Raw genomic sequence first — 141,629 nt, forward strand, 5'->3', positions numbered from 1 at the left:
TCGGTATTTGTTATTGACATAAATTATTATTTAGCACTTCATTATGATGCACCATGTTGTTTCAATTACGTCTGGGGTATTAAATGAAAAGATACACACATTAATATTCCAAGCATATTACAAAATAACTGAACAAAATCACAAAGTGGGTTCTCACTAAAGTTATAAAGTCTTGAATGCATAAGAATAATTCTCTAATCTTTATACCAGATGTTGTGTAATCAAATATAGTTAATGGTGTGTTGCATAAGTTTCCACAGTAACTTCTTTTTTCCATCAAAATAAATGGTAGAAACCTACATGAAGACAAGCCTGATTCAACAAAGAGAATTTCATCAAAAGAAACAACATGACTTTTACATCTGGATATACTGAATGTTGCATTCATCAATTAAAACACTGAATTAAAACTCAATGTGTAAAAGCATTTTAGTTACTGGCTACATCAGACCATTTCCAACAACAATAGTGAGCTGTATTTCTTCATATTACAGACGTTCAATTCAGGCAACAGTCTTTTTAAAGGTTATGTTTTACTGATGCGCCTTTCCCTCTGTACTCATTCAGAGCAGATTATACTGATGTATGTTTTGCTGCTGTGAGCCCGTCTGCAGACGCTTGAAGTAAACCTACAGAAAGACAAGCACTTGCCTTGAGTGTTTATTTATTCCGCAGAAATTGCCACTACAATACGATAAAACCCTCACATTATTTCTTGTTTATGCTGTACTTCTGTCTGAAATGAAAGCCGATGGCCTTGACTTTGGCAGACAGAGCCATTGGGGCCATTATTGGGGCAGCAGTGGCAGATGCAGCAGGTAAGATAAACTGTGTGTTACTGATGCTGGGACTGAGTTAATTACAGCAACAGGGCTTTCCATATAATCAACCAAATCTGCTTCTTTCAGTTCCCATATCCCAATAATTCATAGGCCTATTGCATGGCTTGATGCTTTCATAGAGTGTCGACTATTTCATGTTATATAGATGTATATTTCTCATATTGCATATGTTATACGAAGTTCCTATATCCCCCACTATTTGTGATTTAATCTTTAAAAGCTTGCTGGTGTTTGTTAGGTGTTACACAATATGAAATTCAAAACAGTGTGTCATTGTTCAAGTGTTGCACAGAAGCATTATGAGTAGCATTATCCATAAGCAACATCTGCACATGCTGATAAAGTACAGGGGCGGTTCCTTAACTTGTGTGAGTCATGTTGACTTCACACATAATGTCATTAAAGCCCAGTTTCTGCAACAGCTGTACTGATAATCCTAAACTAGCCAAAATGATCATTTATTTTTGCTACCACATGTCATTCTTAACACACCGTATAATGATGCATACTAAAGGGAGTAATCCCAAATGTTAGTTACGGCTTGGTGACTGCTTAACATGTAATTCTTGTTTAGACTCAGGATTCTCCAATATAACACGCCTTTCCATGCTATCTATTATCGACAGCCTATCTAGAGCAGGTCATGTCAAACGCAAAAATAAAACTATTGAATGTTCCATTATTTTTCTCCCTCTTTCATGTGTGTGTGTGTGTGTGTTCCCCACCCATACAGCCCAGCCAATGCACTGGATCTACAATCCAGACAAGCTCAAAGAAGTTCTCTCCGAGCTGGAGCCCTGTCCTGAGTTTCGGCCTCAGTCAGCGAATCCTTTCTACTGCAGGGCGACGGGTGAGCAGACCTGTTATGGAGACCAGGCATACGTCCTGCTGGAGTCACTGCACCAATGTGGAGGTACTGAAATTCACCCAAACAGGCAACAACATACGTGTCATACGTTAACATGACATTCTCAGTGCCTGCCAACATGTAACATTTAATTGCAAATATATTGTCATCAAAGTGACCCCGGTCAAGATAATAATAATAATTATAAAACTTTATTTCTAGAGCACTTATCAAAACAAAGTACAAAGTGCTTCACAACAAGAGAAATAAAATACAAGATTGTGATATTGTTACTGTTTTGCAGTAAGACTACATTTCCCATAAATCCTGCTGTTCCCTGTGTTGCAAGGAGGATGATTCCTCAAACATATTTAAGATTCCTTAAATTTGAAGATTTACTCTTTGTCTATACAAGTAAACATTTTGGACTGTATAGACTGTACAGTGTCTGTACATTAAATATGAAGCAACAGACAGGAAATGATTAGCTTAGCTTAGCTTAGCATAAAGACTGGAAGCATGCAGAAACCTTGCCATACCAAAATTTAAAAAGGACAAGTTGTGGTTTTGCAGCGGGGTATGTGTTGGACTATTTCACTCCGCGTGCATTGACTTCCGGGGGTCTCCACTGGTTGCCTGGCAACCGTGATGACAAGACTCCAAAAAGTCATGGAACCCAGCATGAAATAATCCAGCACATAAATACACAAGTTTTTGTATGGATTAAACATACTAGATATAATATTATGTATTAATAAGTGATCTTTAGAGATGCTGGTAGACAGATTTTGTTACTTTTGGACAGAGCCAAGCTAGCTGTTTCCCCCTGTTTCCAGTTTTTATGCTATGCTAAGCTAACAGTTTCCTGGCTGTAGCTCAATATTTAACGGACAGATATGGAAGTGGTGTCAATCTTCTCATCTCACTCTCGACAAGAAAGCAAAGCTCTCTACGCTAAGCTAAGCAGCTGGCTGTGACTTCATATTCAGCTGACACGAGAGTGTCGAGCAAAAAAGTCAATAAGCGTATTTCCTAAAATGTTGAACTTTTCCTTTAATAGGTAACACACCACCTTTAAGCGATCACTTCAGATCAGTGTGTTTAATAGTGAACAAACAATAAAACATGCATTGCTCTTCAAATCCCAGCAGTAACAGAAATGTAACATGATTGTTTTCTAAAGATACAGTATGTCATGTGTTGGCAGATGTTAATGTGGAAGATTTGACCAAGCGCATTTACAAGTTCTTTGGCCCAGGAACAGTGTATGACCTGCCTCTCAATGATCCCTACAGGAAGAAAGGAGGTACTGTACCTTTTCAGCTTTTATGTAACTGTCCATTTCACCAAACATGTCAATGTTGTGATGTCCATATGTATTAATCATCAGCTTAACAGGCCTAAAAGGATGTGAGAGCCTCTGGTACTGTCTGATAACACTGTACATAATGTTTTTCCTCCCTGCTGATGGGGAATTCCCTCTCCATGAAAATATTCCATACAGTCAGACTTCCCTGTTCGTGGTTGGTGTCCAGTGCTTTGGATATTTGCTGCTTTTTTACTGTCAGGATTTTACTGTCATATAAATACAGTGCTGCTGTAAATCACCATAACAGCACAGGGTGCCACTGGGTACAGTAAACTGCAGACGGTTTTATGTCTTAGAAGAGCTGTGTCATCATCATGGGCAGTGATAGTCATCATGACTGAACTGACAAAGAGCTCCACCTACAGAAACTTAAACTGCATCAACACAAAGTTCAAGGATTTTTTTTCTTCTTCTCTCTCGCTCTTGTCCCTCATAGCCACACTTCTCTGATTCTATCTTCACCATAGGTATTCTATCTAATAATGAGGATGAAGCTGTCAAATAACAGGGTATTCATTTTCCTATACAAAATAGCTGTTTGTTGCATTTGTTAGGTCCCAAAGCCATCCTCCCCATTGATGGCCCATGGAGAAACGGGAGCCTGAAAGCTTTCATCAGAAATGTGGATGCTGGCATTGAAGAAACTGGTAAAGATCACAGGTCATGAGTGCATGAAGACCTCCCTAGGCTTTTTTTGGTTGTTGTAATCTGTGTGTGTGTGTGTGTGTGTGTGTGTGTGTGTGTGTGTGTGTGTGTGTGTGTGTGTGTTTCTTTTTGAGGCTGTGATGTGGACTGTCAGATGGACGGTGTCACTAAGCTGGCTCCAGTGGTGGCCATGTATGCTGGCCGACCTGAGATGCTGGAGAAAGTGGAGAAAGCCATACGGGTGACCCAGAACAATGACATGTGTGTGGCTGTGACGCTGGCTGCAGCAAGGTAAGAAACAGTCCTAAACTTTTGGTCAAGCACAGTAGTCATAAAAATATTTCTAAGGGAGTGAAGGGAGGGTAATGCTTAACCTTTGTTTGTCTGTCTAACTTTGTAAGGTTTTTGGAGCATTTCATTCTCAATGGTCCAGATCCCAATGCTCTGGATGCAGTCCTGGCTCAGTTGAATGACCCGAAGAGACAGAACCCTCAGGAGCTGGACCGGGCTGTCACTGGTAAGGCTACAGGTGTCTTTAAAGCTTCATTCATTTTAAGATTCAAAAGAATAATTTGACATTATCATGCTTATTTGGAAATACGCTTATTCACTTTCTTGCTGATAGTTAGATGAGAAGGCCATTATAATAACTGTCTGTTAAATATGAATAGCTGGGAGTTGATTAGCTTAGCTTAGCATAAAGACTGGAAGCAAGGGGAAACATAGCCAGGCTAACTCCAAAGCAAAAAAAATCTACCTAACAGCACTTCTAAACCCAAAAGTTGTGGTTTTTACATTTCTGTCTTTGTACAGATTAAACAAACAATATATAACATGTTAATTAGTGAGCTTTAGAGGACAGACCCAGGAGAGCTGTTTCCCTTTGCTTCATGTCTTTATGCTAAGTTAAGCTTATCAGCTCCTGGCTCTGGCTTTACATTTAATGGGTAAATATTAGAGTGGTATCAACCTTCTCAACGAACTCTCCACAAGAAAGAAAATAAGCGTGTTCCCCCAAATTTTGAACTAACTTTGAGCACAATGATTTTCTGTGATAACCTGCAGCTGCATCAGGATGGATGTGGTGAGAAATCTGCTGTATTGCTTGATGGCTCAACAAGAGGAGGATTTGCAGTATAAAGCAGAAACTATTTTATTTTCTCTTTATTCTTCGCTCATCCCTCCTTAAAGGAGGAAGGGGGATGGATAGGCAAAACAGAACGCAGAAACCAACAGGTCTTATGGGAAATGTGGTCAAAACTCCAAGAAACACAAAATACTACATGAAGGAACATGATCATCTTTAAAGAAATTATAGCTTTTGTCTTTCAAAATCAAAATATAATGTTACACTAATGATGTATAAGATACATAATGTGTGTTATGACAATAGGCAGCCACAGCCAAAAATGGGCTGCAATGTTTAAACACTAAACAATACATTTTATCTCTCTTCCTGTATCTCTGCTGAAGCGCATATCTACCAGGTGAAGGACAACTTAGCCAAGACATCCCCACAGCTCATACCTGCTGTGTTCACAAACACATGAGGTAAGCTAGTCGGTAGCAGCAGGATCCAGGTCTGTTGACTTGGCATGGCTCGCGTACCCTCCCTGTCAGTATATCCGTTATAGGTCCTCCAGCCTTTGATCTCCTGACTAATGGTCTCCCTCCTCCTTTATTTTCATTTTCCCCCCGCTGAGTTGAGTGTCTCAGGTTTTACAGGGTGAAAAGGTTGATATGCTTAATGTACATGTGGAGAGCTCTGCTCGCCAGATTTGTTCAAGCGTCTACTTTAATTGTAAAATGAATATTGCAAAAGTAAATGGAATTATGGTGATTTTAAAGGCACAGTGAATAACCATTCATTTACCATGTCTCAATCTGCTGCTAATTCTGGGTTTGTGTCTAGCTCTGCCTGGTGCGTTCCAGGGAGCGCTTCATGGAGTCCTGAGGCTGAACCAGCTGGATGAAGCAGTCAGGGACACCATGCGCTGCGGGGGATGCACCGCCAGCCGAGCCTCCTTTATAGGAGCCTGTTTTGGGGCACAGGTACTGTAGAAATGTCATTAACCACTGATACTGTCTTATTTTTTTTTATTGGTGGAAATCAGTAGTAGGAAATGCGATCACAAATGCATTTTTTTATACTAGTTTCTAATGCAAATTATGTGTAAAAGCACAATAATAATGCTAAGCTAAGCTAGGCTATGGTGAGCCTAGTCACAAAATCAATCAACAATGACCAAATAATAAGTAAAAAATCAGGCAAAGGCATTAACCATGTTTGTTTCATATTATTTGTTTCCCAACTTTAGGTGTAAATTGAAATACAGTCAGCTATAAAAGCTGCTACAGTACAATCAATATTTTTATATTAACAATGGATAAAATGACTGTGTATGTGATAGGGGTCGCTCGTAGTGATGAACTCACAGAGTTATCACCCAGCTCTTTAGTTCCCCTCAGCTCTACAAAGCTTTTTAGTGTCTTTCAGCTCATTGTTTTGGTTTTCCAGCTTGCAACTTTACTGTTTTAGTCCACTCTCACGGCTCTCTTTAGGGTCATTTCCAGTCACAGTAGACAGCTGTCAATAAACACCAAAATGTGAACTGTGCCTAGTGTATCAAACAGAGAGCAGCACATGAAAATATATCATTTTGCATCTTGACACTGTCTGTAAACTCTTTTGATGAGTTTGACAGTGTGCTTGGATATTCTGAAAGCTTTGTGCTTCCTGTGATGCTTTCAGCTGTCATCTTGATGTGTTTTCAGACCGGTCTCCAGGGAATCCCAGAGTCTTGGAGGAAGAGGACACTGAGATATCCTCTGCTGTTGGAGCTAGCCGAAAATGTGGTCAAAAAAAGTCAGCAATTGTAGTTCAGCTTTGATTTTGCCCTAAATATAATTATTTTATCATCTATCAAGTACATATGGAGTGTGGATAGTTGCCTTTCAAAGCTATTTTAGAAGACTTTCTCAAGTTGCAGATGTACTTTGACACGACAATCCATGACAGTCGCATTATAAAGTCTCGTACCGAATGAAACTCGAATCCATTTGCTCTGTCAAAGCTGTATCATGTAAGAAAGTGAAAGTCTGTGCAAGGTATTTGTTTTTTTGAGGGCATGAAACATTGTAAGCAACAGTCTCAAATAAAGAAATATTTTGTCACCAGCATGTCTGTATCATTCCATTTTTTCTTTGCTGTGACGTTGACAGTTGGGATTTCCTAATCTCAGGAAACATGCTTTGCCTGGATGAGAAAGTCATTTTGCTGAAGTTAAGTTTCTCTTACCCTTGAGTGCTTTCTGATATTGTGAAGAGAAAGAGCAGATAGACACAGATTTACTACTGGAACAACCAGAAACTGCAACATATTCCTCCCTCAAAGGAGCTGCTCTGCCTTCCTAAAAGTGCTGACTTCTATATTCCCGTGTTTAAAGCACCCGCCCCAACAATTCTGAAAGTGATCCAAGCATAAAGCAAAGCCAAAGCCTTAATATCTTTGACATAGTGTAGTTATAAAAATGCAGTGTAGGCTACTGTTGCAGTCCATTAGCTGTTTTACAGCTCATACTCGTTGAAAAATGATAAATAGTAGTTTCAAGCTTGTTCAAATCTGAAACATTTAAAGGTTAACACTGTAAATCAATACAGTTACATAAACTGGTCATCTTGGCAGTGCAATAAAAAAACTACTGTGTGTGATGGGAAAACCCCACAGCACTTTCAGCTGTATAGCTGAAATGCATCTGAACAAATATGTGGACTAAGAAACCTTCAAGCCATCGTTTAGCTGAGTAAAAAGTTTGTAGCTGACGGTGCGTTGGTAGCCTACAGAGGGGAAGTCATTTGATTTCTCTCTCTGCCTGACTTCCTCCCACACAGCAGGTAGCAGGCTCTGTCTGGCATAATTACACCCAGACCTGAAGAGTGTTTTTGTTTTTCCAAAATCTGCCTCAAGACATTTTCTAAGAAAGGGGAAGAGGGTTGCAGAAGATATTATGTTGTAGAAATATCATCCTCACTGTGTCAGTATTACTCATCAGCATACATTGTAAGCCAAATAATATTACAAATAGAATTGATTGCAGTTGTATGAGGATAGGGTGTACAGTTATTAGGAAAAAGTGTAAATCTCACACAAGCAGCACAATACGGGTACTATGGAGATTTTACACTTGAGCAAATGACCTGCATGCACCAAACCTGAATCATGGTTTACATTTGGATTTTGTATGCTACTTGACACACAAAACATTTCGCATGGTCAAAGGTAAATTCTCATTCAAACTTGACAGCTGTCAATAATAGGCTATGTGAAGAAATCAATGGTAAAAGGTCAGTGAGGGGTGAAAGGCAAAGGGTGTGAGGTTCAGGTTCAGGGCAGATTATAATTAGGGCCCAAGCAGTGACCTCTGCGAGGACCCTTTTGAAATGCAATTTCATTATTATTTATCCAAATTAATCGCATTTTGATGAGCTAAAGGTGCTCGAAAACTCACGAAACTTTGCACAAAATTCAGAAATGGTGAAAATTTATGTCTGATATGGGTGTGGCAAAATTAATCACTAGTGCCCCCTACAGAGCAGGCCTAGGCCTACAGTAGCCTAGTAGGCACACATGCAGTCTTCACCATGTCCTTTTAATTTCCTTTAAGTTTCTAACTTGTAAATATGAATTTAGGTGATTTAGTTTGGACTTTAAAACTTAAAGTAGGCTACCCTTTTAAAAATAGCATGCATGCATTCAATTTGGAATTGGTGTGTTGTCATTGTTGTTTATTATCCTAACTGCCATACAAAATGTATAACACATACAATTTAGAGCAAAAATGTTGCTATAGCATATACACCAGTTTTAACTGTCTCTCCGCCCACAAAGGTCACATCTCGATTTTGCTGCTGCTACTGTAGAGCATTTCGATTTTCCCACTTAGTTTCGTCACTTCGACCCGCTTTATTCGATTCCGATATTTCCGCAAGACCTGAATGCAACAAAAGATAAATAGAAGCTACAGTCTTTCCTTTAACATATCCCTGCACAGAGCAGAGCGCCCAGACTCAATAAACTTGTATCAAAGACTCAGGCGGTAGTGTTTTTCTATTAAGACAAAATTCGCTTGCCTCTAAATTCCTATATAACATTAAATTATTTGGTGTGTCTCGCATTATGCAAATAAAAGCCGTTTCTTACAAGCAGAGTGAAAACACCAGCCGTTTGCTGGGCAGTCGACTGAAATGAACAGCAATACTGTAATAGCAACTTGTGTTGTGTAGTTTCAGGTTATTGCTTCCGTTGTTGCTTTCCGTTGTGCCAGTCTTTGTCGTATGTCAGTGTGCGCATGCGCGACATTTCCTTACAGCTGTCAGAATAGGCTGGAGATGTGAATTATCTTGTCCGTATACTATCTTTGTCAGGACCAACAGCTAGGTGGAACTCCGACAAAAAGTTGCTTCAATGACATTTTCCATAGGGATGTCAGTTTGACTGTGAGACAAGCTAGCTGTTGTATTAAGTGTTCATTTCCCCTGCTGTGCCATGGATTTTAATGTTAAGCGGTTAGCTGCAGACGCCGGTACTTTCCTGAGCCGCGCGGTACAAGTAAGTTTGTGCGTGTAGTTCGTGGAAGTTCTTGCTAATCAACGTTAGTTGCTAGCTTATCCAGTCCGGTAGCGTTAGCTCGCTTGCTAAACAGCTAACGCTTCCGTGGCTGTTATTGTGTAGCTATGTAGCATGTTATTATCTGAGAGAAAATTCTATATCCTGCAAAGTTGGCTGCAGTTCACTATATGAGTATTTGTGAACATTCTCAATCTCTATTATAGCCAACACTTTACAGTTGTTCAACATAACCATCAAAGCAGGCCTCAGAAACCATTAGATAGAGCTATCAACATTAGCTTGGCAGATAACATTTATTTTGTAAGATAGTCTTTCCAGCTTGCTAACGTTCCATCAAACACGACTTGCATGCCTCCTCAGCCCTGTACTCTTCATACTCTAGTGTAGTCACTTTCCAGGCAATAGGTTATGTGCACTATAATATATTTTCTTTTTCAGTTTACAGAAGAGAAATTTGGCCAGGCTGAAAAGACAGAGTTGGATGCCCATTTGGAGAACCTTTTGGTCAGAGCTGAGAACACCAAGCAATGGACAGAAAGGATTATGAAGCAGACAGAAGTCTTACTACAGCCCAACCCAAGTAAGACCACAATTTTGACTCTATAATGAGCTTGACTCTACTGACAAACAAAATGCTGACATACTGGACCCCTTTTCAGGGCAGGTACTCACTCTATGTTCTCCCCTCTACGGGACAGTTGATATCTTGTTTCTGCACTGAAAAGTAATATAATAATAATAATAATAATAAAACTTTATTTATAGAGCACTTATCAAAACAAAGTACAAAGTGCTTCACAACAAGAAAAATAAAATACCACAGTGAATGACGAAATATAAAGAAATAAAACACACAAAATACACAAAAGCAATAAAATAAACAATAAAATAAACAGCCAGTTCAGGTAAAATCAGGATATGCTTTCAGATAAAAATGTGTTTTGAGACGATACTTAAATGAAGACACTGACTCAGACAACCTAATTTCTTCGGGCAAGTTGTTCCAGAGCCTCGGGGCCCTGATAGCAAAAGCTCTGTCCCCCTTAGTTTTCATCCTGGACTCAGGAACAGACAGGAGACCCCTGCCCGAAGATCTCAAACTACGTGAAGGTTCATAAGGGATTACAAGGTCTAGCTCAGTAAATACCTGAATTTAGGAGATGTACATATTTGCCAATAAGAAGGGTCACATAAAAATGCTTAACATCTCTGAGATGGTGTTTGACATACATCAGTACCCTCTGTGAAGTCTGTAAGCTCAGCTGTGCATCCTCCTCAGCTCACACCATGATGCCATATTGCTGTAGCACAACCACAGCATAGGCATAACAAACACAGAGAGACCAGCTGCTGTTTACAGTCTCTTGGATATGGTAAACTGGATTTGTTCTATGTTCATGTAGAACATACCACAGAGATGCTGGCTGTGATTGCCAGTGTTCATTCATGTGATGTGATAACATGAAACAAAATTGTTGGTTTTCCTTGTCATGGTTGTCATTATGAAAGCTTCTGTTTTAGTTTACAGATGTAAGGCAGGCGGTTTGGACTCACTGTCCTAAAGTCATTGCCTACGTTTGAGTCCCTCACTGTAGTCTTATGACTTTGTAATTAAGTTTTCTTGTTGCAATCTGCAGATGTCCGGCTAGAAGAATTTGTTTATGAGAAACTGGAGAAAAAAGCCCCTACGCGAATGAACAACCACGAGCTGCTGGGCCAGTCAATGATCGACTCAGGAAATGAATTTGGTCCTGGAACTGCCTATGGTGAGTGATACACTGAGCTGCCTCCCATACTGGGAAGTGAACATTTAAGTTTATTTAGCTGATTCCTGTAGCTGGTTGGCAAACATAATCCTCCCCCACAATATTCCTTAATTTATGGAACAAATAAAATGATTGAAAGCTTCTAGTCATTAAGGTTTAGTTGTTGGGCAACCTGCATAAAATGGTTGTTTTAGTGTTCCAGTATTCTGTCTAGTCTGGACTTGTAAAATTGAGTAAAGGCTTTTTGACAGTTTGTGGAGAACATCTGAGCACCCTTCTTCTATTAGAAATTTAAACCTCAGGATCATCCCCTGCCACAGTCTTTCATGATCAATATAACATGTCATTCCTCATTTGCGGCCTTGGCTTCTTACTACCTTTGAACAACAGCACTTTGTACGTATCCACAGGCCTCTGTGTCTTCTCAAGACTCAAGTACTTAAATCTTAGTAGACTGTGGTGCCACATTGTACAGTCACCTGTCCAGAGTTGCAGTGCGAGTGAAGCTTTGTTTGTGCTGCTGACCATTACAGGAAATGCTCTGATAAAATGTGGTGAGACGGAGAAGCAGATTGGTGGGGCAGAGCGGGAGTTAATCCAAAGCGCTGCCATCAACTTCCTGACACCTTTCAGGAACTTTCTAGAAGGTGACTTCAAAACCATCCTGGTGAGTCGGACTGCTGGCGACAGGTCTTGAATCACTTTCACTTTTCACTGAACTTTTACACTACACAACTACAAAAGATATTTAAGTTTAAAATAATTTTGTTGTCTATTTTAAGAAAATATAGAAACTGGCCTAAACAGTACTGTGATAGGATTTCTTTCAACAGGTGATCACAAGACGTATACTTGTGCATGGGGCTTGGGGCTTGGAAGGTAACCACATTACCTCAGCAATATGATACCTACCATTGGGTTGAGGTCATTACCATTATCACGGCTTCCTTTGAACTGGCAGCAAACTCAGATTTCTTATCAGCCCCATTTTAAGCTAAGTTTGACTCAACACCCATCGTTCTTGTCATATGGAAAACCGCTTGTGCTATGCCAACATCACAGACCCTGATCACTGTAACTCGTGTTCTGTTATGCCACAGGTATCTCAACTGAAATGTAGCTCAGATAGTTAGGAGTATCTTCTTCTGTGTTTGACCGTGTGCACCTGTTTGAAGCAGAGTTTGAGTCTGCACCATTAGACCATTTATCAAATGCCTCCAAACATCCTGCCCATTGAGCGTGCGGTTCTACTAAGAATCCCAACATTATTGTTCATTCACCATCTACTATAAAGTGAGTGACGACAGTAAATGCCAACCACTTATTTCATCTGCAGGAAAAGTGTGACAGTATGTGGTGCACAAACCCTAAGAATTCTGTTTTTGATGAATTTATTGTGTTTTGTGATTTGTGTCCAGAAAGAACGGAAGCTACTGCAGGTCAAACGTTTGGATTTGGATGCAGCCAAAACCAGGCTAAAGAAAGCCAGGATGGCTGATGCTAGAGCTGCAGTAAGTATACATACACACACACACACACACACAACACACATCATCGTCAATGCAACACTGTCATTTTGTTGCGTCTGGATGTCTTTCAGTTATTTTATTGCTGATAAATGAACAGCGTTAGTGAATTCTGCTTCCTCTAAAATCATTAGCCATTTTCCTTTCAGAGAAAGAAAAGCTGTCTGGGCGTATCCTAGCATTACTCCATCTGAAGTCACACAAGTCATGACACGACACCAAATTACACAACATGAAGCTGACTAGTTTATCTCTTGTGACTTTTATTCAGTCACATGAGCAGCTGTGGGAAGTTAAGACTTCCCTTTTTCTGGACAGTTGTTTTCTTGCTATGATGTCCCCTTTTTCTTTTGACATCTGGATTGATGGTCTTATTTTCTTTGTCGCACCAAGGCTCCACACTTACATTTATGTTTAGGGGCACTAGTGACCTTAAATGAAACAATTTAGGGGGCACGGAAGAAAATTAAGGGGCTCAGATCAGATTAATGCATCTCTTTTTGTTTAAACATTAAACATACAGTATTCATAAGACGCAAAACCAAACTGACTTTAATCTAAATCCTTTCAAACCTCTTAGTGAATTTAGTTATGTTTAGTGTTTTTGAAAGTTATTAAAATAACTATAAATAACTACAACTGAAAAGATCTGTAGGTTTGGAAGGCAGAAACAGTTTTGAGTGGCAGCCTCATTAATGTTCACAACCTGTACAACCTGAAAATGAGATACGATGGGACCTAATTCATCCTGCAAGAAATCTGTGCCAAAGATGCTCAGTATGTATGTTATATACAAATAAAAGTTGATCCGCTAAATTTACTCATATGATATGAATTGTGTTGAAATTTTTAAGGGGAAATTCTGACTCCTCAAATTGATGTGACATCAGCTGTGCCATGTGGTGTGTCAAACATTACCGAATTGACCCAATACAGCATGATGATTAGGATCAGTATATAGAACCATCATACTTATAGTGAAACATAGCACCAAGTGGGGGCTTGAGGCCTTTAAACATCTTGAATACAGTTGAGGCATTGTATGTATTCAGTGATTGAGGTCTTTGTAGTGTTGGAATATCGTGATGCAAGTTTTCATTTACATGTCTAGTGGCAAAGCGAATCCTACATTTCATTCTAACTGGCATTTGAAGAATCTTAACAGACTGACTGTGTTAAAAGTTGCAGATAGATCTGTCATGACTCTCTCAGACAAGACTGTCATCCAGTTAACAATGTCTGAAGATAATATCTCTAATGACCTCAGCACCGAGCCAAGACTTGGCCTATTTACAACAAAATCCTTTTGGAACGCCCCCATCAAGAGTGGAGCACGATGGGTGTGCCAGTAAGAAAATGGATTAGACAACTGCTCAACTAAGCTTCTGATATTCCTCAGCTACTAGAAGCAATATTACCAAACAGTGCAATGTAATGTCAGACTCAAATTATTGACCAAACACTGGGCAATATCCCAGCAAAGCTATTTGGCTGCAGTCTTTAGAGCATCTAGAGTAAATTAGTGGCTTTTTAGCACAGTTTTCCACAAATGCAGGAAGAAACAATCTAGTTGAGACCAATGTAAGCTTAATTTCCATCCCTCTTTAAAGAATTATTATATTATTCCCCTTGACGTATTCAGAGCCAAGTTGTCCCTGTGGTTTGTCAATATGCTCATTTCATTTAGCTTTTCCAAATCGGAGGGTTGTCTTGTGGTTATAGTGTAATAGTGTGTTTAATGTACACAAACAAATGTGTGTCCTGTCAACAATACCTGAGTAAGGCTGTTACCTCATGAAAGAGAGGAGTGTAAACAGTAGTTTCTGCTGGTTAACACCAGCACCAGTTCTCCACCTTTGTTTGAAGGATGGTACTCTCTCACACGAAGAGGTGGTTTGGTCGTGTGAAAGCTGAGGGATGAGAAATATTTATGTGCGACATTGTCATAGTCCTGCCGCCTTCTACAGATAGTGGTTTTGTTAAAGCATGCTGCCGTCTCAGTGCCACTCACACAGTGTGTGTGTGAGTGTAAGGATGTGTTGTGTTGGCTGTGGCCGCGCAGCAGCTGTAGCTCTAACTACTGTGTCACTGTTTTCAAAACGCAAAGCAGCAGATGTGAGCAGAGGAAGTGACAGAGGTGAGTGGAATGTTGGAGCCATCTTTGAATTGAACACACACACACACCAAACCCCCTGGTAGCAGTGTCAACAGCTGCTGTCTATCCCTTTCTCCATCTCCTCCATGACACATACTGTCGTACCTCCATGGAAGACCTTGAATCCTTGTAGAGGAGTCCTACAAGAACCAAACACTGTAAATGCTCTCCCTTCCTCCACACCTCTCTCTGGGGCTCTAATGTAAGCTGTAGAGACTTAGGACAATAAGGCCATTGTCCCTGTCAGTCTCGGCTCCAGACCATATGTTTATTGGACTTTTTAGCAAGTCTCAACAAACCATTGTTCCAGCAGGTCTCATATTGAATCCTTTGGCTCAATATGAGCAAAAGGAAACATTTCTCTCAGGACAGAAACATCATTTTCCTTTGTTGTGTCCTTTTCCCTGTTTTTTCTTGATATCCCATCTTACAAATCCTCACAGTAAGTCTTCTTACGTCTTTTTGTTTTTGCTGCCTCTGACTTCCCTGGTCTTGACCCACTGAAGCCTTATCATGTTATATGCACATATACAGACTCTGACATCATTTTCTCTTGTGGTTAACTGAAGTGTTCATCTGTTCATTTTTATTTTTCGGACTAACTAGTGGTAAATGTTGATATTCAATTTTAAATAATTGGATTATTTTCATGCCAAAGAGTTTTAAAAAAAAATTGCAAAGTATGTAATGTTTTTTTGTTTTTTTTCCCCAGATAACAACAAGCTTTAGACCATGGAACACAAACACTATTCAGATACTGATAATACTGCATATCAGAGGTGGCAAAAAGAGGAAGATATCAGCAAACCAATTTGTTAGTCTGAGACATGTTCATTCGCCCTTATTTTTAAACCATATGCATGTCCTTTGTTCTGTAAAGCACTCTGATTACAGGCATATATCATAGAAAAAATTGGACTTGCTTTTGCTTACTTTGATCATTATCATTTCTCCAACCTAGACACATGTGCATGGTGATGTTATTGTATAAAAATCTAGTTTTGTTTCTTCATTCTCAGGCAGAGCAGGAGTTGAGGATGACCCAGAGTGAGTTTGACCGACAGGCAGAGATCACCCGACTGCTGCTAGAAGGCGTCAGCAGCACCCACGTATGTAGCCCAGCTTCTGCTTTAATCATCATTCAATCATTAAACAAATATCATTAAGGGATATTATTGTGGTTCTACTGGTTTTTGGCAGCAAAAAGTCACTCATTATTATCATTATTATTATTATTATTATTTAGTATTGCTTCCATAAAGACATACGAGAGGTGCATTTTTTTTTTTAAAGGTCAATGCAGCAGAGGTTGAGATATCCTGACTTTTAGTCCCTACTATGGTTCAACCTCCAAAAACGCTTGATCCTACACTTCCCATAATGCAGCTCAATATCATCATTTAGGCTCTCCCTGCCTGGTTAATATACATGACTTTGAGACTCCATGCCTCCAGTTTGTAATTCAGATTTTCCGTTATATATGTGTTGCTTAGCCAAGGTAACCCTGATGACATCACTAGGGTTATTTCCTCAGATTGGACAAAGCTACTCCAGAGCCACAGAAGACATTATACACTTGATTTCGCAGACTGAGAAGTACTCCTCTTGCCCCGAAACCAATTTTGGTGTATAAAATGCGTAGAGCTACCATTTAAGATAAAAGGTTTGGCATAGAAAGATTTCATATATCTTGCAAATTTAACATTACAACATAAAAAGTGGTTAGGCCAAGAGATCTAATGAATTCTCCTTTTGTAAAATTTGAGCTTAACATGTGGAACGTTTGATAGAAACCAGTGAAACTTTCAGTATAATTCTCTCACATCTCTCCTTGTGCATTGCCAGGCACACCACCTACGCTGCTTGAATGACTTTGTGGAGGCCCAGACTACGTACTACGCACAGTGTTACCAGTACATGGTGGATCTCCAAAAGCAGCTGGGCAGGTGAAATACCACTGTCACCTTTCGTTCCTTTTGTCATGAATAGCTCCGTACAATTATCAGTTCTGACTCTGGTAAGGGTGCTCCGATTGGTCGGCCACAGATTGTTATCTGCTGATATGCGTTCTAAATAGTTTGTTCGGTGGTCTCTATAAAGCCGTCCGGGTATATTAACGGTCTGTGATCCATTTTAGCGTTTTGCAGAGAAACGCAGAGAGAGAGACATTATCTGCTATTATACGTTAGAAGACGTGGACACCGTGGATGTTTCACAAGCACGGACCAGGTAAAGCAACAGTGAACAGTGAACACACCTGGTTGGTGCCGATGTCATTCGGTACCACGTTGGTTTTGATAGGCTACGTCATTAACAACAAGCCTCCTCCACATGCGGGCTCACCTGCTGTTGTGAAAACGGAATCGCGGGTGAAAAAAATCCAAAACGTGAGTTGTGGTTTTTGAGCGACTTCATAAAACATACTGCTGATGAAGAAGGCAACAGAGCAGACACATACAGGGAGAGGGAAACGGAAAGAGGCCGGGCTGTGTGTGTGTGTGTGTGTGTGTGTGTGTGTGTGTGTGTGTGTGTGTGTGGAAAAGAGAACTGGAGGGGAAAGCAATGTGAGCAGATTAAAGTAGTTTGTGAGTAAACACTAAAATAAGGTGGAGAATTAAGTAGAATTAAAATTGTGAAATAAGAAATAACCTACTAGAGATAGACCCCCCCCCTCCCCTCCTCGCCACAGTTACATTGCCATTCTGTGGGAAACACTGTATAAGCTCTAAGCTGCTCCCAGTAACCAAGAATAGGCTATAGTCTCTAAGAGGAATATGTTGCCTGCCAATAAATAAACAGTTGTCAATTCATGATACTTTCTCATCTCTTAATTTTAATACTTAAAGGTAGAATGAGTAGGATTTTCCTAAAAAAACAAAACAACGTATAGACTACATAAACACAACAATACAAAAATAGTCCCTCTCAATCATCACTTATGATCGCTGTCTCCGTGTCTCTCTGCTCTCTGTCAGTGCCTAGATGTTTCTCCAGCACTGCCACAGCGCTAAAACGAAGTGTGCAGATAGGTCTGGCTATGCGTGACTATAGACAGATGTATAAAGAGCTGCTCTTTATTTGGTTTGTGTGTCTTTTTGACCGAGAGCGGGGTTACACACACACACGCGCACGCACGCACACACACACACAGGCAGAGCAGAGGCGGAAGGCTGCATTCACACAAAATCTGACATGTGGCTCCTTCCCGCAGGGTTGTGTGGAAGTGTGGCCGTGTTTATTTGTGCTTCAGAGCGTAACCGCTGTGAAACAATCAGAAAATAATGTTTTTGTTCTCACTAATGTCGCTCTCTCTCTTCATTCACGCTTTGAGGGGGGGAGGCAACTTTGAATTATGTATTTACAAACAGCAACTGATAAATCCTACTTATTCTGCCTTTTAATATACAATGTTGTTAAGAATAGGTAAATAAATAAATAATGCTACACAATAAATAGAAGGCTTCAAACAGACCCCAAGAAATCGGCCCCAAAAATCCTGATCGGAGCACCCTTACACTCTGGTATCACATCATTAGCTGGCAGTTAGCAAAACAGTTAAATGTCACATATAAGACAGAGAAACAAATTCCACTGAAGCAGCAGAGAGACACTCATCTTAATATTTTTTTTATAATACATTAGGTTATTGCTCATTTCACAAATAATATTAATATAGTCCTACTGCAGGGAGCATTAAGTCATTACAGTCCTTGCGCTGTTATTTTTCCTGTTTCCTATCTGTTTCCTTCTGAAATAGATAAATAACCATCCTGTCTTACTTTTAGAAACACTTCCTGTAAACAAAAGTATTAATCATTTGTTCCTGTCAACCTTTTGTGTGAAAGTAGTTTTCACCTTTCGGGTGAAAGAGGAAAATTACTAATACTGATGAAATGTCGTCAGGGATGAGGTCACAGAGAAGTCAGCTGTATATAATACCTATAGGGAGAGATAACACAAAAATTGAACTGATAAGCTGAAGCTCTGCTTCAGGGTGGCACAGCAGTCTGCAGTTGCCAGCGCTCATTCACCTCCCCTTCCTCCCACCAGTTTCCCCTCATCATTCTCCAACAACAATCAATCGTCAGTGTCGGGTGGGGCCAGCATCTCGGTGCCCACCATCCCGGTGTCGGCCTCCCTGCCCAGTGTGTCTGCGGGCCACGGCAGCTCGACAGCATCGGGCGGATTCAATGAATTGCGTAGCTCCAACGGCAGCCGCAAAGCCCGAGTGCTTTACGACTACGATGCTGCCAGCAGCAGCGAGCTTTCCCTGCTGGCTGATGAGGTGAGCATGAATTATTATTATTATTTTTTTTTTTATATACACACTTTTCCATACGACTCAACAGTAGACTGTCTCTCTGTGTTGTTTCCATTTATTGCCTTTTCATTCTAGTTTATTTTCCAGTTTCCTTTTAATATGAGAATCAACATTTTAACACAATTGGGAAGCTTAGTCTAAACCCAAACTGAAATTCCAATTTTGTGTTAACCTCGTCATGCCCTACAACTGCAGTGGAGCGGTTTCTGTATTCTGTTGAGCAGAACATAAGTCACCCCCTTTCCTGTCCATTACAAGCCTGTGGTTGACTAACAATAAACCAGCATTACCTCATTCGGTCTAATACTCACATTCAGAAAAATGTTCCAGTCTGCGCTTGTATTTGGTGAGCCAAATGTGTGGCCTGAACTGCCTTTTGATAATAACAGGATTTATGACCAAGCATTCCATAAATCTGCCTTTATAAATTAAAGTTTCATAATGGATGATACAGTGTACCTTTTCAATAGAATATGAGACTTGATAACTACAATGAACACTGTATCCGTCATCCCTGCTCCCTGTCTTTGCAGGTGATCACAGTCAGCAGCGTCCCAGGCATGGACTCAGACTGGCTGATGGGTGAGCGAGGCAACCAGAAGGGCAAAGTGCCAATCACTTACCTGGAGCTGCTTAACTGAGCCCCCGTAACCAGCTGTGATCTCATATTTATATTGTGTTGCAGGGACAGGCCACACTTTCGCTTCCATTCAGTCTTTTAGAATGAGTTTTATTTCTATGAAAAGGAGTCTCAGTTTTAGCAGACTCGAGCTGGAATGAATGAATCTGAGTGAAGGGGAAAGGAAGTGGACCCCATTCCCGGATGTGTTTGTATTCAACTGCAGTACATTTCTAAAACCTGCTTTCATGCCTTTGTGTTTGATGCCATGCAATCTGCAATATGTGCCAGAACATCTCCAAAACTGTAACTTTAACATCATATATCTCAGACGGTGACCTAAATGCTTTTGATTTGAGGTTTTGTTTCTCTTCCCTCACTGCTAATTCCAGTTTTTTCATGTAGTGATACAGTAGACACATCAAAACTAACAAGCAGTTATTAAACCCATATGCCAGACATCATTAAGTGCCTATTACAGTGAATCGGCCTTTCTAAAAACCATTTGCCTTTTTTACAGATACACCAGCAGTATTGAGTCGCTCCTCTTAGTATTGAACCCTAAGATTTCTGTTTAAGTTATTGGCAACCAGAAACCAGCAGACGCTTATCAACCAGAAGACAGCTCTTATCTCTGATTAAATTATTAATTTGTGTATTCTTCATAAATACACAATTTGTGATGTTTATTGTCTCTGGTTTTGGTCGACTTTGTGTTCACTTTGAAAATTCCTTAAAGTAAAGACATTTACTTTTTTTACCTTAAAGAAATTTGCTTCTCTTTTTTTACCTTCAAGTAAAGACATTTGCTTTCTTTCTTTTTTCTTTTTTTTTTTTACATTACCAACATGTCTCATCAGTTGCCCCTAAACCTGCATTTCAACTTGAAATTGAAAAAAAAAGTCTCGTTACATTTTGGAGATTAAAGTATATTATTATGTGGCTGCTTTTTTGTTTTGTGTGTAACTGTTAAGATAGCATACAATTGTAAAATAAATATACAATATGATACATTAAAATAAGAAAATGTCACTTGTCTGTTTTGAGATTTCATTTTTATTTATGTCAATGCACATTTCCAGTAGTTGTGGAGCAAAATGTGACTTTCACATTTGGCTTCATTGTTGAGTTTTTTATGATTCCTGGTGGAACCACTAGAGGGCAGAACAGGCAGCATGATCAATGACAATCTGTCGAGGATTGTGAAAAGTAACTGGTTGCTCTGCTGGTACATGAACAACCAACTGAAGAAATGTTTGACCATCTAGTCTCTGTAATTTGGCAGAACCATGTGAGAATGAGACACACCACTGAGCTAAACACATTTAACCTGTCTCAGAAAAGCTGATGATATGCCTTAACGTCTAACGCACGAACACCTTTGAAAGCTGCCATTTCTTCTTTCTTTATTTTGTGCTAAATGAAAAATACAAAAATAGACTAAGGATAAACCATTAACATACAAATAGTGGACAATCAAAAACCAACAGAAAAGTGGTCAAAAATAGAAAATCAACATTCCTACAGCTTATTACCCAAAACCATTTATTTTCTCCTCATTAATTCTCAGTAAAGCACTTCCAAACCTTTCTAAATGTACTGTAGATGTACATAAAGTGTTGAGGAGTTTGGTCATTTCAAAGGTGCACGTTTTATCATTTTAACACTGATAAAGGGTTGCTACAGTAGTGGTGCGAGAATGACTGTGAACTAACAAGACTGGGAAGGAGAGGTCACATGAGTTGAGAAACACAAGCCCTTATCATGCCCACCGTGCTCCCTAGGGCTAATTGTTTTGACACATAACATCTTTGAATGAAAGTTTATTCTTCTGGGCCGCAGCTTTCAGGGCTCTTGTGAAATCTTGTTTACACTGGAATGTTCCTTTGCCCTCAGACTGGTCTCCACTGTTGCTTTTTCCTGCTTATGGACGAATCGTTTTTCTTTGTCCACCTAAGACCAACTTTATTATAAAGCAATGCCTGAAATATATTCTTAATGTTGACACATTCAAAGAGAAGTTTGTGAGCACAGGCAAGAGTAGATTCCCTCTACCCTGGTGTTACTTTGGGCTCTGTCCTGACCCCCTCCCAAGGGGCTTCCACAACTCCCAGTGCTGCAGTGGTAGCAGCTGTGGACCAGAAACATACAAATCCCCAGAAAATATCTCCAAACACTGACCCAGTTTGATTTCTTTATCACAACTGATTTTAAGCGCTTCCTGGCTAAACAGTCCGATGCAGAGCGCCTCGTCCTCGCCTGTCATAAGAGCAGGAAGGGTTAAGAGGAAGTGGAGTTTTGCAAAGAGGCTGCCTGTACGTCAGCTTACATGGGTCACTACTGGGCACGCGCCCATCGACGAAACTTCAGAGCGATTAGCCACTAACCTCTGACCTTAGAAGTCTGTGTCACCATTTATCAAAAGATCAAAGTTTTTATGAGTGTAATATGAAAATATAAAGCCTAAAAGCCCAATGGAGAAAACAATTTGAATGTGTGTTAGAACAAAGATTTGTTATACAAACACCAAACAAATGACCACAGAGCTAACACTGGTCCTCATAAAACCACAGCTATGAGCTTAACTTTTCAGTTGTACAGTATTATGTGTTCCGAAACCTGACACTTTGTCTTTATCTCTCACATCTTTATCTCTTAAAAAGAACCATACCCAGTTAGATAAAGTAAGCCTTAGCAAACTCACACATCAGATGAGCCATAGCATGACGGAGAAAGACACTTCCTCTTTCATCAGTCCTTATTTTCTTTCATATGTTGCACAGAAAACAGAAAATACTTGTTGACATCAGCCATTTTAGGCCTCCGTAAAGTTCACTTTATGCACAGGCAAAATGTCACTTTGCGATGTATCTTCAGCTCTCTTGAACAAGACTTTCATGTCACTACTACAGAGGATGCTGATACAAAATATACTATATATAATATATATAATACATGACACTCAATGTGTAAACAACTTCACATCAGGCAGTTCCATATTCTTTTTGACAGCTACCAAGAAAGTGAATTTGTTTTTTATTTGGGTGCAAGAACAAGTAGACAGGGTGAAAATGTGAAGTGAGAGGATAATCTGAAATTAAGTATTGCTGCTTATCTGATATGTTTGCTGAAGAGGCTGGTTCACAGATGTAACAGGGTAACAGGTAGCCGCCATATTGTTATGTCAAAGACATTTTGTCACTACTAAGAAGGCTGTGTATTTTTTTTAGCCATGCTAGCACCTAGGCTCCACAGATGGCAACGCTGTTTGGACGGTAGCAATACTAATGATAATCCCATCAGCCTCAGCTGTATGTGTGTAGTGATTAGCAAATGTTAGCATGCTAACACACTACACTAAGATGATAAAAAAAACAAGCAATGACAATAGGAGAGCAAACTAAAAAAGAACTTCTAACTTCAAACGGGAATGCACTAAATTGAACTATATACTCGGGGATGATGATTCCACGCTCCAGTTCTTTGAAATGAACAGTTTAAGATTGATAGAGCAGGTTACAGAAGAGCTGAATAAATGGAAATTGTCAAATCTATCCATCTTTGAAAAGATTAAATCTATCAAAATGACTACCCTTCCCAGATTTTTGTTTTTGTTCCAAAACCTACCAATTTATATACCACCCAAGTATTTTAGGGAATGGGATAACACCCTCAGAAAATTCATATGGGAAGACAAAAAACCAAGAGTGAAATTATAAAACGTAAAGATATTGAAATACTGTGGAGGGTTGGCATTGCCAGATTTGAGTCTGTTTTTTATGATGCTCAGATTAAACACTTAATGATGTGGATGAGTGACACAGCAATTCCAAAATGGAAAGGAATTGAAATGGAATTAGAACAATCATTAGGTTCAATAATATTCTGTGGAAATAAGAAAACATTTAGTAGGATTAATAACTACTGTGTCACGAGCACAGTTAAAACATGGAGAATTGGCAAGGTAATGAACATCGAGGAAGATGAAATGATTTATTTGAAGGAAATTTCAGGGGATCCAGAATTTAAACCATATGCAATCGATCATCTTTAACACATGGGCTAAAAAGGGATTGGTTAGATTATGGCAAATAAATATGAGCTATTTCTTGCCCCCAGAAATTATTTCTAAATATAAAAGAGGATTAAGCTCTCAGTGCTGGAGGAACGCTGGTGAAAATAATGCAAATTATTAGTCAAGATGAAAATTATTGATTCAGAATCCTGAGAATCACAGCACTGAAGCAAATAACAAAAGAGTAGAAAAAAACAAACCCTCAGATTTAATAAAATGGAAGATTCAAGAAGTACAACTTATGGAGAAAGTGACCTACAAAGCAAGGAATATGGAAGATGTGTTTGAGAAAAGGTGGACTTTAAATGATGGGAAATTATAACCACATCATCAAAATGTATCAGAAGTTAGTTAGTAGCTTGTCCTCTCCTTTTCAAACAGCCGGACGACTGTGTTACTGAATATCTGACCACGCCCTGTAATTAGCATGTACGCTCGCAACCCTTTCAGTGCAATCAGGGACACATTTACATTCATGTAGTACACATGTGTAACCTGACCATTTCTGGTATAATGTATCCAGATGCTGTATCTAGATTGTGTAGAGATCTAGCTTAGATGCACAAGAGTACACTACCGGCTGTCAGAATGGAACTCAAATTAATCTCATTTGACCACTTATGGTCAAATTTCACTTCCCCATTCTCATTTGCATTTATCTGTGAGAAACTGACACCACTACTTGAAAGCGGAAAAAAAAACACTGTTTCACTCAACCACAGCTCTTGAAGAGAGACTCTAGTGTAAATTTGGTAACTCACCTCAAGAATGGACCCCATAAATAACCACAGCCGTGCTGTTTTGCAAAGACAAATCAGCCGTATCAATGTATTTTTGGCAAGTTTGCTGTGCTATGTGCACACTGCGAGCTTGACTGGACGGGCCAGTCCTATAGTTCATATAGTATGTATGTGATCACTTCTTTACCTGACCACCACTGAATATGGCTTGTGCAATCACATCTAGTGCATTTATACACCATGTTAAGTTAACTGCAAAGTTAAGTCAGAGTTTGGCTGCCATGTTGTGTGAATGCCCTCTAACCTACTTCATATAGTTGTCTTCTAACTTCTGACCCATTATAGCTGAGTAAATGAAATTCCTCTTGCTCAGCAATCTGTGACCATTTTGTCAAAACAGTAGCAGCACTCCAGGTCCACTTCTTGCTGCCATCATACCCAGACATATTTATTTTATATCACCTGCTATTTCCTGATAGAAACTGAAAACCTCAATTTGCACCCCTAAAGACAATATTTGCTGGTAGTTTTGCTTCCAAGTAGAATTACACCGGTTTTCGAGTCGCAAGCCTATTTCTCTGTCTCTAGTCAACTGCTGCCCTGACTGCATTTCTTTATTTCACTTTTTTGCACCCATTTGCATGCTTAGAACTAATCCTACCTGCCCTGCAGATGAACAACAAAAAAACGTTTGACTCTAACTGACGACTTTATGTTGTAAAAGATGTAAAAAATTATGGTGTTTAGAGGCTTTGACAAGGCATCACTCTGGTTTCTCTTTTTATGTTCCAACCACCATGACCTTGAGTATCACCACAGCGGTATTTTGGTTACTTTCTGGTTAGGTCTCTGGCAGTCTGTACAGCTACACACTGAACTACCAGCCTTCCCACTCCTGAGCAACTACACATACACAGAAAGGTCGAGAAATGCATTGTGAGTCCCCTCTGTGCTATTTGATGCTGAATTTTACATTATCAAACAAGGGAATGTCCCTTGTTTGATAATGTCATGTTTATGATGATATTTGGACAAATTTGCTTGAACTTAATGGTCTGTCACTGCATTGCTGCCAAAAGCATAGATCAGAATAGATATAGTATCAATATATGGGTCCAAACCAACTCCTCATGAGTACTGACACACTGGAATTTCATGTCAATGTTGCATCTGTGTCTCACTGATGGGAAGGAAACCTCAAACCCCTCCTCTTTGAGATACAGAACTGGGCAGTTGCTGCACATCTTAGCAAAACAGGAAATTTCATGTTTCCTCTGCTGCTTATAGCAACAGCTTGCATCACACTACTTCTGCATATGTTCACACACACACATACACCCACACATACACACACACACACACACACACACCAAGTCCCACAAGAACGCAGCCACAGTTTTACATCAGACTATCAGGATTAGGGTCTGGTTTTGAACCGCACTTCAGCAGCACAGCAATGTGAAAAAGTGAATACCCTGTTGTTTAAATACTTATCACAGAATTGTTCCATCATTATTGTGTGCAGTTTTACGTTTATTTCCAACATTCAGTGACATTTCTTATATACTGTACAAATCCGTTTTTTAGGGTTTATAAAGTATCAGTAAGATGTAGGCTTCATACACTTCTTTTTGATAGATTTTTGTAGCATTTTGGGCTTGAAGGTGAGGAGAACAATAATCGAAATGCCCACAAAAGAAAGACAGACGGGTACAATAAGCAGAATATACCAGAATATAGATTCCTCACCCTTCTCAAAACACGAAAATGACTCTAGGTCCACTCTGTGTGTTGTTTTGAAGATATCCTCACATTCAATGTCTGATTGTCCAACCATATTGATGGTCTTTGTTGTTTTAAATGTCTTGAACCATTCTGTTTCGCAGCAGTTGAAAGGATTTCCTGTGAGAAAAACAGTGTGCAGTTTCGGGGCTAATGTGTTAGCCTGACCTGAGGGAATACTGGACAGTCTATTGTCTCTCAAATCGAGCACTTTCAGGTGAATATTTAGAAGTGAAGGGGGAAGATGGGCAAGAGAGTTCCTTGAAATGTTTAAAGACTTTAGACTTAGAAAATGGGAGAAGTCGAAGTCTTGTATGTGAGTGTTTCCTAAACCTAGATGCTGTAATGTTCTGCTCAGACTTTGTATTGATTCTTGGACAATGAGTCCTGGGTTGTCAGACAGTTCCAAGTGCGTTAGAGGCAACCCAGTGAACACAGATGACGGAATTATTTTGAGGTTGCATCCCTTAAGGTAAAGCTGCCTTAGGGATATAACTTTCTTCCAATCCACGCAATCTGAGATAGTGTCTGTGCTGGTCTCAGCTTCCTCAGGAACGCAAATGTCAATGTTGTTATAACTGAGATCCACTGACCTGAGGCTTGGCAATGAGGAAAATAATCCAGAGGGTAACCACTCAAGGTCATTCAGGCTCAGGTTAAGGTACGTCAGATTGCCAAGAGTGGTCAGTGTACCTTCATCTGCTACAATCTGGTTCAGCCTGTTGTTGCTAAAGTCCAACTCGTACAAGCTTCCAGAGAACTGTTCTGATGTTAGATTTAAGGTTTCCAGACAGTTTGTGCACATTCTAAGTCTGGACAGGGCAGGCATTTTGTGGATGAATCCTCGAGGGAAATACTCCACCTGATTTCCTCTTAGATCCAAATTCTCTAGAGAGGAGATGTCACCATGAAGGCTCTCGTCCCAGAGCTTAGCCGTCACGTTTCTTGTGTACGTCTTCAGATTGTAGAACTCAACAGTTGTAGTGGAGTTCAGGAATGTGGCGTTGTCTGCAATGTGTTCGTAAAACCTAATACTGTTGTGGGATAGGTAAAGATTCTGCAAGTGACTCTGGTTGGGCAAGAAAGGAAAGAAGAGCAGTTTGTTATCTGATAGATCAAGTGTCTCTAGCTGGAAAGTGTTGTTAAGGTCTTGTCTGGAGATGAACCACTCAATAAAGTTGTGGCTGGCGTTTAGGACCACTAGCTGGGTCATGTGGAAGTCAGTCAGGCAAGGCAGATAATTGAAGGCCAAGTTGAGCCGCTGGAGCTTGGGATTGCTGTCGAAGGCGCCATCAATCTCGAACATGATGTTTCTCTGCAGGTCTAGTTCTTTGAGTTGGTGAAGATCCCTGAACGAAGTCTCATCCAGTCTCCTCAAGAGGTTTCCGGAAAGATTGAGATACTCCAGGGATGACAGATTTTGGAGAAGAGTTGCCACCATTTCATCATCAAGCTTATTCTCAGAGAGATCCAGAGCTCTAAGCCTAGGTAGAGTCTTTAATGCGTGGCTGGTTTCTTGGTAGCCAATATGAAGATTGTTATTTGCTAAATTGAGGCTGTCTAACAATTTTGAGTCTTGAAAAGTATTTGATTCTAATTTCTCCAAACTATTACAAGCTAAACTCAGGGTGTTTAATGAGGGGTAACGGAGGAGAGAATTGTCCTGTAGTGTTTGAATGTGATTGTAGTTGAGCTGAAGCTCCTCTATGTTGTCTGGCAGTTCTGCAGGCACAAAGGAGTGCTTGCCATTGTTGCAGAGAGCCATTCTTTGTATCTGCAAAGAAAAGGAGAACACATAACTTTTAAGTTTGTGTGTTGATGTATTGTACTGTATGTCTCTTTGTGGGAGAGAAATGTTTGGGCTTTTTAGAAATCCTACAGAAACTGGATTTCTTTCAGGCACCACAACTGTTAAGAACTCTGTCAAAGGACCAGATCTGCATTAAGGCTCGGTCATAGTTTCCGCGTTCCACGTCTTCTGACAGCTGCAGACTTGTATAGGTCGCACCGACACACATGCGGTTCCATTCTGAAGGTCAGCATCAGTCTGTCTTCAGAATATTTGAGCAAAGTATAGCAGCAAGTTAAAGACTGGGCTATAGCAACTGTCACTGATTATTCCTGAGGTGTGCCAAGCTCTGTGGTGTCACGTCACGTGGACGGACTCAAAGCACCGCTGTGCCTGACTACATCAAAACAGAGCTGCTAGCATGGCTGTAGACTCTTTGTCTTGTTGCCCTCATGATGCTTGACTGTGTAAAAAATGTCACCACTTGACATAAAATTAGTTTTCCACGAGCACTGCTCTTTAATTCACAGGGTCAGTTCCAAAAAAATATTTTAAACACACCCTTTAGGCACATTAACACTCACACAGTTGTTGCTCATATTATTAACAGTCACAGCTGATAATTTATCAAAAAATGTTTCAGTTTTAATAAACCAGTTGACTTTTTTTTACAGGCTGCCAGTTTTCAATTGCATTTAGTGAAGAATTGGCTTTTATTGCTTCACCTCTGAGGTGTTTTTGACATGTTTTATTTCTTAAATTATTTACATTTAAAAATGTTAAATCAACCATGAACAACCTACAACAGATATTCCACATTGTATTCTTAGCTGATTGTGTGCCACTTTCCACTCTATTAAGGGTTTTGTAGGTTGTAACAACTGTCTTTATTAGTGTTTAGTAAATACCATGAAAAATACCATGATATAGAGCGAACAACGACGCAGCAAGTAATGTAAGTAACATTAGCTAGTTTGTGGGTTAGCTTAGCTAGGTTGTGGATTAGCAAACTGTCGCTACAGTTGCTGCTGCGAAGCTAACAGCCAGAGAGGACGAGACAGTTTCCCAGAGCAAACCAGCTCCAGACAGCGATACTCACAACTCTCCTGCTACTATAGCTAACATCACTGCAACAGCATATATTGGCAAACTAGAAAGTAAGCTGAATGTCCGTGGGCAAGTCATTTAACAAACCATGGCTGGAATAGTGTTCTGTGGCCCGGTCCGAGCCACTTTGTTTGTTTAGCATTTACAGAGCCAGGGCTGAGTACAAACACCAGAGTTTTTTTCAGCGCACACACTGAACGGACAGCTAGCGGACAATTTGACAAAAAGACGTGTATTGGATTAGAATAGCATCCCTACCTTTATAATTTCAGCAATAAATCATTAATAAGAAAGATTTTGCGGTTGTCAGGTTGTGAACATTTTATTTTGCCTTGTCTTTTTAGCTCAACAGGAGGACTGTGGACCATTTAACCACCAGTTACCTTCTGGAAAACAGCTACAGAGCCGCCCTCCAGACCAAACCCTAATTATTAAGAACTTATTAACCTTCACAAAGGCCACATCATGGCTTTTTAGAAAGTGAGCAAGTCATTAATGAAGGGTACTTCAACTACATTAGTCCGCAAAATCCACTGTTGTAAATGTTAAGTTGTCAAATGGATTTGGTCTGGATGATTTGGGTCTTCCTGATAAATTAAAGACGTAACTTAAAAGATAAACCGTACAGTACATAGAGTATGGCTCAGAAAGTGGATAGTTTTAGTGTGAAAATTACTAATAATTCTAACATTTAATATTGTGGATTACCAACTATGAAGGATTAGTTAATAAATGAATCACTTCCCACTTTGCCTCCCTGATGAAGCAAAGTAGGAAATATCAGAGCACACAAAATGTCCCCACAAAATGTGTAATTTCCTGCAGGATGTTCACATGAACATTTCAGCAGTCTCAGCTACCATATCATGTTTACAGAACATCTGATACGCACGGAATGCAGCATCAGATTATAAAAGTGTTGTCATGATGATAAAAAACAAAGCAAAGTGTATCTGAGTTTGTCAGTAGGTACTTTTCTTCTTATAACTAGATCAAGCAGTTATTAAAAACACACACAAATTATTCTGCCTTTTACATCAGATATACTGTATGCTTCCATCGGTTCCTGAGACCTCACTCAGGAATTTCAAGATGTGCTTTTATTAAGTAGAGCTGAGTAAAAGAGAGACATCTTACCAGCTGACATTGTCTGTGTTGTGGGTGACTTGAGACTGGCGTCAGTATTCTCCACATGGGTAACAAGCAAAGCAGGATGGGAGTGAGACCGTGGACTGGCATTTTAACATTCTCACTGTTGACAAGGTGATAGAAGGAGAGAGGATTGACGCAATGCTGTGTTCAGTTTAAAATGGTTATCATGATTTTCATGTAATGACGGGCCTGGTAATATGACATTTTGGCAAATGTCTTAAAATGCAAGAAAGACAGCAACTTGACATTAAAGCCTTGAAAGCAGTGTGGAGGTCAGATAAGTGGACGGGCAAATACATTTACATTCAACTCTGACAGCCTGGGTTCAATTACCTACTCATGCTAAAAGCTTTCATGCTTTGAGTGAAGATTTTCACTACATTTTTCAACTCATTATTAATTATTTTACCCCCTGTATCCTAACCTTAAATGTTAGTTATAAATATGACTTGACAAACATGTGGGAATGGTGTGTCCAGTTCATATGTCTTTCATGGCGGAGGAATGTAATCCTCACACTATTCGTGTCCAAAACAAGTAATATGCGTTTCATTTTCTGTTGTTACACAAAAGAAGTTACAGAAAAGTTGGAGTTAAATAACAGTACGATAAATGTTTTATATTTTGGATCCCATCTCAGCCTGATGTGAATGTCCTCTCTATAAAATAATATTTCATAATTTAAATTCAAACCACTCTGTGACGCATACTGAATGTGGAGGCCTTTTGTTACTTTTTGGCTTGCACTCATTTTTAATCTTTGTAATCTTTGTATTTTAGTGGCCTTAGGAAATATGTTGTTTTGGGGGGTGTTATTAATACACAACACAGTTTTTTTTCTTTCATATGAACATTTTTCTCTCGTTTTATCACTTTACTGTTGTTTTTTTTAAAACTTTTCGGATAAATAGCTCATCCAAGGCAGTCTGCATGGCTGACAGTAATTAACTACATTGTTGCGTACAACACTGGCAATAACACTACTCAGTTTCTAAACTATATTATGTGTTGTGGGGAAGAGTTGGCCACAGAAGAAACATTTAGCATAATACTGCTCTTCTCTTTTCTGAGTGTTACTGGACATGATACAGCCAGTTTGATAGAAAACCGGCCATCGTTTAATACCGACATATAAACCATGCTTATATTGCAAATGGATTGCGCAAATATACAGCATATGAATCCATTCATCAGAATAATGATAGTAAAATGTGATCATATAACATTGAGAAATATAAACTGAAACTGAAAATCAGCATTATTAAATTGAAATGACATTGTGCCATTTGGTTTTTCACACTTCAGGTTTTTAATAGTGGGCAATCCGTACATCAAGGGACATTATTCAAATGAAATACCAGACACTTTGGCAACATAAATAATGATTCAACATTCTTTTAACAAGAGTCTTAATGACATCTTACACAGGATTTACAGTTTCCTGCCAGTGCAGGTGATCAATAAGATATCTTGCTCAAACACACCAAAGACAAAATATGTTCAAATTGACAAATTCAACATTCTTATTTTTAGAGAAAGCTTGCAGTTGGCTTCTTTTAGCAGCCAGAGTATCAGTGCATACTGCAGAACTACATTAGTGCACAGGTGCATTTACTTACCCTGGTGGTTAGGAGTGGATTTCCCAAGCCACTGACGGTTGATCCCCTGACCATATCGCTGGTTGACTCGTTGTTGCAGAGTGTGTTCTCGCATACGAGAGTTCAACTGCCTTCCTCTGCTCTGACTGAAGCACTGATGCCTCTTTTTACTATTCACGGAAGCAAGCAGGCAACGGAAACCAAGTCACATGGACAAGCTGCAATCAGAAAGAGGCTCTCAAGCCTGGGGCCACAGGAAGGCGAGTGCAGGCTCAACAGCTCTCAGTCAGCACAGCACAAGTTTTCTTTTCCCTCACAACACCACGACAGTAGTTTTTGTTGAACAGGCACCTAAGATTGGTAGCACAACTGCTACCACAAAAACCCACTGAGAAACACACCCTTCACACCCTCGGCTCGTTCTGATCAGCCAACCTACTAGAGAGGAAACCACTCAGCACACACACCCTTCCTGCCTGATTTTCGGCCTGTCACTGCAACAGCCATTACAAAACACACACATATACAGAGAGACACAAGTCTGTGAACATAAAGTAATGTATTGAAGGGTCACAATGCTTCTGGACCAGATAACAAACAATATCACTCAGGGAGTCAACAAGATGACTAATAGATAGCACGCGAACCATATCACTGCAACATACTCTGAGTAATGGAGAAGTCCTCTAATGTTTTCAATGCTAATAAGTTTGCAACATGGCTACTTTAAGTAACCAAGTACCTTCCCTAAACACTGTATTCTCTCTTTCTTGATGTCCAGCTACCAAACTCACCAGCTCTCTTTTGTTAAACTCCATTTGTTAACTTGTTTCTCCTTAGTAGTCACCCGTGAGTGCAAGAATAGGGAATTAGGAATCAGGAAGTGATGGTGGTGTCCTTGGGGAGTTGATTTGTTAGTGATTTCTTCCTGTTTTCACATAGGGCATCTCTAGCTCTCACTTCTGACTCTGTTGTAAACTTAGGTAGCAACAAGATTTTCTAATCCATGACTCCACGTTGAGGTTGATTTACTCGGTTGTGTGACACTCTAAACACTAAATAAGTAAAACCTCTGAGAAAAAGCATATCAACTGGTTATATAAAGGAAAAAATAACTGAACAACAATTGAACTGACGTGTTTTCATTGTCATGCTCCTGCCTCTGCTGTTTGCATGCTCACAAACAGCAAATCTTATTCTGAAACTTTGAGAAAGAGTCTTGCAAACATGAGCTTCACTGTGGGCCCACTGGAAAAAGGCATACTATAAAGTAGTTTTATATACAAACACTTTGTCCCCACCACCCCTTGCAGTTTTTCTACTGACCAGGAGTGGCAGCACCTCTGCAGAATAGTGGCAAATTTAAAATGAAGAATGTTCGGGGCACCCTGTGGGCCTTCTGTGACCTTGCTGTTATCTTACCCCTTTAACTACACCATCCTCCCTGCACTCAGCAGAGATGGCTGAGACACAGACCATCATGTTCTCTCTGCAAGAACTTGCCTTAATAAACCTCATACCTTGATGAATGAACAGATCAGGCCTCTATTTGTCCATTTAAATATCATACTATTGATAATTGACAAACAATTTGGCATCACAAACGCGACAAGTATTGTGGGTGAGTAAACCTTTAAGAATGCTTGCCTGACAGGATTGCCTGATGGAAGTGGAAGAGTTATTTTATTTCTGGTTGAAGAACTGACAATTTTGAGCCTGTGAATTACCGTTCAGAGTAATGTGATAATGTGAGTAATAGATTAAAGGCAAAATAACATTTTGTTGCAGATATGGGTTTTGATTGAATGACCTGATTAATCCACACAAAGAGGGGATGCTAGAACTTGCTGGTGCTAGAGAATCCCATGAGGGTTTCACTGAGCGTCTGTTACTCAAGAGTCAATAGACATAAGCTGCAGCAGCTGTGGTGTCTGGTGTTGTTGTCTGGCTAAACCCAGTATAATTCCAGTATAATTCCAGTGCAATTCCAGTGTAATTCCAGTATAATCACCTCAGTGAATGTGGACTTTAAACCGGGGCCCAATAACAATTACATTGTCTGGATGAATCGATTTCAATCAATTTTCTCAAGGTCTGCTCTCTTCAAAGTGAGGCTATTCATTTATATTATTAAAGGTGCTATTGATAACATCCAGCCACTAGATGACGCAGTCCCCCTCCCCCATTCCTTTCCAGTGGTTGCCAGTTCGTTGCATAACCTGCATATTTCATGGTCAAGTGGAGTGAGACTCTTCGTGATAGAGTAATGAATTCATTTTGCAACATATAGCTATACATTAGCTGTAGATTTAGGTTACTTTGTGCGGTGGTGTTTCATGTAACGTTATCTATGGTAATCTTAGGACATGGCTAGCTAGCTTTAGGTGACCCTTTTTCCCCCATCATTTAATAATTATAGGGGTCCTATATTGCAACACTTACCGTAAAATTTAATCATCCTTACACTATAAGACATTAGGTAAATATTTACATTTTAATCCAATCCAAGAGTACAGTACAGTACATTGTAGGGATGCTATTAAAACCCACAGCGCTCGACATTAGACAGACAGCTACAGTAAAAGTTAGCTAACATAGTGTTGACCTAACATTAGTAGAAGTGGATTATAAAAAAACAGCTGAGCACCACACAGCAACAATGGCTACAGGGAGAAAGGACGACTGTATGATCATGTCAGGATTTTCAGATTTTTATTTGAACGTGAGTACCGTAGCTGTTGAGCTCAATGCAGTTAGCGACATTGCTAACTAGACTGCGGTAACGTGAGCAGCCGCGAAACTGTGGTCAAGCCAGCTGCCGTCCTGAAAGGTCATCCATCTGTAGCAGTTTGAGGAAAGTGAAAAATAAAGTAACCTGTAAGCTCTGTAGGCAGTCTGGTGTGTTTGTTTCATCAATTTTGGGCTTTGATTAACCATTTTTGCACACACCTCCAATGCACTACACTTTGTGGTGTCTTATTAAACTGTGATCAAATCGTTTGAGAAACTAAGCAAATCCATTCACATGATTGGCTTAGCATCATCTTTGTCAATCATTTGATTGGATAAGAGCACATTAATATATTGTGGTTGGATGATGGATAACAAGTGTTCAAGCTGTGGAAAAAACTTCACAATGCTATGGGAATTATTATATCTGGAAATGCTAAAATTTATAACTAATACGACATAACCATGTAGGCTTAACGTAGGTTTGCACTTGGTCCTCTTTCAACTCCGTTTTAAGTGTGACATCCACACATTTTTTATTAGTTAATAGTATTTGTGGTTGCCATCTCCTAATATCCTCTTCTATCATTGCATGAAATTTTGAAATATTTTACTTAAAATCTTTGAGGAATCTCAGTTCAAATTAATCTCCAAGACCAAAAAAAGCACACATACATTTGTCTTAACTTTGAGCACCAAACAAATTCCTTAATAGGTTAGTCCACTGTTGTCATGGCATCGCCTTCTTAATGTCTTATTCTATCACTGGTGCAAATTTGGTAACATTTTACTGCATTAAGGTGAAGAAATCCTGCTTGGAAATGCGCTCCAACACCAAAAATTACACATATACTTTTATACAAACTTTCCCAAAAATAATTCCTTAATAAGTTAGTTCACTGTTGTCATGGCATCCACTTCCTAATATTTGAATCTATCACTGGTACAAATTTGGTTACATTTCACTGCATCAACTTGGAGAAATTACACTTCAAAATACCCTCTAACACCAAAAATTACAAAGTAACATTTACATGAACATTGACCTCAACTGAAATGTCTCTTTCCAGAAATCATGACCCGGTTACTCAAGATAATCCACAGATTTATTGTGAGCTGTTTTATGTAGGAACTATTATTACTATTCTTTGTACCGATAGTTGCTCAAAATATAAATTATATCAAAGAAGGACACCAATATTTCTTGCAAAACGCTTGATGTGTTGTGACAGGTAACCAGTGGATGGCAGTATATATTTGGTGATATGCTGGGACCCAATAACAAGGATTTGTTTTTATTATAATTCAGCAGAAAAATATGCAATTTTATACTTTTTAAGACATTTGTTGTTAATTGTTACAGTAACATATAATGTTTTTTAAACATGGGGCTGTGCTATCTGGACTATTGTCAGTGTAAAACTAAATAGAAAAACTGCATTGATTCATATTTGCTGCGTTGTTTTGTAACAACACAAAATCCTACATACAATGATGTGAAAATAGGCCTGTGTCTGTTTTATGCAATAAAAGCGAGCATCGGGTATTATCTACAGTAACACTAACAGAGTTAACAAAAGAGTTTTCTTTTCATGATCTCTTATTTCCCCCATTAACTTTTGAAAAGGATAACATTTTACAAGAAAAACTTTGTAAACACATTTGTATTTTACATAACTGTCATTTCCATTCAGTCACAGGTCAGGCTGAAAATTCCTGGCTTTTGGATTTCTTATCAGTTACATAAATTCTATTTTCCTTGTTTTTTGCTGTGGATTGTGTGGACCAATGCATCAATTCACTTAGAACACTGACATTTTAATTCTATTTAAGGGAATGAAGGAATGAATGAATGAATTATTTTGTAAATCGTGTTTTGAAGAACAGTATAAATAAATTGTACTCACATTATATACAAATGGGTGCCAAATTAAACGACAAAGTGAGAAATGACTGTGGAAACACAACAAAACATCTATGCGAGATTTTGGAGCGACACGTCACCCAGCACTTCCCAACGCCACTGGCAAACCCCCAAATCAGGGAATATCTGTAACAGAGGGTCTTAACCTTTTTCATCCCTGGGACAAGCAACATTTGAATTTTGTCTTCGAGGATGAAAATTGTAAAGACATTAAATGAGTGATTTGGGTCCAACCATACATTTAATGTCTGTGGAGTGATCTTTAATCATGAAGAAGGCGCCAGTTAGACTGACTGGCACACTACATATGTGAAGGTGAAAAAAAGTTGTAGTTGTCATTATAAGCAGATACCAATGTGATCCATGATAGATGCACAATAGGAGCATTTACAACTGTGCCCCCCAAAACCCCAGAAATTATCATAGGTTATACTGTATACATGAGGAGATCAGGTCCACCCATAAAGGGTTTCTGATGTACTTTAGTAAGGATCCATATTTCAGGATGCACAGCTTTGCAAGAATGGTGAAAGTCACTGGACAGTACAGTTTCAGCACTGAAGTTCTTCTGTCAAATGTTGGTGGCTCAAGAAGTGACTAACTGCTGACTAAGACAATGTAATGTTTTTGTTACGTACATTGTGCAAATATTGTATGTGTATATAAATATAGTAGATTTATAAGTTAAGAAATAATTGTCACACAGTGAGTACTTCAAAATGAGGAGGACCTGCCACAGCAAAACTGACTGGGTGGATATAAAATTGAAAGGAGGTGTTATGCAACACCCAGTTCAGCAGGATGGAAGCAGCTGTTGGGTAATTGTCATAAAGGTAAGATGAATCTTTCTTAAAATGCCTGCTTTTTCTCAAATAGCTGTGTAAATTCAGCACTTACAATTTAATTCTGTTTTACTGCATTTCCAATCCCCATATTTGGGGGACAGCTCTTTACAGTTATAACAGTACACCATGCACTATAGTTAGCCAATGTACATCACATATTGTGTCATTGTTTAGATGGCAAAGGCAATCATGGAGGCCTTTGCAGAAATGCCAAAAATGGCATTTGGTACAACAAAGAAACAGATGGCACAGGAACGCAAATACTTGGCTCTAGAAATACTTGAAGCTTCAGGTGCATGACATCTTATCATAATTAGATTGTGAAATTGTTGTACTGGAGATCTCAATTTTGCATTTGTATATTAGTGTTTGACGCACAGACCAATTGTGCCATGTGCTCAGCGGGAAAACCACCCAGTCCAGGGCCTTTCTTCACTGACTGGGTAAGGTATTGTTTTTAACAAGTGTTTGTTTGGGCACTTTAATCCAAGTGGACAATAAACGCGTTGGTCTAATATTAACGTTGCAATGGAACATTTGGTTAAAGCATGGTACAACTAGGAAACCTGGATAAAGCCAGCCTTTGTGGTGAAATGTCATTTGAATGAACCTTTCACAGATTCAGTGTGACAGCTGTTGCCAGTGGTTCCATGCACAGTGCCTGGGGATGGACACAGCAAAGCTTCAAAATGTCAAGAGTGTTGACTGGGATTGCTTTCTGTCATCTTCTGTATGCTTGTAGAATGGCTGCTCTTTATTTTATAAGTTTAACCTTGTTCACAATATTTTGGCTATCTATATTATTGCCCTTTTATTTTCTCCAAAATAGTTCAGTTACATTATTTGTTATTTGACGTGACTTTCCCTTTAATTGTCTCTGAAACGGCAGAGTGAAATTACTTCAGAGTGTACATTGTTATACTGAGGGTCATCCTGAAAAGGACTGCATACAAAAACTGAGAAAACTGTAAAGGAAAAGATTTTATGAGTTTTTAAATACGAGTAAATTCTGAATGTGCTATAATATAATTTAAGGTGACTTTCCATTTAAGACTATGGCTATCGGTAGTTGTTGTTTATTTTGTTTATATATTCAGGACTGTAATTGTAATATAATTGTATGGGTGTATGGGTTATTGTTGTTCAAACGATTAAGCTAAGATAGCTAATATGTGCTAATGTCAGGGTCCGTTTTTTCCACACCAACTGGCAACTATACCACGTGATACCAACGTCGTTATACTATTGGCTCACAAGCCATGTTGGAAGCAGGAACCAAAGGTCAGACATCTCATACAGAGATAAACAAAACATTCATTTTGGACCCGTCGTTAAATCACAATCATTATATTTCTTTTTAGGAAAAGTGATACTTTTATTCTGCACCTTTCTAAAAGCTCTGTGGATGTTTTTTTCTAAAACATTCATCTACATAAAAATGTTATCAATATAACCTTTAAAATAGTATTGTTATTAAATTGTAAACAACAATCTCCTTATTACAGGAGAGAATTCAATTGGATCACACCATGGTGGAGATAAATTAATGAACTTAAATCATTGATGCAACTGTAATTAATCAACTTTTTGGGTGGAAGGTGAGGAGTTTTCTGTTAGAGGCTGAGAGGAAAGAACTGAAGAGAGGGTAGACGGTAAGAGACTGTGTAGCCCGACGATGGTTAAACACTAAATCAAAGGGGGAAAAAAAGGCTTGTGGACAGGGTCCAGATAGACCACCAAAATGAAACCTCACCAGCCTTAGTTCATGACTGCAGGGTGTCAGGCATTATAAGGAAGGACATTTTTAACTTCACACTAGTCATTTGCACATGCATGGGTGATGTCATCCTGCCTATGGTTTCACACTGTTCCGCTGATTGACAGCTGACTTGCGCAGTGGTGTGAATGTGTGCAGCACATGAAGTGTGAATTCTGCGTGCTATTCTGTTTTGAGTCTGTTTTAGGACTTGAGGGTACATTACATGGTACAGTATGAAAATTAGCATTCTATTTGAGAGCTGAAGAGTTGGTGTGGCAGTTGGGGTGTGAAGTCCCTTGAGTGAGGGGGGTTGTGGGCAGCTCATACCCTGCAGTACAAAAACACCACAGCAATGAGGACTTACACTACCAATACTAGAATACTGAAGATTCTAAGTGTTTCAGGTTTAGTAGGTTTTAGATTTTCTTCTTCACCTGTTTTCTCAACAGAAAGCAGTACAGTAGAATTCCTCCTAATATCTTTCTAACATCATTTACTTAGTAATATTTTAAGCTGTTGTTTAACATATATAAACTGTTTTACTATCACTCCACTGCTGCAGGTTAATGAAAACAGATACAATTAGCAAAAACCTGCTTGATACTATGTTTATTATGAAAAGTAAGGTGGAGAACCTCAGTCCTCTTGTTTCGTACTGCCCATGGCCAGGGCTTTCTGTGGTGTAAGGGTATTTGCATAACATGCAAAAGGGAAGTACTGCCCTCAGGTGGAAAAAGGATATATTGCATATTTGTAAGAGACACAAACCTCGAGGTGCGTGAAAGTCAGGACTCAACCCAGTCCTTTGGGTAATTTTGGACATTTCTGAGGGATGGTTTGAGTTCCTTGAAGATCTGGAAGTTATAATGTCCACTTGTTTATAATTATATTCAGACACATATATAACAACCTATACAAGAGCACACAGATATTATTTATCATAACATACAGAAATGACAAGAAACACAGATACATTGTGTGCACATTGATTTCCCATCTTGAATTTGATTTTTGTTACTACAAAAACTGTAAAAACAAAAAATACAGAAATGTGAAGATTGGTTCTGTTTGCCTGAAAGTTTGTATTGGGGTGAATTTATTTGAAAATGATGCATTCAAGTCTTTTTTTTTTACCCCTGGAAATAATACATCCTCATGAAAGTAGGTCTAGCTCATGGGATCATAGTTATTTCAGGAGATTTGTTCTTGTTACTCAAAATCACTAATGAAAAAACACATCAACCACTATTATCTAGTATGTACAGCTGCAGAAGAGAAATTTTAGATAATACCCAGCAGCTATGGTGTCTGTAATTAGCTGTTGTGCTAACCTCCACATTTACATTGAAGTTTCAAAATGTCAGTGTTGATTAGTGTTCTCTGTCCTCTATAAATAAACAAACGAACAGCAATCATAATTCACACATTCATTTGTAAGAAAGAGTCACATAATGCTCAAGGCACTTAAAAGGCAGAAAAGTCACTTAAAGGGACAGGTCAACCCAAAATCAAAAATACATATTTTCCCTGTCCCCTGTAGTGCTATTTATCCATTTAGATTGTTTTGGTGTGAGTTGCCGAGTTTTGGAGATATCGGCCGTAGAGATGTCTGCCTTCTCTCGAATATATTGGGGACTATATGGCACTCAGCTTGTGGTGCTCAATGCGCCAAAAAAATATATTTGAAAAACTCAACAGCAATGTCTCTTTCCAGAAATCATGACCTGGTTACTCAAGATAATCCACAGACCTTGTCGTGAGCAGTTTCATGTAGGAACAATTTTTTTTCTACCAAACTGCACCTGCCAACCGTATCACCGCGCAGAAGGAAGCATGCAACAATAACAAATATCAGCGATAATATTCTAACAAATAGTTGGATACTGCTAGCTCACCTAGCACCACTGAGCTAGCTAATGTTACAGCTCAGCCGTGGAGGACACCATTAATGTTTACATCCTGCACTGTCACGAGCCTCTCGTCCATGAGTAGATGCACGCTTCCTTCTGCGCGGTGATACGGCTGGCTGGCGGGTGTAGTTTGGTGAAAAGAAAATAGTTCCTGTGGATTATCTTGAGTAACTGGGTCATGATTTCTGGAAACAGACATTGCTGTTGATAAGTGCCATATAGTCCCATTATATTAAAAAAAAGGCAGACATCTCTAAGGCCGATATCTCCAAAACTCAGCAACTCACACCAAAACAATCTAGATGCATAAATAGCACTACAGGTAAGAGGAAAAATATGAATTTTTGATTTTAGGGTGAACTGTCCCTTTAAGCTGCCTCCATTTCTATTGATTCCCTTTTTCACTGCTTGTTTCATGTGAAGGTATGGATGTATTGCATTGATGTGAGGGAGCAAAGTCATGCTCATAAGTACTATAAATTCAGCAGCTTTTGCGGGTTTGATGGTACTGTAAACGCTCCAGATAGGTAGGCTGATAGACAGATACTGCAGCCAGAGTGACTGCCAGACTGACATTGATAGACAGACAGTCCGGCAAACAGACGTTCAGGGTCAGAACAGGACAGAATGGCAGGAAACTAGAGAGACTGCTCTGTGTTAAGAGATACTCGGACTCAAATGCAAAGAGAAGAGGACAAATAGGCAGACATACTGAGGCAGCCAAGCTCTTAGAATTGGCTGCACATATTCAGTCAATCATTTATTGAAGTGGCAATCCTCTCCCACACTGCTGAGATCACCAAGCAGCAGAACAGTGTGTCCAGTACTGTGATGTCTTTTCCTTTTATTTCCTGTTGATGAAGGCTGAGCTTCTGTAAGAGGTGCACTTTTATGAGTCATGCTGATCTGATTCTGTATATTTCAAAACAAACCGCTGCTGCTGTGGCCTGACATGTAAAATACATCTCTTCCTGTGAGAGGTTTTGTCCCAGAACAGGCAAAGTACAAAATTTCCCACGCAGGAGAGGTTTGCCTTCAGGGCTTGCTGGCAGAAAGGCTTTCTAGTCGTACTAGTAGACTCAAAACAAATTTGTGCATTAACAGGCCTGTACATTGTAAATACATGTGCCATGGAAAACACTGACATTATCTAGTATGAACTGAGCCAAATGGGAACTTAGAACATTAAAATCGACCCTAACTCTAAAATCAAAATGTCATCAGCCTCAAAATGGTTTTATTGTGCCCCTTAATAGCTGATATTTCAAGCCATAACTGACATAGTTTTACATTTCTACACTACATGCAGTTCAACACTTAAGAGCTGAATGGAAAGCCTTGACCTGATATACTTGTCATGCATAGTCACACTGGGTGGTGTATACTATAAACTGCCTGTTATTGCGCAATTCATTTATACCACAATAGCATCAACGGTCCCTGTAATGCGTAGTTAATCTTGTATATTAGATAATGCGTCTTTTGCATTCTTTACTTCATACACAGGTCAATAACCTACAATAGCTACTGCAGTTACCACACACGCATATCATATCGCTGTCCTGTAAAAACCAGGTACTGTATCTCCAAAATTTCTACTTTTCATGGGCTAAGAAACACAGCCCTGTTTTCAGCTTTAGGGACAGTTAATTCTTCTTCTAATGTGAGAAATTCAAAAATCACAAATTTTGGAGATACATGGTTTTCACTGGACATCTATTTGATCCAGAGCTTTATTTAGATGTACAAGTCATTCTGCAGTGTGTTTATATCCTCAAACATTTTTAATGAAGGTGGCTGGTTCATATAACATGTAGTGTAATTGGACAGCAGACAAACACAAGCATCGAACCATCTTTATTCTAAGTGTGGCACCATGTAGACTTTATTTTTAGGCCTTATAACCATACAGTATCTATAGAACCATAGATAAAACCAAGAAATAAATAGTGTGTAATACTACAGTAGCACATTAAAAAGTACACATATTAACATGATACAGGTATAGTTTCCACCATTACTGGAAAGGTATTTTTAAAATGGCAGATGTTATAGTCCATACGCCAGTATCCATGCACATGCATGACAGTTGGTCTGCATGTCCTCTATGTTTCCCTATAGCAAAATATAACATCATGTCACATTGATTTGGCATATAACCATTGTAATCCAGTCATCGATTATAGTTTAAACTGTGTTAATCCACGATGCTGTTTCCATTAACCCATACAACAGATAGCTATTGATAACAACTACTGTTTCACTTGTTAAAATGGTCTGAAAGTATTTGCCACTGTTAAGAATAGTTTTGGCCTCATTCAAGCGGACATAAAATCTCAAGTAAATGTTCAGCACTGTTAGCCTGAATCGTATGACATTAAATAATGTTCCTCTATCCTGTAAATAAAACAGTCCAGCAGCTAAACTGTAAAAGTGGACACTTCCACGTTGATACAGAAACATGTTTATGACCGTTCCCACACACTACTTTTCCCTGTAGTTTATCCAGTCCAAAAACTGACTCCTCATGTCGAGCTGTAGTAGAAATGCCAACAGTTCTCTTTGTGTATTGTGAACAGAGTTATTCTGCATGGAAGAAACGCGACCACTTGGCCTCCAAAGCCTTCTGAAATGGTGCAACAAACAGGGTCGCCAGTCTGCTAACAGAAAAAGTCCTGCACTCAACAGTGGCCTGTTAGTCTTAATGGTGGCACAGGTTACTCTGCATCTAGCCATCCAGAGGTTTTCCAAGGTACACCATGGTGACTTCGGTGTTGCCATATACTGCAGAGACAGCAGGGAACAGGCAGGCTTTTGGCAGTCCACGAAACGCTACTCCAAGAAACTCAAAACCCCTCTCGAAGGCTAACGTCTTGTCATCCATGTCTAGAATCACTCGTATTCTCTCCCCAATCTGTGGGAAAACACAATTACACATTGCTGGATTACAAAAATACCAAAAACTTTGAAGACATTTCTAAAAAGACAACAGCAAACATATCTCCAAAATTGTTGCAGTAACTAATTCATTCCACACATTTCAACATTATTTTGAGATTACTTCAAATCTGATGAGGGTACAAAAACATACAGATGTGGCTCCAGCTCCTACCTGATACTTTGGTGCATTGTTACACTGTGGGAAATTTCCATTGACCTCCCCATTATGAAGCAGGTTGTTGTCGACCAGGTTCCAGCCCCAGCTCTGGTCATCACTGCCCAGCAGGGCCACGTAGCCTTGGCACTGCATGGACGCCCGCTTCGTGGCGAGGCCTATCACTGCCACTGTGCCAAGAGGGCCTTCCCACCAGATCTCCCAGGCGTGCCTCCCTTCCGAAAAGCCAATCTTGCCACGCGCACCATCCGTGCTCTGGGCGATAGGGTTGCGGTGCAGGGTGAAGCCGTTCTTCTTCACGTAAACATTGCGGGAGCAGTCGTGGGAGCTCAGAGCATGTTGAAAGGCCTTGAGCTGTAGAGGATGACGGGACAGGGACAACTGCTATAGTGAACTGATGTTTAGGTATGAAAGATCCTGCTGTTAAATTCTGGTTAAAGTTTTAAACCAGACTTCATAACCTTTAATGTCAAAATAGCATATTTTATAACATCATATTTTGGAAGTGTTGGGTGCTGCAGTTAAAAGGAAAGCCCTCTCTTTGTAATTGTAGGGAAACATCCCTCTATATATAGATGCTTGCATAAACAAGGTAAGACATGGTCATGGACTTTGGCTTGTTCACCATGCAGGACACAATGTGTCAATTTTGGAGCTCAAAGTCTTTCACAATTTGTTTGATAAGTAAATGATTGTGGCTGCTATTATAATTTGGGATCAATTAATCAATATCTTCCAATGAAAGACTCGATCTGAATGGAAGAGATATTTAGCAGTAGTAAAATTTTTCACTCAATTTCAATTTGGATCAACTGGATCAGTGGTTTTCAAAAAGGTTCCATAGGGTCCCGTGGAAAATTAAGAAATAATTTCATGACTCCTACAGACAGTCCCATTCAGAGGCTGCCCTAAAAATAGGTTACACTTTCAGTGGGCTTACTATTTCCTTGGTGCACACAGTTATGCAATAATAAACAATAACAGTAACCTCACTACTGGGCCCTCTAATAAAATAGGGGTCCATGGTCTAAGGCGGGCTAATAACAACAAAACAACACCTAGTTTAGGTCATGCCCCCAATACTTTCGTGACTCAAACAACCTTAATCCAAACCCAATCAAAGAATCTGCCAATTTAATTTGGACTTTCAGAAAAAATGCACATTAATTTTGTACATTACTTTGCATTTGTTTATAAAGGATTGGATATGAATCACTATGGTCTTCTGGCATACAATATTGTATCTTATAGATTCATCCTGCAGACAGTGTGCAATTTACCACATCATCTGTCGCGTTCCGTGAAGGTGTTTGCAGAGCAAAGGTAGCACTAAACAGGCAGATTTTTTGAATGGGGTTTGTCATTAATCCTCCCAACCCGAAAGAACAGCGGTATATAAGATAAACCTACTTTCCCCTTGTATGTGGGCAGGTTGCACAGGATGTCAGACCGCAAAGCTTCATCGCTCATAGACCGGTTGCAGAGGCTGCGCCACACCTCGCTGTTTTCGTCCGCTAGCATGTTGTTCCAGTGCCAGCAGACCAACGCGCAACGCATCAAGTCGGAGAGCTCCAAATAGGAGAAGACATGCTCCAGGACCCGAGCTGGCAACCTCCCGGCCACCCCTGCGCCTCCTCCTGCTGCAGCAGCGTAGGGAGAGCCGGCGGAGCTGCAACTGGCTGCCGCTGCTGCGCCCAGACAGGAGGAGCCTCCTCCTCCACCGGCCGCTCCAGACATTATACCCGGGCTGCTCTTTACCGACGACACCAGCCGACTTAAGAGTTTCACCTTAAACCGTAGAATGATTCCTAATATAAGTGAAATCCCAACATTTTACCTATAAAATCACATATAGGTCGCACTAAAACCACAACAGTATGGACCTTCTTCCCAGTTCAATGGCTGAATGGAAACGATGCGTCAAGGTCCTTAAAGAGCAAATACACTTATTAAATTGCTGTCAAAGAAACATCAAAATTAATTTGTAGAAGTGTTTTTTTACATTAGGTGTAGAGCAAAATCGGCTAAATCCACTTTTGATAAGTTGTCAGATAAAGGGAAGCCTTTGCCAAATTAAAATAAATTTTATTGCCTGCAAGGACCGCAGAGCGGACAGAATAATGAGCTCAGAGAATTTCTACAATGTTGCGTTGTTGGGATATTGGACGTTACACAGTTGCAATGTCAAAGTGTAACGACTGTGTGGCAAAAAAACAGCATAAAGGAACTATAGCCTACTAAATAAGAATGCCATTGTTTACTAATAAATAACTTGATCTGATCTATAGCGTCATTTTAGTTGGATTCATAATCGTTTTAGAGATTGGGTTTATATTGAGAAAAATAAAAAATAAAAATGCTTTGGTGTATAAAGACAAAGAAATACACAGTACAAGAAGAACATTGGTTTCCTGATAAAGCAAAGTGTAATATTTTATATTTTATAATATTTCGCAGACCACGTGACACTACACGGAAGTGACGCAGTGTGCTCAAAAGAGTTCAGCAAAGCATCTGGGAGCAAAACACCAGCTAGCTTAATTTTATTTTTCACCAGAAGACCAAAGGAGGGGACTAACAGACGGCTAAAACAGTTACCAGTAAGTTTTTGTTGGTTACTGTCTAGATAAGAAGATTTGTGTGTTAGTTGTAGTGTTGGGACATGCGTCACTGCAGACCACAGCTGTCCGGGGTCCTGTGCTATGCGGCCTGTTGACAAGCTGTCCTCATCTGGCTGCTGTCCGGGCACAGTCCAGTGGTTTTGCACGGTCAGACAGATGATTAGCCGGTCAGCCTTGACATCGAAACGAACCTGCAATGACAAACACGCGTAGCCAACTGCAGGTTGTGCAGCTATTGATGCTTGTGAGCTAAGCTAGCTAATGATAACAAAGCCCCGCTGCGTTTACGTTCACCTTTCCAAATTCTTCCACTTAAAAGGTTGCCATCTTTATTTTTGCAGGCAACATGTCTAACGTCACCTTTTTAAGAAAATAGCCTATATGAACACCTCGTAATTATCAAGACCTACTGGAAACAAGCTTACAAGCGAACCACCCTGCAGCACTGTGTTAAAAAATAATAAAAAATCATTAACTTATTAAATTGCTTCACACTCTGACACACTGTGTTTTAGTGGAAGAAGAAAATGAGAAGCATCAATACTAAAATCTTTGATGTAGCTGAATTATCACTGTTTTGGATGTAGCCTGTTTTTCAATTTGAAAAAGAGATGATTAAGATTTGTTAAAGATGTCAGGTTATGCTCTGCCCTGTGGTTTCCTTGGTTTCCTTAACAAGTCAGGCCATATACAATTGATTTGGGTTTGTAATTCTCTCTCCATAACTGCTAATGCGAATATTCTACTCACACTAGGAACATGTCGCGACAACAGTGGGTTTATTGTGTATATAAAATGAAGTATTGATGTGGTGCGTTTCATTCACTGTTAAATGATCCTTGCCTGAGCAGACTTGGGAAGTGATGTAATGGTAGTTGGACAACCGCTAGAGGGCAGCACAGAGACATAGCTGTTTTTTTTTTTTTCAACTAATGAGCATCATGTGGAGCAAAAGTCAAGGCTTCCTCTGGTATTGTAATTTAAGAAAGTTGTATAACCGTTGAAAAGTATGTCTGAAATATGAAAGAATAAATTTATAAGATTGTGTTTTGCGAAATGTTTGAAAATGCATGTGTCACAAGGGATAGATTTCAGCTTTTCTATACATTGTTTGGGATAGAATGCCACATGACAGTGGAAGTGAAGTGGAGGAACACAAAACCAGTAAGATGTTTATGGGATGGGAGTGCTCATTCTTTGTTTAAAAAGACAGGAATTTAAACTCAGGTCCACATCTAGTACTGCACCATGTTAAATCATGTATATTATGTAAAACATGAGACCAGCTCCCACAAAATGTTGGCATTCCAGTTATGAGTATGTGTGGACAGCACTTGAAAGATAAAGAAAGAAAAGTGAATATCTGTTGTGGCTATGACCTAGCAAGGTCATCTCATATAAGCCACTGGCAGTCCTCACTGCTGTTCTCACCAGATAATCAATCATATTCGCTTTAACCATTCTAATTAATAAAGTGTCAAGACTTGACTATAGTAAGTGCTGCCATGGTGCATTATTTGGTCCCTGGACCATAAAGATTTTAGTAGTTTTTGGGGGGGATAAATGATGAGAGATGTAATACATATTGGTCCACTAGAGAGAGCTACTTCAATGAGTAGAGTTTTAGCTGATGGAGCATAGAACTTACATGTGTGGAAAAAGGCACACGCATGTGTGAAGTGTTATGGTTTTGTGGAAAGATATAAGAGAATCTTTTCTCAGTCAATATCCTCATATGGACCAGTCATTTGGCACTTTTATCCATCAGCAGCTTTGGGGGAACGTCTGCATTCCTGCATGCTTTGCTCGGTCTCAACCGCAGAAGATACAGTATAGAATGCTTTTGGAGCAGTCTGGTTTATGGACAGCTGTCCGCTGGCTCATGAATCTGTACTAGATTTACCCAGGTGATCTTTGCATGCTCTGAAATTCACATGGTCTATGCTTCTTTCTTTGCAGCATCTGTGAGGAGGCCACCATAATGAATCCAGTGTACAACCCTGCGTCAACAGGGGTCCCCTTTACCAATACAAAGGGTATAGGCTACCCAGGTAATTGTGTGTGTTGATGTGTAATGGTTTCAGCAAATGTCCTAACTACAAGAAAATATCCTGAAATCAAGAAAAGTATTGAATTGTTGTTCTTTTTTTTTTTTTTTTTTTTTTTTTTTTTTTGGTCATGGTAGCTGGATTTCCTGTTGGCTACGCAACAGCTGCTCCAACATACACTCCCAATGTCTATGCAGGAGCAAACCCAGCCTTCCCCAGTGGTAAGAATGAAGTCCTGCTGGACCCTACTGTAGTCATCAGAAAAATATGTACAACAACAATGGATTTTTTTTAAAGATTCATAAATCCCAGATGCTTCAGTTGCTATTAAGCTTCTTCAAAATGAGCATGTTCAACCTTGTAGTAAGCATGAAAGTATCTCAAAATTACATGTAAGTAAAAACAGTCTTTCCCTGAAAAGTTTATTTTGTCTTCGATTAAAAAAAAAAAAAAAAAAAAAAAAAAGAGAGAGGAATAACACCAACAACAAAAAAAGAAGGAAATTAAGATAAGTATTTTGAAACTATGTGTTTGCAGTGCACTGTGTACAGAGTATGAAAATTACACAAATTGGCAAATGGAGATTTTACAACTCTGTGCTGTAGCAAGGATTTTAACACCTCTTCAGGTAGTATGTAGGACGAAGTTTCAGTCAAACCTTACTTAAGCTGTAGTTAGTAACAACCGATGTGCGATACTTTGCACATTTCTTCAACAACACCCACAGACTGAAAGTAACTGTACATTTAATAATCAGCAGCACTAACTTAAAGTGCCTTCCTCCCACCCAGGCTATGCTCCAGGCACTCCTTTCAAAATGTCCTGCTCTCCCAACACCGGAACTGTCCCACCATACTCCTCCTCACCCAACCCCTACGCTGCTGCTGTTTACCCGGTCAGGAGCACCTACCCCCAACAGAACCCCTATGCACAGGTCAGTACATTTGTGTTGTTGAAGGATGACTGATTTTTGGCTCTTCGTTCTGGTATTAAAATATTATCCAGATTGGCCAGAAGATGGCGCTATAATCAAAGGTCCAAATTTCAAATTTCTGTATCGATATAGCTGCTTGTCTTTATCCTGTCACTGCTGCGGTGACCCGGTATCCCTGTGGGGATTTAAGTCTCGCCTCATTTGATGTTTTAGCTTAATGTTTTGAGCTGTAACATGTTGTTTTGTTCTTCCGTGATCCAGGCACTAATACCTTCACAACAACAAGGCACTTACTACACACAGCCGCTGTATGCTGCGCCGCCTCATGTTATCCATCACACAACAGTGGTCCAGCCAAATGGGATGCCTGCAGCCATATATGCCCCACCCATCCATCCTCCACGCCACAACGGTGTCGCCATGGGGATGGTAGCCGGCACCACCATGGCCATGTCAGCTGGTGAGCATCGGTTTCTGTTTTGTTATTTATCAGTTTTTATATTTTGTAGAGATGTTAAATTTGAAGTTATACCTCCTTGTGTTGTGCTGCCTGCAAGGATTTACAGCTTATTTTGTTTAAATTTCTTAGAGTAGCTACTAGAAGGTTTGCTTTTGCAATGCAATCTCAATAAATCTGGGCCCCATTCTTTGTTGTAAAAGTGTATATTATATCGTACATTACACTTAAGTTGTTCATTCTGTGGTCACTTTGCTTCTCAAGGAACTTTGTTGACAACTCCTACACCAGCGTCTGTTGCCCCCCACCCAGTCACGATGCCCACATATCGGCCTCCTGGCACACCCAGCTACAGCTATGTGCCCCCACAGTGGTGAAGAGAGAGAAGCGTGAGTGATGTTGTTGTGTTTGCAGGCTGTATATCAGTCTGATATGGGTTGTATGTTTTTATATAAGCGTATCACCCTTCTCGCTTTTAAATTCTACTGTCTAAAACCTTCACGCAAAGCACACACAGATTTAAAGTTTCTGTTTCTACGTGTTGTTCTCTCTGCAGGTCAGAAGATGGTAGATATGCATTCACACTCTACTCCAGTGTTTTTTGCTATTGGTGGAGACCTGCCCTGTCAGTGTCTGCAACCAGTTACTCTTCTTCCAGCATAATGTGAATCTTAAACCCAAATACATAGAAAGAGGCCCATTTGGATAGGAGGGGGTGAAGAATCCCCCATGACCCCTCTCAATGGAATAAGGCTGCATTCCATGTCACACCCCAGCGCCAGCACCTCCGCAACCTGCTGCATATCTCACATCAAACAGCAAAGCTTCCATGCAAACTTTTTTTTCGTGGACTGTCATGCAGGTTTTTATAGCTTAAACTCTTAAGTGGTGAAAAGGGAGTTTGGAATTGTTTTTTTGTTTTTGTTTTTTTTTGTTGTTTTTTGTTTTTGTTTGGGGGAATACATATGATGTTGAATGCATGTGTATATATAGATATATGAAGTAATGCTAGCTCAATCTACCTGCTGTGACAGATGCAAAATCAACAAAAGGCACACATCCAAAGGAACTAAAAAAAAAAATAAAATAAAAAAAGAAGTAATAATCTGCTATGCTGAATCACCAGTGACCATGTCTTACATGTGAAAGAAGAAAAGACAAGAAACGTTTGTTCATGCAAAAACATACCTGCACAAACAAGTGCAGAACAAACTGTACTATTTTCACTGCTTTGTGTTTTAGTAAGTGATGCTAGGTTTTCATTCTTTCTCTCAGTGATGCAGTGTATGCATTTCGTCTTACCATTTTTGCATTTTAGGAATAAGATGGGACTTAGAGTTTGTGCCTCTGACTGATGGCCATTCCAGCTTTTAATCATTCTAAGTGTTTTTATTTTTTTTTTCTGCCCTGTCATACTTTTTTTTTTTTTTTTTTTTAAGGAAAAGAGTATCAACTTTTCCAAAAGTGTGAAACAGCTTTTGTTTCCTGCTTGAAACATTTTTTGGGTGGTATCAATGTTAAAACGATTCACTTATTTTAGCCGGAAGTATTCTTGGTGGGGAACAAGTAGAGGAAATCATTTGCACCCATTTAAGAGTTAAGAGAGTGTGTGTATGTGAGTGTGTGTGTGTGTGTGTGTATCAAAGAGGATTAAAATAGTAACCATTAAAAATGGTGCCATATAGTGCGACATGCCTAGAATTTTCGACCTACAGCTCACAGTAATCAATTTGTTCCTAGGTAGGTCTGAAGCACTACATTTGCTAACTGTGGCCATGTTAGGAAAACATGATATTGTTAAACTCTATTTGTGAATAGCACTACTGAAGCAAGGCACTAATTCAAAACAGTTGGTAAAGATATCTGACCTTTTACATTGCTCGCTGTTTTACCTCAAGGTTCCAGGCTAACCCACCAATATCACTGTTTCAGACATGCTTTTCTATGTTGCCTCAGTCACCTCAGTTAAATAATCTGTTTTGTAAATGTTATTTTTGTGATTTTGGTTCTTGTTTTGTATTCTAAAGAAAGACCAAAAAATAAAAACAAATATAAGAATAATCTTTGTTTTCCCTTATTATGTAATTTTCTTCTTGGCCCAGAACTGCACCTGTCAGACAGTTATATAATGTTAAGTGCTTGATTATCACAAAAGATTTGACCTTGAGGAAGAGTTGTCTTCACATGAGTAATTACACAGCCTCACTTCTCCGCTCTACTGTATGTGAGTGTACTCGGGAGTCTTCAGCATGTTATGTCTGTTTACCTGTGAAAAACGGCAAATGGCTATGACACAATTAGCTCTACATAGTTTAAAAATATGTAATTATGCCAAAATTGTTTATTATTTTTAGTTGTAGGTTTTCACCGTGGCTGTATAAAATGACCAGTAGAGGGCGTCGAAGATTCTACATTATGAGGAGAAGAAGAAGACAACAAAGACGACTTCCCAGCATGCAATTCGGCGCGCGAATTTGGATTTTGTTGTGGAGTTATCAACATGGGAGTACTTTACTACATTAACATGTTAGCCTAACAATTTCATCCCTTATAAACCTCTACGTGTTCCTTGGATTCGTTGGTGTAAGTCTTGTTCTTCTTGTTCATTTTGACAGGCAGCAGCCTTAATTGTGGTGTAATGTTATTTTGTTTACAGCCAGTTAAAGTGGTAAAATGCGCATAACGTTAAAGACGGAGCAAAAGATCCATTTATGTTTAGCTTACTTTAAAAGCAGAGAAATACAGCAAAATAGCAGCTAATGTTTTGTAACGTTAGTTTGTGTAACGTGTTTTCAGTTTCAAAATAGCTCAGTAGAGAGTGTAAACTGTAGCGAGCCTCCGAGTGGACATTTAACGTTAGCTAGTTAGCTGTGAGTTTTCCTACTTTTCAGTGTTCTCAATATATTGTAGTTAACTTAGGTTATAATACACGAGAGGCACAAATTGGGGATACCGATAAACGAAAACTAAAATGAAAAAGGATTTCACCGTTCATAGCCAAGCAAATATAACGTTATACGTTATATATAACGTTAACGTTACATAACACAAGGAAGGAAAAAGGGTGTGAAGGATATTGGCCAAAATATTGTGAATGTTCATTATAAACAGTTGTAGCTGGATTGACTGGACTGAAATAAGGCTGAGCGTGTAGCTTAATGTAATAGTATTTTACATTTAGAGACCTACGTGTGTGAATTGAATCATAAATGAATACAGAAATATGTGATAAACATTTTTCAGTTTTTTTCCCCCCAGGTAGTGTTGGCAGGTAGTAGGAGAACTGGCTGGCTTTTAGCAATGAATGGAGGATGAGCAGCCCAGTACAGAGCAGCAGAACACCCAAACCAGCTGACCTCTTTGAAGATTTATGGAGGCAGCTCAGAGTGTGCCACGAGAATGCACTTCAAGGTAAACTGACCCATCATGAACTGTATGTAGACATAAAGTGATTTTCCTTAAGGGTTCGTGTAGGTTATACTGAAGTCAGGTACTAAAATGAAATCTATTTTAGGTTTTTTAGTTTTATGCTCTTCAACATTACATTTGTTGCTGTTTTTAGAACTGGAGGCAAAAGTGAGCAAGTTGAAAAAGGAGCGCTGTTTGTGAGTATACTGTGTCACTACCTTTTTAAAATATAATAATGATGACGATAATAACGTGAGTATTTTTGATCCTGGCTTTAGAAAAGTATTTGGGAATATTTAAATGTAGTGACCTGTTATTGAATTTGTTTTCTACAGAGATGCTCAGAGACTTGAGGTGTTTCACAGTCGCAACCAGCAGCTGAAGGAGCAAAACAAAACCCTTCAGGATGCCATCAGTCTCCTGGAGGAAAGGTAACTTCCTCTACAACAGGTTAACTTTGTTGAAACAGTGTGTTACAAAGACCAACAACTATGTTCACTAATTCTAGGCTCCGTGCGGGAGAGTGTGATCGATGTGCCATCTTAGGGGAGAACCTGAAAAATAACCAGGATCAGAATTTGCGCCTCATTGCCAAACTGAGTGAGTTTACTCATTGTTCTTATTATTCCACTGAGAGACAGAGCGGTGACTAACTGCAGCTCAACGCCCTCCCTGTTATAAAAAAGAATGAACGCATTTATGGTCTGCTCATACACTTAATCCAGATGCTTCAAGCACTTTGATAATAAGTGAACCGCTTAGAAAAGATTTCAAAAAGATTATGCGTTTGCAGTAACATCAATCTTTCAAAACTGTAGTTTGTAGTTTATTGTGATACGTACTGTAATGCAGAAGAAAACATGCAAGTCATCTTATTTTATTACGATGTTAATTAGGCCCTTAACTGGCCTTTTATTTATTCAATGTATAGCCTATCAAGTGTTCTTAGGCTTGCATTCTTCGCCATGCCAGCAGCATGGCTCTAGAGATGGCATTGTCAGTCTGTCAGTTTGGTCCATCATTTTGATCCAGACTGAAATATCTCAACAACAATTGAATGGATTGCAATGAAAGTTTATACAGACAATGAATCCTAATAACTTTGGTAATCCTTTAACTTTTCCTCTACCCCATCATCAAGTCAAAATTTGAATGTGGCCAATACTTTGTGTTTATGACATACACATACTTGCAAAACTAATGACGTTCCTATCATCTTCAGCGACACTTTGTTTTTAGTGCTAATTAGCAAATGTTAGCATGCTAACACTCTAAACTAAGATGGTGAACATGGTAAACATCAGCATGTTAGTATTGTGATTATGAGGATGTTAGCATGCAAGCATTAGCATTTAGCTCAAAGCAACGCTGTGCCTAAATACAGCCTCATGGAGCCGCTAGCATGGCTGTAGACTCTTAATCTTGTTTAAATATAGACCGGCCTGTGTTCATGAGAACCCAATTACATTTATTACTACTGGATATTATGTTTCTATATTGGCTATACCAGTGCACCACAAGATATGGCTACTGGCATGTTAAATAGCATAATATTATTAATTGTTGTATGTCATTTGTTCCCCAGAGAATGAAAGAAACAGCCTTGAGGATGAAAACAGAAAACTACATGCAGAACTTCAAAAATTAAAAATGTCTTGGTAAGCTCTCTAACATGTGTTAGTCATGTTATGTTCTCTTTGACATTGTAAAAATGTTGAAATGAATGAAAAATGTTTTTTCTGTAAAAGCTGCTACTACAAATACTGTAGGTCTTGCAGCCAAAACATACACCATAGTGGTTTCACTTTTTCACTGACTTCAAGTCAGGTTTCAAGTGTCTCTATGGGAGGACAGATTTTTGGCTTCAAGCTTAGTGAGTTTTTAAAAACGCTGTGGTGTTCTGCACAGGAATAAGCATTTATAGTGAAGTTTCAGTTCCCAGTTAACCAGTGCAGGTGTTGTTTTTCTCAGCTCAGAGACCCAGCAGGCCTCATCTCCGGAACAAGAAGAAGGCATCATCCCAGACTCACCAATCCTGCCAAGCTCACTGCCCGTAGCAAACAAACTGAAGAAACGTAAAAATATCGACAAAATTAAGTACGTTCGCTATGCAGAGATGCCTCGACCACAGTCTAACAACTCACTCTTCAACGGTCAGTCTGCTATAAAGTAACTTTCAGACTTTGTAATGCCCATTTCTGTTATCTGAATCACTTGTCTGAAGGCACCAAGTCTTCTAATGTGTTGTTCATTTTTAAGAACTGAATAAGGAGCCTGATGATGTTACAAAGAATCCTGGAAGAGCAGAAGTGCTTGTACCCAACACATGTGAATTGGACACTTCCCAAATCTCAAGTATGACTTCATCTATTGTACTCCTATTATATCATCATTATTTTAGAATGAAGAAATGTAAAAACAGGAAGACTACTTGTGGTTTCTAAAAAAAAACAGGAATTGGAAACCATATTTATTTCCTTCAATTAGAATCTGTGTGTTCCTTGAAATGAGCACTGGGCAACATTTATCTACACAAACACACCGATCATATCAGCCTAATTCACAGAGTGGGGCTGCGCAGAAAGAGGTGTGGCTGTAAATTCACCCTGTAGCCCCAGATTAAATTCTGGTGGTAGGTACGGCCAACTTTACTCAGAGGACTGATGAATGAAAACTCAAAATTACTATACAATACTGCCTCTTGCATATGAATCCATCCCTTTGATTTCACTTGATATGACGCATCATAGACTGGCAGGGGTGGTAGACATGATCATACTTTTTGCATTTTTCTTTTCTTGTTTGACACTATTTCTGGGTATTTTAGTTTTAAGAAGAATGAACATTTTCAGTTGCCATATGTGCAAAGTTGCTAATTGTGAGATGTGTAAGGGTGTTGTGACTGTTGGGTCTCGTTTCAGATGATGTGAATCTAAATCTGGAAGACGCGATAGCAGAAACCTGTGGCCTTGAACTTCTTGACAAGCCTCACATGGTAGGCAGGCTTCATACAGGTGTAAAGATATCAGAGATACAATAAATATTTGAGAAATCCTGTCTAAAAGCAGGTGCCTTACGTTAGTTAACAACTGGTGTCGGGCATTGAACTTTTTCCATAGGACTGCACACAAGATTGGTCCAAAAGATTGAACCCATATGCACCTTCAGCTATTTTAGTATAGCCACTCATACACAAAGTGAGCAGGTTAGAAACAAATCCTGAAAATGTTACTCATCTTTCACATCTATAACCATATTCTTTGTTTTGCAGAAAATTCACTGTGTGAACTGAAGAATAATATCTTAGCACAGGTATTAAAACTCACTTAGCTCTTTGAATAAATGTTTTTTTTTTTTTTTTTCCTTGTTATGTTTTCTTAGAAAACTGAGACAACCGCAGGCCAGCAATGCAGCTCAAAATCTCCCTGGAAGTATGACATTCGTTTAAAGTAAGGATGACAACAGTTATAGACATATTCATCTGCTGACGATCGTGACAGTATCATGAGACATACATTTACATATTCCATATGTAGTGAATGATAATTTATGTCATTCTGCTAGCGACGATACAACACCACCATGTTTTTAAGGGTTTAACTTCAGTTTCTCTCATTTAGCTGTTTCCTGATTATTTTGACTGAATTTTGTCCTTTATTCATGCTGTCAAGCAAAAAACATCCCAATAATAATAATATTTGTTTCTCTGCCTTCAGGCCTTACTTGCCTTGCTCCTCCCCTTCATCCACGCTGATCCACAGTCCAGACTCGACCACAGAAAGGTCCCCATCACTTATCCCACGTGTCAAACGGTTTTCAGAGAATGGCTCCATTAACAAAGCAAAACGGAAGAAGGAGGAAAGTGAGCCAGAGGTGCAAGAGGAGGAGAAACAAGGATTCCAGAAAGGGGTGGACAAACAGAGGGAAAGCAAACACATACAACCTGAACTGATCAAACGAACCTCCACACCTTTAAGCAATCAAAGCTTCAAGAAGGAGCCATTGGACAGCAAGGTTAGAGCTATGTCCAAAAGGCTTGTATGAACGTGTGTGTTGGAGAAAGCAGCGTGTCAGAAGAGACACGATGAATAGCAGCACAATTTTCTGACCAAATCTAGTGTCCTGGCTATCATTCTTTGATCCACCAAAAAAAAGACACTTCTATTTATAGAAGTGACATTTCAGCTGTTAACAAAAAAGAAAAAAAGCAAGATAAGTAGGACAGAATAATTCCTCCATATGGGTTTAAAATGTCATGCGATTCCTTTAACATTTAACAGGTTCAGTCACCACCAAATGGGACTTTCAACCAAAGGCAGAATGTTTCCTGTATAAGTCCTGCTTTCAAGAAGCCAAATGTTAAAGGAGAAGCAAACAAGGGCGGTGTGAGGAAGAAAGGAAACCCGCTGCAGGATCTGAATGCCTCATATCACCAACCTGAAGGAAAAGATGGTGAGTTTTCTGTCCTGTTGCTGGCCTTGTTCGATGGCCTTTGCAATGCACATCATTTGAAGGACTCCTTACTTCCTGGTTGTAGGCTGACTGTTGTAAATTTTAAGAATTTCTTTTATAGTTATCAGTTGAATTTAATGTGACCGCACTAACTCTGCTCTCTCAGCTGAAAGGAAGCACAAAGTGGAGCCCATGTGGAGCATTGACCCTGCGCTCGCGCTGTCCATGTATGACACTGAGTGGAGAGGAGACGAGGTACAGTCACACTGGGTTCCTGTGCCTGTCAAAATGTCGGAAGTGTTCACTCAACTTAAACACTGTTTAACTTGTTGTATCATTTAGCAAATATCGGGCCAGCTGGAGAGTGTCAACCTGTGACCACTGTTTCTGTTTGCTAATGTATTTTTTTTCTGATTGACGTGTCATGATATTTTAGACTACATATGAGCATGAATTTACATAAAGAAACAGGAAATTGGAAATCTGTGTTGTGTATAAGTGATATCTTGTCGCTGATGTTTATTTGGATATACTCATCTGGATATATTGGATAGATGGAGTCTCTTACACCAGACTGGTTATCTGTATCTCTATGTTTATCTTTTAGCAAAAGGAAGAACAGTGTCATGGAGAATTGGTAGATACCGACTGCACTTGGGTCAGTCACAGCTTACTCCAGTGTCGGGGAGATAACGCACGGGACAGAAGGGACAGTGTGTCTGGTGAATATAAACCACAACTTTTAGAATGATTGCTTATTAACACATGCTAATAGGGCTTATATGCAGCAATTGATAGCACTTTTATTTTTATATTTATTTATATATATATATATATATATGTATCTGTGTGTGTGTGCTGTGATAAAAATGTTAACAACTTTATCTGTCTGCTTTTCAAGGACTAGGCGAGAAGGCAAATGACAGTTTGGATATGATGTTTGACACAACAGCTTACGGGGAGTACCAGTCTTACAACGGTTCACACTTAGGCCAGAGTCAACCCTGTGGTGATGATGATGATGACGAAGGAGAAGAAGAGGACGACGATGGTAGGCTTTTATATAAACCCCCCCCAACTGTTTGTCATCATGTAATTTGACCAGTATTTCTGTGTTTGATATTGGATGTCAGTTCTTAAATTCAACTCTAAATTTTATCTCCCAAATTAGAACAAGATCCTCCTGAAAACACTACGAGCCAAAGTAAAGAGCACAAAGCACGGTAAGAAATTACCGATTGTGTTTGTTGGGATCAACACCGATCAACATCTTTGGGGATATTTTATGCAGAAAAATGTGCAGACATAAAAATAAAAAGCATGCTGTACTACTTTAACGACTCATTAAAGATGTGCTTGGATGATCAGGTGGACCCCGGTGGAAATGTTTTTTCACATCAGTAGATTCCAGTCAATATCCCACAAGCTACATTTTCTGTTTTTGGATTAGACACCCAACATTTGCACATGTGGCTGTGGTTCGCAAGAAAGACGAGAGAAGAAAACTCAAGGGCACTACCTGCAAAGAATGTGAAATTGTAAGTATTTTGATCATAAAGCTGACCAACATGTTTGAACACTGATCCTATTTTAAGGATGTTTGTTTCCAACAGTATTACACCCATCTCCCAGAGGAGGAAAAACAGAAAAAGTTGTCTGCGTGCTCGAGGCACCGATTTCTGTATATTCCTCCTTGTACTCCTGAAAACTTCTGGGAAGTTGGATTCCCATCAACTCAAACATGTATCGAAAGAGGTAATTCAACAATGTTTTACTTTTTTGTTTAACCGTGTTGGTAAAGCATTAGCAGAATATTTGAACCCATTTCCTCACAGAGATCAATAAACTGTTATTCTTACAATGTCTTCGGTGTTACGGCATCCCATAATGACATGGAAAAATACATATAGATAGATGTCATAGTGCTCTCATGAACACATAATTTCTCTTCTAGGTTATATCAAGGAAGAGAAGAACCCACAGGCACGTCCTCGCAGAAGACAACCATTCAATGCTTTATTCTCCCCAAAGCCGAAGAGCTAAAAATGGACGTTTGTCTCTATAGAAGGAAAGTTTGAATTGTCCCATTTACAGAAACAAATGACAGTATATGAAGAACAGGCTTGGTACTGTGTTAATATTGCACTGGGAGTGCAATGAAGCTGTTTCATACAGTGACCTTATTAAGAATGTTGACCCTTGTTCCCTTTTTTTGTTTCAGTTTTACATTTATAATTTGAATGTGCAGTCTGTATGTACAGACTGTTTGACTGGTTTGTGTTTGGTTTGTTTTTGTAGATAGTGAGTATACTTGGGATGTGTTTGGATAAATAAAAATCAACTGCATGTCTATGAAGTGATGTAAATGACCCAAGTTACACCATCAACAAGAAATCCACTTAGCTTTACCTCATCAAATGCTGCAGTTCTTCGTTCGGTGAGATTTAATAAGATCACAAATGTCACTGTGGTTTGCTAAATTACGAAGAACACACTGCAAGCAAAATATGTACACAAAGAATTTTATTTGGTCAGCAGATAATCAGCGCACAGATGAGAAATTACAAAAATATAATACTTTCTCTAGAAAAAGAATCTCTTTAGGAAGCACGAGTTGCGGGTTAATCTGGAGAGCTACAATGTTCTCATCACAACTGAGTTTCTCTCTCAGAATACACCAGCAGGGCCTCTCCAACGTGACTGACGACCACACTGCATCCAAACAAGAAAAGTCGTGGAAATCATCAATGGTTGGATAATTACCCATCTAGTTCCGGTGCAAAATATAGAGGACAAACTCATAAAACCTATGACAGTTGACATGAAAAACATTCCTTAATTATTTATACACTTCCGTGCCTAAAATAGGCAGGTGAGGTACTTACCAAATAAGAGCTGGAGTATTAATGGCCATGTAGAAAATAAATGGGGAGAGAGACATGGCAGTAATCTGGAAGGAAAGGATAGCAAAATAATCTGTATTCTTGTTAAACCGTTGGTCAGTTTCAAATAATCATTTTAAGAATTACAATTCACTGTCTTTTTATTGTGTGAATTATGATGCTACTAATGCCACCAGAAATACTGTTAAACTTAAATTTGAAAAAGAATGTAGAAAAATGATAAACAATCACCTTGGACAAAAAAATCCAGACCCCAAAGTGCTTGAGGGAAAATCCACTTTGCAGTTTGACTGTGGCCAACAGCAACAAAAACCCCAGCAGTGCACTGTCAAATGAGACAATGAACTATGAGGTGAGTAATCATGCTGAAAACAGACAATAAAATTGAATTTCTAAGATAAAAATTAAAACCTTTAAAAGGATAATGGCTGATAGAAGTACTTTGTAGACTTGTGCCAAGCCTTGTTGATACTGGCCCACATTACTAGGACACAGATCTACTTATAATACTGTATCTGTAGGCTTCCAAATGTTATAAATAGTTAACTGTTCATGTTGTTGTGGACTTGATCTGATATCCCACAAGGTTACATTGACAGTCTGGGCTCTGCTTCAAATGACAACTGACACCGAAAACATGTTCTACTTTGATATTGTACAATGTATTCTATACTAGTGCTGCTTCACACATTAACTTAGAAGATTACTTGGCTGAGCCATTGTTCAAAATGACAAAATCTATTTAGGTAGCTCTATTCAATATACAGTGGTTACAAAATAAGTGTCCATGGACTGAAAGCTTTCACCTGGCACAGCAACCACAGTGAAATGTGTGGGACTGAAGGGACGGGAACTGCAGGGCACCAGTGAGGTCACCTGTAGAGGGACAATGATCTGTTAGCAAGGTAAAAATGTAGATATTCTTTAAACGTTTGCCATGGGACGACAGAGTTACAACACAGCAGACCATGCTCTACAACGTAATACACTACTACTGTAAAAAAAATCAAAAAATAAAGTAGAGATAAATGTTTGGATACAATTCTAGGAACAAAGTCTACTTTGTGTTGATACCACATAAGAAATATGCAACATCTGCACAGTGGCATGCATACCTGTTGGGTGAGCAGCAATGGCCAGCAGCAGTACACTGTTATGTAGAGGCAGGAAAAGCTGAAATTAATCTTAATGTAAAATAAAAATGAGTCCTGATATGTTCCATTTGTCCTATGACAAATAATTCAATTTACTATGTATAACTCAGTATCTCTACAGCTTTTCTGGATACACAAGCAAATAACTTTTTACAATCACTTCATTAAAAGAGGTAATAAGTAATTAAATTTACTCAGAATATTGTCAGCAACTAAGCTATTTATATGTAGTTCCTGATTCCTGCACATGAACTTTAACACCACTCAACTGTAATGACGGGCTGTTCCTCCGGCCTTTCTGTTGCTATATTAGGATTTAGCTGTGTGCGACTTAATAGAAAAGAAGGGATCGGAGTTTTCTTGCTAACTGACTCATCGTGCTCCTTCTACATGGACCATCTACATGTTGCGTCAAGTTGTTTTGAGATTACAGTTTTGTAAACCTTTCTGAAAGGCAGTTCATTTCTCAACTGAAATAAATAAATCATGAAATGAATATAGGTTTACAGGTCCTACACGTACCAGTTGTGTTCAAAACCTTTTGAAATTTGAGTTTAGATCATTTAAGACATTGTACAACTTTCTTGGGACATGTAAACACAGTTAAATGAGTTCCATCCATAAATTAAAGTGACTTGTGCTTATTATGTATCAGATAAAGTTATTAGAATGATGTATTCTTACCTGAACAAGTAGTTAATGCACTGTTGTTCAAGGTCACTACAATGAAAACGTCACAAAACAGGCACAAATAAGGAACACACTATGAAGCAAAGTGCTTTCTACTATTATCAACAGTATACCATTGTGCTTATGCTTACCTCAAATTACTGGGTTTGTTGTGAACTTGAAACACCCTGTATGCACCTGAAAAATTCTTATATTTTCTATCAGAACATCTCATGTGAGCTCTCACATCACTTCAAACCTACAGTATTTCATCATTCCTTGTTTTCAAGATATTTTTTGGCGATAAGCAGAACATCAGACGGGAAAAAAAATCTAGTATATCACTTTCAGGGTGAAAACTGATTCTGATGACTCCTGGTTAATACATATTTTGATGGGATATCATCTTAAATACATCCTTTGACACCACTGATCCTTCTAATCTGGATTGTTTCTTTCAATGATCTGTGGTGTCCCTCAAGGCTCAAACCTCGGGCCGCTGTTCTTCTCTTTATGTAACTCTTGAGCTATTACGGTTGACGGTGTAGAATCTCTGTATATTCTTAGACTTACCAACACATATCAGATGACCGACAGCCCACAGGTAACAACTGTACTTAAACTGCAAAATAGGCAAACATGCAAACAGAGTAAATTTGTTGTAACAAATGACCCCAAAACACTCCCAAAGTATAGTAACTGATAGAATGGTTTGAAATGATAGCATTGTAATGAGAAAACCACCATTTGATGATTATGAATTATTACCTGAGGATCATAGCGGGGCAGGTTTATGGCTGAGAGCAGCATGAAGCATATGCTACAAGAAGAAGACGCACATTTACAGATGTAATCACGTTTTTGAATGCAATCTTGCTTTCATTTATATTGACTGTTTTATTGCTGATCCAGAACTAGAAAAGCACTTCATGGGTTTATTTATTACGTTTATCAACATAATCACCATTAAGTAATTAAATTAATTAAGTAAGTATGCTCCTTTCATGGGAGAACTGAACTGTAGTGTATTTCCTTGTATTATCTCCAACAACCTTCATGTACTTGACATATGAAAAACATCTGTACAGTTCCATTCCATCTTGACACGATGATCCGTGATACAAACTAACTGTATTACAGCACAAACCTGATCAACTTCAGCCATTGAGCCTTCTGTTAAAGAGAGATCAAAGCACATTTTAGTGACTGAGATATATCACGGTGATGGTTCAAGCTTGTACAAGATAGAGTAGTAAGTCATGAAGCAGTGGTGACTCCTTTTCCTTTCATTTTCCTCCATTTGCTTCCAGTGAATAAGATGAGGGAGTACAAAGGGAATGTACTGCACATAACTGCACATATTCACATACAGCGGGCGGGTGCAGGCTCTTACCTCTCTATGGAAGACCATCGAGATTATGCAACTAACAACGTGAGAGGAATTCTGAAGAGTAAAGAAGAAAGGAATGTCCTGGACAGAGAAAAAGAAAAAATGACTTCATCAGTGTTGTCAGAGTAAGAGAACCCACCTCCCACCTATAATGAGCAAGGGAGCAATCTATTATTTAGGATACAGTTAGTGTAACTGAAAAGATACTACATCTAAAAGGTGGTAGGTTACATGACATACTATGCATGATAAGGCCCTGGAACCAGCATATATGTTTCCAACAAACAGGAGGGAGCCTGGAAGCCAGGAAAGAGCTGCTGATCTGTAACAAAACATTAAAACATACCAAAGTGAGCTCTTAATAATCCATCTGCTCATTGGCAGCCACTGAAAACAGTCGAGTATGAAGCCTACAGTAGTATATGAAAAGTACCTGGTGATGCGGCTCATTTCCACCAATCCCAGCTTCCCAGAGAGTAGAAGCAGGACAGCCCCGATAAATGTCTGCCATCTGGAAATAAGCACTTATGTCAGGTTAGCAAACACAAACAGCAGGTTCGGGTACGAAGTTTGCATTTCATTTCATAAGGTGCACACAAGACATCATTTGTAATAGGTATAACAATCAAGATTTAAGTTCTTTAAGAATTTTTCTATTACACGTTTTTAATACTTATGAACTATTTCTCTCAAGAGCAACATTTGACCTTTAAGACCATTCCAAGTGTTGAATTTAAAGGATAAAACATGAAGAGGTTCCACATAAAGTATTTACCTTCAGATACTCACCCTTGAAATAAGGTTGGATAGGTGAATTTTAACACTGACAGGACAAACTGAAAAAAAAGAAGAAAGAAAATAAATATATATATATAATTCAGGTCACTGGTAACTTTTACAAGTTATCGTTCTGACACCAGGAGATGCTCCACCAGTTACACAGAACCCCTTTAAAAATTCTAGTGTGTCCCTAACTATCTGCAAAAGCACTTATTTAGTATAACACACCTCTGAATATATTATTATTATTATTATTATTGGTGGGATTCACTCTTCGATTCGGCATACTGTACATCCAACAACATTCATTCAGTCAACGTGTTCGTTTTCATTTCTTGCAACTGTTTTCTACCAAAACAAGAGTTCAGGTTTTGTTGATAGTGCTGCCTGATGAGTAACAACAATTCGAACAGGGTGAAGCCATGTTCACTTAATGGTTATTACTGACGATGAGGGTAACATTGCAATTCAGCGCAAATTTCAAAGGAATAAGTCACATTCTCTACACGGGTAAATGTACAGGACTTCAGATGGAGACTTGCGCTCGATTCCTTCGCTTGTATGCTGCGAAATATCTAATAATCTAGTGTACTGGTTATGAATTAATGGATAAAAGTCTTACAGTGGCCTATTTTTTAAGAAATACTATGAGAAATAATGTGGTTCTTACTTGGAGTGAACGCCAAACCACCTCGTCTTAAAACTAACGTTAGTGGCTTTCCGATTTCAATCCCCTCAACACTCACCTTATTCGTGAAATATGATAGAACGAAAACGACGCTAAAAACGAGGCCAGTGATATGTCTTCTCCACTGCATGTTGACCTGCCGACACGCTGCAGCAGGGACATGATTCCTAACAAAAAAAATATTACTCAATTTCATACATGTTGCCTGTTTCAAACTAGAGACATTTCAAGATCGGAAACTTCCCTCACTGTCCCTGATGACACGTCAAGGCGTTGTGCGATAGATCGTCTATATTTGGGAAGATCATTCACTGGCCCGAATTTCAGTCACGCACATTTAGTCAGTCATTTTCTGCAGGACATTTTGGTATGAAAACAAATATACCAGTATGTATTGTCGGTAATTTGCAATTAGAAAGTATTAAATATATGTGAAAGAAAAACAGAGCAAGTCCATTAATATCAAATATGTCGGTGGGTTTACATGTACCCCAGGATCTGTATGGAGTCCTAGTAGTGGTAAAATGATTCATCGATTGATCTAACAGTAGATTGATTTATTTTTCAAGCAAACATTCAAATGTTTTCATATGTGAGGATTTATTATATATGTTTGATATCAATTTAAATGTAATAATAATAATACACTTTATTTGTGTAGCACCTTTCACACACAAAATCCAGCTCCAAGTGCTTTACAAATGAAACAAGTAAAGAGCCGACAGTTTAAACAAGTTAAAATATTAAAATACATTTTAAAAGAGGAAGAAAGTTAAATAATAGTTAAAAACAAAATAAAAAGGTAAAGTTAATCAAATTAAAAAAGTAGTTAAAGTAAAACAGTAATAATGAATATATATATATATGTATTTGTATACTTTATTTGGGTTTTGGAGTATTAACTGGACAAAACAAGTTATCTTAAGACCTGGACTCTGGGGAATGGTGATGAACATTTTCCATTATTTTCTGACATTTTCTGGAAGAAACATTTTATAAAAGAAACGATTGAAGAGAAAAACTATACGTCAGATGAATCCATAATGATAATACACATAACAGAAAGAGAAGCTCTTGCTTGTATGTAGTTTATCCTCTTAGTGGTAGTAGTAGTAGAAGTGGACAGAAGTAGCCATTTTGCCAGCATATTCAACATTCAAAGTTCATTCTTGTTCTTGTGAGTTCATTTATGATAACTGGATTTTTGCCACTGTCAGAGTACACTTGTTTTAAAGGGGCACTCCACCAATTTCAGATAAATTTAATGAAAGATGCTCTCAAGTTGCATTATGGGAATTGTAGGATCCAGTGTTTTTAGAGCTTGACGCAAACAGGGACTAAAAGTCAGGATATCTCTGCCACTGCTCCATTGATTAAATTATTCTTTTTTAGTCTTTCCCTTATGAGTGCCCCCCCCCCAGTTTTAAAAATGAGTAAATACATTAAAAGGTAAATGAATTACATGGGGTAATTACTTTTACTCCTTTTACTCAATACACTGCAACACATTTCAAAACAGCTTAAATCATGATGTATATTGTGATACACAACATAGGCACCAATCATTAGTAAACTATTTAAAAACTAACTTTTTCATAATGCAAAATTAAAACATAAATACTATCGTGTCATTATATTATTGATAAAATAAGGGTACCTCAGCCTGGGCTAAATTTTGTGACGTAGTTATGGTTTCCCGAAATAGAGTCAGAGTGAAACCTCTCGGCTTTCTTTTGTTGTGGGATCATTTGGCTGAGGGTCGGTCACGTGGTGTCCAGCAAGTTTCCGTGTTGACAGAGATCTGAACGGAGACTGTGGCTGGTCGGTGTTCAGTTTCTAAAGAGGATGGTGTGCAGTCATGGCTTTTTTAAAGACGCAAGAACGAACCAAAGAAAGGTTTGTGCTGCTTCTCCTGTCGTTAGCTTAGCATTAGTTCAGACAGCGGGGTCATTCTGTGGGCTGAGTCGGAGCTCCGCGGCGGCAGCGGTGTGTTTTTCTCGACTGTTGCTGAATCCCATTATAACGTACGGCTGGGCCACTCCGCTAACGAGAGCTTCACTGTCAGCTGTGTGATGCGCGCTTATCACTGAAGGCATAATGAGTATGTGACTGTGTGCTATTGCTAATGCAGTGTAGTACAGTCTATTCATGGCAAAATGTCTTCTCTATTTGAAGCCTACTACAACCGATTTTAAATCCTCGTGACTTTTATAACCTTAAAGAATCCACTCAAGTTTCTTCCTGATCTGGCCGGAGCAACAATATTCATGTACATCTGATACGAGTATCCCCACAGAGCTATATATCAACCAAAGTGCATAATGGACCATATAGCAGCCATTGTAAATGGAAAAAGTAGTATCCTATTGAATAAGTCCTTGGTGAATTATAAATGCTGCAAATTTACCACAAGCTCCATCTGTTAAAAGCTTTTAAAAGATGTTCTGTGTGGCCCTGGTCTAATGTGAGGCATTGGATTTCCACACCACTCAGTGCAGTTTGGCACAGAGCCTGCTTAGCCAGGAAGAAGAGGATGAACTATTTCAGCATCAGCTGGGATGTGCTGTTTGCAGACCAGTGGTTTAACTGTCCATTGCTTTCTTAGGTCAGTGTACAGGGGTGCATATCAAAATAAATTAGATTCACAGATTGATTACTTTTGCTTCAGTCACCACAGGTTATAACAGTGTGGTGAACATAGAAATCACTCTCCGTTGATGTGTCCTCAATGATGATGTTATTATACTAACAGAAGCCTTTTTAGATATTTATTGTAGGGATGCACCATTGCAACTTTTTCACTCCCGACACTCAACTCTGATACCAGTGCTCTCTTTTTCCCGAATGTAAAATCTGTTCACCTCACAGCATGGAACTCATTAGAATCATTTTTTTAAATCTAAGATAACGTGAGGCCAGGGATTGCTGTGGCACCAAAAAGTGAGTCAACTGAATGAATGTAACTGATAGTGAAGACACAGATTTTTTTAGTGACTTTGACAAAGAAACTGTATTTAAGGGAAAATTCTGGCATTTTTTCAAACTGCGTCTTACTCTCATAATTGAGGTCATTATTACTGTCAGTATTAAGTTACTCTCTAAATATATCAGTAGTTAACTTACTATAATGCTATTCTTTCAGAGTTCAAGCTGTAAGCTGCAAATTGCATTTCTGTAAAGGAAGGAAGTGAGCATGTCACCACATTACTATTAAGCAGTAATGTTGTTTTAAAGTACTATTACTAGTAAGCAGAAATAGTTCACACTGAAGAAAGCTGCACTACTGAAATTACTCTTCATACCTTGTTGGTATTGTTCAGCTTTAAAATCAGGTTTTGTGACATTAAGACATTAAGAATTTTGCTGTTGACTTAGTTTCCATATCACCATATTAAACATTTTCTAGGTAATTGTATGTACTGACAAAAGACGCCCTGTGTATTGCTTTATGTAGCACGATGATATCAACAAATGGTCACCATATTTGTTGTATGGCATAAGTATACTGTAATTACCCTTATAAAATCCACTAAGCGCTGGAAAAAAACTCCGTCTTTACCAGCCTCAGTGCACTTTATGTACCTTGGGGGTTAGATCTGATGGGAAGAGGATGCTGTTTGTCCAGTGTAAACAACGAAAACAATTAGGATTTCTGGAAATTGTGGATGGTGTAATGGGTGAAAGGCTAAAGGAAAAATGCCTTCCAATAGGGATGAGCAGGAAGGTGTCTGTAGCTTTAACAATGAAAGCAGCAGAGGTATCCCGCATGGTTTACAGTAATAACCTTCACCGAAACAAGGTTTGGATGGTAAACAGGCTGTGATCAAACCTGAAGATCCAGTACAGGTGGCACAGTAGATTCCCTTTGATTTGACAAACGCCTTATTTTTTTGGCTACACACATTTTTACTAAATTCACATGCGCAATAGAAGAGTTTGTATTCATGAATAACAATTCCCAGTTTGTGCGTTTTCAACTGATCATTATTGAAAATATAGGCCTGTTTTACTGCTGTACGTACCAACATTACTGATGTAAACAAACCTCGGGCCGCATCTCAAATATTAAGAGAGTTCCACCGATTTAGCATTGCGCTCCGATAACATTGTCGGACTCACGATGGACAGTTTAAAAACAATATCAAAATCGATGCAGCACAACCAGAGATAGCGTATTTTCTGATTCCATGTGTTCTTCTTCCTTGTCGAAACCTGGCGACTACGTTACCCATAACGCAACTCAAGCGAGTGACATCACTTGGGTGAAATCACTTGAGGCAATTTGTCAGACTTCACGTGGCTCCTTCTGGAGCCACAAAAGGCTTCATACAACTTTTTTTTCACATATGCAGTAGTAGTCCCCAAAACCTGGATGTGTCAAGCTGGTGGAGTTCCCCTTTAATAACTTAGCTTCACTTGTTTCATGTCATCTCACACTCCTCTGTTGTTGTTTCCCCCCAGATTTTCTCTCTTGCTGCTGGATTTGGAGGAGTATTATTTTGAACAGCACACTGCATACAACGTGACAGCCAGTTCAAAAAAGGAGAGGTAATTTAGATTGTTAACGACAATACTTCTAGCAACATCACTCACTTCACTATAACATCAAAGACTGCTTTCAAATTGTGAATGTGGTTTCTTTGTGAATCTTCAGCATGGGCTCACCAGTTACTTTTTGTTTCAACCTTCCTTCGTAATATGTGATAATCCTGATCACCATTTTGTGCCCTTAACCAAAACCCAATAGTGTGTAAAAAAACATCAAAATAAGTTGTAAACGCCTAGATATGCTCGTAGCACTTTTATTGTACTAATCTGGTGTTTTCAGGTACTGATATTTGGTCAAGGCTTTAAAGCCTGTGGCAGTCGTGTTAGCCTGTAAGGAGCAGCTGTTCAAACATCATCTTATCCTGTGATGGAGGCTTGAGCAAACTCAAAAAAGTCACAAGCCTCTCAGAACAAGATTATTCAGACGATTTAGTTTTATTGTCATATCAAAGCGGTAGGATATCTGTCATATAAGGAGAAGCTTTTTTAACAAAGTAATGTTTTCCTACTGACATCTGATATGAACTTTACAGTGATAATCAGATTCTTTTGCCTCTTCATTTTGTGTCATTAGTATAATCCTGCCACTCTACCATTCAGTTCAATTCAATTCAGTTTTATGTATATAGCGCCAATTCATAACAGAAGTTCTCATTGCACTTTTCCTATAGAGCAGGTCTAGACCGTACTCTTTATAATATTAGCACACTGTATTTTACACTGTTTGCTACAGTATCAGATTAGCTGAGAAATCTTCTGGATTGCTTTGCAGCAACAACAGTAACAAGCTAGCATGTAATTAGCATTTCTTTTTGCCAACTTTTCCAGAAGAACTATTAATAATTTCTTTATTATATTATATCTGTTTCCTTGTTGCGCAAAGTGTTCAATTATGTATCAGGTTATATTTGTATTCTTCTTTTTTGCAGTCTTAATAGCATCGACGTGGTTATATTTAACTAAAGGGGCTAACAGTGCTAAGAAGCTAACATTAGCTATTTTCCTTCCAGAAAAATCAGAGGCTCATTCAAGGTCTGTTCCAGATCTGTCATATTTGATTCAGAGGATCTTTCAGAGCCAATTTTAAAGGTTTGTTTTAATAATATTTTTATGCACAGTATGTCTTTTAACTCTTGCTACCAGATAACATGTTGTTTTTAAACCAAACAGAAAATGAGGTTGCCATAAATTGGAAATATTTGTATGAAAACCTTCACATAGGAATCATGAAGGTCATCTTATCTTGGAAAGCTGAAGATATAAGAACTCATAGTATATATGCAGTTTGAGAAAAATGAAAAAAGGCTAACATACTGAAATTCAAACTGTATTCATATTAAAGCCAGCAGTATCAATGCAGTATTCTATTTTGCATGTCTTACATGGATGTTGTATTGTACATTGTACGTCTGTTTTAACCTAGATGGAGTAAGCAGGTCTTTGTAAATGATGCTACATAGTTCTTTTTTTGCTGTTTCTCCAGATTCCTCTTCGAGACTGTAAGAAGATTGAGTTTGTGGAGAAAGAGAACAACCCTTTCAATGAGTGAGCACACACTGATGTTTATTTAGTTTGTCAAACTGGTTTGTTAACTTCAAAATACCATGCAGTTGTTAACTACACTTGGAAACCAGCAGCTACAAATGATAGGGAATACTGTATGTGATCTGATCTTTACACATTTAAAACAAACTCACAAACACAATGCCAAAATTCAGTTGTCCTTATTTCATTTCAAAGTTTTCATTTTGGATTTAGCTTTGGTTGCAACTTCCCCTTTAAATCGAAACAGTGATATTTTTTGGTATTTTAACATTTCTTTGTGTTTCCCTCATAGGCCTACGCCATCTGCCATCTCTATTTCATGTGTGCAGGTGAGTGTGATGCATCAGTCCTCGTGGCTTGTTTGGTCGTCACTTGTTGTCCAGATTTATTATCTTTAACTGTTCCAGCAGTGTGTTATTTGTCATGACAGGTTGTCAAAGTAAATACACAAATTTCCCCTTTTCACTTTGATTTCAGGTTATTTACATCAAAGAAAGCAATGTCATAGCACCTTACAGACATGAAAGGGTGAGTCAGCTGCAACTCAGCTGGGTCTCTTCTGATTTTTATATGCTAGCAGCTGTTTGCATAGACTTGACTCTTTATGTGTCTGTTTGTACTATGAAAATCTGTGTATGCAAGTCCTGAAGAGCAAGTCTGTGCGTTTATCATGTTATAGTCTGTTTTGAATTTTCTCTGCTTGAAAACATGTGGAGGGCAAAACTCTTGAGGCATCACCTTTGGCTACAAGGGTGGGTCTTCTGTGCTTAAGTCCTGTTGTCATGCTAATTGTCACACTATTACGTAATTATGTCAATATTAAGATCCCTAATGATTTGTTAGAAGCCATACAGAAGCATTTAAACCAAAATGAGTGCAGAAGAGGCTGTGCATCGAACTCAGAAAAAGCTCTTAGGTTTGCTCATTTATTCAGATGAAACGGTTAAACTTCTCTGATCATGTTGGCAGGGGGCAAAGAAAATGACTTTTCAGTTGGAAGTTTGGAGCAAAACAGAAGATGTCGTTCAAACATTACTTCAGGTACGTAGATACTCCGTGATAATCGTGGCTCCAGGATAGGGAGGTGAGTTTTCTTCCACTTATACCTCAGAGTCACGGGAATTGGGCAGAGTGTGTTTGTTTTAATAAACTAAGCTGTCAGATTGTCCATTTCTTGACTCGGGAATGCATAAAATCGGACATTTGCTGCATTTGTTTAACTGCTCTGCTATGTGTGAGTGTCGTTCTGCTCATTTTGACTCTGAATTAATTTTGCAGCTCCACAGGGCATCCTGTCTGGAAAAGCTTGGAGACCAGACTGCAATGGTGAGTCAATCAGTACTTAAAGTCCAAGCACACAACAGGCCTCTAAAGCCTGAGAGATGATGAAACGATGAAAATCAAAAGCATGAATGATCCATTCTGCTTCCTGCATTTTATTCCACATAGTCTTCAATGCATGATTATTTTTTTTTATTGTTTATTGCTGGTAACCATCATATAATCATCCATGGTCAAAGATTTCTTCTTGTGTATTTCTAGATTGCAGCCAATTTACAATCACGACTGGCGAGGTCATCATTTGACAAAAACTGGTATGTTGATGTCAAACAGAAGGACATTTATATGTTTTTTACTTGTTGCTTTGAATCACATTTCAATGTCTGTTCCACCACAGACAGACACCACATTTTAAAATATAAAGATTAAATCAAGTGTTGTAGTATTAGTTATTTGGGTTTGTAGTATGCAGCTGGATAAGACAATGACAGGAAGCTGCTGTAAAGCTTTCAGAGTGTAGCTGAGAAGCCTCACATGGAGTGTGCGGTGGAGATGGTCCTGCCTCTGGTGTCCAATCCAGGCCACGTCTGCATAACAGATGAAAGCCTCTACTTCCAGCCCCTCAACGGATATCCGGTGAGCTGCCAGATCTGAGCGGACATGCCGAGGCCCCTCAGTCGGGGTGGCTGGTGGCACTGCGATCCCTGCAGCACATTCAACACCTCGCCTCATTGCAAATGAATTATTTTAAGAGTTCTGTTATTGAGCCGAGGTAATGATATCGTTTTTATATAACTTCTCATTTCAGGAACAGGTGATTCAAATCAAACTCCACAGAGTCAGGAGAATCTACAAAAGGCGGCACGGTCTCAGACCGCTGGTGAGTACAACTAGCAAGAGTAAGAGATGTTCCTACCACTGCAGTTTACTGTACAAGTAATTACATGTGTTTGTGTGCATGTCTCTCCTCACTCAGGGTCTTGAGGTGTTCTGTACTGAGAATGATTTTTGCTCTGACATCTACCTGAAGTTTTACAACACAGCTGACAGAGATGAAATCTACTACTACATCGCCACTTTCTTGGGTGAGAAAACTCAAAGTCAGCAGTGAATCTGTGTGTCGTGACTTCCTCAGCAGTCTTGTGTCTTACAAACAAGAAGGTGTTTCCTGGTGTGCTGCTTTTCCTACTTTGCAGACTCGTAATATTAAACAGTTTTTCAGTGATGGAATCTGTCGTTCATTTCAACCCAACTGGCCCTCAAAAGGTCACAAAACTCTCAAACATGATATAAATATAAGACAATGTAACCAGGCTTTCAGAGGAGTGTCAGCTGTCAGCACTGATCCAAAATATTGGCATTCGCCTTTGGTAACCAATATTGGTGAAACCCCAGAACACTTGACTTAACTGACTAAGACTGACTTAACCCTCGTGTTTTTCTGCGTCTCGCTCAGAGAATCACGTGACGGAGCACACAGCAGAGAGTTACATGCTGCAGTGGCAGCGCGGCCATCTGAGCAACTACCAGTATCTTCTTCACCTCAACAACCTGGCCGACCGCAGCTGCAACGACCTCTCCCAGTACCCCGTCTTCCCCTGGGTCCTCGCTGACTACACCAGCGTGCAGTTAGGTGGGTCAACAGCAAAGAGAGACACACAGATTCATTTACATAACAGTGGAGCAGTAAAGGTTTGATACTAACTATAATAACCCATATTAAACATGCATCAGTAGCTCACTGTCGGGACTTCTCCTTCTTATTTCCCAGACTTGACAAACGCTGCCACATTCAGAGACCTGAGCAAACCTGTGGGAGCCCTGAACAAAGAGCGACTAGACAGACTGCTGGTGAGACTCTGCTGCATCTGCTAAACCGCGATCACACTAAAAACAAACAGACAGCACTGCTTAAATCAGAAGGGCCTCAGTAACCACAGAGTTCTCATGTTCACAGGCTCGCTACAGAGGCATGCCTGAACCTCCCTTCATGTACGGCAGCCACTACTCATCTCCAGGCTACGTCCTTTTTTACCTGGTCAGAGTCGGTACGTCACACACTTCATCATTAAAGCCTCAGCATGTGTGGAACCGCAGTACACACAGCCTCCATTCGCTGTATTTGTGCGCGGTCGACCACTGCTCAACCTGTTTTTGTCTGCATGCCCGTCTGTACTGTAAGAATACAGTCACTGTTTACTGTAGGCCGAGGTTTATCAAGTGAAAGGCTGTCAGTTCATTAGCAGGCAGGTCTAACACTAACATGTAAAACTCTTCTTCTTGGTACATCCAAAACATTTTCAGATTTGACAGAAGCATTTGTTGATGATACTTGTGCAAGTCAAAAACAAAGCCATTAAATCAAGATTGTGAGAGAAGTGCTGTGAAGATTTCCAAAGACCTGCCTCTAAAAACAACAACAAGAACATGTTTTAGATTCAATACTATAGCTGTCAGATATTAAAAGACCAACAATTCATCTTGCATTGTCAACCTCAGTATATCTGACATAGTTTAAGCCTGTAGATAAACCGTGTAGACTAAAACCAGAAGAGAAAAATAAATAAATAAATCAAATAGCCTTTTCTTGGTTTCTTTTTTTAAATCTCTGGGGTGCATCTTTCACAACAGCTGTCCACATGTTACACTATAGCAAACTGTTGCTATATAGCTGCCATCTTTGTTTCTACTGAAAAATTAAGCTTAGTTTAATATTTTGTTAATGCTTATGGTCTTCTCCCCCACAGCTCCAGAGCACATGCTGTGTCTCCAGAATGGCCGCTACGACCATGCAGATCGCATGTTTAATAGGTACATTATTTCTACTTCAAATTTGATAAAGATCAAGATAATCCACAGTTTTGATGTGAGCAGTTTCATGTAGGGACTATTTTCTTTCCACTGTTCCTACATGAAACTGCTCACAACAAGGTCTGTGGATTATCTTGAGTAACTGGGTCGTGATTTCTGGAAAGAGACGTTGCTGTTGAGTTTTTCAAATGTATTTTTTGGCACTTTGAGCGCCACAAGCCGAGTGCCATATAGTCCCATTATATTCAAAAAAGGCAGACTACGGCCGATATCTCCAAAACTCTGCAACTCACACCAAAGATAGATAAATAGCACTATGGGTAAGAGGAACAATATGTATTTTTGATTTGGTGGTCAACTGTCCCTTTTTAAGATATTGAAAGTATGATTTTGCATGTTGGTATTTACTGACCTGTATTGATTTCTTACAGCATAGGTGAAACATGGAAAAACTGCTTGGAGGGGGCAACTGACTTCAAAGAGGTAAAATATGAATCTATTGTATATTATGTGAGTCAGACAATAAAGGCCATATTCACCAAATACTTTCCTACAAGTGAAGAGTTTGTGCTATCAATATAGCCAAATCAGCATTCGCTCAGAGACTGTTTGTGCTTGTCATGGATATACCCATTCTTAACCATCCTGTTTTAATAGTTATTTGTTGGCACAACAGTTAAAATCAAGCTGAGCATTTAGTGGCTGCAGTTGTTTCTGTAAGATTCAGACTTCATGCCAAATAAGTCAGACAAAGAAGATAGAGGTGATGTTTGAGAATCTCAAAGCAGAGAATACTCCAACCATAACTGGGCGTTAGGGCGCCACCCTTTATGGATTATTATTATTATTATGGAGTCTGAAAGAAGCAGTTCATCCATTCAGTTGTTGATGAAGGGACTGTCTGCGTGCACAGCGCTCTTTTTGAGGCCCTCAGCTCCACCAAGGTGCAAGAACACGCACATACTGTATCTCCCTGGCAAAGTAGTGTTTAGAGTGTCTTGATATGGTTTCTGTAGAAGAATGTGTTTCGTGACATGTTGTCTGCTTTGTGTGTACTGTATGTCTCTCCTATAATGCAGTTGATTCCAGAGTTTTATGGGAACGACTCCAGCTTTCTGGAAAACAAGAGTCTTGATTTGGGCAGAAGGCAGAATGGAAGCTTAGTCGGTGACGTCGTTCTCCCAGCGTGGGCCTCAGGTAACTTCCTGTCGACCACCTCTGCACCCAGGTGTCGTATCCTTCTTCTCTTTGAAGCTCCCTCACCCCCACGCCAACACCCACCTGACAACATCATCTCATGCTTCTGTCTCTGTGCTGTTTAATAATATTACTGTTGCTGTCGGCCTGTGGGTTGCTTCATATTTACTGTCTCCTGTTCTGTCACAACTCCAGATCCCAGTGACTTTCTTCAAAAGCACAGGACAGCACTGGAGAGTCAGTATGTGTCGGAGCACCTTCATGAGTGGATTGACCTGGTGTTTGGCTTTAAGCAGAGAGGCAGTGAAGCTGTCGCAGCCCATAATGGTAAACCAACCGGCAGCTGTTTTCAACATCAAACCCACCAAAACTGGACAAAGACTAATATTTATATCATTGTCTTTCAGTGTTTCACCCACTGACCTATGAAGGTGGCATCGACTGCGACAGGTATCGTAGAAAATCACCCACAAATTATTATTAAAGAAATTTAGCATTGTGTAGCTAACGTTCCGTTTCTCTGGGAAGCATCGAGGACCCCGACGAGAGAATCGCCATGCTGATTCAGATCCTGGAGTTCGGCCAGACGCCCAAACAGCTGTTCACCACCCCGCACCCTCAGAGGATCACACCGAGGTTCCACAACATAACTCGAAGCCCCAGCACCAACTCACCAGTCAGTGAACTGTCTCCAGGTAGAAACACACACACACACAGTTAAAACATATCAAAGCAACTTTGCATGTTGGCACCTCCCACTGGTGGTGAAAGAGGTCGCTCTTTCGTGTCGTCATAATATCAGTAAACTACACACAGCACAGTCATGCTGACCAATTGTGTTGATGATGATTCGTACCTCTAAGGCGAGAGTTTTCTGTGAATGCAGTACTTGCTTTCTGCAGTTTTTGGAAGCAATATGTATTTCGGTGACTCTGCAACATCCTTGTTAGAGTGATGTGATCCTCTTGTTCAGAAGGTGGGTGTATTTACACGAAATCTGTGAAATACTGCAGTGAAGGGCTTAATTTATAGTCCAAACGGAGGGGTGATTATTTTTTTCAGCTGACCTAGATAATTTCTTTACCAATACAAAAATGCAATAAAGTCAGAAATAATGTTATAATCTGCTCATAACTGCTGATTTATTTTATTTCCAGTAATTAATTTCATAACAGTACAGTGGCATAAGCACCATCTCTGTTGTCTTGCAGCCTCTCAGAGCGAGGACTCGTCCTTTGAAGACCTGACTGAGGAGAGCAGGAAGTTAGCCTGGGCAAACATGGGAAATCTGAAACTCATCTCCAGCCACAAGATCCATAAAGAGTAAGTCAGGAGGCATCCAGTTGGCTACAGGAATGACAAAGTACAAATACAGTTGCATTGCCAGGCTGTAAACTGAAATTGAAGCTCTGGCTCAAATATGAGGAAGTGCATGCAAAGCCAGAGGGAGGCAGCTGCAGCGGCTCACTGAGAGTTTTGTGTATTGTGAGGACACTTGTTGAAGGGAACAGCTGGGGACAGGTGGCTGCTGTGAAACCATTTCCTCCAGTTTAGAAAAATACTTACTGAAAAAGTGTTTTTTCACATTTCTAAGCTTTGCACTTATCAAGCATTTCGAACGCCCCTTGTAACTGTATTTCTGTCATAGTGTGACAGCCACATTAACCTAAGCACATCCTCCCTTCCACATTTTATTTCTACATATTTATGCATGTGTTATGTTTTTCGAGTAACTGAGTCTTTGTGTTGAATGTGCAGGGCTGTGACGGGAATCGCTGTGACTCGAGATGGAGCAGCGATTTTCTCCACATCCCAAGGTCTGGAAAATATCTTTTCCATCTCAAATCAAAATCAGAGACATATATCAATTATTGCTGACGTGCAAAAGGGATCAAAAGATGCAGCAAAGTCAGTCGTAGTGCATTATTTTTAATGACATAGTGTGATGTGTTTTGTGGTTGCCAGAGATTTATGTGCTCAACAGTATGGCCACCTCTGCCTCTAGTGGCCCTCTGGGGTTCCTCTTTTACCATAATGGTGAAAAGAATCTCACACAGGAATAAGGACTAAACCAGTAAAGCAGTAGCAGTGCTCACACACAGCACAACACTAAAAGTTAGAATTTGAGTCGTACTGTATCGCTTACTCAACTGTATCGCTCTTTATTCCAGACTCAACACTTAAAATGTTTTCCAAAGAGTTGAAAGACTTCCAGAGAAGCATGTCTTTCTCTAACATGGTACGCAGCTTTTTTTACTTTCCACTTCACCATCTCTCTAATCATTTCTAACTCTCTCTCAAACAATAAACCACTCGACTATTTTTCAGGCATTGTCATCATGTTTGATGCTGGCAGATGGTAAAACGGTGGTGTGTTCTTCATGGGACAACAATGTGTATGTATAGAATATATAGACATTTGGTTTTCAAACAGATGATTCATGACTTCACGCTGACCTACATGTTTCTCTTCCCTCAGTTATTTTTACTCCATCCCTTACGGCAGGCGGCAGGACACACTGATGGGTCACGATGATGCCGTCAGCGAAATGTGCTGGTTTGATGAGCGGCTGTACACAGCGTCCTGGGATTCCACTGTCAAGGTAAGAACTCAAGTACTTTAATGAGGTGATGCCATTTTGTCATGTCCAAGTTGAGGGTCTGTAAAAAATGCCAATAATACTGCATGACATCATTGTTGCAGACAGATGTGGCGCATGTATTCGTTTCTGTTTGTTTTATGGGGTATGCTGTTGTCTGATTGAGAGGCGAGAGTTGCAGATGATGATGTTTATTTCACAGGTGTGGCAGTGCGCTTCTGATAGCTCATCCAGCCACAAGAGATCCCAGTTTCAGTTACTGGCTGAGTTGGAACATGATGCTGGGGTGAGTGAGGAGGCTAACTGTATGTTACCTGTGTGGACTGTTTCAAAACCGCATCACCAACTTATGAAATATGTGTATTTAAAGCATGTGCAGAAAGGTGGAGTTTATATTTTATTGACGTCACTCATACAGAGGAAACAGTACGTGGTTATGGTGAGTCCAGGCCCGCAGAACGCCCGTTTGGCTTCTATGACTTGTCATGAATCAAAAACTGAAAATATCTTTATTATCAGGGTGGAAGAAGTTTGTTTTCTCATGCTTACGATGTATGCCTACAGTGAGCTCGCCCCAGGCTCGTGTTCAGAAATAGTTACAAAAATACAGAGAAATTTCCACAGTTCCAAGACAATAATCCATTATTTAGGTGGAGTAAATGTAATAGCTACATAATCTACTCCAAATATTTCACCAACCTGTCCAAGAGCAGTAACGTGGCATCTGTGTCGGCCCTCAGGCCCTTCTCTCAGCGCTCTCCAACAAGGAAAAGCTAAAGCTACACCAACGGTTGTCCCTGTTTGTCCTCGCTGTCAATCGCTTTCTTTTTTTGACAGTAGTCCTTCCTCTGAACGCTGAGTTTCTTTTTTATCGGGAGCGTCAGACACTTCTTCTTGGACGCTACTTAGGTTTTACTCCTTGTTGCTGTAGCCTTCTCCATCGCTACGGTTGCTCCAGAGCCATGTAGAGAGAGTTGCGTTCAGTTTCACTTCAGGTGGCTTTATTGGCATGACTGCATACAATACAACGTTGCCAAAGTATATTTACACAAACTATACAATCATAATAAACTAAATAAACAATAAATAAAGCTCAATAATAAACATTTTCACCAATGGGCCTTTTTAATTTTTTTATTTTACAGCAATGGCGGATCACAGAGCTCTCTACATGGCTCTGGGTTGCTCCCCGCTTCCCTCTGACAAACCAAATCAAATCAAAACCAAACCAATCATTGCTGGTTGGTGTAAAACGCATCATGACCAGTGCGCCAGCGCGGGAATGTCACCACAGACACCATTTAAAAATTCAGTATTCTGCGAAATACAGAGAGATTTACCTGGTGGTGATAGGCTTAATCAGCATTGTGTGAACTTGTTTGGCAAGCGCTCAAATGTAACAGATGTTCATTTATATGTAAAAGTCCTGCACTCTTGCTTTAAAAAACAAAGATAAACATGTTTGTCAAAACTACTAAGTACTAGCCGCACTGAAAACAAGCAAACTTGTTTTCCTCCTGTAATATAACCTCTGTGACACCTGCGTACAGGTGAACACCATTGGTCTGAATCCAGCGGGGACTCTGCTGGTGTCTGGCTGTAAAGATGGGACCGTCACCATCTGGGACACCGGCAGCTACGGAACACTGCAGCAAGTCCTCTGCCACACTGGAACCATCCACCACATGGCCTTCAGTCCTGGTACGTGTCAAACCAGCCAATATGTCACTTTTAGTACTGGTTGGTGCAAAGTGTAAAGTTCTAACTGTCATACACTGCAGAGAATCCAACCTTATGTGAAAGTGGCAGGTTACGTCTGCAATCTACGGTACACTATCTGCTCTCATAAAAAGCACAGTGCTATGGGTGAGCTTTTGCGGAAACCATAGTTAGATACTCCGCAAACTTTCATGCTGGACATTCCTCCTGCTTCACTCTGAAAGGTCACCAACACTATAAAGGGGCTTCTTGATTGGTTTATCAGAGCTTAAGTCTTAGAGACTGCCCTTCAGGCGGTGGAATAGAAATGTTGTCTTCAAGGGTCAATACAGAGCACAGTAATTGGTTCCGTTTTTCTCTTTAAGCACTTTATTGTTTTACACCTACAAACCATTTTAACCTTAACACACACTGCATTGAAGCGGCTGGCAGCTGTTTATTTGTTTTGCTGTATGAGTCATCTTTACTACAAAAGAGAGGGTCATGAATACCAACATTACAGAAGTAGACATTTTCTTTTGCAACGCTGTTTGTTCCATTATACCTCATAGACTTGGTTGTCTTGGCAAACCAAGAAACATCTGGCTGTATTATATAACTTTACTGGCTATATGACAGGAATACAGTACTGTATTGGTAATTTTCTCTGAATTTGAGCAATTACATCACCATGACGATGATCTGGGGCTCTGAAAGAGCATTTGAAAGATCTGAGCACACTAATAAATTGATCATGTTCTGGAAGAGCAGCAAGTGGCTCTGATACATGTCAAATCCAGCTAACAACTGACAGTAAACCCTCGAGTCACCTACAAACCACGAAAACAACGACTCTGATTTGTGCATCCTCAGATAGCAGACACGTTCTCAGTGTTGGTGCCGACTCCTGCATGAAGGTCGTTGACGTCCAGACGGGAATGGTGATCTCATCTGTGAAAGCTGAGGAGGAGCAGAGGTAAGGTCACATCTGCAGAACGGGGGAGACAGATTACAGCTTTACAGCTTTTCTTTGGACTATACTGTACATTTACAGGATTAGTACTGTACTGTAATAGGCATTTAGTTAAAAATAGACTCTACATTCCTAAGTTGACTTGTGCAATTATAAATGTAAGTAGCAGCTGGTAGAATTTTGATTCCTAGCAAGTCCAGACCCTTTTTTAATTTGGCTTGTGTATGAGCTCAAAGAACTTGGCTCTTAGCAACTCTCGGCCATTGAAAAGAAAAGTTGATTGACAGTCTCCTTGGTGACTGATAGCAAGTCAAAAGTATTTACCGTCTGTGTGGGTCCAGGTGTTTCTGCTGGGACGGGAACTCAGTGCTGTGTGGGGGACAGTCTGGGGACCTCCTGCTGTGGGACCTGCTCAGCAACACAGTCATCAAGAGGATCCCTGCACACTCAGGTACAGCTCACATTCAGCAGCTCACCTGGTTAAAAGTCTACATGAATGTTTAGTTTGTTTTCTTATATTGAGTAACAACAATATTACAGCTTTTAAAAGTGAAGCTTTTTCAGTACTTTTGTACCAATTTCTCTAGGTACTAATGCTACATGTACATATTTGTTTTAAATAAAGATCATCGCAATATGATAAAGTACGCATCACATCTTCATTGTCTCTTTGCACAGGAGCTGTCACAGCCATGTGGATGAACGAGCTGTGCTCCACAGTGATCACAGGCGGAGAGGACAGACAGATGATCTTCTGGAAGCTCCCGAGTTAAACATCTGTTTCTGCACAACCCGTCTGCTGGGGAGATAAAGACTTCCAGTGGAATATACTGGACAATACTAGCCAAGTATCCTGCAGACTACATGACCCAACTGTCTGACTTTGAACAGAGACTCATTAAACAGTTGTGAAGAGCTGAAAACGTACTGTAACTGCACAGTATCACAGAGTAGTTGGAGGCGGATGATTATTTTCTCTCTCAGCTGTTTTCAGGTCATATACAGTCATGCTAGCTCATAGCTTTCTGCATATTGAGAGGAAATTTCCAATTGCAGTTTTGTGCATGAGAGTAGGAAGCTAAAACAGTGTTCACGCCTTATTTTTCACTTCTGTTTTCAGCTTATTTTACATTTGTGTGGATTTTTTTCCTCATGTATTATTTGTTATGCATCATGTTACACTGCTTTTTATAGTTAGCCATCATGTTTCTATAGCTTTATGTGCATTTTATTCTGTGAAGTGGACTTAAAATGTCTGTGAAAAGCTTCAGGCTGCTCAGGTGTTATCATTACCAAATAACATTGATCTCTAAAAGTCATCTTTTCTTGTCTCGTCTTTGTTAGCACTTCTTAGGCCGCAGAGATTTCTACAATCAGGTTGCAACCAGCAAGAGATAAATGAATAATGGAATATATGGACAGATCTAGTTTTACTACGTGGAAACAGTTCAGAGCTGTGAGATCAAGTGGCCATAGATCACCAACCTAGCTACTTTACCTAATGAATACTTATAATCACATAGCATATATCCAAAACACTCTGTACTAAGTAGTTTGCAAAAATGGAACAAAGGACAAGAATGAAAAAAGTCCACAAACACAAGAATAAACAAAGACAAAAGACTTAGAGAATAGAGAACAAATTAATAAAAGTCTTTTAAGTATGAAACCCTCACCTTATGCAAACTTAATAGATGTCTGTACAAAGTTTGTAGTTTGCTTCTTCATGGAGAACGGAGACTGTGGACAACTTGGACCCGCGTCAGTTACAATGGAGACAAGTTTTCACGGTGGAAAGTGTCCACAAAAACATCTCAAAAAGCATAAAACCATAAACCATTTCTCTGATGTCATTTCACTACAAACACCCTGAAATCTTCTCTTCTTAATCCAGCAGTGCCTTAAGTTTGAGCAACATTATCGAGTAATTATTTTGATCTCGCAGTACTGTAAAGAGTGAGGCAGTCATTTCTTTCATGTGCTTGTCACAGATCATCGGTCAGCTGAACAGTGAGCCAGAGCTGTTGTCGTCTTCCTTTAATCTTCTTTTGATAAAGTTTAAATTCTAATGTCAAACAGTAGGTGGTGCTCTTTACCTGTTCAGCCATGGGAGCTTTTGCTGCTCGTACTAACTCTCTGCTCATACTAAGTTCTTCCAATCTAAAACAAATTACACAGTCCAAACTCAAGCTCATCTTTTAGTAATAAAACGGAGGACACATTCTGTAGTAAACATCTTAACTTTATATGAAAAATGATGCACAATTTACAATATACATACTTTAAACATAACGTTAACCTCCAGATTTGACTACTGGCATTGATCAGTCTGTTGAGCAGACGTTTCTGTCTCTATTAAGGGATACACAGACGTTTACAAGGTGAACATTATTAGATTATGATTACAGTTACGTTTCCAATCTGGTCCTGCGATGTTTTGTAACATCTCACTGGTTTCGGTTGATGTCTGTGCTGAAGAGTGTGGGATCATATGAGAGCTCAGAATGGAATAATAAGTGGAATATATACAATGATGCAGATTTGAAGTGGTGAAGCTCAGTAGCGGCACACATCCCCCTCTCATTTCTGCTCCCCTGCCTGTTTCTGTGGACGGAAGACAAAAAACAAAGACAGTTACGTCATGCTCACTCACCCCATGATGTGATGAGACGGCTGGACCGAAAGTCATCACTGTGTCTTTAGTAAAAGCTGCACAGCGTGTCTGCTGTAAGTTTGCTACCAGTTCTCTCATCACAAATAGTTACGTAAAGATTTACAATAGCTATCCAGTGCTTACATTTCCTATAGAAGTGCAAGGCTGTTTGCCAACAACCAAATCGAACTACCCCAGTTATCTCTGTATGAAGAATGGTGCATCACTGTAAAGACTTTACCTTGAGCATGTCCATGAAGCCTCCTTTGCGTAAATTTCCAAAAGCTTTGAGTAACTTGGGCGTTGGTGGTTTTTGTCCAAACAGAGTCATTCCTTTCTGCTTGTCCTCATTGGTTTTAGCAGCTGCAGGGCCTTTGGCTTTGATCAGTTTCCTTCACAATCACACACATACACAATCCTTAATGGGCTGCATTGAAAAGTTGCACATTTGCATTTTATTTTATTGCAGATTTGACTGAGGTTTTTAGAGGTTGGTGCTGATAAATTAATTCTTAAAATTCTTGACTAAAACAGCCAGAGTCACAATACAACTTTTACATATCAAAGATGTTCGGAACGACTCACCTTCCCTTCCTGGCCAGGACTTTCTGAGACTCTGGGTAGTGGATGAGGATATCAAACAAGTCCTTTTTCTCCAGGACAAAAAGGTTAGCAAAGCCATGTGCTTTCACATTAGCTGTGCGCCTGTTTCCTCCATCTTTGGCAGACTGTAGTAAACTGTGATGAGGACAGAGGAAAAAATATACCATGTTTCCATAGTGTCGATTTCCAATAACAGTGGTGTCTTGATGGCATGATTATATCTGGGAAATGTGGGGACTCTACAATGTAAAACAATGCATTGCTACATCCATGCAACATACGCTACCTTTTATGAAGACGACAATGTTTGGAAAACATAGTTTAGTTTGCAGGATGTAGGTTGTCCTTTTGGCTATGCAGACTTTGATACAAATGAGCATCTTTATCAAACATAAATATGCCAGTATTGTGACAAAGGTGTAGCACTTTAACTTGCAAGTCCATTATTATTATTAAAACAGACTTGTAAATGTAAAAATGAGGTGTTGAAATCCAGTGTTATTTAGCTTTGTTTAATCTAAGAAAACTGTACCAGATTTAACTGAAGCAAGCATATTCTCCTTATGTACACGGTACTTATTATCTGCCAATCAGTGTCATCAAACACTGGATGATAAAATGATAAAAATTAAAGCTAAATATGTGACTTGTTGAATTTGTTTAGCTGTGTTCTTTCCTATTGTAGTTGACACAGATCGCTAAACGCTCCTGCAGACAAACCTGATTTCTCCAAACACGCAGCCGGCCTTCAGCGTGACAAACACAATGCTGTTGTCGGGTCCTCCCACCACCTGCACCGCTCCACTTTTAATGATGTACATCTCTTTACCGATGTCGCCCTGCAGAGGAGCGCGCAGGACGGGAACGCAGAGGTCAGCATCACACTCAGGTAATGAAACCTTGGATATATTATTGGTTGTTTGCTTCATGATGATCACCAAAGTTTGTCCTTTACACACACACACACACACACACATATACTCACTTTCTTCACAACAAAGTCTCCAGGTAGATAGATGATAGACTTGAGCCTCAGCAACATGTCCACCAACATCTGCTGGTCACAGCCCTGGAAGAGGCAGTAGCAGGTTAACGGGTTAGTTTCCAGTGCAGCGTATTCAGATGGATGCGTCTGACTCCAGATGTTTAACACATTTTTGCAAAATGCTATTTAATTGTCTCATAGGCGGATTTGATTGTCTCAGTCATTGAGTTGAATCACAAAAATTGTGTTTGAATATGACAAACGTAAAACTGACATTTCAGGCATGTAGGTGGGCATATCCCATCCACTGATTTCTTTTTTTTTTTTTTTAAACCTGTTCTCTTTTTATTCTCTTTTAATTTAGAAATGTTTGACTCAATTGAATAATTCAATTTGTTGCACTATTTCTGTGCAGACGGATTACCCAAAATGTGTCAGTTTACAATTTAAATTAAAAATGAAAAAAAAAAAAATCTAATCCATATTCTAGAGCACATGCTGGTTTCAGAATAGTGTCACCTTATTTCCTGTGTCTTAATAAATGCTTTGGTATCTAATGTGGAGTTGGTGGGAACCTTTGTTACAGCTTATTGTTTAGTGCTTTGTTCCAACTGTCCTGACACAGGCCCATGCTCCTGACCAGAGGACACTGTGAATGCTGAGTCACCTGAAACAGTGCGATCTTCTGGAAGGTGGCCAGGTTGACGTCCACAGCGATGGCAGTTCTCATCACCAAAGGCATCTTGTCCAGCAGCTCAGACTCATCTGGAGAGGACATGTCAACAGCATTTTCTTAATATCTCTGACTAGTTGCTTTGTCATTTCAATATTGTGAGCGGGAATAATTGTTTTGTGACTGCAACAAAGCAAAGCTTGTTCTGCCAAGATAACAAAAATTGTGATTATGAGAAAAATGTTTCTGTGATAGCTTTCTGTGGTGATGTATCCTGCCTTATGAACCAGCTAATCCTAAAAGAGTTTTATCAGTTTGATTTTCAGTAGAAAGTTTTAGTGTCTTATCTTTAGTGACTTACCCAGCATGCCCTGAGCGGCCCAGGTGTAGTTGTACCAGGTGCGGATTCTGTTCTGGATGTGCTTGGGGATCATATAGGTGTTCATGTAGGCAACACAGCCGTCCATTGATGCCCGAAAGTATGTCTCACCTGCTGTTGCTGCTCCTATGACGTCTCTCATCTGAAAGACAAATAGAAAGAAAGGCTTTTGGTAAGAAGTGCAAGATGAATAGATAAAAAACACACCACAGATTTTAAAACTTAAAAATGTGAATTTAAATGACTGAATGACTCAACTGGTTTAAGACCATCAGACAGTTGTCACATGATAGAGTTATGAATAAAACATCAGTTTAAAAACTCAATCATCCTGCCTACCTGTCCAATCAAACTGGAGAACACAAAGACGCCAATGAAAAAGTTCAACATCTGAAAGGTGATCTCAAAGGTGGTTACAGGTTCTGGAAGACCACCGATGTTGATCAGACTGCGGACAGCATAGTAGTAGCAACGCAGGTACCTGTGGAAGGACAGGGTACATTTCCAAATTTCAGTTGTATAAAAATGACACTATAATGCCTCTATGCTGTGTTTTGCTCCGTTAAACCAACACAGTGCACACCCTGCTGTCTGGGGAATGTCTCAATGCATTCAGAGAAATACATAGAATCACTAACAGAGGTAGACAAAGGACCAAAAATGACATCCTTTAACACTTTTGCTGTATTGTCATTTGCAGTCATTTTGTGATAGACTGGAAAAGGCGCCATTTTACATGTCACCTCCTTAAACAAAACTGTGTAAATGGTTGGTATGGCGTTGCTATGGGCATGCTACAGGGATCTTTGGGTGTTGCTGGATACTTTCTCTGTGTTTAGGGAGGTTTCTAAGGTGTTGTTAGTTATTCCGGGTGTTTGGCAGAGCATGACTAGATGGTTGCTTGCTCAGCATGGTTGTTAAGGCGTTTCCAGGTGGCACTATATAAAAACATAAAATGGAGGGCATTAAACACAATACAGTAAGTAGGGAGTGATTTACTGCAGAGAAACTGTGCATGGAAATTTCAGCACCATGGACAGAGACACAAAGACCACAGAGAGAGACTGAATGTTTCAGCACCACGGAGAGCTCGACAACAACGCAAACATCACAAACATCACAAACATCACAAACAACAACATGACAGTATAAAGTACATACGCGTTGCCCTTTCCGTCATACACCCATGTAGTCGTTGCAAGACCCTGGTGTACTGAGGCAACAAAATACACACAGGCGTTGAGATGGAGCACGAAGAGCAGGTAACCTGTGGTGCGAGCCACTCTGCATTAGAAAGAGAGCGACAGAAAAGACAGATGTAACTGAACTGATCTGTGTGTGGAATAAGGGTCATTTTAGTTGCAAATATTGTCAAGATACAGTAGTGAAAAACTCTAAACTGAGTAACAGCATGTATGCAGGCTGTGAAAACTGCAGAACAAGTAAAAGAGATGAAAATGAGATAAATCAGCACAATGTAAAATTTAAACTGTGAACATAAATTGAAAAAAATATTGTAATATGTATACATTTTACATTATATGTATGTAATATGTATCTTTTTCGAATACATTTTTTGTACATTTAATGTTTTATATATTAAGAGGTCTGTAGAAGTGCAATTTTTCAAAAATGTGTCGTGGATATATAAATAACAAGATAACATAATAAATGACAAGCAATCAAAAAGTAAATGGTTCAGAAACTCTGAAACTGTCAACAGGCATCTTTTTTCTGCTTCCAGTTCCTCTAATGGCATACGTTTACACACAGTGTACTAAGAATTGGATAAACACCAGTATTCATTTGCTCCTGTCATTGTTCCAGGAGCATTTACCTCCAGATGTAGGCCTTGGCCATGATACTCTCGAGTCGATCGCTGAACTCAAAGAAGGAATCAACCTAGAACACGCAAGGAAACAAATCAGCTATTGGGGAACTGAACAGGAACTGAACGTAAAGTCTATTTAAAGCAAAATATATTTCTCAATTTTAGTCAAAATGATCAGTCTGCCTACCCTGATAAAGCGGTTGAGTCGGTATATGGAGGAGAATTCAAAGTGCAGGCAGAGAAGGTCAAAGGGGAGGATGCTGATTATGTCTATCTAAAAAGAGACAAATAAAAAAAAAAATCACAAAAAGTTACACAACAAGTATTTCTGTACCTCTGAGGTTACAGTGAGTGGCAGATTTCATTAAATTCTATAATTTTATCCCCATAACTCAAAAGATTTACTTTGCTGGGACATACACAGTGGTTGGTGGAAGAAGTATTAAGATCATTTACTCTAGTTCAAGTACCAGTACAAATATGTGAAAATACTCCATTACAAGTAAAAGTCTTTCAATTTAAAATTGTAAGTAAAAGTACAGACATATTATCAGCAACATGAAGTACTTGACTGACAAATGAGTGTCAATACTGATGCACTAATGCATTTTACTGTTGCAGCTGGTTTAGGTGGAGCTAATTTGTAATCACTTTATATACAGTTTGGTAGTTTAGTCCAGTGGTTCCCAACCTAGGAGTGGGGCCCGTCCAAACATAAACCTGAGGGGTTGTGAGATGATAAATGGGGTAAGAAAAAAGAAAAAGCAAAGTTCTGCTCCACAAATTTGTAAAAATGTTTGCTTTTTGTGCCAAATACTGGATAATTTTACCTGTTTGAGGCTTGAACAATTATTGAAATGTAACCATGTGAGACGCTTAGAGGGGAAATCATTCTTTCTGCTAACTGCTACCAACGTCTGAAATTTGGGGCCCCAAGCAAACACTGCTTTTTTGTAAGGGGTCACAAGCCAAAAAGGTTTGCAATGTTATCATGTTTACTTATGTCAAATCTTAATCTGAATAGTAACCATACATATAATTGGACATATAATTCAATTCTCACCTTAAATCGCGGTGATTTCCGATAATGTACCTTAGTCTCAGCTCCGTCTTTCTGCAGGGGATAGAAGATTTTTTCAGTATTTAAAGCACAGACGATTTAGGACACGGGTCATAGTGATGCTTCATAATGCTTTGTGACTTACAATGATGTCCCCGGCTTTGACAAACTGTAGTCGGGGCTGCCACACCATGATGTCAATAACAGTCACTATGTCACTAAGAACATCACAAACTATCCAGTAAGGGTTGACAGTTTCATTATGGTAAGGGAAAGCCAACCGGGCAGTGCAAAACCAAACGTTGTAGTTGAATGCCAGCGCTACCACGGCCAACCAGCCAATATACCGCCGATCTGGAGAGAGAAAGACATACAGATTATTACAGTTTATATGTTCAGTTAACCGCAGCTGTCCTGTTCCCAGTGTTCATCTCACCTACCTGTGAAAGGATCTATGGTGTTTCCCAGGATGGTATCCATCTTGACCTCAATTGGACGGAAGAGGACGTCGAAGCAGGAGCAGCTGATGTCTGGGAGGATCTTCGCTTTCTTCTTGGCCTCCTCTGCCAGCCTCTCCTCCTCTGCTTTCTTCTCGGCCTCCAGCCTTTTCTCCTCGTCCTTTTTCTTCTTCTCCTCTGCCTTTTTGGCTGCCTCTTCCGCCTTCTTTTTATCCGCTTCTTCTTTCGCTATCCGCTCCTCTTCCTTCTTCCTGATGTAGTCCTCCTTCTTCAGAATCGGTGCTGAACGGGCAGAGAGAGTGACGGAGTGACGGTGAGTTAAACAGCCCTTTGACCGTATTTGTGCGTTTGTTTTCTGTCTGCATGTTGGTTTGTCCATACTTACTGACAGGTGGGGTGATTTCTGGTGAAGTGGCATAAGGGTCTATGGCTTTCTCTCTGAGTATCTCTGTCCGCTCTCTTAACCTCTTGATCAAACTTCTGAGTGTGTCATCTGTGTAGCGGAAGTAGACAACAGGTGGAGGAGAGGGTGGAGGGGCTCCTTCACTGAAAAGCAAGAAAGAAGAAAGGTGAATGAAGGAATGCCATAGAAAAGGTGACATTAAATAAGAGAGGAGGGAAGTGTCAGGGCATCGTTGGAGAACCACTGTTCCACTTTTATCTGAACATTGGAAAATAAATAAATCTATAAACTCCATGATATCATCTCTCTAATTCAACTATTGTTTAATTGGAAAAAAAAATCTAAATGCCTTAAATAGCGTATAAATCATCTAAAAAGAACAAAATTCATTCTTTGAAACCAAATTCAAACTTGCATGTGAACGCTATCCCTGATCATTCACTGTCACAAATACCACTAAGCTCCTAATCTCCTTTCCTACTTTAAAGCAGTCACAGGCTGCAAGTCACAGCGTGATCATGGCCGCTGTTACTGCAGCTAGCATGCAGTCTGTCCAGACACTGCACTTACTGTAAGGAAAGCTGAAACTATGCAGGTGGAACTATGCAGAGCACTCAGAGTAAACTGTCCATCTGTACAGCGTACGATGTTTGGAGAGTAAATATAAGTTTAGCTTTAAATGGCAGATATTAGCAACAGCCATGTCTTAAGTCAAATATATCACAGTAAACAGCTCTTATTGTTTACTATGCTGTGTGAAGCTGATGTAGTTCACGGAGTCCTGGAGACTAGAAGCACGAGGAGTTCCTGAAATAGACAGAGCTCAAGCTCCAGGGTCAAGGTATTCTTAGTCAGGTTTATTTGTATAGCCACTAATCAGTCTCAACTAGCCTCACATTTCTACTACAATAAACAAATAATAAATTTTTTAAAAATGGATCTTTTAAATGTTAAATGATCTTTTAACAAAAATATCTTGTCATTACAAACAGAGCTAAAAGTTCATTTAATCTACTATCCTCTCCTGCCAGAGGCAACACAATAGACCATAAAGATCTTCAGACATAGTGTTTTATTTACCATAATTGGTATATCGGTCTTCCTCTTGCCCATTCTCTGTAGCACACAGACACAAAGTTTCACACTGTAAAGAATTTAAAAAGCCTCGTGCCACAGATCAGGAACTTAGTGTTTGAGAACTCCGGATCTGTCATTACACAGCTGCACAGATACTCTTTTGGAAATATAAAGTAGTAGGGCAGCTAATTAAAGCCAACAGAAACATGCGGTGAAAAGGTAATATGTCAGCATGCTAAACACAGATGAAAATACTGCTTTGTCATTTGCTTTTTTTAAATGTGTGATTGTGACTAAAAAGCAAAGGTTTTTCTCAACTTTGATTCAGCCACCATCGAATGTACTCCTGTATTTGATGTACTGTACACTATATCTGCTGTGCATCCGTCCAACTGCACTGTCCCATCAGAATTCATGTGTTTTCCGCCTTCTCGTCCTCAATAATCTCAACAGATGACCATCTCCACAACAGTCAGTCCTTGAGATGAACACTTGCATGTGCATCATTGAATTACATTAATTTCCAAAATGGTTTGACTTGAACCAGAGACGTGCAGTTCATCGTCAGCGCCTAAACCCCTAGGCCGTGAACTTGCACAGTCAAATCAAAACAATTGCATCTCGGAAAACAAAATCTGTAATTTCTAGCTTTAAGTAACGTCTGAGAGCTTGAAATGCCAGTACTGAGATATCCATCCATCATCTATACCCACTTACCCTTTGCAGGGTCGCAGGAGACTGGAGCCTATCCCCACTCGCACTGGGTGGGATGTTGAGTACACACAGTATATGATGCATTCTTACCCATCAGCCCCCTCTGGGTTGGCAGGAGCAGCAGCAGCAGCAGCAGGAGCAGCAGCAGCAGCAGGAGCAGCAGGAGCAGCTGGAGCAGCTGGAGCAGCTGGAGCAGCTGGAGCAGCTGGAGCAGGAAGAAAAATATAGCAGCACTTTTTAGTCAGTTTCTAACAACTGAACACTGATATCAAAGGGATACCAACTGGCCCAGGACAAAATGGAAGAACACCACAAAATTCTCCACTTAATCGTTTGCGTCACTGTAACAGACCCTCCATTGATATGTGTACACCAAGATATTCCTTAGACTACGCTCACTGGTCTTAACATGGTTGAGCTCATTGTCCCCCCGTCCTCAGATAATATAATTCCTTTTATCACTGGTCAGAAACACAAGAAGACAAGGAGACCGGCGAAAGAGTATGAAATGCAACCGAATATGGAGTTCAGACCACATAAACAGACTGCTCACCTGGTTTTGGCTCTTCTTCTTTCTTGGGCTCTTCTTCTTTCTTTTCCTCTTCTTTTTTGTCCTCCTCTTTCTTTTCTTCCTCTTTCTTTGGCTGCTCTTCTTCATCCTTCTTTTCAGGGGGCTTTTCTTCCTGTAAATACACAATACTGGTAACAGCGGGCAGACAAGAGTAGACAAACAACGTCTTGAGACAAATAGGACGCAGCCCAACCATCAGTCGTAAAACTCATCTGTTTTGCTGTACATGCGTCTAGCACGCTGTGGATCCAAAAATGTCAAAGTGTTAAATGCTACTGCAACAAATACAGGCCCAAGCTTCAGTTTTGAGATTTGCTGCTGATTAAGGCGTGCACCCAAACTACCCTTGTAGTTCATCCTCAGCAGTGTCCCCTTCCTCGGTTTTAGGAAAAATATTGCAGGCCCAGCAGTGAAACAGCAAAAGTAAATCTGCCCACGCAGGCCCACCCTCCCTGCCGAAGCTGCAGTGACTGCTCTTCATCAGTGCTAAGCTGCTTCAGAGGCTTTCACTGATCTGTGAGTCACCTGCCATGGCGACTCGTTATATGTGCTCAGTGTGACAAGCACACAGCAAGTACAGAAGCTGAGTAATTTAACGTTTGGTTTAAATGGTGCACATGTGAAAACTGCTAGACAGCTGTTTAGGGATCAGCTAATACAAATGAACAATTTCATAAAATAAAATCAACAAAAACAGAAATGTTACCTTTCTGGTCCAGGTCTTTTATATTTAAGATATTAGAAAGAGGCCTTACCTTAGGTGGTGGAGCTGGGGTAGAAGGTGGGGTAGCAGCTTGGGCAGGGGGGGGCTCTGGAGCCCCCATCAAGCTTCTCAAACGGCTGAACATGGCGGGGCTTGGTGTGGGCTACAGCGAACAGGCCTGCCCATCCACTTCTCCTCCTGAAGACCCTTCCCTATGTGGATCTCAGATCCTTAAAAGAGTCCCGGGATCCTCCGCAGTCCTTGTCTCACATCCAAACAACAGACTGTGGCAATTAATTGTCTCAGACCCATTAATGACCTGTGGGCACTCCCCTTTCTCCTGGAGTCAACACCAGATCAGCTGTCACAGCAGCTAATCACTGCCAGGCAAGACAACTGTCCTCTTGCAGTGCTGACTCAAGTCCAGACCTAGCCCCATTTAGAGGCCTAATTACTTTATCATTTGTTGGCAAAATAAGCGTCACAATAATCAATGTGTCTTCTCATCAAATGAAAATAACTGCCAGTCAAAGTAAGTTGGGGGATGGGGTTTTCATTATTATAACTGGTTACTAATTCTGACAATAAGTTTATTCAAATAAATGAAAACAACTCACAGTAATGCCTCTACACTGCGCACAGAACTAAGTGCATTTTTCTATATATTTAAAAATGGTATTAACATGTGAATTATGTGGTAGTAACTCGTGGCTGTATAGTATGACAGTAGCTGGTGTAAAATTAGACTGCTGGGGTTATTTTAGTTCCTTCTGGCTGCAGAGTTCACAAACACAAAGACCAATTAGTTAATGTCCCTGTCTGGCTGAGGGGATTAGCTAGCACCTCTCTCTCTCTCTGAACTGTAACTCCTGCTGTACCAACGCAAAGCTGACAGACAGATACACAACAAACAAACAGGACAGGATGCCACTATAAGTGAACTGTAGTTAAATCAGAGAATTATTTATTCAAGCAGCAGAGATCAAATCAATCAAATAGTCTATTATTGTGAGCATTATTGTTACCAATTGTTATGATAGGTAATCTCTGTTAGGCTTTTACAACTGCAGTGCATTGGCAAACTGAAACAAATATAGCCAATAAAAGCCGACAAACAAAAAAAGGTGAATAGGCAGATACAATATACAATATGCAACAAGCAGTATCCACTAGGGGCAGTAGTTGAGATTCAAATATTGCACAAAATAGTTTGGAAATATGTGTTTAAATATATTTTTGGTGTTTAAATCTGTTTGTCACAACACAAATTTTACTTGAAATCTAATTTGCATCCATTTTAAACGACATCTTAAAATGACAGGACATGCACACTCAGTACAAAAGAGTAGTAGGAGGATAAAAATAAAACTGTACAATCACTCCAAAAAAAAAGGAGTTATAAAAAATAAATTCACTGTAATCCTCACTTGCCACCAGCAGCAATCTGGGGAAGAAATACAAAATATGGTATGTTTAGCAGTCAGTGATGGCTTTCATATGAACAGACAGACATGTACTAAATGTTGTTACCTTCATTTTGTCAATAAGGTTTCTGTTAACGGTTCCTCCGAAAGCACGCAGCAGTTTGGGTGTGGGCGGTTTGGGTCCGAACAGCGCCAGTCCTTTCTTCTTTTCCTCTTCAACTTTCGCTGCTGCCGGACCCTTCGCCTTCATTAGTTTCCTACACACATAAAAACAGAGACTCTGGCCAAACATGATGAAGAAATGGAACAAATGTCCTCTGATACTGTGTATACTGCAAAGCTTGCTCAGCAGAGAAAATACATTGAGTGGCAAAATGGCTGTGTGTCAAGAATTCTCTCATAAAAGCAACTATTAGAAAAGAAGAAACACTTGAAAGCATTTAAGATTTTGAAAATCAATTGAGAGCTACTTATCAATTAAAATAATAAATGCTTTCCTCAGTTGCATATAATCTTAAATTAAAAATGAGTTATAATGAAGGTGAGCAGTTGCAATTATTTTAAGTAAATAATAAACTGTAAAAAAAAAATGATAATAGGTTACTCAAAACTAACTAAGTAATCACTCCTTGCAGCTGAATGAGGGCATGAGTGAAGAAATGACCAGTCTCCAGCCACATCAGCAGTCAGCTGTTTGCCTTCAGGCCTCTGACTCACCTGCCCTTCCTGGCCAACACTTTCTGGGACTCTGGGTAGTGGACCAGGATGTCAAACAGGTCTTTCTTCTCCAGGACAAAGAGGTTAGCGAAGCCGTAGGCTTTGACATTAGCTGTCCGCCTGTTCCCACCATCTTTGGATGACTGCAACAGACTGAGAAAAAAAACCAAAACATTTCATGACTGAAAATTCCTAGACAGTGTTCTTTGAATTTATTTGCATCTGATTAGGAGCATTACATTGTTGTGCCCATTAAACATCTTGAATTTATAATGATTTTTTTTTCTTCAGACTGTCTATTTGGTCTAACAAACACAAAGTGGGAACTTTCTCTTAACCTGATTTCTCCAAACACGCAGCCGGCCTTCAGCGTGACAAACACAATGCTGTTGTCGGGTCCTCCCACCACCTGCACCGCTCCACTTTTAATGATGTACATCTCTTTACCGATGTCGCCCTGCAGAGAGGGCAAAGTCACATACATGCAGAAAAAACAAAAAACAAATACTGTACAGATTATTACACTCACTTTTTTTACGACAAAGTCTCCAGGCAGATAGACGATAGACTTGAGCCTCAGTAACATGTCCACCAACATCTGCTGGTCACAGCCCTGGAAGGGGGGAGATATTTAATTGGACTTAATGGCCAAGCTACAGTACGCCTGTTTTACTGTGTTGTGGTGTCTTGAAAAGGCACCTTGAAAAGATCAATCTTCTGAAAGGTTGCCAGGTTGATGTCAACAGCGATGGCGGTTCTCATCACCAGAGGCATTTTATCTAGCAGCTCGGACTCATCTGACAGCATCAAGAGAAAACAGAAAAAGTAGTACCATGTTTTTTTTTAAGGCGCTATATATGTGTAGGACTGAGTGGTTTCTTATAATTCAAGGCTTTCTGACATCCTGTAAAAATTGCACTGAGTACTTCGTCCAGTGTTACTGACCCAGCATGCCCTGGGCGTCCCAGGTGTAGGTGTACCAGGTGCGGACTCGGTTCTGCACCAAAGAGGGGATGTGGTTCGTCACCATGTAGTTCACGGTGTTGTCCATGGAGGACCGGAAGTAGGTCTGTCCTGCTGTGGCTGCACCGATGACATCTCTCATCTGAGGCAAGGCGATGGTGAGAATAAATATACATGAACTGAGGAAAACTTTGGTTAAATTGGATACTCCTCTCAATTAGACAGTAGATTGAATGACCTTTTGTTGTTAAAATGCTACATTTAAAACGTTTTTTTGACAGTCAAGACTCCGCAGGGAACCAGTGAGACACAACAACGGCTGGAGTGATGGATGATGGGGAGATAGTGAGGCTAGTATGGTATGATGACTGTCAGTGTTCTAACACAAGTTTCATTCATCTATCACTACATCAACGAGACAAGGTGATGCCATGCTAATATAGAAACGCTACTTTGCCTCAGGCTACGGGCAGAATGTGTCTCTATGTTACCTGTCCAATCAAACTGGAGAACACAAAGACGCCCGTGAAAAAGTTAGTCATCTGAAAGGTAATCTCAAAGACGGTATGGGGTTCATTAAGACCCCCGATGTTGATCAGACTGCGGACAGCATAGTAGTAACAACGCAGGTACCTGTGGAGAGGGTGGGGGCGTTTGGACAGATAGATAGATAGATAGAATAAGTATGTGTGTGTGTGTGTGTGTGTGTGCATGTGTTTAGGAGGGAGTGTGGCAGTCCAGAGTTCAGGGCACACTTTGAATCACTGTTTCTCCCCTTTTTCAAGTTTGATTCCCTTGATGTCTTGCTGCAAAATGTATATAGTGCCATATAGCCTATGCCATCCAAAAACAGGTCGACCAAATCGTCAAAAAAAAAAAAATCATAAAGAAAAAATAATAAAGGAAAAAAAAGATTAAAAAATATCACAAAACAAAAACTACCTGGCCAAGAATGATGGACATAAAGAATGCCCCGAAAAGGTAGTTTGTCATCTGAAAGATCTGTCCGAACATGGTGTCCGGAAACGGCAACTCGGCGATCATCAGCAGGGACTTCTCCGCATAGAAGAAGCAGCTGAGGTAACTGCAGCAGCAGCAAAGATGGAGCATACAAGACATTTTCAATGCGTGACTGTCGCTGGATTTCTCAGGGATGGAGAAAACTGGAGCTCAGTGCAGCAAGCAACGCAGTGACTCTAAAAGTCTGTGTAATACAGTCCTACTTGTTTTTTTTTTATTAAATGGAGCTTTGTTTCATAAATATTTAATAAAACACTGATGATTAAACCCATGTGACATTCATCACACCTAACTAGGAGTTTTGTGGCCTTTGGTAATTACATTTTCGAATCAATAAAAATTTAGCAGTGGATTGTTGACTAAGTCCTCCTCTGCTCTGAACTCAGTCTGTCTGCTGCCACTTGCTCACATCATTAGTGCAAATATGTATTTTGAGTAACACGACAATGATGCAATGATGATGTAATTATACACTAATTCCCTAATGTGTTGACATAAGTCAAACATGTCGTTCTGAATGAGACAGAAGTGTCAAGCATCTTGATTTGACTTAGAATGTGGTAACCTGTTAGTAACAGTCAGAAAGAGCACATCATCTGCTACTCAGGTCAACTTCAGACCAGATCAGTGTGCAATATGGAGAGAACACAAACCAGAATGCCATACGCTCAAACACAAGCAGGAGTGCAAAGCTTCCGTACTTACGCGCTGCCAAGACCGGAGTACACCCATGTAGTTTTCCCGATGCCCTGGTAGTCTGAGGCCACATAGTAGAAGCAGGCGTTGAGGTGGAGCATGAAGAGAAGATAGCCGATGGTCCGCATCACTCTGACAGAAAAGTAAAGCCGTTAGCTGCTCCTCTCTGTCTATCTGCCTCTTTCTCTCACTGTGTTAAAGCCAGTGGCTGCTTTAAGGGGATACGACAATGTAGGTTGCCAAAGCAGAGGAAACACAATGAGCTACACCCAAAACCAGTAACTGTAAAGTAACAGATTCACTGTCAACTGTAGCTAAACTGGCACACTCTGCCATTTAAAGTGGAAACTACATGAAGATTTTGTTAAACATAGCTTACTCATTATTTTGCACATGCATTTTTATGTGTCAGTAAAAGGTGAGTTCCTGTCTTTGCCTAGACCTGATGTTAAGTCAAACACACCCTAGCCTTCCTCAGCTTTCAGATCTTTTTTGAAAATGGTGTGTGTATGATAACAACACAAATGGCATTATCATAGTTGCTTAATTAACTGCATGTGACTTACCTCCAGATGTAAGCCTTGGCCATGATGCTCTCTAGACGATCGCTGAACTCAAAAAACGTATCTGCCTTGAGAATAGGCATGGAAATGTCAGCCAAGGCAGCCACAGAAAGGGAAACAAAGTCACTCTGGTAAACTTTAGTACGTTTTGATCATCAGCTGGTTGACCTTTCCACAACAGAGAGTGAATTCACCTTCAGCAGACGATTGGCTCTGAAAACGGATTTGAATCCAAACTGGAAGTACAGCAAGTCGAATGGTATGAGGGACACCATGTCCAACTGTTGAGGAGAGACAGATGTGTGAGGTCACTGAGATGAGCGCACCCTAATGTTCAAACAATTCAAGTCACACTACCATGAATCTCTGTGTATCTCTGTAGTTCTTCTTTGTCAACGCTCTGTCTTTCTGAAAGGAAGAAAATAACAATTGTCATCTTAGTTCTATCTTAAATCTGAGCAATAGGCTCCGTTGACTTCCCAGACTTACTATGATGTCTCCTCCTTTGACAAACTGTTTGCGGGGCTGGAAGATGATGGAGTCTGTGAGGTAGATGAGGTCGGCCAGCATGTCGAAGGTGAACCAGTAAGGGATGGAGCGCTCGGTGTGGTACGGGAAACACAGGCGGGCCGTGATGAACCAGGTGTTGTAGTTGAAGGCCAGAGTCACCAAGCTCAGCCAGGCGATGTAGCGATGGTCTGTAAAAGGGTCGATGGTCTTCCCCAGCACAGAGTCCATCTGGTCCTCAATTGGCTTCAGCACAATGTCCACCGAAAACCAGGCAGCTTCTTTAAACGTAGACTTCATGTCCTTCTTCTCTTCCTTTTCTGCTTTCTTTTTCTCCTCCTCCTCTTTCTTCTTCTGCTCGTCCTCCTTCTTTTTCTTCTCCTGCTCCTCTTTCTTCTTCTTCTCAGCCTCCTCCTTCTTTATTCGCTCCTCCTCCGCTTGCCTTTTCCTCTCCTCTATGACTTTTGTGTAGCTGTCTTTGCGTAGCAGAGGTGCTGAAAGGACAATATCAAGACTGAGTGTGCTGAAACATTCAATGCAATTAAAATGCATTTGTGATCATCATTTGTGGCCTTATTGCCCGATAAAGCTGATAACTATAATCACAAGTCACACATATTAAGCTTTTGTGCTTAATAACACAGCTGAAGTGAAGCTCTAACTTGCGTGCATACAGATGAATAATTCTGAGTCTGTACTCACTGACAGGAGGGCTGATCTCTGGGGATGAAGCATACTGATCAACCACTTTCTCCTTGTAGAGCTGCAGCCTGTCTCTCATCCGTTTGACTATGGCTCTGAGCTGCTCATCTGAATACTTGTTGATGACGATGGGTGGAGATGGAGGAGGAGCTGCCTCTTGTCTGAAGATGGAAAATACCATCAGAAAAACTAGCAAACATCAGATAGTTTACCAGAACTTTTGTATCTGCTGAAAATCCTGGGGAAAAAAATCCTTTGATGCACTTCAAGTGTTTTATGATTTTTTTTAAATTTATTTACAGTATTTAATAGTAGTGGAAGAGGGTAAATTGGACAGTTTCTGATGTGCCAAAGTGCAACACTTGTGGCTTAGCGGCTTTAATCAATATTTTATAGTTATGTGTAGTGTGACAAGTATCACTCTTAGTGATGAACCCACAGAGAATTATCACCAGACTCTGCAGCAACCAATTGCAGACAAAGTTAACAACTGATATTAGCTGGTGAACATGGTGGATCATTTAGCAGCTAAAGAGCCAGATATTTTCCTCTGGAGCTTAGTAGAGACCAAAAACAGAGCTGATATTGGACTTACATTAGCCAAGTTGCTAGAAACACAACTGGAACAAATGCTAATGTTGCTACAGTATCAGCTGGCTGTGTCTGCGTCTGTGACTGTATGCTAACAAGTTCACCATATCAGCTTAAGCTGATATGTCACTGTTGTGTTCACCAAAAAACCAAACAGTTATTGAAGGTTTAAACTGAAATGTAAGTAAAAAATACCTTCAAATCTACAAGCATAAATACAAAGCTAAAGCAGTGACAGGGGCTGGAATCTGTGCAAATTTATAGTGTGGCTGGTTTAACTGAGCACTTTAAACAAAATACTTATTTCTAATTAAGTCTACAGTCTACAGAAACTGCTTTTCACACATGACTCAGCATAGAAATTGTGATTTGTAATGTCAAATAAAGACATTTATACTGTGAAATGCTATTTTAAGTGGAAAGACTCAGCTGACAAAGACTCAGGCAACTTCAGCCTCAGCAGTGCGGACACTGTGTTCATATGTCGCCTCCTAGTGGACAGATTTCAGCAATACATCTGGCTGACAGGCACCAGGAAGGACTCCTTTGTGTCCAGTCATTGCAAATAAATCACCACTGCACTAAGCTTGGTAATATTTAAAAATCTGTCTCGAATATGTTTGATTTAAGCACTTTTATCAAATCAAAAGACAATAAAATATTCTTATAACAGTTTACAGCAAGCCAAACAGGAAGGCACAACAAATTAAAAAAAGGGGGCACCACTTCCTTTTCATTGACACAGTGTAGGATGTGGTCTTTACAGTGGTACTATGTTATGGGTGCACTATGCTGATGTGGAGCACTGTCCTCCACAGGTGAGTGTTCCACATTAGTTTGGGATACAAAGTGAAATAAAGTCACACAAAGTTGTTAAAAGGTGAGCTCAAAACTCAAAGGTGAGTGCAGAGGTGGTGTTTCAGCAAAAGCCAAGGTATGGCAATGTGACACGACGCCAAGGACCTACTATGCTATTGAAAACAGTTTCAACAGACATATAGCTCTGTCTCCCATTCACAATGCCTCACGTTTGAATGTATTGCGCGACTTAGAGAGAGCAGTGAAAACGCCTTTAAGAGTGGAGCGCCAACTATCATGAGATGCTTCTCTGCTTTGGCCAAAACTGCAGCTCAGCCTGCCTGGTGGCAATTCGTCGCAGTACTGATAGGAAGCCTCCATAGATTTAATCTAGCCTGAAGGCTGCAGCTCGTCATCTCGCTAAAGTGTCTCATCAAGTAGAGGGCCCCATTTTTATCTTGCAAAATACAAGACAGACACAGACTGATCATCACTTTGCATCTTGTTAGAGGTGTTGATTCAACTGTACGGCCATTTTGGAGGCTGCAGTTTGTGGTGCTGTTGAATTATAACAGAAGCACCCCTCTGTATAACACAATACAGTTCCACAGCACCACAAACTGCAGCCTCCGAAATGGCCAGACAGTTGAATCAACACCTCTTGAAAACAGTTTCAATAAAAACAGAACATTATAACCTTCATGAAGGCAGGACTTATTGCAGGACTGTTGTATTAGACTGCATTGGGTTTAGCTAGTGTGTAACGTGTATATACGAAGACAGTGGAAAAAACTGTAGATTTATGCAATTATAGATATAGTAATTTGTGCTTGCCGTGGCAAACTTAAGAGGTTTAAACATGAGCAACCAAATGTTCACATATTTTATGTTCATCAGAAATAATAATAAATACACAGATGTAAGAGGTGTTTTTCAAAGCTCCTGTTTTACAATCCAAGATCATATAGATCTTGCTGATTAAAATTAAGTTTTCAAAGTAAAGATCTGACTCCGATACCCCAAAATAAGATTCCCAAATCCAGAAAGGCGTCTATTCTGCCCTCAGTTGGACAATCAGTGTTACAACATGTACAAACATATGACATCTTGATGGATGCCGAAGCAGGTAATTGTTTGCTGTAAGTGTTGCTGGACCAGAGTGCTGTGCCTGCAACAGTACACAGTATGTGATAACATCTTACTCAGCCAATGTGTGCAGTTGGGTAACATCTCTAGTACCAAGTTCACTGTGGGGCACTTTGTTTGGGAATATGCACTCCTAAAGCAAAACATCCACTGACTGTTTTATTACCCAAGGTCCTGTGCCAAAATGGCCAAACCTGGAGGCATTTTGTAATCTTGATTAGTGATTAGCATTGTAAATAGTCTTTTTAAAAATAATTTTCATTTGTCAATATAATCAGACACTGCATTATGTTCCTTGGGGTGCATGAGATCCTTTTATAACATGCCAATTATCAGCCCATACCAGTGTAGCCTTGCTGTGGAGTACAGAGTACAGTATATTAGCATCACCTTTGGCTATTGATTCCACAAGTAACTCAAGCTGACGGCTGACACCTCTAACTGAGCTCCACACGGAGCCCCGAGCTCTCACCACCACTCCTTTATTATCCACTGATGAAACGTTTACGACATGTCTCCTCATTTGGAAAAGAACATGTGCTTAAAGCTGTGAGGTTCAGCCGAGTCTGTCTTTACCTGTCGCCTTCATGGTTTTTATTGCTGGCCCAGAAGGTGAGCTTCTTAAAGCTGAAAAGCTGAAAAGCTTTTAATCCACTTTCAGGTCAATCGCCTGTTAATATGCATGTTGCACCAGGGGATAAAGATCTCACATGCTGCGTTCATCTCTGAGGGCTTTCTCTGTCTCTCTCTGCCATCTTGCCAGGGGATCTGATTAATTATTGTCCATTGGATGATTAATTTGATACTGGTTTGTGGTGTCAGTGTCTTGGCAGGCGTGTGTGTGTTTTGGTAAGCCAAAGTGGAGTTTAGAGGCTGGGCAGATACTGTAGGGATAAATACACTATATCTACCTCTCTCTTTAACTGCCTATGCTTGTGTCATGCTTTCGATGCATCTCCCCTGCAATTAAATGTCCGAGAACAAATCAGGTAGAAAAAACACGTAATGGCGATGATGAAGATGTGTTGATATCATTGTGATTGTTGCTAAAACAGTTGGAAACTACAGAAACTACAAAGGGTGTAGGTCTTACCCCTCAGGTCCAGCTTGATCAGGGTTAGCTGCAGCTGCTGTAGGGGCCGGAGCTGGAGCTGGAGCTGCTGTAGGGGCCGGAGCTGGAGCTGCTGTAGGGGCCGGAGCTGGAGCTGGAGCTGCTGTAGGGGCCGGAGCTGGAGCTGGAGCTGCTGTAGGGGCTGGAGCTGGAGCTGGAGCTGCTTCTGAGATAGGGGAACAATCATAATTACTTTTTATCTCCTCCAGACTTGATTTTTGTAATGCGTTATTCTGGTCTCAATTTCATTTACTTTACTTAATTTGTTTTACTTTATTTGTTTTACTGTAAAGCACTTGAAATAGCAAAAATGCTATACAAATAAAGTCATTATTGTTAAAATGGATTAGTTGAAGCATCTGGCCGTTTCTTAAGTCTAATTTAGTTTAGCTTCCAAGAGTTCATCCCTTGTTGGCATCTGTGCTGCACTGGTTAAATATGAGCCTAAAACATACTGCATGTGTATCCAGCATCGCTAACTACAGTTGGAGCAGTGTTAGGAGTTAAGTTGCATCTCTTTGGTTTTCAGAGACATTAAGAAAGAGTATAATCAGCTGTATTGGGTGACAGGACCTAGATGGATAACCCACCCATTGTGCTTGCGCCTAAAATTGCTTCAAGACAGCTGTCTAGACTGAGAGCAACACAAACAAGTCACTGAAATTCAATTTATCTTATAGATCTCAGAAAGCAGGGAGCATGATGTTTGGACAGACAATACACTCAAGAAAAGTTGACCAGAGGTGAACTTTTCATATTGATAAGCTGTCAACAGTCAATTTGTGTCATTTGTGTGCCACTTTGTTGTCTTAATGATCAGATTTTCTACTGGATCGATATCTCTGCCTTACAAGTGCACACAATGCTGATTACAGCCATTTGAAGTTGATACGGCACAACTTATGTTTTGAAAAATGACAGGAATAAGCATCAAAAATGCTTTGAGAACAATTGCAGACATTGGCGAGGTTGCTGAGGTCATTTTAGTAACATTACAAATTGATATACCTTATTAGCAAAAATAAGCATTTACACTATAGATACACTCAGGGCATCTGGGCATAGCTACAAGAGATGTGATATTTGTGTACCTTTATGATGAATCCTTCCTTAAGTGTATGTTCTCAAAACTAAACATGGAAATATATTTTAGAAAGTTACAATATATTCCTGAACCCCTTATAAGACCCAGTCTTCCCAGTATCTGCCTGGGATAGGCAAAGGACAGTCATCACAAAGAAAGTCCATCTGATGCAAAGTAAAACAAAAAGGGACATGCAGTAATTTAGTTTCTAATTGTGCCATTTCAGCCTCTCAAATGAATGATGACTTACCCTGCGGTTTGTCCACTTTCTTGGCCTCATTCTCCTTATCGGCTGGCTTCTCCTCCTACACCACAAATCAACATTTTCCACAAAGTCAGATGCTCGGCTTCATTAGTCAAGCCACGGCCATTAGAGAGACATTTTAATTTAGAGAGCATTTTTAAAGAATAGTGAATTTAGCATTTGACAAATGACTCCCTTGTCAGATAGACTCATTAAAAAAAACAAGCTGTGTTTGAGATGAATAGAATTCAAAAGTGCCCGTTGGGTAATGAGCGATATCAATGAGATCCATGTAATAAAACAATTTCATTTGATTGTTTGTTGGCAAGAGCACTGAGCAGTTGAATGGATGGAGGAGCAGATAAGAAGCCACTGCTGTGATCGTAGGAGAAACACATGTAACCAAACTTCGCTGTATTACAGGCTGGATACAATATTTATTTTTTTTGTGGTCATGCTTGATTTCAGTCTTGGCTGCTACTGCTGTTACTGGCACATGTTGAACAATATGAAAACTATTGAAGGCTTGTAAGAGCATCACAGAAGAATCCAATACCCTTGGAGACACTAGATACGAATAAAAATATCTTACAGTTCATAAAGAACATTTTTATTCACTCACGGAATATACAGCACACCTCCAAACAAGTCTTACCTTGGCTGGGCCTGGAGCTGGAGCTGGAGCTGGGTCAGGGGCCACTGTGGTGGTCCCCGAAGCTGCTGCTGGCACATGCGGGCCACTGAAGAGGCCCTTCAACTTGCTAAACATGTCTAGAAACCTAAAGGTGCATCTGTTTTTCTGTCTGCAAGTGGCAATGAAGGGAATGTACTGATTACTGAGAAGCTGAAAGATCCCCCCTTCTGGCTTAATCTTTTCTCTCTGTGTACTTTTTCTTCTTTAAAGCAACACGCCCTTAACCACGTTGGCTCCGATGGTATTACTGCTTTTATTAAGCACCACTAATACTCTTGCACGGAGTGTAGCCCCGCCAACACCAGTCACATCTAAGCCCATCACCATCTCATTTAAGATCCCAGTTGGCTTACAGGTGACCACTAAAGCAGGGCTTAGACACTCAAGGACCGCCTATACAGAATACATGTGTGTGCATGTGCATGGAGTACATACAGACTGCATTCACCATTGCACTTATAGTCAGTGAAATGCTACCGATCATGTCGTAACAACTGCTTCAACCCACATTTTGTTGAATGCACTGCAGCACATACTACACACTACTATAAGCTTCAATTGGCTGTACAAGAAATGTATAAGGCAGCAAGAAATGTATCCATGCACAAGATGCTTTTACATTAAAAGTTATATTGACAAAATGTGAAGGTTTTAAATTCTATAACTGAGTAGGCCCAACACTTTATGTCTACTTATGCTACGAGTTGTCTGTGTCTGTCAGTGGTACAGCATTGGTGATTAAAGGCAGAAAGAGCCTTGTTAAAGCTGAGGTGACCTAAGCAAGTAGCAACTTCCACGGCTGAGTGTGATGAAACACGTTTCCATCAAGCAAAGACGCTCCAAATGTAAGCCTTTAAACCTTACCATCTTATCATGAAACAATCATTTTCAAACATGCCACCGCAACACATTTGGATTTAGTCAGTTTATTTAGATCCTTTACTTAAGTAAAAGTAGCAATATTACACTACAAGTAGAAGTCCTGCATTCAAAACCTTACTTATATTAAGTAAGGTTTAGTATTATCAGCAAAATGTACTTAAAGTGTCAAAAGTAAATTGTTGAAATAGTTTATTTAGTTTAAGAAGTAGGGTAATTTTTCTCAACCCACAAAGAAACACCTCATTCTTCAGTTTATCAGAAAGATTGAAATTCAAAGTCACCAAATTTGGAGATACATGGTTTTGTTTTCATCCATGTTAGCTAGCAGTTTTCTTCTTCCCTGCCTTTTTCTAGCTATGCATTCGTATTGGTACAGTAGTGCCACCAACTGTCGATCAGTGGAATAACCTGAAACCTTTGGTGAATCGTGATTATTGGATTAAGAAGAACAAGTTCACAAACACTCTCTGAAACTCTGCAGCCGCTAAAGTAACAAAATGTCCAAACAACAAAGATATGCTGTTGCAGTGATGTTAGCTATAGTAGCAGGAGAGCTGTGAGTATCGCTGTCTGGAACTGGTTTGCTGGCTCTGAGAAACCATCTCGCCCTCTCTGGCTGTTAGCTTCGCAGCAGCAACTGTAGCGACAGTTTGCTAACCCACAACCTAGCTAAGCTAACCCACAACCTAGCTAACGTTAGTTACATTACTTGCTACGTCCTTGTTCGCTCTATGTCATGGTATTGGTCTTGGTATTGGATTTCTCCATAATCACACACCCCACCTTTAAGTCTTTCCAGGCTCTATATGTTGAACAAACGTTTTCAGACATATTTTGTCTTTGTAGTCTACCAGAACAAATTGGCACTCTGCAGTGATTCAGAATTTGTAGACTCCACATAATGAATACATTAAGCTGATTTCATAATCAGCATGATACACTTGGGGGGGGGAAATTATAAGTATGGCTATTTCCGCTCATGAATCTCTGTCCATTGTCATTTTCATTATCTTTGCATATTTTCCTGTTTTCATTTAGCCCTTATCTCAGTAAGACACTCACGCTCGCTTGTCGTTATGAATAAAATTACACCACTATCGCCCACCCACTCAGCCTATGTTCTGCTGTTCCATTCCTCTTGTCATGCTGGGGAATGACCAACGAAATGCCACAGTGATGGAGACTGGGCTTGACTCAGCCATGGGCTTCGTGTAATGTATCTCCGAGCGTTCTCAAGGACCATTGACTTGTCTGGGGCAGAAGAGAGGAGAGGACGAGTGGAGGAGGAAGTAGGCAAGTGCCGATGCACTTTTTCGTGCCTCTCCATCTTTCCGCTGTCCAGTGATGCGTGGAGATAGGTCATTAGATCCTCTCCATCTCTTCCATTAATCTAATTAAGCCATTGGGGCTTGGGCCTAGCCACTGAAATTGCTGTGAAAGAGCTCGATACATATTAAAAAGAGCAAAGAGTTTGTCTTGTTTGTTGTTTTACTCACTGTGCACTCAGGGAAAAGTGAAGAAATGTACTTCAACCTTCAATGTACTTGTTTTTTTTGTAGAATTTTACAGGAAGTCACGCTGAGATGGTACATGACTCATGCAAAATAGAAAAAGAAAGTGATTAAAGGAGATGAATGACTGCAATTACAATATAATACCAGACTGAATCTCGACCTTTCACCTCCTCACACTCCACCACACCGCTATGACCCCAGCGTGTAGGCAACATATCAATTTCACCTGTCAGTCAGTAGCAGAATAACAATAGACCTAGACAGTGTAACAGCTAGAGGTAAATTTATAGCACAAAGTGGACGATTCTGAATTCTCAGGTGGCCAGTGACATATGACTCACTGCTCTAATTGGTGTAATACAGAGCTGCTCTCTACCAGGGGTCTGGAAAATATAAAAAGGCCTGACCAAGGGAGGCACATTCATAGAGTAATCATAGTGGTAAATGTCACAATGATTACCCCTTTAACAATGCCATAAAAATCAAGCACTGTTCAGTTACTGTGTGAGGGGTCTCCCTTCAGTGACGAGAAGTAGCAGGGAAAATGGCAGTGATTTGTTCCTATAAAAAACTATTTCAGTTTTCTGAAAGAGAACATTTATCCCAGTGTTTTTATGTTAGAAATATTAGAGACCAAGCTTTTGTTGTCTTTTTTTAGTGCCATTAGAAATCAGTGGGCCTGAACAACATGGGCATACAGAGAAAAGGTCCAGAATATTTACGGAGAGAAAGCTTTGACTTGTAAAATTGAATGTATATATATTTTTGACAGTAGCTGACTGAAATGTTTAGCTTTGGTTTGTCTGAAGGATTAAATGGGTTGTGATTGAGCAGGTGCGGCCTCACATAACCACAGAAAGTGTTAGTTATTGGTTTATAGTATCTTTCAAGTACTGTATGACAACCACTTTTTGTCTAATTTCAGAGTTAAGTGTTATTTTCTCAATCAGCTTCTGACTATGAATGATGAGGTCCTGGTTATTCCACATGAGATATTTCTGTATGTTTTTCCTTTGAAGTGGGTGGGGTTCATAAGGAAAAAGGTGACATCACGTACTTCTGTGAACCAATCAGGATTTAGCAACATTTGAATCACAATATGATGACAACTGACCCTTTGCTAAGCCGCTCCCTAGAACGGCCACTGTCCAATCCTATCTTAGCAACCGTAACTAGGCACGGCAGGTCTGTGCATGTCAAGCTTCCAGAACACGGGAAAATGCTGAAATGATGTGTATATGGAACCTGCAAGTCCAACAGCAGATATCATCAAAGTTTAGGGGGGGTGTCCTATTTTTTGCTTTTCCGAACTCAAAAACGCAAGAAGAGAGATGTCAGATATGGGAGACCTCCCTCACTGTTGGTTGCGAGACAGAGACAAGTTCCAACACACAATATCTTTTAGTATTTTGTAAATGGGCAGCCTACTCTCGAGTATCCCAACCCCATATCTGTTCTCCCTGCGCCTGTTCAAAGGAGGGAACATCATGGGGGCTGCCGAAAACCTCCAACAAAAAGGTTGGCGTGCAAATCAGAAGAATATATTCCAAGTACACAAGTAGTGCCAATTCATAACAGTAGTTATCTCATTGCACTTTTCATAAAGAGCAGGTCTAGACTATTATTTACAGAGACCCAACAATTCAGTAAGTGGTAAACCTCCTAACAGAACAAGTAGTGTCATAGTTGGCTCTCCTGGAGCATATTCTTTTAAAGGAGTTTGATGTAAGTCGGGGAGACCGTGCAAGATGCCAAAGGTTACTTGTGTCCTGTTGTCTGCTCTTGAGTTCTAAGCCTACTGACTCAACAGGCAAAGTGATGGTCATTTTGCTGTAGCTATACATGTCATTTTCATTCAGCACTGTGCAGACATGTGTTGGTTGTGTTGGCAAAGGGAAATCAGGGAAATCGCCAGGCTGGTTTGCAGGTGGTGCTGGTCTAGCTGTGCCGAAGGAAGACAGGAAGCTGTGAAAGGGAAGAGAATTATACAAATTATTACTTAATGTTTTTTGTCATTTTGACATTTACAGAGGCGCATCATCACACAGGCAACCATGAAGATGAACTAAAGACTCTAAAGGAGAGACTAGCAGAATAGAAGCAGGAGATGTTGAATCTGAAGATGGAACTTGATGTTAAAGACAGCCAACTCCAGTTGCTTGGAAAGTAACTTCAAAATGCATGCATTACAGATGCATTAACCCCAGATTCTCTAAACCAAAGTCATGTGGCTGGTTACTTCCACTACAGCACTGGATTCACCTATGATTAGTTCAAAAGCTTGTGTGAAATGATCCCATTGTCCGACAAACACAGATTCCTCTCACACACAAAATGGTAGACATCGAGAATCAAAAAAATACCCTTGTCCATTGTCCATTGTCAATTGTCCATTTGGCCGCACAGAGATAAAGAAGGACAAGGAGATAAAGTTTTGATAATTGGGAGAATGGAAGGAACCTTAGTGAGTCTTCTTAACGTGTATGTTCCAGCAGGTAGTGACTGGTCCTTCTATAGACAAATATTTGAAATAATGACAACAAAAAGCCAGGGGATTTTAATTTGTGGAGGAGACTTTAATGTAAGTCTAAATCCAAGACTGGACTCGTCTAGTGGAAATTCAGATTCCAAAGGTATCAGTAAGAAGATAAACACCTTAATGAAGGAAATGGGCATTAGATGTTTGGAGAGAAATGTATCCATCTAGTCGGGATTACACTCACTGCTCCTCACCCCATGCAATCTATTCCAGAATAGATTACTTTTTCATTTTCAATACAGACCTTAGAATAGAACAGTGTGCTATTGGTCCGATTGGTCCTAATACTTAGTACTACTTAAGTAACATTTTGAATGAAGGACTTTTACTTGTAACAGAGTATTTCTACACTGTAATATTACTACTCTAACTTAAGTAAAAGATCTGAATACTTCTTCTACCACTGGTATCCAAGGTGAAAGTTTCCCATGTTCAAGAAAACCTCTGGAAGAGCAAGGCTGTAAAATGGTTATCAAATGTAGTGCACATTTTTTGTTGTAAGTGTGCACAATACTGTGCGAATCTACTTGCAGTAATACTGATACTGTGTAAAATGATGAATGTGAAATGAATACTTTCCCAAAATAAAAATAAATATATAAAGACTACCTTAACTCAGTCCTTTTCATTTCATTGAGGAGCTCCTGGGAAAACACAATATCAATACACTGTATTATGGACTACTGAATAGATAACCCGATTGGTCACTAAATTGTGTACTTGGAATACCCCCGCCTCCCAGTAATCTTCAATTTCAGCTTGCAATCATGTCTGGCCTTCGCCCACCACCACCGATGATATGGGCATAGCCTTTATTTTACAACCCCTTGGTTTGTGCCGTTATTGTGGCAAACTTGTGCAGTATTTAGTTGGGCCTTCCTGTTGTGCCTTTATGAGATCCAATGTATGGATCAAACCCATAATGTGGGAACAATATCTTGACATGCTTTTAAAAAATTGATAATTTAGTTTTGCTAGCAATAGGCTAAAACATATATTAGATGATGAAAGCTATAGGGAGTAGTACATTTGTTTCAGAGTGTTAAAATCTTGATAAATAATAACTCAAGATGTTTTTTTTATCAGTTTCACTCTCACTGCTCTTAGAGCGTCATTTTCAGCCACTGCAGGCAACTTTTCAAAGTTCAAAAAAAGCTCTAAAACCCCTCTGTAAACTAGCTAAAGACAGCTGGTGAGCATAGGGGAGCATGTAGCAGCGAACATTTTTCTCAGGAGCTGGTAAAGACCAAAAACAAAGCTAAAAGGTCAGTGAATATGGGACTCATATTGGCCAGCTGGCCACAAACACGACTTCAAATGATGTTGCCCCGTAACCGCTGTATGTGTTAATAAGCAACTGTTTGCCAACAATTTCTCCATATTAACTTAAAAGGTGATGATGATATGTCAGTGTCATATACCAGGCAGCTGAAACAAGCTGATTTATTTTCAGCTTAAAGTTGATATGGCAAACGTGTTCACAAGCAGTTGCTTATTTACACATCCAGCTAATACAGAGCAACATTAGTGTCCATCTGAAGTCATCATGTTTCTATATATCTGACAAATATAAATCCAATATTCACTCCTTTTAGTTCTGTTTTGCTCTCCAACAAATCCTGAGGGAAACATCTGGCTCTTTAGCTGCTAAATGCTCCACTATGTTCACCAGCTAGCTGCTTACTTTGTCGACCTTACAACTGGTGCTGAACAGGTAGCGTTCAGTGGGTTTATTTGAACGTCTTTACTGAAAAAAGCTGACTGCAGCTGGAAACAACGCATATGAGAGCAGTGAGAGTGAATGACTAATACATTTGTGTGATAATTTAGGCTAACTCCAGTAGAATAAACTCTGGCTCATACTCATTTCAAGATCGCCAGTGAAGGACCCATGACACTGACCCATCCAAGCCTCAGAAAGCTGGTTGGGCCCAAAATGGGCTTTTTTTTACTCAGAGATGTCCCAGAGCAGGCTCGCCAACTGTGTGATTCAAGTCCACAGTAAGTTGTGAACCTTCACTGCGTGTCTATTAGTTTGGCATTTTGGGTGCTAGAATACATTTGGAATCAGGATGTACCTGAGTTGTAAGCTGTTAAATTGTTATAAGTTGAACATAATATTCACCTTTTTCACTGGTGCTGGACAAGTATTAAATCGTAAACCCCGAAGCAGGTCCACAAGGATTAAAGTAATAATCCTTGAAATCCTTGTAGGGGGTTTGGGGGGGTGTTGTTGCTAAGCATTCTGGTATTTTGTGATATTTTTGCTTTTCTGAGAAAGTTTGACTTTCATAGGTATAACTGTTTTCTTTTCAGCCATGAGGGCCCTCACTGCTCATACTGCATAACCTTTAATAATGCATATCTGTGCACCAAATGTATTGTTTGTTATGTGGTGGTTCAGGCCCTTATTTATGATAAGGAAGTATACATATACATACTTCTGCACAATATGGCACATTGTACCTTTAGGCCAGTTCACTGTCTTTGTGTCATAATGTACCTTAGATTCACAATCAGGAATTCTACTCTGGTTTTTGGAGAAATCCTCTGCTACCTTTACTATATAATCTGTCCATGGGCAAAGTGTTTGTTCACACAAATCTTAATTACTATGTCAGTGTTTAGTGTAACTTGGGAATAGTACGAAATTTATCTTCAAAGGGAATATCTCAAAAGTTTCAAAGGGCTTAGTGTTAGTGCTTTACGAGGTCTCAGTCCGGAATGTGAGCGCTGCATTTCTGTCTGCTACCAAATGGGGGCAGAGCATCCTTTCATATGTCTTCCCTCCTCTCCTCTCCAACAGATGATGAAACTGTATTCATTAGAATTAGCCAGATGCTGCTGACAATTACTCTGAGCTCCAAGAAAGCAAAAAAAGAGTAGACACCAGTGTGACTTACGAGCATTTTAAAGACAGCAACATCTGGTGCCACTACAGAACTTGTCCCAAGAAAATAAAAAGAGCCTCTAATTCATTGTCACATCCAAGAGAATTAATATTTAACATCTGATTCTTTTGGATGTGGCATTTTCTGGGCAATGACTGTCACTGTTGATACTCTCGGTCAAAAACTTGGTAAGTATTCTTATGTGAATGATGATGTATTAAAGTGTAAACAGAGGAGACCTATCCATCCATGGTGTATGACTACAAATTAGTGAATTGCCACATGCATTTCCTTGTTTGTATTTTTCGACAGCTTGTTCATCTTTTATTTGTCACCAAAGCTTATGAAAACACACCTGATTCCCATCATATTTTTCTGTCTCATGTTAAAAATTCACATAAAATTTCCTGGCCAGCTGAATGGAAACCAATAATATTAATCATGGAGAATTGGTCCTACATCTTGAAGTGTGTGTTTCAGCTGCAAACACAAGGCTGAAGGAGGGTGAGATGAGGTAAGAAGCGAGGCCATAGTGTTTTTATTGGAGAACTCCACAGTTGAGCTACATTTGATTCCCTGACATTCCCATTGTTTCACTCTTTCCATTTCATCTCTTCCCAAGGTTGCAGAGTACTGGTTTATTGGCTTTTCCTGGTGAAGATGTGTTTGTGTTTTTAGTGCATGTGCTTGTCAGTGAGCATGACAAGCCTCTGTGTGGGTTTTCAGCGTGTATTTCTGTGCGGCAGGTGCGCAGCAGAGAGCCAGAGAGCACTGAGGTGTGTCTGTGGGGCTTAATGCCTGGCCGGTTGGTGTGCACATTAATCTGAATGAAGGCGCAAAGTGACAGGCCTGTGATTTAGACTGCCCATAAAAGCTTACAGTCACATGTTTCCCACAGTCACAAGTTGGGCTTTGGGCTGGGAAGGATTGGCCATCAGCTCAGGTGCTTTGGGCCGCCTACTGAGCACAGGGGGCTGGACGGACAGGTGGCTGATAAGCTAACACTTAGCATTTCACGTCAGGCCTTGAGATCTGCTTCGTGATGCTCAATGTCTCTTGTGGCTTAAGTTATTCATATCTACAGTATGTTTGCATTATATTTGCAGCTCACACTGTAAACTGGCTGATAAAAGTTGACAAAGGCGGATGATGATGATTGATCTTGGACAGGACAGTTTTCAAGATAGAAAAGCCTGAAATACAAAATTTGGAACATTCAATGGAAGGAAGGAAGGGAAGGGAAAGAAAAGAGGGAGGGAGGGAGGAAGAATGGGAGGGAGGGATGGAGGAAGGGAAGGAAGGACAAGAAGGAAAGGATTAGGAAGGCAAAAGAAGAAATGAAAAGGGAGGGAGCGAGTGAAGGAAGGAAGGAAGTGAGAGAGTGAAGGGAGGAAGGGAGTGGAGGAAGGAAGAGAGAGGAGGGATCGAGGGACAGAAGGGAGGGTGTGAAGGAAGGAGGGAAAGAAGGAAGGAAGGGAAGGAGGGAGGGAGGGAGGAAAGGAGGGAGGGATGGAAGGAAGAAAGGAAGGAAGGAGGGAAAGAGGAAAGGGAAAGAAGGACGGAAGGGAGGGAGGGATGGAGGGGAAAAGATGGTAAGGACAGAAAAAAGGAAGGAAGGCAGGAAAAAAGAATGAAAGAAATAGAGATTAGACAGACCCACACGTCACAGGGCTGAATAGAAGAAAGATGGCCAGTCAAATAGATCAGCGCTGTCTAAGAGATGACAAGTGGATGCTCTCCCTTTGACATCGGGATCATTTCTCATGAATGTTAACAGCCCAATTTCTTTTTTCTCTTTTTTATGTCAGTGTCTGACACACCCCTTGGCACCAATCAAATCTTACATGACAAGGCTGTCAGCCAGTGTTAAGCTACAGGTCTCCTCCTCATAACACACTTTCAGCCTGACAAAGGTCAACTGTTGCTGAAAAATATTACTCCCTGGGTCAACACTTCCTGAATTAGCTACACTGACTGAGGCAGCTATGATGAGATGAAATTTTAATGATTCATGTGGGGAAGTTGACATTACAACAGTAAACAGCTGTAGGATAAAGAAAGCAAACAGAGACTACTTATATTCGCTTTCTAAAATATACTTATAATTTAATATAAATCTTAGTATACAGTAAAGAGGCATTACAGAGGTCTGCAACATTAAACCAAATTACACAAAGTAGAATGAAAAGCATGGAAAGGCTCAGATTACAACATTTTTTAAAATAAAAATAAATTAGTAAGTAATTAAATCAATGCAGAGCTTTAGGTTAGAGTTTGGTAAACTTACAACACACAAATCTACGCTGTTAACCAATTGCAATTGGTTTTGAAAGTGCTGAGGAAACGGAGAGAACTGGAGAGTCTAAAATGGAGGAAGCTATTATATTAGAGGTTCTATAACATCAAAATGTTCAAACTGAACTGACTATACTGTAGCACCAGTCACTGTCCGAATCAGTAGCTTTTTGCAGTGGAGCTCCTTACTGGTGACTGCCAGCGCCGTTATCAGCTCAGCTGTGCGTTACTGCCTGGTTAAAGCTTATTAAAAGACAACGAAATCCACAAAAACAATCATGTGATAACTCTGTCGTAAATAATCGGCTGCTGAGCTATTAACCTTATTAACAGTGCTTGTATAGGCCTGGTTTGGTACTCAACTCAATGTAACATTGTACCAGCAACACACTGAACGTACTACTGAACTGAAACCATCTGAATCAGCTCTGCCAAATGAGAAGCAATGCAACAGTGCTTTCCTCTTCATACCCATTTTATCACATCTGTCAGCAGCTAATCTTGCATACTACTGGACCCATCAGCCTAATATTTTTTTTGCACATTTATGACTGTATGCTCTCGTATTTTACTGACTGCTCTGTTTTATACCGCCATTGACTGCTGACTTGTCAATCCTTTTAACTGGCCGGTAAGTAAGTATGTTACTTACGTCACTTAAGTTACGTATGTAAAGTAACTTAACTTACGTACATACTTAACTTCTGTACGTTAACTTAGGTACATAAGTTCAAATAAGCCAACTATGACTTTTGGTTTCACTCGGGACACAAGGACTCCTGGGTAAGAGTCTTGTTTTGTTTTACACATCCATCCACCCTTGTCCATAGGTGGACATTGTCGCTCTTCATACTACGTCTCCTGACATTTTTTTCTCTATGACATTTGCACATAAAATGACAAGCTGTCTCTGCACAATATAAGTCAGTAGAGACTAAAGGGCATGGAATAACATGTGAAAAGCAAAAGAAAAACATTGTGATAACACGCAAAATGATGGTGTACTGTCTGTTAAGATTAAAATATTTTTCTAGGATTATTAAGAATAGCTGCCATAACCCATTATTCAGCACCATTAACTCTGTTATAAACCCCCTTCCAGACCTAGCCTAGCCCACTCACCAATCAGCTGCGAAGAAAAATTTTTTTAAACAAGGTTGAAAATATTAGACTGAATATCTCTCCCTCTGATAAGGCTACCGCCTCTCCGCACAACAGTCCATAGTCCAGCATTTGATCATTTTCTGCCCATTTCCCTTCCCCAACTTGATAAAATTATTTCCAGCATGAAGCCCACTACCAGCTGCCTTGATATTGTTCAAACTAAGTTGCTGAAAAAGGTTTTTGGGGAAATTGGCTTGAGCATTCTTAACAGCTCTTTTCTTACTGCGAATGTCCAACCTTGGCTGAAACATGCAGAGTTCGACCCCTTCTAAAAAATTTGTCTTGAACACCAAATAACTTTAGACCTATTTCAAACTTCCATTCCAGGGTCACTCAGTCGGGCCTGCAGCCCTTTGCTGCATGTCTTCCCATCTCTCTCTCTCCTGTATTTCCTGTCTCTCGCCCAAAAAATAATAAAAAAAACCCCTGCCATTTCTAAGTACCGGAGAAAGTAGTCTTTCCCCCATTCCTCAATATTGGTTCTTTTAGATCACAGTGCTGCCTTTGACATAGCGGACCACACAATACTTATTGATTGCCTACGTCATTGGGCTGGAGTCTCTGGCACAGCCCTCGACTGGCTTCACTCTTACATCACAGATAGGACTTTCTCTGTCCCTGTTAACAATTCATCCTCTACCCCCACGTACCTCTCATGTAGTGTCCCTCAAGGCTCACTTGTTGGCCCCCTCCTATTTTCCATCCATATGCTTTAGCTAGGCAAAATAATTCAGAACCATAATATCTCATTTTACTGCTACGCAGATGACACAGCTGTACATCCACATCCAACCCAATGACCAGACTGGACCCACTACCCTCGCTAAATGTCGGGATATATACAGATCATACTATTCCGCCCCCACAACTCCTCCAGCACCGCTACCCCGTCCCTCAACCAGTTATTCAATCACATCAGGCTCTATGCAAAAAAACCCAGAATAATATTCGACAAAACTCTGAAATCTGACAGGTTAACACAGTTGTCAAATCTAGCTTATTCTCCAGCTCAGAATCATATCCAGGATCAGGACGTTCTTATCGCCCAAAGTTTTAGAAAAAGTCATCCATGCTCTAATTCTCTCAAGACTCGACTACTGTAACTCCCTATATTTTGGTATCAACCAGGCCTCTATTCATAGCTTAAAACTGGTACCGAATGCTGCGGCCATACTCCTATGCAGACGTAAAAAAAGGGATCATATTACACCCATACTAGCATCTTTGCACTGGCTCCCCGTTTGGTATCGAATCCCTTACAAAATTCTTCTGTTTGTATTCAAAGCCCTAATGCTCTCACCCCAAGTTACATTTCAGAACTTCTATCACCATATAGTACAGCTAGGTCCCTCAGATCTACAGATCAAGGGCTGCTGACGATTCCACATACTTGTCAGAAACTTTTTCGGTAAAAGGGCCTTCTCAGTAGCTGCACCAAGACTCTGGAATAGTCTCCCTGAAAATATAAGATCAGCAGAATCTCTTTAAAAGGTGTCTCAAGACCCACTTTTACTCTCTTGCCTACCCCTGCAACAACTATTGACATGCTTTGCATTCTACATTGATATGAATGTCTGTATGCATGGGTATGTGTGTTTATGTGTGTGTATGTGTGCACTATGAATCTATGCCTGTATGTAAGTACCTATGTTTTGTGATAATTTTTTATCGCTCCCTTTGGTTGTTATAAAGCACTTTAGCACAAACCTGGTTTGTTTTTAAAGCGCTTTATAAATAAATTAGACCTTGACCTTGACAAAAACATGGAAGCCTAAGGAAACCTGAAAGACTTAGGCATACACTCTGTGAGCAACTTTCATTGCAATGAATGAAACGCCATCTTTAAACACAGTATCCACCTCTCTTCTCTTCTCTACATTCATGGAAAATAGTAGCAAAACCCATTTCATAAGGACATGCAACTGAATTTCAATGTGCTCGTTTGCGGTGTGACTGGGAACTTAGACTGATCATTTATTGTTTTACAACTTTTTAAAATGTGTTTTGTTGTTATTTGTTTTGTTTTTAAAATTGTTCTTAGGTAGGATTTAAATGAGTTTTTAAAAAAATGCAGTTTTAATTGGACTTTCAGAATGAATGCAGAATATATACAAAACGAATATGTGATAAATCACCAAAGATGTAACATATGTGGAACAAATGAAAAACTCTGTCTCTATGACTAAGAGCAGGGTTTACACCCATTTCACTCTCAGTAACTTTCCACATACTGCTCTCCCAGTATTTTATCTGCCATCTGACCACATACACACAAACACACACACACATGCGAGAACAAGAGGAGGAAGGTGAAGGTTAATGAAAGGTGTGTCTCTCATCTTGTCTTGTGCCACCCTCCACAGATGGAGACACTGATAATATCCTCCCTTTTCCTCTCCTCTCCGAGCCCTGGCTGCATTATGGCCCCCGGCTGCCTCCCGTGTCGAGCTCCACTTCCTCTGGATGGGAACTGCAGCACCGACTATCTTCATATCTAGGCTACGGCTGCCAACTGTAATCTCTCAGGTCTATGTGTGTGTGTTTTGCTTGTGAGGAATATAGGACAGCCTTTTATTGAGACTGTGTGTGCATGATATTCAGTAACGAGTAGTACTGCAGTATGCCGTTTATGCGAAAACGATTTCCTCAAGATAAAGCAGCCATGTAAGAATAACAAAAGGAAGTTGACCTCAGCTTAAGGATACATATTGCGCTTCCAGTTGGTCTTTTAAAAGTGATAAAATGTCGTTTTGATTATGATAGTGTTGTCATGGTGCATCTTCTGAGGCCTGTACACAGCAGGTGGATGTGCATTTGAACAAACACTCCAGTGCCACTATCATTTCCTCTGACTTCTATTGTATTTCTTTTCACACTGAACATTTAATATTCATGAACTACTGTACCGAAAAACAATTATGATGATATAAAATACCTAATGCTAGACACATTTGTCTTTCTTTAAACAAGGCAACATATCTATCAAATTAATATTTCACCCAATCAGTCTACAATACATAACATGCAATGGGTTTCTCCAACTTCTTAGACTGCGTGCAGAAAAATGAAAAGGAGACAGAGACCGAAAAACTGGCATCACCGTTTAAAAGTGGTCATCTGTGAGTCCCTTTTCCCATCATATTGTCTTCATTGCTGGTGCTTTATAATGCCCTTCCCAGAAATCACCTCAGTGGAACAATGTAATCAGTGTCTTTTTGGGGGAATTTCTTAAGTTGTAGCTTCCGTTTCTGTGGGTGGTAGTTTATCTTTTGCCTGTTTAGTGTTGGTGACTATAATCTCGTGGTAACCACCAACTGTAGAGTTCTCTTTCCGTTTATTCCAAAACAATCAAGAGACATAAACACATCCCACCCTGTGAATTAAAGGCATGTTGTCATCATGAAAAGATTGACCAGACATCAAATGTTTAGAGCGAGCTATCTATTTTACTAAAATAAGTAAAACATGTAACTTAAGAATGTAACTTAATGTTAGGTTAAGGTGATAAATGATGTTAAAGTTTTAATGCAATAGATTTCTACTTTGGTGGCAACAATCCTGCAATACAGATTGAATTTCAACTGATGCTATTCAGAAGTAGTTAAACATGTAAGCTGGGAGTTGTAACACAGTACACACCATGCATTTTTCATGCATGTTATGATATCATTTCCATATGATGAAATGATAATGACTGTAAATGTGTTACATTCTTGTAAAAAAAGAGCAATACTATTTCTTTTGGGAATTATGAAGAGCCTGTGCTGTGCTGAAATGGTGTAAGCATTTTAAATCCTTTGGAGTGAAGAAAGTAGGTCTGTCATTAACTGAGTGTTTTATTGAATCAGGCCCACAAAACCTCCAGGAGCCTTAATAGAGCCTTCTCCTGCTCTCACACTCAGCACCGATTACACCTACTTTCACCCACTACTGCATACTTCCTCCATCCTGCACCTATGCTTTGGGTTCCATTTAGCCCACAGCACCACAGAGGATCATTTCTAACTGTGTCTTGGCTACGCTGCCACTCATTTGTTTAGACTGGGAATGCAGAGACTGTGGTGTAATCAAAAGTTTGATCTGTGCACCTGCAGAGCTGTGTGTCTTCAAGGAAGACAGTGAGCCCTGGCTCCAACAGATTTAAATGTAACACCAAAACAGCGAAATTAGTCATCTGACTAACTGAACAAGCTTTTTTTGGAACAAGGTACTAAATATCAAATTGATTAGAGATTATAGGGAAAGAATTCCATGGTGGTACACCGGGCAATTTAGATTCTCCAATTCACCTGATCTGCATGTCTTTGGACTGTGGGAGAAGACCGGCGCACCTGTAGGAAACCCACAGACATGAGAAAATTCGCTAACTCTACACTGAAACGCTGTGGCCAGCTGGTGGATTTGTGTGAACCCCACATACTATACTATAAATCTAAGAATACACAAGTCTACATCAGTCTAATCCACAAACTGAAGCTGAAATCAACATCCTGAACACTGGACTCATCACTTCTATCTTCACTTGACATTGAGACGAAGACAATAGTTTACTGACTTTATTATTATTAATATTACTACTTTATACTTTAATATTGTTATTATTATTATTATGGTATAATGAAGTCCTTTAAAATGTTACATGTTCAAACACTTCAGGATCTCTCTCTGCCACATATGGCTGTCGAGCTGTAGCGCTGCCTTTAGCAACTTTAATATGTGACTTTACACACACACAGCAGCAGAGATTGTGTGAACTGTGTGTTTTGATTCCAAATAAGTGAGTCTGTGGGTTGAAACTGTTTCATGCAGGTAGAGGTGTTGTTTGTGTATAATGTGGCTCAATCGGATCACTTGACTTTTACAACAGACCTGCTGAAAGGCATTTATGGTGTGTATATGTGTGTGCATGCATATACAGTGCTGCTGACCTTACATCACGTCCAAGTGCATTGCAGTTTTTTTTCACCTATGCCTGCTGCCTCACCAGATTTTCACTTTAAAGGGGGGGGGAGGTGCAGAGTCCCAACAGTAGCATGTAAACACACACACACACATTTCCTGTGCCTTGTTCCCGTGAGATCCTGACTGTGTGCCAGACAGGAATTGCATACATTGTCCCCCCCGGGTCATCCTGCTGGGACGCAGCACCTGCCCCTCCACCCTGACCATGTCAGACGATGCGTCTCTCTGGGACAGGATGGGATGGGTGTCCAGCCCTGGTGCTCGTGGGTAACGGCCAGAGGGACAGGAGCCCTTGAGGCCTGAGCTCAGCGGAACTCATGGCTTGTTTTTTGAAGGAAGACAGGACTCCAGCAAAGAACTTGCTTTGTCTGCACTTTCACACTGTTTTTCTTTCTGATTTCGTCTATTTATGTTTCTTTATGAATCAGCCATCTCTCTCTCCGTCTTAGTTTGCTTTTTCCATTTCCATTTCCTCTTTCCAGCCATTCTAGCACTGTTCCAGTAGGTGGATACAGAGAGAAAAATGACTGTTTCCCTTCTCTTCTTTTCCTACTCTCATCACTGCCTTATCTATGCTTATCGGTTCTGACTTTTACCAAATTCCACCAGAAAAAATACCATTTTTTTTTTTTTTAAAAGAAGATTTTTCCAGGTCGCCCTGGTAGCCTAATGGTCAAGGTGCGTACCACATAACCGTATAACGGTTCGAATCCCAACCGGGAGACCTTTGTTGTATGTCGTATCCCTCTCTCTCCCCATGCTTCCTGTCTCTCTCTCTACTGGCTGTCAAATAAAGGGAAAATGTTCTCAAAGAAAAGATGATTTATAAAAAAAAAATAATTTCCTTCTGATTTTATGTTCATATGCTGCTTCCGTAAGAAGATGCCAATCACTGTAGATTCATAAGTTAAGTAATCAAGGTCTTTCAGAGACAAAGAAGAGAAAATGTGACAAAATCATCTCAACTCAAAAGGTAGCCTAACTAGCTTTTACTGATTTCAACCACATCTCACATCAGATCGTCTTCATCAGTGAATGGAGCTGACTCAGGTGTCCTCATGTGATCTAAGAGAACCAGCTTCACTGATGAAGAGTGTGAGATGTGGTTGAAAGCTAGTAGGTGAACCTTTGTGACAAATACCTGAATGAACTTCCATGCTCAGCTCAGAAAACAGCAAGAAAATACAAAACAACTGCTGATGTACCACAGTCCCCCAAAGTAAGAAACAAAAAAATGAAACAGAGTGATTACATTTTTATAAAATATGCTTGTCATTTGTATTTTTGATTTTCAAAAATGCAAATTTAATCCTTTTCTAAAATTCAAATCAACACCAATAATTTCCCCAATTAAAAAAAACAAACAAACCTAAATAATGAACCCTGTCTACGACGGCTGTGTACAGTGATGTAGATAAAAAGAAAGTGCAGCAATTTGACTGACAAAATGCAAGTCAACACTGGGACTTCTCGACTCGGTATTGGAGTCTTCGTATTTTAGGGGGCAGCCCTACTATCTACTATGCCAGCACGTTTTGCACTGAATGGATGCAAGTAAGAAATATATCAAAATAATAAAAGTATAAAATAATCTTGTATTACAACAAATCTCCCCACACCTGTAACACTAACCTCACAGAGCGGCTCTGTGAGGCTTAGACACAGCAGTTCTTTGAGCTAAATGCTAACATCAGCACAATGACAATGCTAAGATGTTGATGTTAAGCTGGTATAATGTTTACCACGTTCATCATCTTAGTTTAGCATGTTACTGTAGCATGCTTACATTTGCTAATTAGCACTAAACACAAAGTACAGCTGAGGCTGATGAGAATGTCACTAGTTTTAAGGTAAAAAACAAAGTCAAAAAAATACAATTTAGTCCTGCTGGTGGTGCTAGATGAAGTCAGGGGATCACTACAGTTTTTAAAATTCATCCTGAAGGGAACATGTCAGAAACCACCAAATTTCATGGCAGATCCATCAAAAGTTGGCAAGATATTTCACTGAAAACCACAAATGTCAACCTCATGGTTGTGCTAAAGGAAACTCAGGAGCTCACCAAAGTCAGTAGGATTCATCCTTTGGGAATCGCGAAGGTCTGTACAAAATATCATGGCAATCCATCAAATAGTTGCTGAGATATTTCAGCTGCTAGCATGGCTAAAAAATAAAGAGAAACATTGCAAATCATACCACAATTACAATGTTATCATTAAATGTTCAGTTTTTTTGTTTTGTTTTACTCTGGTCCAATAAATGAATAAAGCATTACCGTGATCATTATGACTTAGGAGACCTGCAGTAAGTAGCCTAATCGACATCGCTGCCTCAGCAAAGGATCTGTACAAAGGCTAACAGAGACGACAGAAAGGTGAGCAGCTCAGTAGAGCGTCGTTCAGTCAGCTGTCTGGATGCTGCTGCTACAAAATGTCATAACACTTTGAATGAGTGAAGACTGTCAGGTGGGTAAAAAAAAGAAAAAATAATGAAACAAATGGATGCCTGCCAGACAGCCTGCTGTCTCTGTGTTGTACACTGTAAAAACTGCCAGGAAAGACAAGCATGCTCGCAAACACACACACACACACACACACCTACACACACAATTACTGCAGCTCTTCATTTCCTGATTTTCTCCTTGGCCTAGCTGATGGCTCTGCTGCTGTTTTTAAAGACATCTATTATCATTATCCAAGAAATTAAATCTTTACACATTAGATATTTAATCTTTATCAGAAAGTAATGGCAGGTGGTCCTACTTAGAGCAAATGAGAGATTTACGCAGCACTGGGGATCCATATTGGAGAGATGCAAGCTCAGGGAAAAACTGCAGCAGCTGAAGCAACAAGGTATTTATTAGCAGCCATTGGGATGAGCACAATCAATAGGCACCATCATGTTGGAGTGGATATGGAAATGTGATAGCCAGCCTACTCTGGCCTTGTGTCTGTGTTTGTCCACTGAACTAGAAGCTGTGATCAATATGTGGCAAGTCCTGAGGCATCAGACATAGTGACTCATGGTCTAAGCTAAGCCCGCGTAACCTGTTTTCTGCATCGTAACAGTGCAAAGAGGGAAGAGCTTAGGTCCTCACTTGGGCATGTAATTCATTTAAAGGATAATTCTGGTCTAATACAACTTGGGTCCTATTTTTGTAGTTTTGGCCATCTTTTCAATGGGTTATGATAGCATTGTACGAACTAAAGTAATTGCAGAGATCTGTGAACATAGCAATATCACTACATCAAGTAAGAGTATGATGAGGTAAGAAACATGTGTGGTCAGACAATCAACAAGCCAACAGTGCATCCATATTAGACCACTTTATTTGAAGCTTAAAACCAAAAGTTGGCACACTCTAATGTTGGCAACAGCCTTTCATTGCTCAGGAAAACTGCATACGTCCACAACTACAAGTGGTTGGTCAAAGTTGAACCATAAAGTCGGCCTTTAAACTGTAAAAGATGTTTAAACACTGGATCATAATTATACTGTTTGCCATCCTTTCCTCTTCCAAATTATTTTTGTGAAGCTGTTTAAAACCTGTTTGATTCTGTGACAGCTTGTTTTTTGCCCCGTCTGACTTCCTTTAAGCGAAGTTGTTGTACTCCCAGATCCACAAGTGCAGGAAGGAGGGGTAGAGAGTCTGAGGGGGCTACAGCTTGCCAGAGTGAAAAACCTAGAATGGGGAATACAGTACATACATACAGTACACAAAACAAACGTCCAGTTTGCTTTCAAGCATGTGCACAGTTGGCGGCAACGTGGATGGAGCAACCACGCATTGGCCTTAAGTATCCTGACGCGACTTCATCATTCCAACACCTCGGCTAAAAGTGTGGGGGAGCAAGCAGAAATGGCCATGATTAGCAAAATAATTGCACAGAAAATAATAACATATTTCTTCACTTTAAATAGTCCAAAATATCCAAGAAAAAGGACACAGTGTCCAGTAGTGAGAGTGAGGCTGTTTCTGCACAGACTAACTAACCTACTATCTACATATGCAAGGAGATAACAACAAACACTGCAGAGAAGGCTCTGATGGGTGACCATTCTGTGGGGTAGATAGATTAAACAGGATGAGCATCTGACGTTACTTGAAACATGACACATCAATCAGTGCAAAACATGTTAAATCAAACACCACAAAGTAGCCTAGCAATCATAATTATTTACACATATATTTCAGATGAAACTTAAGAAAATGTGATTGTACATTTGTCGGTGTTTTATTGTTGTATGTTCTAAACATTTGTAAGCGTACACATAGACTGTTGCGCGTGTGCATCTATGCTGGGCAGCCCACCCCCGCTGAAAATATGTTGCTGCACACATGCCTAGATCTCACCAAACAACTTGGTGAGTACAATGTCATTATACAGATAGAAATGATGACTATAAAAACTATTAAAAAAAAATAAGACCCAGGATGATATGAACTGAAATTATCCTTTAATTGAGACTCTTATACAAAGCATGCATCTTTCCAGCTTCTCTGTTATGCCACTGAACTCTGATCTTCCCCGGGTTTTCCCAGAAACCAGAGGCCTACAGGACTAGGGGTATGTTTAAGTATTTTATAGAGACTGTAAACATCCAAAGAAGTGATGCCAGAACTCTGAAGGGACTGATGTCTTGTCTCATGAGCAAATGCTTTAACCATTCCTCTCTCTGCTCAACCTCAGCCCTGTTAATGTGGGCTGTGTGCTAGATGAATCAAACCGAGAGGCTGCGGCATGTTTTCATAACGTGATATAGTCCTACATCTAGTCTGATAAGTAGATTATGACTCATATCCACAGCTGGGTTTATGTGGAGTGGAAGTAGTGTATGCAGAGGAGAAGATTTGTGTAGGTGCAGTGCCAGCCCAGGAGATGGAACAGATAGCTGTAAAGTCTCTGCCAGCACTTTGCCTGCCACAGGAATGATGGAGTGAACAACACTGAGAGGCAGAGCGTCACTCTGCAATATGAGACAGGTGCTTGGAAGCAGCTTTGTAGCACCGAGACCCATCCAGCGATAAAACCCTCCTGAAGCCATACAGCCCTGCAAATACAATATCCCTCCAGATTACTTTCCCCCCATCATTTTCACCCTTACTTCATTTTATGCCCATCTCTCAATTTTTTATTTAAATGTGTCTGACACTGTGCAGGCAGGGGAAAAAGAAGCAGGACATAAATATCACCAGGGCGCTTATCATGCTGTGGAAACATCAACACTGAGAAAGGAGTGGAGAGACAGGAGTCGCTGAAGGAAGAAAGAAGGGAAGTTCCCCTCTCATCTGGTTCTGGCAGAGGAGGAGTGAGTCATCCTGTGGAGCGCCACAATGCTAAATGACTTTTCCTTCCCATCCTGCTCTGAGGGTCAACCGAGGTAGAACGTCTTTCAGGACTAGTCAGGTGCATGGAAATCCTACACAGCTTACTGTCAGGCAAGAAACACTGTGTTTTATTTCAGTTTTCTAGGCTAGGCAGTCATTTCAGGACTGAGTAAAAGGCCAAAGGAGGTGGCGGCGTCATTCATTACGAGTGCATGAACTCCTCACTCCACAATTGCCTATGGAGTGCCTCCAGTCTGGTGGTGAAACATGAGAGAGACTGAGAGTTGCCAGGGGCATAGAAAATTATAGAGTACAGCTCAGTCACCTAACGAAAGAGAGAAATACAGGAAGAAAAAGACATTTCAGGACAAGTGAAATAAAGTTGGTGAAATCTGAATCTATATGTGACAGCGGGGGCACCTGAATCTACAGCCTGAAGTGAGTGTCTCAACTTTTCTCCTATGGAAGTATGTTATGCTTACCCTGCATCACGTAGACATCACTGAGTATCAGCTAAATATACATTTAAAAAAAACAGGCAATCTTTAAACAGAGACAGCTTTGGACAATGGAAAACATCATCTGTGAATGCCAAGTTCATCAATCCTGAGCAGAGTTCCTCAGCTATATCAATATAAAGACACGTTACTGGGTAGAAGACAATGGGAGTTGATCTTTTCATGGAAGATGACTGTTCAAAGACAGACATCCAGACATACAAGACAGTAATGGAAATGATCTTTAATAGTCACAGACATTGTTGATGTTGAGGGTGGAAATGGTCCCCAAGTCAAATACATGAAGTCATGGTGTTTAACTACTGGAATGGAATGCCACTTAATTTAATATTCACAGTGCACAGTGTCTCAGGTGAAAAAAGTGAAATCCAAATGTCAATATATGTATTGTTTTTTACATTCATAAGCATTTTCTGATCTGACCCCTTTTCGGCAGGATGACATTATTTGTCAGTGCCACTATGATTAAGGTTTGGCTAGACACTAAAAAGACTTGGTTAGGGTTAGGGAAAGATAGTTTGGGGTAAAATAACTACTTGGTTAAGGTTAGGCAACAGTAGTGGTCATGGTTACAAAAAACAATGTTGCCTGTTGGTAGGAAACAGGAAGTGTACAGCTGTCTCTCATTTCCAAATGAACAGCGATCCCCAATGTCAAAGTCTGACGTTTTGTTGAGGAAACATGCGGTATGTTGGGCATTTGCAACAGCTCAAAAACAAATTAAGTAAATACTCACTCTCAACAAACATTTTAAAAACTATTATTGGTCATATGTTAAGTACAGTTTTGGACCCAATTTGGTATGTGGCAGTGCATTACACAGCCAACATTGTATCACTTTTTCATACATCCTACAGTAGATAACACCAGTGGTCATCAAAACGTCAGGTTTTGGTGTCAACTGCAAGATGACATGCCCAGACAGCCAGAGAGAAATCCATTATATCCATCAGAGAGTTATCAAGATACCAGTATCTCCACCAACACTCGCCAATGTAATAGCATCTTCTTGGAACTGTGGTCTGTAGCGTGGCAAAATCAAACCCTTCTTTAATTTTTTTGTAATTTGAAAATCCAGCACAGCACACCATGGTATTGTGCTCTGGGCACCTATTTTTCATAACTTGAAATTTTTACCAGACCACTTCCATTATTTAATCCAAATCCACCACAGAAAGTCACAACACAATATGATTTTAAGATTGATATATCACGTTGTAAGAATATTCAAGGGTGGACTGAGGTGACATCCAACTTTCATAGTCCAAGTTGGACACAGGCGCTTACAGCAGGCCAACATGTACAAATCTCCCAAAAAGAGAAATGAGAAAACTAAGGCTAATAATACCAAAATGATTCCAGACTCTATTCATAAAAAAACATTTTTATTCTATATATGTATATAGCTGCATTTTATTTGCTGCTGTAAGATAATTGCACATTAACTGGTATATTTTTATATTCAGTCTTGGCAATGTGTAGGTTTGATGCAGTTTGACTGATGTTTGTTCTCAGAAAGAGGACTGATCTGTTATATTATTCAGATTAGTGAATGTTATCTCCCACTTTCTGGTGCCAGAGGACCTGGTGGTGAAGATTAAACTTTGTGGTTTCTTTGCAAACACAAAAGAGAGAACAGATATTTGATAGACACTTTTATTAAAGAGGGCTTGTTTTTTTTTTTTTACCCCCGTTCATCATACTGTATGGGGGAGATGTTATTGTCAATAATATAAAATATACTCTGGCTGTTAGGTAATATAATAGACCTGATCTATCTCATATTGGATTTAGAAACCCCCCGCGTCTTTCACTCAGCCTCATTATAGTTGAAATATTATCACTCTAATCTCTGTGGTGGATCTCTTTTTGTTGAGATTCAATTCTTTCTGGCAGAGGTGGGACATAACCTCACATCCCACTGCCAGGTCTTTCTTCCAGCTTAAGGACAGCTGCTGCTGCTGCTGGTGCTGCCGGGGAAAACCCCATGAGAAAAGAGTTCTGATAAAAAAAACATTCTTTGCTCATTTATTTCTTCTTTGACCTGGTTGTTCTCATCCTCTGGCTCTCTATTCCTCTCACTTGTTAACAGTTGGAGGAGTCAGGGCATTAATTAAATCCAGTGTTCCAGTGGCTGGGTGTTGGGATTTGCTCCAGACTGGGTGATGATGGTGGACATTGAGCCCACTGGCTCTCAGTGCTCAGGCCAAGCTGGTGCTCCTGGTGTTTGGCTGAGGCTTCTAGAAAAACATGGTTAAGAGTGTGGGAAGGATTTGAAGTTTCTGGGTACGTTCTGTATTTTTGGTATTTGTTATGGACTGTTTTGCACTTTGTCTCTGTCTTGGCTGTACCGTACAAGACACGCCTACAGTAAAAGACTACACCAGACTGAAATAAGATGTGTCCTTTAAGGACAGTGGAGGACATTCACTCTCCTCTTGAGACGTTTTTTCTCCCCTTTTCTCCTCACAATGCATTATCTAGTGATGGAGGCATCCCAGGTCCTGCTCTCTTTGCCATGATGGTGTCACGTTTTGTCAAGCAGGTAACAAGGGGAACACAAGGGATTGGGCCCAAACACAGACACTGAGGCAGAACAGCTGAAGTTCAATAGTATAATTTAATAGAGTCAATGACCAAAAGGCTTACAGAGTCAAAACCAGTGAAGGCAGTCCAAATGTGACAAACAAATCCAAAAGAGAGCAGGAGAAAATCCCAAAAGTCCATGAAACACAGTAAATATGCAAATAAAAACCCTGGAGAAACACAGAAAAAGGGCTGGAACGCTTGACAAAGACTGACAAAGACAAACTGGCACAGAACAAAGGAAGCACACAGACTTAAATACACTCAGGTGAAGGGAGAAAACAAGACAGGTTAAACTAATCAGGACAGGGAAAACAATCAAAACTGGCAGGAAAAGCAAACAAAGACAGGAAGTGCAACTACACAAGACACATGAGGCAGAATTCTTACAAAATACTAAACTACTAACCTCAAACCATAACAGACGGATGGTCTTCGGCGCTCCACAGTGGCCAAAGTGATTGGCTAGTACTGATAAAGCTGTAAATGGCTTTAGTAGGAATCTCATTGCCCCACAATCCCCCAAAGACATGACCAGGCTACAGCTTCCTCTACAATCCCCTACTGCTGCTGAAATTGAAACTGAACCAGCCTGCCTTTTCCCTCAGGACTGACCTTTGACCCTTTCAAGTTCTTTCTAAAGAAAAGTACAGCAAAGGCAAGAAAAAAACAAGCAACAGGACAGTTGAGGCCATCACAAAGGCAATCAAAAGCTCTGGATCCCACTGATCAAGTTGGCAAAGGCCTCCCTCTCACAGAGGGGAAGTGGCACTTTGACTTAAAATTAAGTTCTTCACCTTTCTTTTTTCAACCCTAACCCCACTTTACCCAGTGTCTAGTTAGGGGATCTTTGCTCCTTAACTTTCAGCCAGATAGCTCTTATCAATGGTGCCCCATCCCAGTGATTTATGTCACTGGCTGACTCTGCTTTAGAGGCAATTTTCTGCAGCCACATCCACTGGAGATAGTGGGAAAAGGAAGGCTGCGTGATAACAGCGATTACTGTTATTTGTGAGGTGAAGGCGAGGGGCTCTGTCTCTTGTCGGGTCGCTAACAGCAGGTCTCTTTCTGATACCGACACCCTGAAAGCTACACGGCAAGGTTTGGGAATTGTTGGACCTGAAACTAATCTGATCCAACACCGCGACGCCGAAGGTGTTGGTCATGAAAGCCGTTGATGTGATGATGCTGGCGGAGCAGGATGTGTGGAGGTGGAATCAGCATCAGTGTCATTATTAATGATAACAGATTGATGACGGAGGACAGTAATCTTTTCCAACAGTGAAAGGCCACCAACACACAGCTATAACTCCAGAGAGTCAGATTATTCTCAAGCAAGCTTTTTTTATCCAAGTAGTCTGCAGAAGTAGACGTGTTCCAACAGTTCTGATAATTCTCATGAAAGCACATGTAGCTCTGCCAACTTACGACAACCAGACAGCTATTCAAAGCTTTCCTTATGTTTGATTTTGTATTTTATTAGTATGTATCTAATCAGCTTTGAAGAGAATAAGGTTTCAGTTTGTACACATGCATTGATACCCACTGTACAAAAGCCATACTGATGTTATTCACTGTGATTTGGAGTTTTGCTTGAGATACTAGAGATTAGCTGGTATACTAGTTTTACTATATACCATGGTGAAAAATTCTGATGGCAACAACATTATTACAGTCACTACCGAGATTATCATCATTTTCAGAGGGCACCATAAACACAGCACAGTGGCCCTGTCTTCATCAGCAGTTTTATTTTGATTAGCCACAAGGCAGCACCTTTTTACTGGTGAAACAGAGACAGAGCAGTCACAGCAGGACCAGCGAACCAGGCTCCTTGTCTGTCTTTGGCTACCGTGGCCCTAACATGCTGTGCTAACATTAGCTAGTCAACCTAAAGAGATGCGGCTAGATCATGGTACTGAGTCATAGCATTCTGTGTGAGAGAGAGCAGGAATTGGACTGTTAATTAATCATGTAAAAACAAAAATGACGCAATAAATCCCTTCTGACTATAGCTGCACCTCATATCATATGCATCACAGTTGTACCAATAATTGTAGCACATCCTCTTTGGTGTTATCTTCTGCAGCTATTGTGGCAATTAGCTTCAGAGTGTCATTTTTAACCAAAAAATAGTAGAAATGATGATTTGGGTCGAAATATGAATGCTAGACCAAGAAATGAAAGTAGAAAAAGAAAGGAAAAAAGCTAGCAGGAACAGCAGAGGATGATGATTGAAAAGAAAACTGAAACAGACTGTCAAAGAAAGGGAGTGCAGAATGAAGAGAAATGACAACAAGAAAGTGGATGGACTGTGTCAGCATCTGTTCATGCAGGAGTTTAGATCATCCTTTCTTGTTGTGTCTCTGTCTCTTTACTACCATATTTGTCTTGAGTGACAAATTCTCTGGAGTACAGCATCAACAGAAGCTGTACAGCTCTCCACACAGCACCGCACTGCTGCAGCTCATAGATGACCCCCGGTGGCATAGGACACTGTCAGTCTGTCTGTTTCTCTATCACTCTCTCTCTCTCTCCCCCATCCACACGCACTCCCCCATGCACGCACACGCACACACACACACACACACACACACACACACACACACACACACACACACACAGCAAGGAGCTGAGCAGTCAGAAAAGGGACAATTGTGTAAGCAGGATGGCAGATTAATTTGTGGTGTGTCTGTGTGTGTGTGTGTGTGTGTGTGTGTGTGTTTGTGTGTGTATGCATGCGTGCATCAAGGAGCTACAAATCCTTGACACTGCAGAAAATGATTTTTTCCCCCCCAAGAATAATTCAAGTTATCCCTGTACTCACGATGATAAACTTTTCCACCAGTTAATTACAAATGTATGGAAGGATTAGAGGGGGCAATTATTATTATCACTGGAAAATGTATGATTAGTGTCACCAAGTGTTGTATGAAAATAGCGGCTGAAGCCTGAATTAATTAGAGATGTGTGTTTACTGTGAAAGCAGGATGAAGCCCAAGCACTCGTCATGGCCTAACCTTGAAGTTTTAAGAAATGCATAGTTTTGCTATTTTAAGGTTATAATTATCATCTGAGCTGTACTAGAGTACTCATAGTGAAATATTATCTAAAACAAATATAGGGCTAGAGAAGGTCACTAGCTTTGCTTTGCCTTAGAAATCCAAAAATCAAAAGGAATCACTAATAATGTAAATCCACCATTGCTTTTGAAGTAGTCAATTTTAAAAAAGCAAAAATTAAGTTAGACAAAATGATGCTTCTTGAAATACTTGAAACTCGTGAGCATGTTAGCATGCAGACATTCACCTTTAGCCTAAAGCTCCGCTGTTCCTAAGTACAGCCTCACAGAGCTGCTAGCATGCAGACTCTTAGCGGGCGTTCAGACCTAAAACAGCGCTGTGTTAAAACAATGCAAGGGGCTGACAATGAAATACAATCCAGGAAGTCCAGTTTGAGTAGTCAGATCAGAGAGTTTGAAGGTTTATCAGACATCAAACATTGCACAGAGGTTTGTAATACTTTAACACAGGATATTTTAGGTTATCACATTGGCAATTGTTTTACCGTTTGTTGCGACAATCGTGAGGCAAACAGTAGAAATCCGGTGTTCACGTTACAATTACGGACTTTACATTACAAAGTAATGTACCAGGCTTTCATGTATTTTGTTGGCCACCACAGTGCCTTGCCGGATGATGTCAGGCTGCGCGGCGGCAAAAAACTGAGCCTGGTTCAACGTTTTTACATTTTTACGCAGGGCTGCTGTCGGTCTGAATGCTTTGTCTTATTATAAAGATACTAATCCTCAGCTTCATTTAAATGCTTTCTATGACAATTTTAGCATTTGATTGCATTTTCACTGCGTCAATCCTCAGTTGTTACCTCCACCAAGGAAGTTATGTTTTTGGTGCCGCGTGTTTGTTTGTTTGGTTGTTTCGCTGTCAGCAGGATTACGGAAAAACTACTGGCCCCATTTTCATGAAACTTGGTGGAAGGGTGTAGCATGGGCTAAGGAAGAACCCTCTAAATTTTGGAGCGGAACCATGGCAAAATGAGCTGAATTAATATTTATGCTCACTGTAGCTTCTCTGTCCTCTCCTCTGCATATTTGACCGAGGGCGGGGCTCATCTCCTACACACACACACACACACACACACACACACACACACACACACACACACACACACACACACACACACACACACACACAGCAGACAGCAGTGCAGAGAGGCCGCAAAGCATGATGGTTACATCATGCTTTGTGCCTACCACTGCATCACCAAACCAAACCTACTTTCAAAGGCAACACACCTACGGTATCATGCAGCTTGTGATGCCTGTACCAGTCAGAGAAGCACATTTAATTATCTGCAGGTAAAAGTCTTGAAGGGAACAAGGTCAGTGAATCAAGGTTGGTAGTCGCAGAGATCTAATTAGTGAAGAGTCTTCATCGAGGAGCATGGAGGAAAATTCATGTTGTGTAGTTTGATGACTGAATATATTGTTTGTCTGGACACGAAACCCTTTTCTGTTTTTGCGATTCTCCATTTGCTTATATATACTGTAGACCTATGCTTCTAGGTACACACAATACCTGTTCGGATCACTATGCAGGGAAGAAAATTAAATTCATGTTGTACTTCTCATTTCCATATGGTCCCTCTGAGACTTCAGAAGAACAGGAAACCCCTCCATAGCCCCATGAATATTGTTTAAACAGATTCAAACAGCTCAGCTCAGCGTATTGCTGCTCACTATGGCTCCAGTATAACTGACAAATTGAGCTCATCCTGACTCTTATGAGGTGCAATAACCATAAACTAATTATTACAGTATGCTTGCAAATGCAATAGTATCATGAGAAGGAAATCAAATGCAGATACCACAGGCTGCTTATTCCCTGTTGGCCTCAGTGTGACTAGATGTATAAGCATTGATTTAGCATGCAGGCTCTTTGAGCTTGTCTAGCACTGAACCTTTGAAATAAGCTGGGAGCTATGAGGCAGAGCTCAGCAAAAGTCATGCATGACTCGGTCGGAGAGGACAGAGGTCCTCAGTGTTGGAGGATTCATCATCGACAAGACATGCTTGGCAGGTGGGTAAGCTGCAGGGTGGAAGGAAGCGCACCATCTGACTTTTAAAATGTTCATGATCAGAAACTGCACAAAGAGAATCCAAAATTAGACTTTGGTACTGCAAATGTATATGGAGGTGCACTCTAAATACCTTCAGGTTTTCTAACTGTTGGTGGGATAAAAAAAGCTTGAAGACAATACTTTGGACTCTGGGAGCTTGTGAGAGGCATTTGTTTTGTCGTTTGGTTTACTTCTTAAAGAATGTAAAAGCATGATTAATAGTGTATAGTAATGTATAGTATAGTGAATGTAAAAGCATGATTAATAGTAATATGAAAGTAATAAAATGTAATAGTCAGATTGGGCAGCAGGGATGATACACTGAACCAGTTAATAAGGGACTGTGACTGAACCACTTAATAAGGGAGGAAAGCAGCACGTAGTCCATCTTTATGTAAAGCTCCCTAATCATGATCAAAATTGCTCAGATACACAATTCCTCAACACATCAATGTGCACGTTTTCATCAGTTCTTGAGTGCCCTGATCAGACCAAAGTTGAGGTCACTTTTTGGTCAATTACTGTTCAATTGCTTATCCTATTAATAAACGTTTCCCTGAGTTCCTTGTCTGAAGGTGAGCACAGAGAACATGCAGTAGTCAGTTTCAGAATTCAACTTTACCATAGGGAATATAAGCTGCAATACAGCTGAATGACTGCATTCAAACAGATCACAGTGTTAAAACTCAGCTTCTCCGTTCTTCAACCACTGCATTGATGCAAAGGGCTCCATAAAAAAGGTCATGGCAAAAATCTGGCCAATCAAACAGGGCACACTCCTGTTAGATGACTTTGTAATGTGAATAGTGTATTTCTACTCTGCACTGTACGTCACAATCATTGAGATAGTGGATAAAATGTCTGTTTGTTTGTATGCCAACTATTTTTTTTTTTTTGTTTTTACATCCAAATAATTTTCAAAATATCTGCACATGACAACTACAGTATGGTTGAAGTCAGGAAAAGATCATGGTTATGGCAAATATACGGTATGCTACTGCCTCAAATCATGATGAGTGCATTCGTCCATTATGGACCAAATTCCTAGGGACACTAGCCTGCAGTGCCATAACTTCCCTGCGTTGTAAAATCCCATCTCATGGCATTGTGAATCACTTTGTAGTGTTTTGGGATTATTACTAGATTATCTTATTTTATTGTTTCTGTTAAACAAAATTTTCAGTCTCCAAACTCGGGGAAGGACTTTAATGGAGCTGTCAAAAAAGGCGTAGAAACAGAAAGTGATTCATATATCTGCAAGACTTTGTCTTTATCATTACGTAAAATTGCTTGGTGGCTAGGTAGGATGTAGTGTACCCGTGTGCATTGCTCATGTTGGATATGCTTTGCTTGTCATGTGAAATTGCTGCTTGCAGCTATGTTCTGTTTTTGTCTTTGGTGTGATAAATGTATGAGATTCTGACATCTTCATCTTCAGTGTTGACAGCATTGACAGCATTGTGACTCTTCATCAGGCCCTTGCTAAACAACATGAGTCATGCCAATGGCTGGCTACAGAATGCCGTGTCAACATGTGAGAGCATCAACTCGCATACAAACAAAACAAAAGAGAAAAACTTAAAAAGCAGGTGTCATGGTGACTGATTGGAAACAAGTAAAGTGTATTTATTTTGGTGGTTTGCATAAGATGATGTAAATGAAGCAAAATTATGTACCACACATAGTATTTTTGTGCAACAGCTGTTTTTGTCAGGTAGTAAATTACAAAGATTTGTATTATGCTGACTGTCCAGTTTTAAGTCGCAAATAGAAAGACATGATGCTAAAATTTTGGTTTGGCTTCCTCCATTCACATTTACTTTATTATAATAGATGTTATTTGATGTGGTTTTTGTTGTTACATTGCAAATACATCTTCAGAGTGGACAAACACAAGTTTCTATAATCATATTGAGTGGGAGCCCACACCCGTATAGTAAATTAAAAAGCGTACATAATAACATCTCCCTCCATCTCTCTCAGACTCGCTCACATGAACACACAGTGTCAACAGTCTCCCAGCAGGCCTGCATTGTGGAGGTTTCTCTGATTGATGCCTCTGACCTATTCTGCGAGCAGGCAGCCACGTCGGCAACCTAATTACCCTATCATCATCACACACACACACACACACATGTATATATATATATATATATACACAGTCACAAACAAAAATCACAGTAACAGCAAGTTCCTAGTGACTTTTCCCAGCAAAGTACAAGTTGCAGGTTGCAATATGATCAAATTTAATTGAGACATCTGACCTCAGAAAACCTCCCGCTGGGAAGAAAGTGTTGTATTCACAGTAATTCCTGAGAGCCTTTTACTGTATTGGAGAAAATGCTGTTTTCTGGCTGACAATGAGGAGTGCCATCCATTTCCTGTTTGGATTAATGTACATGTCTTTACAGAAACAGTGAACACACCTTTTCTCTTTGTGTCTTTGTCTCTTTCTTTGTACCATCTCTATGTACTTCACAGTTTGCTAGTCTAGTGGTAAGGACACTTACATACTTGCACTATATATATATATATATATATATATATATATATACAATCAACTGATCCAATACAACAGCTCAGCCATGAATTCTGCCTTTACAAAGATAATAATGTTCAGTATAGATTGACACTGTCATTAGAGTTATTATATTAACTACATGTTTATTATTTAGGTTGTAGTTTGCAGTGGTGTATAACTGGACCGAGAGGTGTTTCTAATATTTTGGCCACCCCACTTACATACATGAGAGGGCCAGAATTTTAGATTATTACCTTTCTGACAGTGTCAACAAAACCTGAAAAATTACGAGCTTCGTAAAAGTAGAATTCATGGCAGAGCTGTTGTATTGGATTGCATTGCATTGTACAGGTGTACCTATTGAAGTGGCCTGTGAGTATATATACATATATTAGGGGTGGGCGGTGTACCGTTTCGTCACAGTCACTGGTGTCACGTTCTGCCACAATATGTATTTTTCAATACTATCATTACCGTGATAAATGTTTTAGCATATTAAAACTAATGTGCTTTACTGTGGCTGCGATAACATGGAGGTAGATGGCTACACACGTACTCATAGAACTGGAGATACATCCAGTTACTACTATTTTCCCCGCTAACGCCGACACGAAGATGTGGAAGGTATCATTACGAGCAAAGCAAGCCAACTTCTCTGTTGTTGGCTGCAAAAACCAACACAAAAGTCTTCATCTACTCCCAACATCCGAGGAAGCGAAGACCCAGTGGACTAACTTTATTTTTGATGGACAACTGGAAAACTCCTATATGTGTGCACTAAGAACCTTAAGTTTAGCCATTTTTATGTTGCTTTACTGTTTATTTTGCAGGTTAGCCTGTTGAACTTGGCATTAGCATGTTGCAAGGCTAATGTGGCTAACATCTATTGTACTCCCACAAGCTAGGACGATGTTGGACTAATGTTGTAATATTGAGGGACAGTCAAGAGAAATTGTGTGAACGTTAAACCTCATTTGAAGCCAATTAAATAGCCAGAGTAGTAGGTTGGATGTGGGAAACTGTTTTTTCACGTTGCTTTTTGTGGAACTTCATACTGTAACGCAAGATTAGCTGGCTTTGTTGTTAAACGAAAGCTCCTGCTGCTCTCGCCGGTGTTATGTCCCAACTGGTTTTCAAACTAACTGGTTTCCATACGCGTGCGCGTTGTGTTCACCTAACAGCAGGTTAAATACATTTTTTCGTAGGTGGCTGTGATGTACTAAGCTACTGAGCTTTTTTCCATACAACCTCAACCTCAACTTTTCTCTTTTTTTTTATCAAAATGTGCTTTTTACCTTGCCATCACTTATTTTGTGTCAATACCATCAGCCACCAAAAACACAAACGAATTATCACTCACATTATGCAAGATCTATAAGAAGTGTAGTAAACACAAACGTTTACCAAGACTGACAGAGGCCACAAAAAATAACTTCCAATTTGTATATATATATATATATATATATATATATGTGTGTGTGTGTGTGTGTGTGTTTGTGTAATAAAGATTAACGTCTGTGTTTTTTCAGTTGGACTGTGTAATGGAATTTGAACTTTATCTTTAACAGCAATCAAGATGTTTTTAAGATTTCAAAACACATTCTCATGTTAGGAGACAGATTGCATTTTCAGATATGACCAAAAATTCCTCAACAAATATGAAATATCATAATGAAATATTATCAAAATATTCATCTGACGGAGGTGCCATAGACCTGACAGAGTTGACACATCTGACGGTGGTGGCGAAAACCTGAATTTGTAGTCATTTTAATTATCAAATACATTGAATCAATCAATTACTGCATTAAAACAAACAACAAACAGTGAGTATGTTACTGTTTATAAACATTTTGTTCAAGATTCACATTCAAGTATTTTGATACATCATTGGAACACAAATGATCTATAGATGTGTATGTAGATGTTTTATCTCATCTCAGAACGGTATGTCTGCTGTGCATCTGCTATGGTAACAAAGTAACTTTTAAAAACAGTTATATAAAAAAATTAAAACAATTAGGTGTTACTTATCAACTGACATTGTATCTCATCTCAGCTTCAGCAGGATCTTATTATACATATTTAAAGGTACTATGTGGAATTTTCAGGAAAATCTTATTTATGACCCCATTGGCTGTTTAGTGAACTACAGTCAGCATGTTGTTGCTCACACTAGCACTCTGTAGGCGCAAGTGAGCATCCTGGGCATCAGCCAAAACAGTGGAGACGGCCGAACACAGCCTCTGAGACCGACGGAGGCCAGTTTGACGACAGGGAATACAGTACCGAGGTAATTTACAGCTGCTCCGACCAGGACTCCGGGGACGACAAAAACATGGCCAGGGAGAAGAGAGAAGTGTAGCGGAAGAGGAGCGAGAGGGAGGTCGGCATCACTGGTTCCCAACCTTTTCAGCTTGTGAACCCTTAAAATAAAGCAATGTGTACTTGCTTTTTGTGTAGTTCCTTTTTTCTTCTCGTTTTATTTCACAAATTTTTAGAGGTAAACTTATTCGC

At 39.9% G+C, this 141,629-nt stretch overlaps 10 protein-coding genes across 16 annotated transcripts in view; 5 read left to right on the forward strand and 5 right to left on the reverse strand.

The window, feature by feature from the left end:
* LOC122866370 (crystallin J1C-like) overlaps positions 1 to 6,883 on the forward strand; it is a 6,990-nt gene extending 107 nt beyond the window's left edge. Inside the window, exons 2-10 of the mRNA XM_044175955.1 lie at positions 749 to 818; positions 1,576 to 1,755; positions 2,897 to 2,995; positions 3,613 to 3,705; positions 3,838 to 3,994; positions 4,105 to 4,220; positions 5,177 to 5,254; positions 5,616 to 5,755; positions 6,479 to 6,883. Of these exons, the coding sequence (XP_044031890.1) occupies positions 752 to 818; positions 1,576 to 1,755; positions 2,897 to 2,995; positions 3,613 to 3,705; positions 3,838 to 3,994; positions 4,105 to 4,220; positions 5,177 to 5,254; positions 5,616 to 5,755; positions 6,479 to 6,583 (1,035 nt within the window). The 5' untranslated portion in view covers positions 749 to 751 and the 3' untranslated portion in view covers positions 6,584 to 6,883. The remainder of the gene's footprint in view (positions 1 to 748; positions 819 to 1,575; positions 1,756 to 2,896; positions 2,996 to 3,612; positions 3,706 to 3,837; positions 3,995 to 4,104; positions 4,221 to 5,176; positions 5,255 to 5,615; positions 5,756 to 6,478) is intronic.
* A 2,165-nt stretch (positions 6,884 to 9,048) lies between these two features.
* Positions 9,049 to 20,751, forward strand: sh3glb1a (SH3-domain GRB2-like endophilin B1a). The gene is made up of 9 exons (XM_044175954.1): positions 9,049 to 9,311; positions 9,771 to 9,912; positions 10,970 to 11,098; positions 11,632 to 11,765; positions 12,517 to 12,609; positions 15,799 to 15,888; positions 16,625 to 16,725; positions 18,830 to 19,064; positions 19,634 to 20,751. Exons 1-9 carry the CDS (start codon positions 9,249 to 9,251, stop codon positions 19,739 to 19,741), a joined length of 1,095 nt encoding a protein of 364 aa, XP_044031889.1. The 5' UTR covers positions 9,049 to 9,248; the 3' UTR covers positions 19,742 to 20,751.
* A 5,295-nt stretch (positions 20,752 to 26,046) lies between these two features.
* nrros (negative regulator of reactive oxygen species) lies at positions 26,047 to 32,752 on the reverse strand. 2 transcript variants are annotated; one of them, XM_044175951.1, is made up of 3 exons: positions 31,984 to 32,730; positions 30,350 to 30,464; positions 26,047 to 28,090 (listed from the first exon to the last, which is right to left on the reverse strand). In XM_044175951.1, the coding sequence occupies exons 2-3, from the start codon at positions 30,449 to 30,451 to the stop codon at positions 26,135 to 26,137; spliced, it is 2,058 nt and encodes a 685-aa protein (XP_044031886.1). In that variant the 5' UTR covers positions 30,452 to 30,464; positions 31,984 to 32,730; the 3' UTR covers positions 26,047 to 26,134. The 2 variants fall into 2 exon arrangements, with proteins under 2 accessions (XP_044031886.1, XP_044031888.1); XM_044175953.1 differs by lacking the exon at positions 30,350 to 30,464 and having other exon boundaries at positions 31,984 to 32,752.
* Positions 32,753 to 42,986: 10,234 nt separating this feature from the next.
* On the reverse strand, positions 42,987 to 46,169 carry fbxo45 (F-box protein 45). Its single transcript, XM_044176558.1, has 3 exons — positions 45,656 to 46,169; positions 44,243 to 44,599; positions 42,987 to 44,044 (listed from the first exon to the last, which is right to left on the reverse strand). The coding sequence occupies exons 1-3, from the start codon at positions 45,980 to 45,982 to the stop codon at positions 43,859 to 43,861; spliced, it is 870 nt and encodes a 289-aa protein (XP_044032493.1). The 5' UTR covers positions 45,983 to 46,169; the 3' UTR covers positions 42,987 to 43,858.
* A 519-nt stretch (positions 46,170 to 46,688) lies between these two features.
* Positions 46,689 to 52,366, forward strand: fam168b (family with sequence similarity 168 member B). The gene is made up of 7 exons (XM_044176559.1): positions 46,689 to 46,845; positions 48,826 to 48,917; positions 49,052 to 49,135; positions 49,706 to 49,848; positions 50,110 to 50,308; positions 50,570 to 50,694; positions 50,862 to 52,366. Exons 2-6 carry the CDS (start codon positions 48,848 to 48,850, stop codon positions 50,680 to 50,682), a joined length of 609 nt encoding a protein of 202 aa, XP_044032494.1. The 5' UTR covers positions 46,689 to 46,845; positions 48,826 to 48,847; the 3' UTR covers positions 50,683 to 50,694; positions 50,862 to 52,366.
* Positions 52,367 to 52,736: 370 nt separating this feature from the next.
* Positions 52,737 to 60,878, forward strand: rbbp8 (retinoblastoma binding protein 8). 4 transcript variants are annotated; one of them, XM_044176551.1, is made up of 19 exons: positions 52,737 to 52,888; positions 53,568 to 53,716; positions 53,868 to 53,910; positions 54,049 to 54,144; positions 54,222 to 54,313; positions 55,299 to 55,371; positions 55,685 to 55,866; positions 55,973 to 56,068; positions 56,635 to 56,708; positions 57,095 to 57,162; positions 57,430 to 57,727; positions 57,994 to 58,165; positions 58,332 to 58,420; positions 58,773 to 58,887; positions 59,067 to 59,216; positions 59,337 to 59,388; positions 59,616 to 59,703; positions 59,779 to 59,920; positions 60,120 to 60,878. In XM_044176551.1, exons 2-19 carry the CDS (start codon positions 53,617 to 53,619, stop codon positions 60,206 to 60,208), a joined length of 2,019 nt encoding a protein of 672 aa, XP_044032486.1. In that variant the 5' UTR covers positions 52,737 to 52,888; positions 53,568 to 53,616; the 3' UTR covers positions 60,209 to 60,878. The 4 variants fall into 4 exon arrangements, with proteins under 4 accessions (XP_044032486.1, XP_044032485.1, XP_044032488.1 ...); XM_044176550.1 differs by having other exon boundaries at positions 52,738 to 52,888; positions 53,564 to 53,716; XM_044176552.1 differs by having other exon boundaries at positions 52,755 to 52,888; positions 53,549 to 53,716.
* Positions 60,672 to 66,031, reverse strand: LOC122866638 (transmembrane protein 241). 3 transcript variants are annotated; one of them, XM_044176554.1, is made up of 15 exons: positions 65,808 to 66,031; positions 65,071 to 65,117; positions 64,715 to 64,792; positions 64,522 to 64,603; positions 64,285 to 64,362; positions 64,039 to 64,064; positions 63,660 to 63,711; positions 63,465 to 63,513; positions 63,044 to 63,089; positions 62,907 to 62,942; positions 62,184 to 62,218; positions 61,875 to 61,944; positions 61,300 to 61,393; positions 61,051 to 61,115; positions 60,672 to 60,899 (listed from the first exon to the last, which is right to left on the reverse strand). In XM_044176554.1, the coding sequence occupies exons 1-15, from the start codon at positions 65,943 to 65,945 to the stop codon at positions 60,833 to 60,835; spliced, it is 963 nt and encodes a 320-aa protein (XP_044032489.1). In that variant the 5' UTR covers positions 65,946 to 66,031; the 3' UTR covers positions 60,672 to 60,832. The 3 variants fall into 3 exon arrangements, with proteins under 3 accessions (XP_044032489.1, XP_044032492.1, XP_044032491.1); XM_044176557.1 differs by having other exon boundaries at positions 60,672 to 60,932; positions 65,808 to 66,030; XM_044176556.1 differs by having other exon boundaries at positions 60,672 to 60,877; positions 65,808 to 66,029.
* Positions 66,032 to 67,491: 1,460 nt separating this feature from the next.
* Positions 67,492 to 83,721, forward strand: nsmaf (neutral sphingomyelinase (N-SMase) activation associated factor). Its single transcript, XM_044177005.1, has 31 exons — positions 67,492 to 67,645; positions 70,211 to 70,297; positions 71,308 to 71,386; positions 71,781 to 71,842; positions 72,135 to 72,171; positions 72,320 to 72,370; positions 72,812 to 72,883; positions 73,121 to 73,168; positions 73,385 to 73,437; positions 73,630 to 73,759; positions 73,932 to 74,003; positions 74,100 to 74,208; positions 74,580 to 74,756; positions 74,895 to 74,974; positions 75,081 to 75,171; positions 75,871 to 75,934; positions 76,366 to 76,417; positions 77,014 to 77,131; positions 77,327 to 77,458; positions 77,539 to 77,581; positions 77,660 to 77,826; positions 78,343 to 78,454; positions 78,890 to 78,948; positions 79,303 to 79,370; positions 79,460 to 79,527; positions 79,611 to 79,734; positions 79,934 to 80,017; positions 81,282 to 81,432; positions 82,303 to 82,405; positions 82,744 to 82,853; positions 83,081 to 83,721. Exons 1-31 carry the CDS (start codon positions 67,608 to 67,610, stop codon positions 83,173 to 83,175), a joined length of 2,736 nt encoding a protein of 911 aa, XP_044032940.1. The 5' UTR covers positions 67,492 to 67,607; the 3' UTR covers positions 83,176 to 83,721.
* LOC122866842 (cyclic nucleotide-gated cation channel beta-3-like) lies at positions 83,467 to 95,330 on the reverse strand. Its single transcript, XM_044177008.1, has 18 exons — positions 94,565 to 95,330; positions 93,792 to 93,921; positions 93,329 to 93,443; positions 91,430 to 91,590; positions 91,027 to 91,326; positions 90,732 to 90,940; positions 90,590 to 90,640; positions 89,714 to 89,800; positions 89,533 to 89,597; positions 88,857 to 88,979; positions 88,035 to 88,176; positions 87,678 to 87,837; positions 87,311 to 87,408; positions 86,644 to 86,727; positions 86,379 to 86,497; positions 85,641 to 85,793; positions 85,297 to 85,447; positions 83,467 to 85,006 (listed from the first exon to the last, which is right to left on the reverse strand). The coding sequence occupies exons 1-18, from the start codon at positions 94,655 to 94,657 to the stop codon at positions 84,983 to 84,985; spliced, it is 2,265 nt and encodes a 754-aa protein (XP_044032943.1). The 5' UTR covers positions 94,658 to 95,330; the 3' UTR covers positions 83,467 to 84,982.
* Positions 95,331 to 95,454: 124 nt separating this feature from the next.
* On the reverse strand, positions 95,455 to 107,000 carry LOC122866841 (cyclic nucleotide-gated cation channel beta-3). The gene is made up of 17 exons (XM_044177006.1): positions 106,734 to 107,000; positions 106,085 to 106,139; positions 104,733 to 104,916; positions 101,105 to 101,265; positions 100,385 to 100,896; positions 100,253 to 100,303; positions 100,090 to 100,176; positions 99,899 to 99,963; positions 99,342 to 99,464; positions 98,108 to 98,249; positions 97,599 to 97,758; positions 97,353 to 97,450; positions 97,183 to 97,266; positions 96,992 to 97,110; positions 96,654 to 96,806; positions 96,043 to 96,193; positions 95,455 to 95,956 (listed from the first exon to the last, which is right to left on the reverse strand). The coding sequence occupies exons 1-17, from the start codon at positions 106,845 to 106,847 to the stop codon at positions 95,936 to 95,938; spliced, it is 2,280 nt and encodes a 759-aa protein (XP_044032941.1). The 5' UTR covers positions 106,848 to 107,000; the 3' UTR covers positions 95,455 to 95,935.
* Between the last annotated feature and the right edge of the window lie 34,629 nt (positions 107,001 to 141,629).

The sequence above is a fragment of the Siniperca chuatsi genome, linkage group LG19 (assembly GCF_020085105.1).
Source record: "Siniperca chuatsi isolate FFG_IHB_CAS linkage group LG19, ASM2008510v1, whole genome shotgun sequence".
NCBI classification, from domain to species: Eukaryota; Metazoa; Chordata; class Actinopteri; order Centrarchiformes; family Sinipercidae; genus Siniperca; species Siniperca chuatsi.

Bases quoted from the DNA above. Each gene is read 5' to 3' on its own strand.
- sh3glb1a (XM_044175954.1), top strand. From the start codon at position 9,249: ATGGATTTTAATGTTAAGCGGTTAGCTGCAGACGCCGGTACTTTCCTG. The intron at 9,312-9,770 runs GTAAGTTTGTGC...TTTCTTTTTCAG, and splicing joins TCCTGAGCCGCGCGGTACAA to TTTACAGAAGAGAAATTTGG. The intron at 11,766-12,516 runs GTGAGTCGGACT...ATTTGTGTCCAG, and splicing joins GTGACTTCAAAACCATCCTG to AAAGAACGGAAGCTACTGCA.
- nrros (XM_044175951.1), bottom strand. From the start codon at position 30,451: ATGCCAGTCCACGGTCTCACTCCCATCCTGCTTTGCTTGTTACCCATG. The intron at 28,091-30,349 runs GTAAGATGTCTC...TTTTCTTTGCAG, and splicing joins AACACAGACAATGTCAGCTG to ATACAAAGAATGGCTCTCTG.
- fbxo45 (XM_044176558.1), bottom strand. From the start codon at position 45,982: ATGTCTGGAGCGGCCGGTGGAGGAGGAGGCTCCTCCTGTCTGGGCGCA. The intron at 44,600-45,655 runs GTAGGTTTATCT...CATCCTCTACAG, and splicing joins TGCCCACATACAAGGGGAAA to CTCAAGGCCTTTCAACATGC. The intron at 44,045-44,242 runs GTAGGAGCTGGA...GTTTTCCCACAG, and splicing joins ACAATGCACCAAAGTATCAG to ATTGGGGAGAGAATACGAGT.
- fam168b (XM_044176559.1), top strand. From the start codon at position 48,848: ATGAATCCAGTGTACAACCCTGCGTCAACAGGGGTCCCCTTTACCAAT. The intron at 49,136-49,705 runs GTAAGAATGAAG...CCTCCCACCCAG, and splicing joins AAACCCAGCCTTCCCCAGTG to GCTATGCTCCAGGCACTCCT. The intron at 49,849-50,109 runs GTCAGTACATTT...TCCGTGATCCAG, and splicing joins AACAGAACCCCTATGCACAG to GCACTAATACCTTCACAACA.
- rbbp8 (XM_044176551.1), top strand. From the start codon at position 53,617: ATGAGCAGCCCAGTACAGAGCAGCAGAACACCCAAACCAGCTGACCTC. The intron at 53,911-54,048 runs GTGAGTATACTG...TGTTTTCTACAG, and splicing joins TTGAAAAAGGAGCGCTGTTT to AGATGCTCAGAGACTTGAGG. The intron at 56,069-56,634 runs GTATGACTTCAT...GTCTCGTTTCAG, and splicing joins GGACACTTCCCAAATCTCAA to ATGATGTGAATCTAAATCTG.
- LOC122866638 (XM_044176554.1), bottom strand. From the start codon at position 65,945: ATGAAATTGAGTAATATTTTTTTTGTTAGGAATCATGTCCCTGCTGCA. The intron at 64,065-64,284 runs GTAAGAGCCTGC...TCTCTTTAACAG, and splicing joins CGATGGTCTTCCATAGAGAG to AAGGCTCAATGGCTGAAGTT. The intron at 61,945-62,183 runs GTATGCATGCCA...GTCCCTCTACAG, and splicing joins CATTGCTGCTCACCCAACAG to GTGACCTCACTGGTGCCCTG.
- nsmaf (XM_044177005.1), top strand. From the start codon at position 67,608: ATGGCTTTTTTAAAGACGCAAGAACGAACCAAAGAAAG. The intron at 72,884-73,120 runs GTACGTAGATAC...TTAATTTTGCAG, and splicing joins TCGTTCAAACATTACTTCAG to CTCCACAGGGCATCCTGTCT. The intron at 78,949-79,302 runs GTCTGGAAAATA...TCTTTATTCCAG, and splicing joins GATTTTCTCCACATCCCAAG to ACTCAACACTTAAAATGTTT.
- LOC122866842 (XM_044177008.1), bottom strand. From the start codon at position 94,657: ATGTTCAGCCGTTTGAGAAGCTTGATGGGGGCTCCAGAGCCCCCCCCT. The intron at 90,641-90,731 runs GTAAGTCACAAA...TATCCCCTGCAG, and splicing joins TCAAAGCCGGGGACATCATT to AAAGACGGAGCTGAGACTAA. The intron at 88,177-88,856 runs GTATGTACTTTA...GTCCTTCCACAG, and splicing joins TATGACGGAAAGGGCAACGC to GTACCTGCGTTGCTACTACT.
- LOC122866841 (XM_044177006.1), bottom strand. From the start codon at position 106,847: ATGTTTAGCAAGTTGAAGGGCCTCTTCAGTGGCCCGCATGTGCCAGCA. The intron at 99,964-100,089 runs GTGAATTCACTC...CCTATTCTCAAG, and splicing joins GAGCCAATCGTCTGCTGAAG to GCAGATACGTTTTTTGAGTT. The intron at 97,759-98,107 runs GTAACATAGAGA...GCCTTGCCTCAG, and splicing joins TCTCCAGTTTGATTGGACAG to ATGAGAGATGTCATCGGTGC.